This window comes from Astyanax mexicanus, chromosome 9 (assembly GCF_023375975.1).
Source record: "Astyanax mexicanus isolate ESR-SI-001 chromosome 9, AstMex3_surface, whole genome shotgun sequence".
NCBI lineage: Eukaryota > Metazoa > Chordata > Actinopteri > Characiformes > Acestrorhamphidae > Astyanax > Astyanax mexicanus.
Genome location: NC_064416.1, coordinates 9,340,415 through 9,484,593, shown reverse-complemented (window position 1 = coordinate 9,484,593; position 144,179 = coordinate 9,340,415). Strand labels below are relative to the sequence as shown.

Here is a 144,179-nt window from a genome sequence, read left to right as displayed (position 1 = left end):
AATCAAACACTAAAAAGTCTAATCAAACACTAAAAAGTCTAATCAAACACTAAAAAGTCTAATCAAACACTAAAAAGTCTAATCGAACATTGAAAGACTAATGGAACACTGAAAGACTAATCAAACACTGAAAGACTAATCAAACATTGAAAGACTAATGGAACACTGAAAGACTAATCAAACACTGAAAGACTAATCAAACACTGAAAAGTCTATTCAAACACTGAAAAAACTAATCAAACACTGAAAAGCCTAATTAAATACTAAACCGTCTAATCAAAGAAAGATAAGACAACAAATAAAAAGTTTAAATAAACACTGAAAAGTCTGATTGAAAAAGATAAGACTAATCAAACACTGTAAAGACTAATCAAACCCTGAAAAGTCTAATCAAAGAAAGATAAGACAACAAATAAAACATTTAAATAAACACTGAAAAGTCTAATCAAACACTGAAAAGTCGAATCAAACACTAAAAAGTCGAATCAAACACTAAAAAGTCTAATCAAACACTGAAAAAGTCTAATCAAACACTAAAAAGTCTAATCAAACACTGAAAAGTCTAATCAAACACTAAAAAGTCTAATCAAACACTAAAAAGTCTAATCAAACACTGAAAAGTCTAATCAAACACTAAAAAGTCTGAAAAGCCTAATCAAAGAAAAATAAGACAAGAAATAAAAAGTTTATATAAACACTAAAAATCTCAACGAAGAAAGATAAAACTAATCAAACACTGAAAAAGTCTAACCAAACACTGAAAAGTCTAATCAAACACTGAAAAAGTCTAACCAAACACTGAAAGACTAATGGAACACTGAAAGACTAATCAAACACTGAAAGACTAATCAAACACTGAAAAGTCTATTCAAACACTGAAAAAACTAATCAAACACTGAAAGACAAATCGAACGCTAAAAAAATAATCAAACACTCTAAAGTCTAATCAAACATTGAGAAGTCTAGTCAAACACTAAAACGTATAATTATACACTAAAAAGTATAATCAAAGAAAGATAAGACAAGCACTGAAAAGTTTAATTGAACTCTGAAAAGACTAACTAAAGGAAGATAAGACTAATTAAACTTTGAAAAGCCTAATCAAACACTGTGCAGTCTAATCAAACACTGAAAAGCCTAATCAAACACTGTGCAGTCTAATCAAATACTGAAAAGCCTAATCAAACACTGAAAAGCCTAATCAAACACTGTGCAGTCTAATCAAACACTGAAAAGCCTAATCAAACACTGTGCAGTCTAATCAAATACTGAAAAGCCTAATCAAACACTGAAAAGCCTAATCAAACACTGTGCAGTCTAATCAAATACTGAAAAGCCTAATCAAACACTGTGCAGTCTAATCAAATACTGAAAAGCCTAATCAAACACTGAAAAGACTCATCAAACACTGAAAAGCCTAATCAAAAAAGATACGTTTAATTAAACACTGGAAATTCTAATAAAACACTGAAAAGTCTAAACAAACATTAAACATTCAAATAAAAGACTGAAAATTCTAATCAAACACTGAACAGTCAAGTAAAATATTGAAGAGTCTTTTCAATCACTGAAAAGTCAAACCAAACAATGAAAAGTCTAATCAAACAAATATAGGTATAATCAACCACTAAAAAGTTAAATCAAACACTGAAATTTATAATCAAACACTGAACAGTCAAATAAAACATTTAACAATATAATCAATCACTGAAAAGTCTCATCAAACAAAGATAAGTTTAAACAACACAAAATCTAATTAAACACTGAAAATTCAAATCAAAGACTGACAAGTTGAATAAAACACTAAACAGTCTAATTAAACACTGTAAATTCTAACTAAACAAAAACAAGTCTAATCAAACATTAAAATTTCTAATCAATCACTGAACAGTCTAATAAATCTAAAGAAACACTGATAAGCCACCTACAAATCTAATCACACACTCTCACGTTCAGCTCTCTCTCTCTCTCTCTCTCTCTCTCACCGGTGGTGGTGTGTGTGTTGCGGTGTGTTCTGCTGCTCTGCTTCATGCTGCTGCTGCTGCTGGTGTTGTGTGGGGGCTGTGTGTGAACTGAGAGCTCTGGGGAGAGTGCTGGCTTTTATATGGGCGGGAGCAGAACCGGCACTGTTCCCTCCTCATCCTCCTCATCTGTTATTAATACTCAACTCTTCAGTTCTTACACTTAATAATAATCTGTTAATAGATGTAGTAAAACTATTAACACTATTATTCATTTATGGAACATAATCCACAACGGATTCAAATTTTATTTCAGTGATTATTCACTTATTTATAGTAGATACTGAATAATTTATAGCAGCAAATGAATAATTCATTGTGGACATGGATACCTTATAATTGATACTGATTAATTCAAAAGAGATACTTAAGAATTCATAGTGGATACAGAATACTTTATAGTGGATACTAAATAATTTGTAGCAGATAATGAATATTTCATAGTGGATACAGAATAATTCATAGTGGATTCTGAATAATTCATAGCAGATAATAAGTAGTTAATAGTGTATACAGAATAATTAATAGTGGACACCGGATAATTCATAGTGGATACTGGACAATTCATCATGAATACTGGATAATTCATAGTGAATACTGGATAATTCATAGTGGATACTGGACAATTCATCATGAATACTGGATAATTCATAGTGAATACTGGATAATTCATAGTGAATACTGGATAATTCATAATGAACACTGGATAATTCATAGTGGATACAGAATAATTTATAGTGGATTCTGAATAATTCATAGCAGATAATAAGTAGTTAATAGTGTATACAGAATAATTAATAGTGGATACTGGATATTTCATACTGGATCCTGAATAAGTCATAGTTGATACTGAGTTATTCATAATCAATACTAAATACTATGTAGCTGATACTGAATATTGGGCAGCTAGGTTATAGGTAATTCATAGTGGATACTAAAAAAGTCATACTTCATACTTCATAATTTATAGTTTATACTAAATATATTTAATAATATGAAAAAGTGTTTTTATTTTATTTTACCAGAAGCTGTGGTGTGAATCAGGGTGGTAAATCAGCAGTGAGAGTTGTGATGATTGTGATGAGTACAGCAGGTGATGTCAGGGCTGGTGTGCTGTTGGAGGATTGTGAGGTTTATCTCAGGGTGTCAGCGGGGGGGGATGTATCACAGTGCCCGAGTCAGTCCGGCCCACGTGGAGCCGCTAAATCACGAGTTCAGCCCCGCACACTGAGGGTACACCATTGCAGCCTGATAATTGTTATTATAGCTGCACCTCATTTCTGAACCGCACATTTCTCCTCGAGCTCCACACAATGACCTGCATGTTGTCTCTGGCTCTGAGAAAGAAGAATTACTCCATCCTGTACGACCATAAAACCTGCAATACAATAAGATCAAATGAAATCATTATCATATTACAGCCTAATGCTCACTTTTCATCTCTCTCTCTCTTTCTCTCTCTCTCTCTGCCTCTCATTCTGTCTCTCTTTCCTGTTGCTTTGATGTTTCTGCTTCACTGCAGAGCAGACTTAGGAGCCAACACCTCAACATGCAACATTCTGCTACACTCTTCCAGTGAAGATCCACTACATCAGCCTGTACACAACTTACTGAACAACTTTACACAGTGCATCACAAAAGTGAGTACTCTCCTCACATTTCTGCAGATTTATATATATATATATATATATATATATATATATTTCCATGTGACAACACTGACAAAATTACACCTAGACACAATGAAAAATAAAGTAGTCTGTCTGCAGCTTACTGTATATAACAGTGTAAATTTATTCTTCCCTCAAAAAAACTCAATATACAGCCATTAATGTCTAAACCACCAGCAACACAAGTGAGTACACCCCTAAGAGACTACACCCCTAAATGTCGAAATTGAGCATTGCTTGTCATTTTCCCTCCAAAATATCATGTGCTTCATTTGTGTTATTAGGTCTCAGGTGTGCATAGGGAGCAGGTGTGTTCAATACTGTAGTACAACTCACACTCTCTCATACTGGTCACTGAAAGTTCCAACATGCCACCTCATGGCAAAGAACTCTCTGAATTGTTGCGCAACATGAAGATTGCCAAGACTAAAAGAAGATTGGCAACACCCTGGAAATGAGCTGCAGCACAGAGGCCAAGATCGTCCGACATTTTATAAAGAGCAGTCCACTCAGAACAGACCTTGCGTTGGTCGTCCAAAGAAGTTGAGTGCAAATGCTGTCTTTGAAAGATAGGTGCAGGGGTGCTGTCTGCATTGATGCAGCGATTGAAGGGGTGAGGGGTCAGCCTGTTTGTGCTCAGACCTTACGCAGCACACTATATCAAATTGGTCTGCATGGCTGTCACCCCAGAACGAGCCTCTTCTGAAGTCTGTCCACAAGAAAGCCAGTCAACAAAGGACATTGCTGGAACCATTTCCTTTGGTCTGATTAGACCAAGATTAGTTTGTTTGGTTCAGATGGTCTCAAGCATGTGTGGTGGCAATCAGGTAAGGAGGAAAAATATAAGTGTGTCATGCCTACAGTCATGCATGGTGGTGGGAATGCCATGGTCTGGGGCTGCATGAGTGCAGCAGGTGTTGTGGAGTAACATCTCATTGAGGGACACATGAAGCCCAATATGTTCTGTGAAATATGGAAGCAGAGCATGATCCCTTCCCTCCGGAAACTGGGTCGCAGGGCAGGGTTCCAGCATGATAATGATCACAAACACACCTCTAAGATGACCACTGCTTTATTGAAGAGGCTGAGGGTAAAGGTGATGGACTGGCCAACAAGCATGTCTCCAGACCTGGAGGAGTGGAAAAGCATTCCAGTGGCAACCTGTGAAGCTCTGGTAAACCCCATGCCCAGGAGAGTTAAGGCACTTCTGGAAAATAATGGGGGCAACACAAACTATTGACACTTCAGGAACTTTCACTTATGGGTGCACTCACTTTTGTTGCCGGTGGTTTCGACATTAATGGCTGTATATTGATTTATTGTTATATAAGCCGCACACAGACTACTTTTTATTGTGTGAAAGTACCATTTTGTCAGTGTTTTCCCATGAAAAGATAAACTTAAATATCTGCAGAAATGGGATGTAGGGGTTTACTCACTTTTGTGATACACTGTATATAGTATTCTGTTCCCACACTGACCACACTCAATCCAGACAGAACCTGTTTATATTTCATATCAAGGACAACACCTGACTATGTTTCTGACTGTGATTGAAATCAGCTGTGGCTGTTCAGTTTTATACAGCAGCTATTTCCCAATATTTCAATGATATGACTATTTTAGAAATGTGTTTCAGATATCTGTTGTTTCAGTATAGCTGTTCTCCTGCTGTTGTTGCAGAAGTATATGATTTAAGACTGTAACAGACACAGAAACATAGTCCACATAAACCAGATACCAATGACTCTCTATAAGCATGGACGCCATGGTTTCATTCTCTACTGAAGCCAAAATAGTCAAATTTGCAAACAGAATCTGTGAAGTAGAGACCAGAGACAGAGCCAGACATACCTATATATTTGGAAGGCTTACACCCTTCTCCTAGACCAATTGTCTCAGACTGCCTTCATTAAGTTTACAGCTCAGTCTACAGTCAATGATATTGTCATGCTAGGGAGAACAGTCTAAACTTAATGTGGAGAGCCGAGAAATCAAGCTTCTTAGGTTTCAACACTATTCAGGAGGTTTTAATCAGATTTTTTAAATGATATATAAATGATATGTTTCCAGAACTGATCTGCTTTTTCTGTCTGTACACAACCAACAGATCACAATCACCTCTTCCCTCTCCTGCCCTGATCAGATTAGAACATTAAAACAGATTAAAACAGATTAAAGTGATCTATGCAAAATATTGCATAGATCCTTACTTATCATTAAAATTTTCTGATTTTATCCTATTTTTGGAAGGCCAAATACCCAACCCCCATACTCCCTCTCAATTACCAGTAATGCCCCAATGCCTAATGCCAGGAGGGTGAAGGCTAACACATGCCTCCCGTGATACATGTGAATTCAGCCACCACCTCTTTTTGAACTGGGTAATCAGTGCCCAACCATACAGAGCTCTCTCAGACTCCGGCTGCTGAAGGCAAGTAGTAGGTCTAGGATTCGAACCAGTGATCCTTGGACCATAGCGCCATTTCACACCAAGTACATATTTTTCAGACATAAAAATTTAAACAAGGTTTTAGGCGTTGTGGAACCTTCACACGACGTTTTTGTGTTCTGTAATCAGAGCCAGACAATCCATAGCTCTCATAAATGTCCATTATTTCATTTTATATATCTGCTTTCTATCTGCTCTGTTTTTCTGCTCTCTTTAATGTCCTCTTTTAAAGAAGTTATAGTTTGTGATTTTTTTTGTGAAATATGATTAGATTCGGACACGCCTAGACAAACGTTATAAAATGGCATTTTATGTAGTGTACGTCATTCCTCAGCCTTTCAGTTCTGCTCTGGAATATATTTTTAATAATTTTAATAATAATTATTTGTTTAAATCTTTAACACATAAACATACACACATCATCACACAATAAGTTCAATACTTGTATTGTGTTGTGTTGTAATGGTGTGTTGTAGTGTGTGGTGGTGTGTTGTAACGGTGTGTAGTGGTGTGTGGTATTGTATTGTAGTGGTGTGTAGTGGTGCACAGTATTGTGTTGTAATGGTGTGTCGTGGTGGGTGGTGTTGTGTTGTAGTGGTGTGCGGTGTTGTGTTGTAATGGTGTGAAGTGCTCTGTGGTATTGTGTTGTAAGGGTGTGTAGTGGTGTGCGGTGTAGTGTAGTAGTGGTGTGCAGTGTTGTGTTGTAATGGTGTGTAGTGGTGTGTGGTAGTGTATTGTAGTGGTGTGTAGTTGTGCACAGTATTGTGTTGTAATGGTGTGTAGTGGTGGGCGGTGTTGTGTTGTGGTGTGCAGTGTTGTAATGGTGTGTTGTGGTGTGCAGTGTTGTGTTGTGGTGTGCAGTGTTGTAATGGTGTGTTGTGGTGTGCAGTGTTGTGTTGGTGTGTTGTGGTGTGTGGTGGTGTGTTGTAGTGGTGTGTAGTGGTGTGTGGTATTGTATGGTATTGGTGTGTAGTGTTGTGTTGTAATGGTGTGAAGTGCTCTGTGGTATTGTGTTGTAATGGTGTGTAGAGGTGTGCGGTGTTGTGTTGTAGTGGTGTGCGGTGTTGTGTTGCAATGGTGTGTTGTGTTGTAATGGTGTGTTGTGTTGTAATGGTGTGTTGTGGTGTGCAGTGTTGTGTTGTAATGGTGTGTGGTGGTGTGTTGTAGTGGTGTGTAGTGTTGTGTAGTAATGGTGTGAAGTGCTCTGTGGTATTGTGTTGTAATGGTGTGTAGAGATGTGCGGTGTTGTGTTGTAGTGGTGTGGTGTGAGATTGATTCCATCCAGTCTGGTGTTACAGCATGAATTAACGGGTGCCTTTTGCTTTGTTGCCTGCTAGTCTGAATGCAGGTTAACTACAGTCCTTGTCTGACATAAGATCCACAGCATTTTAGTGCTAATAATAGCATGCTAATAAGCTCTTAAACTTTTAAAGTTCTGTTTTCTTACATGCTCACCTGCTACACATCTTTAATTCACCATTAATTAGCCCATTACACTCCAGACGAGCCATTAAATTCCTCACAGAGGAATTTCCTCCAGGAACCCTGGAGGAGTCAGGTTTACTCAATTAAACAACCTCAAATCTCATGCTTGAATAAGAAGTACAACTGATAAAAGATGATCTCCAAACATCAGCCCATGTAACTGCCTAACACGCATGAGGAAGAGCCACTGTGAGGTATCTAGACTACAAAGGAAAGCCCTGTCTAAGAGTGTTTATACAGCAGAAGCAGCAGAGATGGCATTAGTTCATGTCTGGAGTGGGTAATAAATCAGATTAAACTGCACCTGAACAGCTGTTTTTTTTTTTCAGCTCAAATAAAAATATTTAGTCACGTTGGATCATGTTTGTCTGCATCCGAGTCTGCATTACTGTTTTCACACCTGCCAAACAAACTGTACCAAGAGTACAAACAAACCAGACAATGATAAACTACTACTAACAAGAACCAATGCACTGGAAATAAGATTCAAAGAAACTTGGTGTGCGGTATTGTGTTGTATTGGTGTGAGGTATTGTGTTGTAGTGGTGTGAGGTATTGTGTTGTATTGGTGTGAGGTATTGTGTTGTATTGGTGTGAGGTATTGTGTTGTATTTGTGTGAGGTATTGTGTTGTATTGGTGTGCGGTATTGTGTTGTATTGGTGTGCGGTATTGTGTTGTAGTGGTGTGCGGTATTGTGTTGTAGTGGTGTGCGGTATTGTGTTATATTGGTGTGTAGTAGTGTGAGGTATTGTGTTGTATTGGAGTGAGGTATTGTGTTGTAGTGGTGTATGGTATTGTGTTGTAGTGGTGTGCGGTATTGTGTTGTTTTGGTGTGTAGTGGTGTGAGGTGTTGTGTTGTATTGGTGTGCGGTATTGTGTTGTAGTGGTGTGCGGTATTGTGTTGCATTGGTGTGTAGTGGTGTGCAGTATTGTGTTGTATTGGTGTGAGGTATTGTGTTGTATTGGTGTGAGGTATTGTGTTGTAGTGGTGTAAGATATTGTGTTGTAGTGATGTGAATGTATGGTGTTGTATTGGTGTGCGGTATTTTGTTGTAGTGGTGTGAGGTATTGTGTTGTAGTGGTGTAAGGTATTGTGTTGTATTGGTGTGTGGTATTGTGTTGTAGTGGTGTGAGGTATTGTGTTGCAGTGGTGTGAGGTATTGTGTTGTAGTGGTGTGAGGTATTGTGTTGTATTGGTGTGAGGTATTGTGTTGTATTGGTGTGAGGTATTGTGTTGTAGTGGTGTAAGGTATTGTGTTGTATTGGTGTGCAGTATTGTGTTGTAGTGGTGTGTGGTATTGTGTTGTAGTGGTGTGAGGTATTGTGTTGTATTGGTGTGAGGTATTGTGTTGTAGTGGTGTAAGATATTGTGTTGTAGTGATGTGAATGTATGGTGTTGTATTGGTGTGCGGTATTTTGTTGTAGTGGTGCGAGGTATTGTTTGTAGTGGTGTGAGGTATTGTGTTGTATTGGTGTGCGGTATTGGATTGTATTGGTGTGCAGTATTGGGTTGTATTGGTGTGAAGTATTGTGTTGTAGTGGTGTGAGGTATTGTGTTGTATTGGTGTGCGGTATTGGATTGTATTGGATTGTATTGGTGTGCAGTATTGGATTGTATTGGTGAGAGGTATTGGGTTGTATTGGCGTGCACTATTGGGTTGTATTGGTGTGAGGTATTGTGTTGTAGTGGTGTGCGGTATTGTGTTGTGTGGGTGTGAGGTATTGTGTTGTATTGGTGTGAGGTATTGTGTTGTAGTGGGTGTTGTGTACAGTATTGTGTTGTGGTGGTGTGTGGTATTGTGTTGTAGTGGTGAGAGGTATTGGGTTGTATTGGTGTGAGGTATTGTGTTGTATTGGTGTGAGGTATTGGGTTGTAGTGGGTGTTGTGTACAGTATTGTGTTGTAGTGGTGTGCGGTATTGTGTTGTAGTGGTGTGAGGTATTGTGTTGTAGTGGGTGTTGTGTACAGTATTGTGTTGTATTGGTGAACAGTATTGTGTTGTATTGGTGTGAGATATTGTGTTGTATTGGTGTGCAGTATTGTGTTGTAGTGGTGTGCAGTATTGTGTTGTAGTGGTGTGCAGTATTGTGTTGTAGTGGTGTGCGGTATTGTGTTGAATTTGTGTGAGGTATTGTGTTTTAGTGGTGTGAGGTATTGTGTTGTAGTGGGTGTTGTGTACAGTATTGTGTTGTAGTGGTGTGAGGTATTGTGTTGTAGTGGTGTGTAGTCGTGTGAGGTATTGTGTTGTAGTGGTGTGTAGTGGTGTGCGGTATTGTGTTGTAGTGGTGTGCAGTATTGTGTTGTAGTGGTGTGCAGTATTGTGTTGTAGTGGTGTGCAGTATTGTGTTGAATTTGTGTGAGGTATTGTGTTGTAGTGGTGTGAGGTATTGTGTTGTAGTGGTGTGTAGTGGTGTGCGGTATTGTGTTGTAGTGGTGTGCGGTATTGTGTTGAAGTGGTGTGCGGTATTGTGTTGAATTTGTGTGAGGTATTGTGTTGTAGTGGTTTGAGGTATTGTGTTGTAGTGGTGTGAGGTATTGTGTTGTAGTGGTGTGTAGTGGTGTGCGGTATTGTGTTGTAGTGGTGTGCGGTATTGTGTTGTAGTGGTGTGAGGTATTGTGTTGTAGTAGTGTGTAGTGGTGTGCGGTATTGTGTTGTAGTGGTGTGCAGTATTGTGTTGTAGTGGTGTGCAGTATTGTGTTGTAGTGGTGTGCGGTATTGTGTTGTAGTGGTGTGCTGTATTGTGTTGAATTTGTGTGAGGTATTGTGTTGTAGTGGTGTGTAGTGGTGTGCGGTATTGTGTTGTAGTGGTGTGAGGTATTGTGTTGTATTGGTGTGAGGTATTGTGTTGTAGTGGTGTGAGATATTGTGTTGGTGCGCGGTATTGTGTTGTATTGGTGTGTAGTGGTGTGAGGTATTGTGTTGTAGTGGTGTGAGATATTGTGTTGTAATGGTGCGCGGTATTGTGTTGTAGTGGTGTGTAGTGGTGTGAGGTATTGTGTTGTAGTGGTGTGAGGTATTGTGTTGTATTGGTGTGTGATATTGTGTTGTAGTGGTGTAAGGTATTGTGTTGTATTCGTGTGAGGTATTGTGTTGTAGTGGTGTGAGGTATTGTGTTGTAGTGGTGTGAGGTATTGTGTTGTAGTGGTGTGTAGTGGTGTGAGGTATTGTGTTGTAGTGGTGTGAGGTATTGTGTTGTAGTGGTGTGAGGTATTGTGTTGTAATGGTGTGTAGTGGTGTGCGGTATTGTGTTTTAGTGGTGTGTAGTGGTGTGTGGTATTGTGTTGTAGTGGTGTGAGGTATTGTGTTGTATTGGTGTGTATTGTTGTGCGGTATTGTGTTGTATTGGTGTGAGGTATTGTGTTGTAGTAGTGTAAGATATTGTGTTGTAGTGATGTGAATGTATGGTGTTGTATTGGTGTACAGTATTGTGTTGTAGTGGTGTGTGGTATTGTGTTGTAGTGGTGAGAGGTATTGGGTTGTATTGGTGTGAAGTATTGTGTTGTAGTGGTGTGAGGTATTGTGTTGTATTGGTGTGAGGTATTGTGTTGTAGTGGGTGTTGTGTACAGTATTGTGTTGTAGTGGTGTGTGGTATTGTGTTGTAGTGGTGAGAGGTATTGGGTTGTATTGGTGTGAAGTATTGTGTTGTAGTGGTGTGAGGTATTGTGTTGTAGTGGTGCGCGGTATTGTGTTGTAGTGGTGTGTAGTGGTGTGAGGTATTGTGTTGTAGTGGTGTGAGGTATTGTGTTGTATTGGTGTGAGGTATTGTGTTGTAGTGGTGTGAGGTATTGTGTTGTAGTGGTGTGTAGTGGTGTGCGGTATTGTTTTGTAGTGGTGTGCGGTATTGTGTTGTAGTGGTGTGAGGTATTGTGTTGTATTGGTGTGTAGTGGTGTGAGGTATTGTGTTGTATAGGTGTATAGTGGTGTGAGGTATTGTGTTGTAGTGGTGTGCGGTATCGTGTTGCGCTGCTGAGCAGAAGGGTGTGGTTGTTCTCAGAAATGGTTCTACTGTTTTTATTCTGGATGTTGATTTCATTTCTTCTCTCCCAGCAGGATAAATCTAAACCATATTTCTGTTTCCACTGGATGCGACCGGACTGGTTGAGTTATGGTTGCAGTTAAAGCTGAAGAGACGACTGATGGCATATTTTTTTTTTTGCGCTGCATGCAGTCCTGTTTATCGTGAGCCCAAAACCATTATCCATCCAAACCATCCGCAGGAAAGCATGGAGGAACGAGAGGATTGGGTTCTGCTTAAATGGGTTAAACAGTACCTTAAATAATCCCACGTCTCTTGTTTATAAAAGAAGATTTTGTTTGTTTTTATACACATGCTTAACTGCTGATGCGACAACATTTGCGTGTTTCTGGTGCTAAACGCGGTACATGAGGTTCTGTTTCAGAATGCTGACATCGAGCAGCTGACCAGAGTTAGCCAAGAATCACTGCAGAGCTTATTGTTATAGTTTTGCGGCTACATTTTAGATTAGACGCTTTCTCAAAACAGATTCACCAAAAAAACATGCGCATGATAATGATCGCTCGGATTGGGCTGTAGTGCATTCATCTAATTGGCTCAGCAGGAATTAAACCGCAGTATTCTTGGATGAATAAGAGAGAAAAAATGGGTTGAAGGCCAAGAGGAAGATCTTCTGACTGCAGATCAATTCTTCAACATCTAGGCATTTTCAGGCTGTGGTCATTCTGTGGTGTTATGGTGGATAACAATCAAAAGTTGAGATTCCAATACTTACAGACCAATTGTAGTGTTGAGGAGGCAGGACTTTAATCAATGAGAAATCCTGGACATTGTACACTTTTTTGTTTTTTACATTTTTATCATTTTAAAAAGGGCTTCACAATGATAACGAAATTATATTTGAGAAGCATACTAGTCCTATTTAATTCTGCAGAACCTACCGAGCAAATATAAAGCAAATATCTGAAAAATCTGGAAAAATAAGACATAACTCAAATTAAAAATGTTTTTTTGATTTTACCTCTGGAATGTAATCAAGAGGAAGATGGATGATCACAAGCCATCAAACCAAACTGAACTGCTTGAATGTTTGCGCCACCTCACACCACTACAGACCACTACAACACAATACCGCGCACCACTACAACACAAGCTCAAACATAAACCTATAAATAGCAAAATCAGAGAAACTGATTCAGTGGTCTCTTAAAAATAAAGGGACCTATTTCATTGATCTATATGAGTGCCATCGACTGTGCACCTATAGCAGCTTGATCTTTGCTATCGTAACAACATCTTAAAACATGCAAAAGGCATGTACTAATTTCTTAATTAATCATGGGTGTGTTTTTGGTGTAACAAATGAAATAAACTAGTTTGCATATCACTTGCCATTCCCTTTAAGAGTCAAGTGTGGCCTGACTGTTGTGCATTGCTATTTCAGGGGCGCAGTTACCTGAACATGTATCTCTGGAGGGATAGAGAAAAGCAGAGAGTGAGTTTACTATGGGTTGCTGCAGCTGCTTCGCTAATAGAGCAGGTAGAAAAGGAGCTGATTATGACTGGCCAAGGTATCAGGTTACCTGAGGTTCCAACACCACTGCAATACAAAACAATACAAAGAAGACAAATAGTAATACGAAAAAAGAAAATACTAATAAATAAACAAATAAAATAAATAATAAAAATGTATTTGTTTATGTTATTTGCTATTAAGCACTTACTACCCATTCCCTATCTATATAATTATTACAAAAAAACTTATATATTTAAGCTTATATATAAATTGCTATAATAAATCTCAATCTTTAGATCTTTACATCTCAATTGAAGAAATATATTTACATATTCTAGAACATTAAAAACATCCAGCTTGTCTGAATGTTACCCATACTATATTTAGATTAATATGATAATCACATCAAACAATCAAAATATACTTTAAAATCAGTCTAGAGCCTTAAATGTTTAGCTGTCAAGGGGGAGTAAAACATGCATTGAGTCTTGAGCACAAATGGACAGAATGATAAAAATACAGTAATTATGATTAATCAAAAAAATAATCGACAGATTAGTTGACTAATGAAATAGTCATTAGTCACAGACCTAGTTAACAGCCCAGCATAGGGCTTTGAGTGGTCCAGCAGTCTAAAGCACTGCCACTATGTTTGGGAGATCGCTGGCCTAAATCCCAGTCATGCAGCTTGCCATCAGGTGCCAAAGCCTTGAGAGAGCACAGTTGGTCTTGCTCTCTCTGGGTGGGTAGATGGTGCTCTTTCCCCTCATCACTCCTAGAGTGATGTTGAACAGCACAAGGCGTCTGTGAGCTGATGTATCAGAAGCAAGTCGCTTCGTTTTCCTCCGAGCCACATTAAGCTGCATCACCAGCAGTTTAAAAAGAGGCGGTGGCTGACTTCACATGTGTCGGAGGAGGCTTGTGTTAGTCTTCACCTTCCTTGGGTTGTGGCATCACTAGTGATGGGGGATATACAGCTGAGTAACAGTTGAGTAGCAGCTGAATGGGTGGGTCAATTGGCCTAGCTAATTTGGGAGAAAATGTGGGAAAAAATAGGGAAAAAAGGTGAATTTCTGTAGACATATTACAAAGATATCATATATAAATCATTCTTCTTCTTCTGCTTCTAGTCTGCTTGACCGTTTGGGGCACCACTGAAGACCTTGCAACCAGCTCTCTCCATATTTCTCTATCCTTGGTCATTTCGCATGGTGACGCTCAGCTTGTGACCCGTCCATTCTTGGATGTTGTCCTCCCAGCGTTTTTTCTATCTGCCTCTCTTTCTTTCACCAGGCACTGTGCCCTGAAGTATTGTCTTTGAGAGTCCCTGGGATCTCGTTACATGGCCATACCACTTCAGTTTTCGCTTTTTGATAGTGGCCAGAAGGTCCAATGGCTTGCTGGATCTGCTTTTACTTCTGCATTTGTTATGTGGTCTTTGTAGGAGATGCCAAGGAGCCTGTGAAAGCATCTCATCTCTGTGGCTTGAATCCTTTTCTCCAGGTCTGCTGTCAGAGTCCACGTCTCACATGCATACAAGAATATTGATGTCACCAAGGAGCGCTCTGATCTTTGAGCTGATAGAAATGTTTTTGTCTTGCCAGATACTCCTCATATAAATCATAATATGCTAGTAATAGCTTATGCATGTGTCATGTAGTCTTACTGTGTGTCCTGCATGTGTCATGTAGCCAAAACATGCCTACAGTGAAGTTTGAACATTTAATCCCAATCTCTACCTTCTGTAACCATGATTCCAAGGTTTCCACTCTTCATCAGGTCCTCGTCTCCTACCTTTATCTCAGTTATATCTCTTAGTATTGGCTGCATCTAATAGAGAGAAGAGTGGTATTCAATTCCCTTTCCTTCCTGTCCTTTAACTGAACCTGAAAATGTCCACCTTACATAATTAAACAGTGTTATTTATTTGCTAAACCTGTATTAATCATATTTGGCCTTTTCGATTTGGGTTGATTTCAGACTGTTTCCAAACTGAGAAATGCAAGATCTGTCCAAATATTGCCTTATCAAATTAAAACACATTAAATTATGTTCTAATTTTATGAATGTCACAAAGATTAAAGGATTTAATGCTGCTTTAATAGATTCAGAGTAATTACTGATTTATTGTCGTTTATTCTCGAGCTTATCTACAATTGTTGTTGAATGGTTTACAGTAGTAGTTGTTGAATCATTTATAGTAAATGTTGTATAACACACGTTAAGATTATTAACTGATAATAAGTCCAAACATGTCAAAATCCCCTTAAACTAATGAAGGAATGAAGTGTAGTCATCCATCATGATGAATCTAGGAAAGATGATTCTAGGAAATCTGTTTGGACACTCTTTTATAACATTGAACTTGTGTTTACCTTTCTTATTAGATATTAAATCACTCACTGATTATCAGTCCTGCTCTAATAATCCAATATTTATAGTCTTTTATTGCAACACTCTGGTTTTAAAACTTGTGTTTTTGTTTTTTAACAACCAGCCACCTCCTGTCCATTTATCTCTCTGTCCTCCCTTAACATTGGATTAGTTTTTAGCATAGGTTAGCATTAGCTTTATTTTAGCTCTATATATTAACCTGTAGCTGCTGGTGTTGTGCAGTCAGATTTCACGTTTCAAGTTTATTTATTGTGTCCCAGAGCCTAATATCATGGTTAGACTTGTTTCCTCCCCATATGTATAAATATATTTAGTTTATTTAAATGTTCTATTTTCATTTATTCTTATTGCATGCATGTCTTTTTATCTACATACACTACAGCATTATTGGGACATTCATTTAAATTTTCTTCTCAAACATTTGAGTAATTAAAAGTGCAGCAGCAATATTTCCAGTGTACAGTGTGTGTTTATCGAAAATGTGTTTTGATATATGTTTTTCACAAAAAATGAGCCAATGCCAAAGAGTTAGAAAAAATATTTTTTTAGTATCATTTGATGAAAAATGAAAATGGGTTCCACAGAGCCGAACAACACACAGGGGTTAAGATGTTGCCGCTCGGAGATTTACGTACACTATGGGATGTAAGCAGTACTTTTTAATAAGCTTCATTTTAATAAATGCCTCATTTTAAACCTCAGGGCTCTCCAGATTCTACTGTTGAAGTGTGGCGCTACTTTGAGCCTGGATTACATTACATTACATTACATTTGGCAGACGCTTTTGTCCAAAGCGACTTACAATAGTCAAGTACAATGTAAAATAAGTTTAAAGTCAAAACATCTTTGGATAGGGATAAAAGGAGGTCAAATGGGAATAATAGGATAGAGGCGTGAAGGAGGGGAAGAAGGAAATGAGGTTAGAAGTAGTTAGTTTGTTAGAGGTGTTAAGAGAGTAAGTGCTCTTTGAAGAGCTCTGTCTTCAGGAGTTTCTTAAAGATAGCGAGAGATTCTCCTGATCTATTACAGTGTAAAAAGCGATTTATCTCTCAGAAAGCTGCGGGAGAACGGAGGAGGGCTATTCAACAAAGGTAAGTACTTTTTTATCACATTTCAATACAGCCAAAGTCCATTTTACACCAGAGTTCTCCTTTAATGTTTATTTAGAAAAATATATATATAGTCTTTTGCGTAGGCCCCATCATCACAATGTCATTCTGTAGTTTTTTTTTAATTGGTCATAGACAGTTGATAGCCTGGCAAAAGCCATAGACAAAGACATGAATGAAATATTATTCATTTTAGTATTTTTTTATTAAAAACAAAACATGACAGGATGGTAAGTTTCATCCTAAAAGACCTTCAGTTCTTCCTGTGCTTACATTTCTTACCTAGCACATGCCAATCACTTAAGCATATCATTTTCTTTTAATTAACAGTGTAGAGAACTGAATCTTCAGTAAAGCTGTGTACAGGTAGGTGAGCTGTGTTTGGATGTCATCAGTGTGATGAAGTGTTATTTACAGGAGAAGCTGTGGAGGTGTTTAATGACCTGCTGAGAGTGAGGGTGTGTAGGAGGCTGCTGGAGTGAAGGATTGTCCTCTGTAATGTATTAACTCTCTCTCACTCACTCCCTATAGAAGCTGCCTGCTCACACTTCAGACCCGAACACACCAAGCCGTCCAGATTTACAGTCCAGATTTACTGTCCAGCTTTGAAGTCTGGAAGATCACAGAGATTAAGAATTGGGGAGAAACCTAATAACCATAGTCATCAGGCTGCTCACACCCTGTGCCCAAAACGCTTCCAGCTATATTAACATACATATCTGCCCTGTCCAAACACACAGCGTCTGCGGTCAGCTGCTCTCACAAGAGGACTCATGTAAAATGTGTTTTCTGAAGGATCAGTACAGCATGAAACTGCTCGATAATCATCAATAAACTTCAGTCTGATCCAGAAAAACACTTTATCTGCAGTTCAGACCATCAGCAAGAACATTCACATCAAACTCTGCATAGGGAGCAATATCCTCAGCAGATATTAAGTTTATAAAAATATTTATAAGCATTTACAACACATTAATAGAAATCACAACAGTGAAAATAAGTTTTTGTTAACATATCTAATAAAATTATATAGAACATCAGTTTAGTCATTTAATATGTTATTATAGTTAAATAAATAAAGGTATAAACATAAATGTTAATGCTGACTGATGGAAAAAGACAAAGTAAGAGAAGCATCTAGTCAGATCTCAGGTTTAACAGTATAAATGAATGTGGAATCAATATTTGGAACACAGCAGGCCACTGTTGCCCTTTCAGTTTATGTGTTGTAACTGCTTATTAATAATTTATAACCTAATTAGTAACCATTAATAAACTCCTTTTTAGCCTATTTATAAACCCTTTATAAAGGAGTCTTATATTAAATTGGTACCAAAAAGTTTCTAATAAATTTTTTGTCCCTTGTGAGAAACATTCTAATAACATTATGATGCAAACCATTATTATGTCACATGTTTTAAAACGTTCCTAGAACATAATTTCTGTAACATTAAACATTTAAAACATTGCTTAACGTTGTGATAACATTGTGTGTTAGCTGGCAATTGACAACAGAAATTTAATTTATTTCTATTTTTATCACATTTTCTCCCTAATTTATAAGGCCAATTACCCAACCCACTCATTAGAACTCACCCTATCACTAGTAATGCCCCAACAAGCACATGCCTCCTCTGATACATGTGAAGTCAGACTCCGCCTCTTTTTGGATGCTGCTGATGCAGCATTACCCAGTAGCATCACAGCGCGTTTGGAGAAAAGTGCAGCGACTCGGTTCCGATACATCAGCTCATAGACGACTAGTGCTGTGAGGATGGGAAAGAGCGCCATCTACCCACGCAGAGAGAGCAAAGCCAGTTGTGCTCTCTCAGGGCTCCGGCAGCTGATGGCAAGCTGCATAACTGGGATTTGAATCAGCAGTCTCCCGATTATATTATGTTTCAATAAAAAAAAGCAGAGAGGCCTCTAAATCCCCAAATCTCCAAGATTTATGGACTGTCCCATTTTAATATGGAAGCACAACTAGTAGCATTGGTTTATGGTCATGTTGAGGAAAATGGCAAAGGCTACTGTCAGTTTCTAACCAAACACACTTACCAGTTTCCACTCCATCAACTTTAATCACGTTCAACTACAGCTGAAAAAAATCTGCTCATCTGGTGTCTTTTTAACAAGGCAACCAATAAAATATGAGTAGGCTGAAAAGTGGGACAGATGTACTCATGCTTGTGATTAAAATACTGAACTGAAAGGTCAGCATTAATTCCCTGGTGTTTGTACCATACTGGAAATTGTTTTAACAATTACTTTGACTCAGTGAGAAGGAGTCTGTCTGCAGCATAAGCAATATGGTGAAAGTTATGCTCCTTTTTACAGCACATTGCAGAAGATATGCAGGCCCACACAAAGTAGCCCTACTCAAAAAGGAAAACTCAAAATAAATAAAGATAAAACGTGATGCTAGAGGCAATTTCCCCATAGTTACAGCTAGACTAGCAGCATTTATATATATTTAGCATTATTTTCATTTAATCAGTTCCAATCTCCACTGTCTTGTTTTTTTTTCCCTTCTTTTTCCTAGATGATGTGTTTTTCATGCACACCAGTTGCAACGGGAGTAAGTGCAGTCAGATAGGGCTTCATTAGAGAGCAGTGGTGTTTCTTACTGCCACTGCAATCTCTGCATTAAGTTGCTTTATTTCAGTAATTCAGTTTAAAATGTAAAACTTATATATCATATAGATGTATTACACACAGTGATCTATTTTAGGCATTTATTTATTTTATTGTTGATGATTATGGCTTACAGCCAATGAAAACCCAAAAATCAGTTTTTAGAAAATGAGAATATTATACAAGACCAATTGGTACTTTTGGCAGTGTGGGCAGTGTGCCAAGTCCTGCTGGAAAATTAAATCCAAGTCTCCATAAAAGTTGTTAGCAGAGGGAAGCATGAAGTGCTGTAAGATTTTGAGGAAAAACAAAACTGCACTGACTTTAAACTTGATAATAAAACACAGTGGACCAACACCAGCAGATGACATGTCTCTACAAACCATCACTGATCATCAGTAAATTTTATATTTCATTTGTTTTCCCGGAAAATCTTACAGCACTTCATGCTTCCCTCTGCTGACAACTTCTATAGGGATGCAGATTTAATTTTTCAGCAGGACTTGACACACTGTCCACACTGCCAAAAGTACCAAAAGAGACATTGATTTTTGTGTTTTCATTGGCTATAAGCCATAATCAACAATAAAATAAATAAACGCTTAAAATAGATCACTCTGTGTTTAATACATCTATATAATATATAAGTTTCACATTTTCAACTGAAATTCCATTCAACAGTTGCTTTGTTTTTTATTTCTCACTTTGAACCGCTGCCTTTAGTAGAAACCCCTTTTTAAATAGTGTAAATCTGGTATGAATCTCTAAGGACAACATGATGCTTACTTTTTAATGCATCTCACTCCCTCTCTTTCTTTCTTTCACGCTGTTTTTGTTCTGCCTCACCCCAAACACAAATTGCTTTGGTTTAAAGGAGCACTAAAACCTAATGGGACAGGGTTTAATGGTTGCATGCCCTGAGCGATCGTATTTGTGAGCCCGACACCTGGTTCCTTCCAACTGCAATAAGAAGGATTTCATGTTGAGTTTATGTTTCTGTCAGGATTTTCCTATTGTGTTAAATGGAATTTGTGTCTAAGCACTGAAGCTCACCTGATCGGACCTCTAGAGTAGCTACGTAAAACCAGTACAGTGCTGATCTGAGTGAATATAAATAAAGAGATAAAACAGGTCATTTATTTCTACACTGGTATTTCCATGCTTCTCATTCCTCCTGTGTCTCTGGACTCTCCAAATCACAAGAGTCCAATTAATTAAGACCAATTCCGCCAGAGATTCGGAGACCGGCTGTAAACAGCCCTCTGAACCGAGTTGGAACTGAATGGAACGAGTTGATGAGAAGTGACCCCGGCTCTGAACAACATTAGCCCTATTGTGTTAGCGTCTGTGATTACGCATATTTGTTGAGAATGCTCTCGAAGTCACAGCGTGTTTTGAATTATGCGTTGGGCAATAAGCGTGCACTGAGCCACTCGGTTCCAGCAGTTCCTGGCCACTGAATCACACTGTTCGAATCTTCACAGCTGAATGTCTGAATGGCTTTATGGGTATTTTCACAGGATCTCTGCGTGTGGCTCTCTGGCAGGGATGGAACTGGCAGAGCCGTGTGTGCGAGCCTTTATTGTACCGACTGGATTACTTTAATAGACCGTTTCAGACCCTCTCATAATGCCTTTCTTCACCAGTTGTTCTGCTTGAATAAAACTTTATTCCGTTTAGCACAGCAGGCAGTAGCTGCTTACATCACAGAAAGCTGTTCCAGTATTTATATACAGTCAAGAAATTCATCTAATGTTCTAAGTGATTTGGAGGGCGCAACTGATATATCCTTACTGGTGGTGGAAGTGCTATGGCCTGTATGGCTTCCACAGGTAGTATCTCACTTGTCTTTACTGATGAGGAAACTGCTGACGACATTAGAAAAGTGATGTAAAAAAACAGAATTCAGAAAATATCTCCAAATTTCTTGGATGTCACAAACTACAGCTGATCATGCTGTCAAAGCAACAAAGGAGTTTTTTTTACTGAAGCTACAAAGCTAAGAACTAGCAGAAATTGATGTGCCATAGCAGTCAACTAATCTAAACCTGATTGAGCCGGGTTTTATATGTTTATATGAAGAAATAAAAAGAAAAGGACCATCCCCTAAAATCAGGGGTCCTTTACAGTACCGACTGGTCTATTACTTTAATAGACCGTTTCAGACCTTCTCATAATGCTTTGCTTCACTAGTTTTTCTGGTTAAGTAGAGCTTTATTACGTTTAGCACAGCAGGCTGCATTTCTCAGCCGCTACATCACAGAAAGCTGTTCGAAACTGAAAGATCCTTCATATACAGTCTAAAAATCAATCTAATGTTCGAAGTGATTTGGAGGACGCAACTGATTTTCCCTTCCTGGCTTTCAGTTATCCTCAATTACATGATAGTCCTTCTGAGGACCCAGCCTACCTCCAATGCACCCTAGACTTTGGAACACAGATTCAGACAGACAGACAGACAGACAGACAGACAGACAGACAGATAGATAGATAGATAGATAGATAGATAGATAGATAGATAGATAGATAGATACTTTATTTATCACAAAGGAAATTTAGGCATCCAGCAGCAACAACACAATACAATAAGAAACAGATTCAAACATAAATTAAAACAGAAGAATAGAGAAAAAAAAAATATATATATATATAAGGCTATACAAAAACGTACTATACAAGGTAAGATACATATCTGTAAACAGAGCAGTGCAGTTGTTGCTGATGTTCATTAAATAATTAACATAGCAAAGTGCAGTGTGCAATGACATTGATTATGAAAGTGGCTGATGTGACATAGAAATATAATATAAATATGCAACTGTAACAAATATAGTTCTAAAAGGAGATTGTGAATATGTGAATACCCAATCATGAGTAAAGTGTACTTGAACGTAAGTGAGGTTGGGGAAGTGTTAATGTAAATAATTAAGTGGTGGAGTAATAAAGTCCATGTGGTGTGACTGAGTTAAACTCAGTCAGTAGCAGCATCCCGTCCCCGATGAGAGGAGTTAAAGAGTCTGATGGCTCTCGGAATGAAGGATTTTCTGAGTCTGTCTGTTGTGCAGCTCTGAATTTCTGCAGATGGCACATCTCAGAGTTGTACTGGAAGTCTGATGTGTAGAGAGTGAAGAGGAAGGGGGAGAGCACAGTCCCCTGTGGTGCTCCAGTGCTACTGACCACAGTCTCTGAAGTGCCGTCAGTGAGCCTCACATACTGTGGCCTGCAGGTGAGGTAGTCTGTGATCCAGGACACCAGATGAGGATCCACATGCATCTTCACCAGCTTGTCTCTGAGAAGTGGAGGCTGGATGGTGTTAAAAGCACTGGAGAAATCAAAAAACATGATTCTCACAGCACTACTGCCCTTGTCCAGATGAGAGTAGGTTCGGTGGAGGAGGTAGATGACTGCATCCTCAACACCAATCTTCTTGCGATATGCAAACTGGAGAGGGTCCAGTGCATGCTGTACCTGGGGTCTGAGGAGTGGGAGAAGCAGTCGTTCCATGGTCTTCATAATGTGGGAGGTCAAAGCTACTGGCCTGAAGTCATTGAGCTCACTGGGGCGAGGTTTCTTGGGAACAGGGACCAGGCATGAGGTTTTCCACAGCGTTGCTACAGCGTTTGCTACTTCTGCTAAGTTTAAGAAGCTTTGCTCAGCTATTTAGTTTAGGTAACACTTTACTTGGATGGTCCATTTTATGGCCTTGTTGATGCTCAACTGACATTCAACTAACACTGAAATTAATGTCCATTAAATTTAACTTAAATTTATGTTGAATGTAAATTATTCAAAATAGAACCTAACCATACACCTAACCCTAACTTAACCCTTAATCAACCATAAAATCAAACCCCACACCTAACCTTAACCTTTAATCAACCATAAAATCAAACCCTACACCTAACCCTTACCCTATCCTTAACCTAAACATAAAATCTAACCCTAAACCCAATCCTAAAATATTAAAATAAGTGTTTGGATTAGAGTTGAATGTAGGGTTATATTCAATAGAGAATCATTTACTTTCACCTTTTAGTTCATTTGCATTTAATAGGCATGTAGTTTAATGTTCGCTGAATGTCATTTGAGCATCAAAGAGGCCATCAAATGGACCATCCAAGTAAAGTGTTACCTTAGTTTATAGAGAGGTCAATATAGGTTGATGCCAACTGACCTAAAATACATACTAACCCTTACTGTGCTGTACTGGTTAAAACTATATTATGCTGCCTTGCTTTGACAGCTGAGAAAATCGTGGCTGGATTTTCTCAGTCAGCTTTATGAGGTAGAGTCACCTTGAATTCAGGCTTTCAGTTAACAGCTGTGCTGAACTTGTCAAGAGTATTTATTTTTTATTTCTTGCCTCTTAATGTGTTTGAGAGCATCAGTTGTAAAGTTTTGAAGAGGTAGAGTTACAGGTATACAGTGAATAGCTCTATTTGTAGAGTAATGTTCTAATCCATGTTATGGCAAGAACTACTCCAACTCAGTAAAGAAATAAATCACTATAAGCAGTTTGAAAGTATCCTCAAGTGCAGTCATAAAGACCACCAAAAACATTATGATGAAACTGGCCCTCATCAGGACCACCCCAGAAAGAAAGAGGAAGAGTTCTCTCTGTTTTACAAGGATAAGTTCATCAGAGTTATCAGCCTCAGAAACTTTAAGCTAACAGCATCCAAGATACAGTAAGAGCCATAGTATTTTGGTTTGTTTAACAATTTTAAGTTTAAGAATAAACTTAATATAATAAACTAAACATACTTGTAGAAATACCTAAAAAATACTTACACTTTTCACAAATCGATTACACGGTATAATATATGTAGACAGGTGGCAATAAAAGTTTTCTTTTTGTTTATTAAAGAAAGATTAAATTAAATATGTACATTTATTTTTAAGACATGTAAAAGGATAAAAACTTGTAAAAACTTGTTTTCTGTGTATTTATTTAAACACTGGTTAATAGATTGCTGTCCCTTTAATGGATTGGCTTTGTCAGTGATTTTAGTTCCCATTTGCTTACCTGAGGCCATTTTGTTTCTCCTGGGAAAAGCAGAGATTGGCTGTAAAAAAAAAAAATCTGGTGATGACCTCTAAGCAGGCGATTGAGGGCTAAAGAGGACTGGTGTGTTCAGGGAGTCTCTAAAGGATCTAAGATTCGGTCACCTACTTCTGTATATTTTTGGTGTTTTTTTTTTTTTGTTTTTTTTTTAACTCTTCTCAGCTCTAAAGAAAACTAGACAAGAAAGTTACTCTTTACAACCCGAAAGTAACTTGCAAATAAAATAACCCATATATTTTTATATTGTGTCCTGGATGTTATCTTTCTCCACGGGCTACATATATTTGGTTGTTTGTGTTCATCTCTATGGGTTACAGGTGTTTTGAGCAGTTTTATACTTGTTGGTTGTGATTAAGTTGCATATTGGTCCCATAAAAAAATAACATGTCCCATCTGGTCCCTGGAGTCACTGTAGTGTTTGGAAAGCTGAGGAGCTGCAGTGGGAGTGAGATGGAGCAGCATCTTGTTTAGCTAAACTCACCCTGCCCTCATTTGTCTCTCTAGTCCAGGCACTTCACATATAATCCTTCATCCTGAAACACAAAGAGCAGTCACGGTTCCTCTGAGCTTCACAGACTACCACACAAGACGCTCAGCTCACAGGCTCACACGTGCTTCCTCACACACTGCATAACGTATGGCGGTAATGTTTCAGAGTGTGCCTGGGGCCTTGCACTGCAGCAATTAGTCATAAATTGCATGAAGTTAATCCAGAAACACCAGTGAGCTCATCACAAGACTGACTATTATCTCAACCTAGAGGAACTCTGGTGCAGCATTTCCATCATTCTGCAGGGTTCTCTTAATAGAAGGTCTTTCTTTTGGAAAATCTTTTAAGACTAGTATTTTTAGGTCACTAGAGTCCTGCGCTTCTCAGCAGAGGAAACTGACCTGCTCACTCACGCTGTGAAGGTGCACGAGCAGGTCATTTACAGCAACAGCAGGAATCCACCAAAGATCTCCGAGGTGAAGCAGGATGATTTCCGCTCCTGAAACACCAACAAAAGTAATACGACAATGACTTACATTTGTGTTGGTGTAGAATAATGGTGGAACAAACTACCTTCCACTACCAGATCAGGAGAATCTCTCACTATCTTTAAGAGACTCCTGAAGACAGAGCTCTTCAAAGAGCACTTACTCTCTTAACACCTCTAACACACTAACTACTTCTAACCTCATTTCCTTCTTCCCCTCCTTCACTCCTCTATCCTATTATTCCCCTTTGACCTCCTTTTATCCCTATCCAAAGATGTTTTACCTTTAAACTTATTTTACATTGTACTTGACTATTGTAAGTCGCTTTGGACAAAAGCGTCTGCCAAATGTAATGTAATGTAATGTAATAATGTTATGGAATAAAGTTAAAATAATATAGCGCCTTTCTAGAAACACAAGGACGCTTTACAGTTTACATGTTTTTACACACATTATTTATATTAAGCACTCATCCTATTACTGGTGAAAAGCGGCAGCCGATAGCAAACAGCGTACTCTCAACCGGAAACAACCGTCCACCTGGAGGACTGCATCGAGTACTACAGCATTTACCCAGGACAGAGTGCCAATTAATACTTGGGCACAGTCATACTTACATTTTATACACACACACAAACTTACATACATACCACACACTTTACACATATACACAGGTCAATTTATTAGTACTAAAGTATTACATTTTTCTGGGTAATTTTAGAGTATCCAGTTTAGACTATTCAATTCATCCAATTTATCCAATCTCCATGTTTTTGGACTGTGGGAGGAAACTGGAGTCCCTGAAGGAAACCCACACAGATACAGGGAGAACATGGAAACTCCTCCCAGACATGGAAATTCTACTCATGCCTTGACTCATGTCTGTCTTGTGTTTCTGAACAACCAATTATTTTAAAGGAAAATCATGAACATTTTCAGGGGTGCACAAACTTTTTCACACCACTGTTGCAATTATTATTATTATTATTATTATTATTATTATTAGTAGTAGTAGTAGTAGTAGTAGCAGCAGTAGCAGTAGCAGTAGTAGCAGTAGTATACTACACAGGTCAGATTGATGAGGTGTGGTGTTTGGAGATATGAGGTGAAAATAGGGGCTGCTGTTCTCTGATCAAGTCCCACTCCAGCTGCAGTGTGTTAGCATCTCATCTCATGCTGATTTGTGGAACAATTTGTGTGTGTGTGTGTGTGTTAAGTCTGAAAGCAATTAAACATAATGTCACACAATTGTTTTGGCTTTGTTGTATGTCATATTACTGATGTGTTTATCACATCAAACTTTCTGGCTGAGATATAAACTTCACATTTAATTATACTGACAGACAAATACAGCACTACTGCTGAAATTTCACTGTATCACCATTACTGACCTCAAAGCATCACCATCACTAATCTCAAAGCATCACAAATACTAATCTTACAGTTTTTCTCAATTGGTTTGGCTCATTTCTTGAAACTGAGATGACATTCCTATAACTAAAAGGTAAATTGGCCAAACAGACTTACAGTTCTTCACAACACTTCAGATAACCAGCAAAATGTCATATGTCTCCCAAAACGTTCATTCTTGCTTCAAAATGAAGTCTTTCTCCCATATAAATAGTCAGTACCATAAAAATGGCATAGATCCTTCTCAATTGCTTTGGCACATTTTCATTAATTTTGTCCATCTGTCAAAATAAACTGGACGGTGCAGCAAAACTACATGGATCCTCATCAAATGCTCATATCGCTCCAAAAACAGTTTACCCACGTGTCAAAACTGATTTCCTTTCTCACACAAATCATCAGTGCCCCCAAAATGCATTGTCCCTTTGGCATTGTGTAAGTACTGCAAGTCAAAATGCTTCGATGTTTTGTCTTTATGGCAGAGGTCTAGCTAAAGGAATACAATGTTCACACCACACACACTGCACTCTTTCTGCTGAGGAAATTGTAACTATTTTTATTTACAAGTACATTTTTACACATTACTGTAGGTAGAAAGAAAAGAAAATACTAAGGAAAATGTATCAAATATACTATGTATACAAATTACAAAAACCTGCAAAAACAAAACAAAACACATTACAGTAGGTAAAAAAAATAGTCAAGCATCACAAATGCAATACAGTAACATTCTGACTACTCTGTGTCACTCCCCTCTCTCCATCACCTTCCTGGCCATCCATCCGCTGCAGTCTGTTTGGCCATAAATTCTCATCAACATTGCATCTGATATGTTCTTTAGCAATGCACTGTGGGAAGAATGCCTGAGCCATCCTCTACACTGATCGCCACAGGACTATATAATCATTATATAATCACAGGACTAGCATCAAAGAACTAGCACCAGGCCAAGATGTATACAGTGGATAGAAAAAGTCTACACACCCCTGTTCAAATGGTAGGTTTTTGTGATGTAAAAAAAATTACAATAAGACAAATAATTTCTACCTATAATGTGACCTGTACAATGCAATTGAAAAACAAACAGAAATCTTTCAGGGAGGTGAAGTAAAAATAAACAACTGAGATATTGAGGTTGCATAAGTGTGCACACCCTTTTATAACTAGGGGTGTTGCGGTGTTCAAATTTAACCAATAACCTTCGAACTCACTTTAAATTGGAGTCAGCACACACCTGTCAACAATTAAAGTGCCTCTGATCAACTCCAAATAAAGTTTAACTGTTCTAGTAGGCTTGTCCTGATATTTTTGTAGCCACATCTTTCAGCACAAGCCATGGTCCACAAAGAGATGCCAGAGCATCAGAGGTATCTCATTATTCATAGATATCAGTCAAGTGAAGGCTACAAAAGTCATTAAATATGCCATGGAACACTTTGAAGACTGTCATCATCAAGTGGAGAAAACATGGCACAACAAGACATTACCAAGAACAAGACATTTGACAAAAATTGATGATAAGACAATAAGAAAATTGGTCAAGGAGGCTGCCAAGAGGCCGACAGCAGCACTGAAGGAGCTGCAAGAATTTCTGGCAAGTACTGGCTGTGTAGTACATGTGACAACAATCTGCCGACTTCTTCATATGTCTGTGCAAAACAAACATCCAGAAAACATCTAAGCTCTACTTAATTTTCCAAAAATTCATCTGATATCTACCAAACGCATGTGGGAAAATGTGTTATGGTTTAATGAAACCAAGGTTAAACGTTTTGGACATAATTCCAAAAGGTATATTAGGCGCAAAAGCAACACTGCTCGTCACCAAAAGAACAGCATACCTACAGTGAAGCATGGTGGTGGCAGCATCATACTTTGGGGCTGTTTTTCTTCAGCTGGAACTGGGGCTTTATTCAGGGTGGACGGAATTTTGAACAGTTCCAAATACCAGTCAGTATTGGCAAAAACCTTCGGCCTCTGGTAGAAAACTGAAGATGAAAAGGAACTTCATCTTTCAGCACAACAATGACACAAAGGACACATCTAAATCAACAAAAGAATGGCTTCAGCGGTATAAGATTAAGGCTTTGGAATGGCCCAGCCTGAATCCAGACCTGAATCCCATTGAACATCTGTGGGGTAATCTGAAGAGGGCTGGGCACAGAAGATGCCCTCACATTTTGTCAGATTTTGAGCAGTTTTGCCTGCAAATTTTGCCACATCAAGATGTGTCACGCTGATAGGTTCCTACCCAAAAGGACTGAGTGCTGTAATAAATGCAAAAGATGTTGCAACAAAGTATTAGTTATATGTATTTAACCAGGTGATTTTAAGTTTTTTGTTTTATATTTTTTCGCTGTAAAGATTTATGTTTGTTTTTCAATTGCATTGTACAGGTTATAGGTCACATTAAATGTGAAAAAAGTTATGAAATTATTTGTCTTGCTTTAATTTTTTTACAACACAAAAACCTGACATTTGAACAGGGGTGTGTAGACTTTTTATATCCACTGTATATAGAGCAATGCCAGCATTCAAAATAATAGACAACAAACTGATGGATTGGTCACCAGTAATGTGGGACACTCATTTTCGTCAAAACCTGCTTTCACCTGTTACCTACTCACCTGATTGTAATGAATTTATGAAATGTTCCAAAATATGTGTTCTGTATTGTATTACAATTTCTTAATTCATTTTGAGAATTGAGCAGACTATTCTGCAGATGATGACTTATATGATGAAATTGTGCTGACATGTTTTGAAGAGAACAACCATTACACTGAGAACTAACCAATTAAGATAGATCAACAAGATGAATTCTTTTGGAAAATGTACTAAATGTAGGATGATTGTGTTAAGTGTAGGCTAATTGTACAAAACCATTTGCAAAGATGTACTAAGTGCTTGAGACATGTACAAAGCATTTGAAATGTGATGAAAGCAATGAGAAATGCCATTCTGTTATGAGAAACTGCAAGTTAGTTTGGGAATTTGTCCATGTTATTTTGAGAATGTCATCTCAGTTTCAAGAAATGAGCCAAACCAATGGAGAAAAACTGTAAGTGATCACCATTACCAATCTCAATCTTTCACCATTACTCATCTCAAATCATTACTATTACTAACCTCAAACCATCACCATTACTAATCTGAAATCTGAAATCATCATTATAACTAATCTGAAACAATCGCCATTACTAATCTCAAATCATCACCATTAATTATCCCACTCTTTTCATTACTCGCCTAAAATCATCACCTGTGTGACCCCCCTGATGCGGACCCCTTATGTTCCTCTGCCCTCGTTGGGAAGGATACGACACATGCTGGGATAATGCAGGTTTTTATTGCCTGTAATGAATAAGGCAGCCACAGGACAGATCATTTACATGTGCTTCGGTCAGCTTACAAGCACAGCAATGTGCACACACTCTACTGACCCTTAATACTCTTTTCAGATAAAACAATGAAATACACAATATACATCAGATAATACAATAATATTGCTATATAAAGTTTCTATATAAAATAATAACTTTTTAACACATTTCTTCCTTAGTGATCGTATAGATTTTTCTCTTAATGCTTATTTCTAGTTTTTTATATAATTATTTAGCTCTTTATATGTTTAAATCACTGCTACAACACAATAAAAATGGTGAATTAGCGCCATCCGGTGGCGAAGAAAAAACATAGGCCACATGGTGCAGCTAACTAGCTAACCTAGCTAGCAGAGATTCACAATTAGACTCAAGTGTTCAAAAGTAAAACACAAAAAAATATATATAAAAATATATAACACAACTTAGAACATACCTGTAATGAATAAGGCAGCCACAGGACAGATCATTTACATGTGCTTCGGTCAGCTTACAAGCTAGAGAGACAGGCTGGAGTTAGCATATTACTAGCTCAGATTAGAATTAGATTTATAATTATTTACAGCACTTTTTACGACAGCCCAATGGGTCCACTAGTTTCTATGATATGTATTTAGAGATAATATCAGCATAAAGCAGTATTAAAACACTATACAGCATAATTAGCAGCTTTATTTAGCTGAGCTAAGCAGAGCTGTACTCACCACAGCAATGTGCACACACTCTAGTGACGAGGGTGCACAGAGTCTAGTGTATATATTTCTCTGAGCTTTACACGCTGACCGCAGCAGGTGGCGCCACACCCATTTAGCAGGAATTTCAATCAATAAAAGTAGGTAACTATTGTACACCGTTACACCTGTACTAACCTCAAATCATCACCATTACTTACCTCAAATAATCACTATCACTAATTCCACTTTATCACCATTACTGACATCAAATCATCACAATTACTAATCTCAAATCATTACTATTAGTAATCCTACTTTATCATCATTAATGACCTCAAATAATTACTATAACTAATCCCACTTTATCACGATTACCAACCCCAAAGCATCAATATTACTAACCTCAAATCATCACCACTACTAACCTCAAATCATCACCACTACTAACCTCAAATAATCACTATTGGTAACACTTTATAATACTGTTCCATAGTTAATAGGTAACTAAGCAGTAACTAATAAAAAGTGCTGCATTAACACCTAAATATTTTCTATTAACTACCAGGGAGTAGTGAATAATTACTCAGTAGATAGTACTGAACTAATGATTATAGTAGTTCACTAATAACTCCACAATAATTACTGAGACTTACATATCTCCTGGAGAACTACTTACTAATGATGTCTTCTTTATAATAACTATTCATTAATTACTGCTCAAATCAACATTAACTACTGAAAACCCTTACATCCCACCTGGGGAACTATAGATCTAAATCAGTCTACACAAACAATTCATATCAGTGGTGATATTAAAGGCATATTTGAGTGACACCATTTGTAGTAGTAGTAACCTTAATTACCTTATTATCATCATTATCTTCCAAATATTAGCAACATATAGTAAAATACTACAGTGTGTCGTAATCTGCTTAAACCCCATTTTTGAAAGAAAACAAAAACTTTATAACGTAATATTATTACATAGTAGACATTATTTATGTTCTCCAGAAGACTCTAAGACTGACTGTACTCAATTTTGTTTTAATGGTCACTGCTTTAATTTTCAGCACCAACCTTATAAGCGTTCATCTTTAGCCTTGCAGTCTCACAGACTTTTAGTGCCCATTATTAGGGTAATTACGGTAATACCACAGCGCCGGACCGCTAGCCTCTATCAGTGTGTTTATCTGCTGCTGCAGGTTATTCTATCAGTGGTGATTTTAAAGTCAGTGACACCACTTATCATCAGTGATGTCAGTAACGCGTTACTTAGTAACGCGTTACTCTAATCTGACCCTTTTTTCAGTAACGAGTAATCTAACGCGTTACTATTTCCAATCCAGTAATCAGATTAAAGTTACTTATTTAAGTCACTGTGCGTTACTCTCTCTATCTCTCTCCACCTCATCTCCTCCACACACACACACACACACACACACACACCGCTCCCTTACCCAATCACACGCGTCTCGCTTTCTCCCCTGTCTCTCTCTCTCGCGCTCGGCGTGTCTTTAGTTTCCGCCCGTTCTCGTTTTTCGCCAGTTCTCGAAGCCCCCTATCTCTTTATAAAGGCGGGTTTTTTTTGCGGCCGCGTCCCAATTCACTAGCCAGGGCAGAGGAGAGCATTTAAAGATTTTACACCTCACGTGATTGGAAGTTCACTGTGGCGCAGAGTAAAGACAAGAAAAGTTCCGGTGCTTTAAATGAACACTGTCAGAATTAAATCCTTCTAAGTAGTTAGGTCCGGTATGGGTCCTTATTGGACAACATCCGGACCCGGACCCGGACCGCAGTGTGCAAATATGTGATCCCTGGCCTCGACCATATACACGGTTCTGTTTTATAAAACCACTCCTTGCTGCCCTGCAGAAAACAACAAGTTCAATGTTCAGTTTAACAGTGTTAAATATGTCAGGTCAAGAAAGACTTTCTATATTTTATAAGTATTTATGTTTAGTAAAATCAAGAAAGACCATATTTTATTTTTTATAAAAAAAAAATATGTTAAGTGTTATGTTATTTTTATAAAAAAAAAAAAAAAAAAATAGGAAATAGTTCAACTTAATAGAGATAAATTGTTATGTTAAGGTGCCGCCTTAACATAAAAAACTATAACCAGTTTTGCCAATACTCCCTTTATTGGAAAAATAAAGGGAGTATTGGCAAAACTGGTTATAGTTTTTTATGTTAAGGCGGCGCCGCGGCGGGAGGTGGTGTCTGCAGCTGCTGAAAGTAACTAATAAAGTAACTTGTAAAGTAACTTAGTTACTTTTAAAATCAAGTAATCCATAAAGTAACTAAGTTACTTTTTAAAGGAGTAATCAGTAATCGGATTACTTTTTCAAAGTAACTATACCATCACTGGTCCTCTTAAGCAAGCCACGCCCAATACTACCTCATTCTCTGTTGGGCTGTGGAACTGCCAGTCGGCGATTAATAAAGCAGATTTCATCGCCTCTTATGCAAATCATCTCTCACTACAACTACTGGCTCTGACTGAAACCTGGATTAAACCTGAAAACACTGCTACTCCGGCGGCACTTTCAAATAATTATTCCTTTACCCATACTTCTCGTCTCTCAGGACGAGGAGGTGGAACTGGCCTATTGCTTGCGAATGGCTTAAAATACACTCCACTATTACCTGCAAACTCATACAACTCGTTCGAGTATCATGCCACACTGGTTAATACTCCATCAAAACTTACTGTCGTTCTCATCTACCGTCCTCCTGGACAAATGGGCGAGTTCACACATGAACTTGACATGCTACTGTCTTCTATCCCCGAGCAAGATTGCCCCATGCTCATTCTAGGGGATATAAACATCCATCATGACAGTAACAGCTTCACAGACTTCTCATCCCTCATGTAGTCTTTCGATCTGGAGCAGGTCCCCAGCCCCCAACACATAAAGCTGGCAAACATCTAGACCTGATCTTCACTCGTAACTGTGACACCGACTCTTTAACTGTCACTCCTCTACACCTCTCAGACCACTTCTTCATGCAACTCAACGTTCGCATTTCGAAAAAACCCACAGCTACTCCTACTATGGTCTCGTTCCGCCGAAATCTTCGAGATCTCCCAGCAGACCAGTACTCCTCGCTGGTGACTGACAATATGCCTCCATGAGGCTCATTTTCATCACTCAATGTTAATGATGCCACTGATACTCTTTGCTCCACATTAAGCTCCTGTTTGGACGACCTCTGTCCTCAAACATCTCGAGCCATTAAACCAAGCAAACCACAGCCATGGCTCAAAAATGACACGCTCAGGGTACTACGCTCCAAACTCAGAGCTGCTGAAAGAAAATGGCAAAAAAAGCAAAACCAGACAGACCTAAAAAACTACCAACTGCTCCTGGCTTCTTTTTCAGCCAGCCTCACTGCTGCTAAAGCTGAATTCTATCACAAAAAAAATCAGCTCCCTCACAGACTCCCGGAAACTATTTGCTACATTCAAAACACTACTCAACCCTCCACCTCCTCCTCAGGCTACCTGCCTTACGGCTGAAGCTCTTGCCTCATTCTTTACTGGGAAAGTGGCAGCTATCAGCAGACAGATGCGACATGTAGCAGTCCTACATCATGCTCTGCTGCCCGGTATCCTTCTACCGAAGGCGTCGCTTTCTCCTCGTTCGCTCCTCTCACTGAGAACGAGACACTGGCTCTCCTAACACGTAGCCGTCCTACTACGTGTCCACTTGACCCGATTCCTTCAGACCTTCTGCAAACCATTGCACCTGCAATCATTCCGGCTATTACTCACACGATCAATGCCTCTTTAACATCTGGTGTGTTCCCGACTGCTTTTAAACAAGCACAGGTCACACCACTGCTTAAAAAGCCTTCTCTCAACCCCGCCCAGGTTGATAACTACAGACCGGTCTCACTACTGCCTTTTCTTTCTAAAACATTAGAAAGAGCAGCTCTCAATCAAGTCTCTGGCTTCCTCACCCAAAATGACCTCCTGGACCAGAACCAATCTGGTTTCAAGAAAGGGGACTCTACTGAGACGGCTCTGTTGTCTGTGACGGAAGCGTTAAAAACTGCTAGAGCTGCAGCACAGTCCTCAGTGCTCATTCTGCTGGACCTCTCGGCTGCTTTCGACACAGTCAACCATGACTTCCTCCTAACTATACTCTCGAACATGGGGATCTCAGACAATGCGCTGTCATGGTTCAGATCGTACCTCACTGTGCGCTCGTTCAGGGTGTCATGGCAAGGACGGCTGTCCCCAGCCGACTCGTTACCCACTGGGGTTCCCCAGGGTTCGGTGCTGGTACCTCTTCTCTTCTCAAAATACACCACCTCTCTAGGTCGGGTTATCCGCTCACATGGTTTTTCCTACCACTGCTTTGCTGACGACACTCAGCTATACCTGTCGTTCTCACCCGATGATCACTCAATCTCTGCACGAATATCACAGTGTCTCTCAGACATATCCGTTTGGTCTTCAACCAACCAAAACGGGCACATGTCACTCCACTGCTCATTGAGCTCCACTGGCTACCGGTTGCTGCTCGCATCAAATTCAAAGTGCTTACAATCGCCTACAAGGTGATGACAGTACAGGCTCCTTCCTACCTGCACTCGCTCCTGAAGGCTTACGCTACCTCCCGGCCGCTGCGCTCCTCCAATGAACGTCGCCTCGCTTTGCCAAACACTCACACAAAGCAATCCAGACTGTTCTCATACAGAGTTCCCCAATGGTGGAACAAACTACCTTCCACTACCAGATCAGGAGAATCTCTCACTATCTTTAAGAAACTCCTGAAGACAGAACTCTTCAAAGAGCACTTACTCTCCTAACACCTCTAACAAACTAACTAATTCTAACCTCATCTCCTTCTTCCTCTTCTCTACTCCTCTATCCCATTATTTCCCTCTGACCTCCTTAAGGCCCTATCTATAGATGCATTATTTTTAACTTACATTATTTTTGTACTTAACCTCTTCTATTATTTGCACTTCAATATTGTAAGTCGCTTTGGACAAAAGCGTCTGCCAAATGTAATGTAATGTAATGTAATGTAATGTAATGTAATGTAATGTAAAAGAACACATATGGTATGATAACTGAGTAATATAGTAAAGAGGTTCAATACAGAGCTTCTGTGATGATGTGAGAACATGTCACGGTTCTGTTGTGGGTTCAGTGTGGAAATGTGGAGGTCTATGATGATGTTGAAGTGTCAATGAAATGCATTTCTGTCATATAAATGTTTTCTCTGGTGGTGTGTTAGATTTCAAGCTTCAGCAGTGTGTGTGTGTGTGTGTGTGAGAGAGTGTGTTTGTGTGCATTTGCTTACTGTCACGTATGTATTAAATAAGGGAGTTCTACTGTGTGATGTGGTAAAGTGTGTTTCTAATTCTAAACAGATCAGAGAGTTAATCAGTGCAGTAAGAGTGTGTGTGTGTGTTGTATTTATGGTGTGTGTTCTGTATGACTGTCATGTTCATTTTTGGGATGTCCCAATTTGCATGTATTTATGCAGAGATGTTACTTTTAACCAGGCAAGATGTTCTGTTCTACTTTCAGCTAATGCAATATCTGTAGGGGATTAGTTTCTCAGAGGGTCCTGGGGTAATTTTCTCTTTTATGGGGGTCCTCTGTGATTTTATTTCTGTCCAGAATGACCATGTATGTGTTTATCTCAGATGTCCTCTCAGAAAATTACAGGCAGAATTATCTACTGTTTTTCTCTGAACTCCGTGGTCCTCCGGTAATTTTAGTCCTGTCCGGATCCACATCCCTGAGTTTCACCCCCTCGCGTTTAATAAAATAGCTATTTGTCCACTGCCATGCACCATAATTACACTTTGAATGCACGTTTTCATGGAGATCCTTGTAAACACAACAGTAAGTGGAAATGGAGGAGCTACTGAACATGATGTCACGTGAACAAGAAAGCCTAAAACTTACTGATCCTCCTGTTTTTTTGAACTGCAGTCCTCATGCAAGAGTTTTATCACTGAGTAAGAAGTATAGCATATTTTTCACAGATGCCCCCCTGAGAAACTAATCCCATCCAAATAGGGCCTAAAACAGAGGAGGACAAGTCCAAGCTCCACACACACACACAGTACAGTTTTACCGCTGTTGTAGTCTTTCACACTGTTTAATCAAGGGCTACAGGGACATCTGTAACTTCTGTTTCAACATAAGTCAAAGCTGCTTTTGCTATTCTTCATGTGCTCCATGGCAGTGTGGGAAAGTTCCAGACCTTTAGATTGAAAATATGTGATCAGTCAGTGAGCTATTTACCCTGTCTGACTCAAACTCAACCAGAGCTGCTGCTGAATGTGTGAATGAGACTCGTGGGTAATCAGACTCATCCCCCCAGGTCATCATTCCAGCAAACAGCTCCATCAGCACAAAATCTTTATATGGTCAACATGCGATCCGTTACTCCAAAAAATAGGATAATTTCTGAACACTAAGGTTCAGAGGAGATTCCATTAATGTGACTGAGCTGGAATGTTGAATTAATTTAAGAATATATTTACTATACATTGAAAAGTTACTTTATTTCTGCAATTCAGTTTCGAATGTAAAACTCATGTATTGTATATATGTATATATATACATATATATATATACATATATATATATATATATATACATATATATATATATATATATATATGTATATATATATATATATATATATGCCAGTGAAAACCCAAAACCATCTTCAAACCATTACTGATTGTGGAAACTTCACACTAGACCTCAAGCAGTTTGGACTGTGTGTCTCTCCACTCTTCCTCCAGACTCTGGTTCCTTGATTAACAGCTGAAATGTAAAATTTTAAGTGAACTGGGAAAATCTGCTTTTAGCTACAGTGCACCAGGGAGCTGGAATTCACTACAGGAAACCCTAAAACTCAGCTCACTGGTGTCACTCAATCATTTAAAACTTCAATATCTAACAACCCTCAGACAGCCTGTAACTGTTTTAGTTAAGTTTTTCTTTTACCTTGTTATTTATTTTAATTATTTTGTTTTTTTTTATTTATCTAATTTTATGTTTTACCATTTAGCCCTTTTATTTTATTTATTTTATTCATTTCATCATTTTATTTGTTTTGTTACTGCCTTTATTTAACATTTTTATTTATTATTATTATTATTATTATTATTATTATTTATTTATTTATTTATTTATTTATTTATTTATTTATTTATTTATTTTAGTTCCATTGTTTACATTTTTATAATTGTGGTTATTTTAGATGTTTAAACTTTTTTTAACTATTTTAGTTTTAACTCTGTTTATATTTTATTATTCTACATATTTATCTCTTTGTTTTATTTTGAGATGCACTAGTACAAGTGTGGCAAGAAATTATTATAAAATTATCTATCGCAATAATATACAGTATACAGTATAGCTCATTTAAAAAACTGTTATGTGACACTAGGTAGCAGGGAAATACAATACAAAAAAATAACAAATAATTAAACTGACACACTACATCACATAGCAACATTTACAAATTTTTGCTGCTTTCCTTTGAAAAAGTTGGCAACACTGAAAGGAGCCAATAACTAATTCAGTAAAATAAGCCTGGATCAGTACAATCCTAAAACTTAATCCCAAATTCACACTGCATTTAATGCTCTTTCACTGTAATGAGTGTGTTGTAATTCCTCTCTGCTCTCAGACTATTATCATACAGTACCTCACACAACCCTCTTCAATTAGCCTGGCCGTGATTCTTCTCCAGCCAGCACAGTTTAAAGCTGAATCAGAGGATCTGACCTGCCAAATCTGTTTTCACTCTTCCTCATAAACTCATAAGTGATTTATTTTATTACTGTGTGTTTTTGCTTTATATCCTACACCCTGCATTTACAGCTCTCTGGGTAACTGTGAGCCGAGCTGGCAGAGGCGACGCTCGGCATCTGGCAGCCTGTTCTTCTGATGGAGGAATATTAACAATTCCAAACTTAAAAGAGAAAATATCACATTTATCACACAAACTAGATTCATACAGACTGTCCTCTCGCAGCTATTTAAAATCAAGAAAACTCTCCATAAAATAAATCGAATATATTTAAACTGGGATCACAAAACTAGGAACAGATTGATCAGGTTTACTAGTAAAACAGCATTTCAAGGAACCAGAAGGATTGAGAATTTCAGTCCTGTTAACCCTGACAGCTACTTGTAATGTAATGTATTAAAATCAAAGGCCAAATATACTTTACTACACAATATAAGATGCATATACAGTACAGGTTTGGACAAATGTTTGGACAAAGCATCTCATCCAATGTTTTTCTTTATTTCTTTTTAAAACTTATTTTCTACATTGTGGTTTCATATTAAAGACCCAAAAAACAAGAAAAGGACACATATGGAATTACATAGCAAACAGTAAAAAAAAGTGTTTGTCCTCCACATTAATCCCCTGATCTAAACCTAATGAACTGAGATGGTGAGGTGATTTAGGATGAGCTGGAGCTCATCCTAGCTCATCCTATGAAGGAAAAGCAGCAACTATTGTTCAGCACCTCCAGGAACTCCTTCCTTCAAGATACTGAGAAAACTATTCCAGGTGACTCTCCCTCAAAAAGACACTGATATTAAAATATCAAGAGATCAAGAGATGCAGATCTGCCCTCAAAGATAAATGTGCTACTTAGACGAATCTAAAGTATAAAACATATATAAAACATTTGTCTTAAGAATTTGCATTAATGAATAATAAAAAATGTTAAAAATCATACATAATTATTATTATTATTATTATTATTATTATTATTATTATTATTATTATTATTATTATTATTATCCATTCTTAAATAATAAAAATACATTGTAAAACGCAGTCACTAAATGTATAAGATTTATTATATATTCATGTGCATATTTATCTCATTATTTCATTATAAATGCTCCCACAGTAAACAAAACGTTTTATCAGTATTATAGATAATAACAGCACTGGAACAATCTCCGTCTAGCCGCTACATAATGAACAAGCTGTTTAATTATTATGTTTAAATTTTATAAAATTATTTTTGCTGTTCCCCCTCACAGCTTTACATGGTCACACTCTGCTGCTGATGAATAGCTGGGTCTCTGAGCCCACCTGCTGATCACTGGTGGATCTGCAGCTATTAAACAGACTGTTCGTCTGCACTGTAGTCTCTTCTGAACATACAGTGCAAAAACAACAAAAAAGTTACGAAATTAACAAGTTATGTGGTTAGTAAACGGTTATTTAAGGGTCCAATAGTAAAAGAACACTTAATAAAATTATATAAAACCATTTAATTTGTGACATTCAGATTATGAAGTGGGATCATGCTTATCAATCTGCACCACACCAGTAACAGACCAACAGTAACCAGTATATTTTGTATTTTGTATTATTTTTTAAATACTGGTGTAAGTATGGGGATTGATATGAGGTGACTGGATGACTCTTGACTTAAGAAACGAAGCATAATGGAGATCTACAGTGCTGTGAAAAAGTATTTACCCCCAACAGATTTACTTTTTGCTTTTTTAAATTATACTTATGTTTTTTTTTTCAGATTATGAAACACATTAAAGAGAACCTGATTAATACAAAAATAGTTTTTAAATTATGATTTTATTTATTAAGGTCCAAAACACCTTCAACCTAAAACTAGACTCTCATTGGAGGCTATAGGAAGCATTTAGAGGCTGTTACTTCTGCGAAAGGAGGATCTACTGGAGGAATCCAGACTGTTCTCATACAGAGTTCCCCAATGGTGGTACAAACTACCTTCCACTACCAGATCAGGAGAATCTCTCGCTATCTTTAATAAACTCCTGAAGACAGAGCTCTTTAAAGAGCACGTACTCTCCTAACACCTCTAACACACTAACTACTTCTAACCTCTTTTCCTTCTTCCCCCCCTTTACTCCTCTATCCCATTATTTCCCTTTGACCTCTTTTAGGCCCTATCTAAAGTTGTTTTACCTTCTATCATTTCTGTACTTCACTATTGTAAGTCGCTTTGGACAAAAGCGTCTGCCAAATGTAATGTAATCTACTAAATTTTGATGTAAATTTTCTTTTGGGGTGCCCACATTTATGCACCTGTCTAATTTTGTTTAAATAATTATTGCACACTTTCTGTAAATCCTATATATATATATATATATATATATATATATATATATATATATATATATATATATATATATATTTAACTGAAATTGCTGATCTGAACAAGAAATTATATATAAAGGAAAAGCAGGAAATTTATCAGGGTGCCCAAACTGGTCTGGGTCTCTTGTACTTTATACAGGTCTGTATTTGAGCGCTGGTAGCCTGTGCTTCAGTCCTCCACCGCCGCGCGGCGCTCTCATCCACCAGCGCTTCATGTGGTCTGAGCCGGAGCTGTGAGTGCGCATGCGCAGCACTGTTTGGAAGCTTGTGTACACAGCGCGTTAGCTTAACTGTTAAACTCTCGGTTATATTAGGTAATTTATTCGGTTTATCGGGTTAATCTGTGAGTGTTTATCGGGTTTAAACGGGTTAAAGGAGTGAGGGAGTGTAACTGAGCTGATTTACAGTTTGAAAGAGGGAACAGGGAGCAAAGCGGATGGATTTAGAGACTGGAACCTATGAACCCGGATTCGTCGGGATCAGATTCTGTCAGGAATGGTGAGAAAAATACCCTAAAAACACATATTTAACTATATTTTTTTATTAATTATGATAGATAATAAAGCTAAACCCCAAAGCTGAACAGCAGGGGGAGGGTTTACATACACATTAATCCTCTTTCACAATAAACAATCAAGCTTAATCCTCTGTTTACTGGAAAATATGTTACATAATACATACCTAAATCCATAACGTTACTCTTTTACCTGCATACAGTTATTACAAACCAAAAGGAAAAATGTTGTAAAATAAGCAACAAACCAGTAACAGTTATATACCTGTGTTTACCAGTATACTATTGCATCTGAAAATGTTAAGATATTATTGAATATTTACTTTATTTCAGTAATTCTGTTCTTGTGAATGTGGAACTCATATATTATGTAGATGTATTACACCCAGAATGATCTATTTTAAGCATTTATTTTTATTGTTAGTGATTATGGCTTACACTACAGCCAAAAAAAAAAAAAACAGTCTCAGAAAATTAAAATATTAAATAAGACCAATCCGTAATTTTGGCAGTGTGGGCAGTGTGTCAAGTCCTGCTGGAAAATTAAATCTGCATTTCCATAAAAGTTGTCCGCAGAGGGAAGCATGAAGTGCTGTAAGATTTTCCGGGAAAACAAAACTGCACTGACTTTAGACTTGATAATAAAACACAGTGGATCAACACCAGCAGATGACATGTCTCTCCAAATCATCACTGATTGTGGAAACTTCACACTAGACCTCAAGCAGCTTGGGCTGTGTGTCTCTCCACTCTTCCTCCAGGCTCTGGTCCCTTGATTTCCAAGTTTAATAGGAAATTTTCTGATGGTCAGTGATTGTTTGTAGAGACGTGTCATCTGCTGGTGTTGGTCGACTGTGTTTTATCAAGTCCAAAGTCAGTCAGACCTGTATGACCTAATGAGAAAAGTCGGAAATTTAACTCATCGTCTTTTATCTTTCTTTGTTTTTACAGTAACAACATGTTGTACCCTAAAGAGGACAAGGAGAACCGTATTCTGCTGTATGCTGTGAGTTTACTGAAGATTACTAAGATTAAAGAAGGGCTGTCTGTGATCACTAAAGTTCATTCTAAAACTTTATTTCTGTCTGTTTTCAGTGCAGGAACTGCGACTACCAGCAGGAGGCTGACAACAGCTGCATATATGTGAACAAAATCACCCACGAAGTGGAGTAAGTCATACATATAATACAGAAGCACACTGGTGCAGTTTAGAGACACGCATAACCATTTACCAGTAAAAAAAAAAAAAAAAAAAACTGTGACTAGGTGAATGATTTGTCGTAGGGTGTTTTCACACCTGCTTTGTTTGGGACAGATTTAAGGCTGTAAACCATGATCCAGACAAAAGGACCAGAGTTTAGAGTTGGTCTTGGTCCAGATTTAATGAACTGGCTCCTTTTGGCGTGCAGATGCATTACACAGCAGTAGGAACACAAATTAATTTATGGGAATTCATGTATTTACTGCAACACTTGGTTAACCCTTATTTACAAACAGAAATAAAAAGAATCTGAGGAGGATCTTTTACCCTCATTCTGCTGCCAGAGGGAAAGAACACGAAGCTGAGTCAAATTCAGATCTAATAGAGCTAGAATTTGTCACAACACCTGGCAAAACAACTTGCCAAACTTAAAACTCATACAAACCAATTAATGAAGTAAAGAAAGACTCAAGCCATGTGAGAGGATGTAGTACAGTTCTTCAGTCTGCTCACTAAACTACAGTGTGAAACCAAAACTAACTGTACCATATGTATACAATATACAAAGACGCAAACATTAGTTCGGACTTTCAGGCGTAAAAATGCACTTAATTTTCTGCTCTGTTAAGCAATTGTAAAGGTGTGCATTGAGTTTAGAAAGAGATCGATTATTGAGTGACTCCTGGGTTTTAGCAGTTTTTTTATTTGCATTTTTATGTGCATTTAAACACACTCATGTTTGTTTTGTACAGTATAAATTATTTTAAAAAGATTTGTTTATATTATAAATAATAATATAAACCTTGTACCTTGCTGCTCATTTGCCGGAACTTAAGTGGTTTAACCTTGCTGTCTTGTTGTTTCACAGTGAGCTCACACAGATTATTGCAGATGTGTCCCAGGATCCAACGCTGCCCCGGACAGAAGACCATCCCTGTCCAAAGTTAGTGCTGAACTTGTCTCACACCAACTCCAATCTTTCACACTTCTTTCTGTTTCAAACTTCATAATCTGTTTACGTTACATTCACCTCTACATTTAATCAAAGGTTAGATTGCACCAGCAGCAATTGGGTTTATACTCACAATAAATCTATAATGATTTCTGTTACAGCCTTTAGTAAAATAATACAGGATATAATAAAACTACTTCTAATCATTGGGTGATACATAGGGCCTAGTGCATTCCTAGCACGTTCTGTATATTCTAACTTATATATAACCACTACTTACTAACTCACCCACAACTTGGAAGCTCTTCACGTCGATTAGACACACTCCCCTCTATGCATTTCACAGACCCATCACTTGTCCAGCTTCATACCTGTAGATCTTCTCTGGTGACTGTAAATTCATGCCGGGAGCCGCCAGTTTTAGTATCTGAATTTTACCCACATCTATAGCAGAAGTGAATCTGCAGTGTATTGTATTGTTTAAGGTAGAGCTCCTGCCACATTATTCACCTGCGAGTCATCTTCCACCCCTGCTCTTGCAGATTCCTGCAAATGGCTAAATTGATATGTTTTCATGTAAATTATTCTAATCGTGTCTGTGATTCTAGGTGCGGACACAAGGAGGCAGTGTTCTTCCAGTCTCACAGCATGAAGGCTGAGGTACAGTAACAGCAGCTCTTTACTTTGATACTTTATCATTTTATTCACATATCTGTGTAAGCAATAAGCATGAAAGCAATTTTGACATTTAAATTATGTGAAAACCCCAGACACACACACACTTTCATAAGATTCGGATTTACAGTATAGGCAGTTACAAGCAATCACAAGCTACACGCTCACATAAATCCCCCCTTTCATTTTACACCATTGCAGCTTTAATTTTATACTCTACTAAAGCATTACAAACGTTTTTTTTTAGTCTAGGAGGGAATGAAAATGTATTTTTAAACTATGTAATAAATCTGTAATACATAATATATTACTATCACTGTTGTTGTTGTTCTTAGCAATAGTAGTAGTATTATACATCAAAGTTTAGATATATCTTTTTATTTATATGTATTTTCTTCAGAGTTAAAATATATATTTATGGAAACAATACAAACTATAGTTTCAGTCCATCCAGTTAAAAATCTGTATACCAAAAGCACATGAATTTGGAAGTTAGACTTGTTGTGTTTGATAACATGGGGGAAAAAATAATCACGTTCATTTATTATTGTATTGGTAGGTTCTAATCATGTGTTTTGTCTGGATCTGTGTGTTTTAGGACGCTATGCGGCTGTACTACGTCTGCACGGCACCACACTGTGGACACAGATGGACAGAGTGAGGAGGTGGTTGGTGGTGGAGGATGAAGATTCTGTTGTGCTGTAGCTGCATTTGTTCCTAAAGCTGAAGCTGTGAAGGTTTAGTGTGCAACAGCCATCACTCGCAGCTAGAATTGAGTCCATACTGGAGCCGGAGAATTACAGTCCTGTAATGTAAAGTGTTTTTTTTTTTTTTTAGTATTTTTAATAAAAGATTGTGTATAAATACATCACATCTGTATTTTGTCTTTAAGAAAACTATGCCAACACTGTCTGGATACACTGCTGTAGGTATTTTAGGCCCAGTTAGTTAGTTACATTACATTGATACATTTATTACTGATTCACTTTTGATGATTTTTAAACTGACTCCCATAGATTTACTCACTTATGTTTAGAATAAGTAGGTTTGCCCTCCAAGCATCTTTTCCGTCCATTAGTAAAACCTTGGAGTCTAAATGTTCATGCATGGGGGTGGGGGGTACAGAAAGGTGGGGCCTATGATGGGTTTATTGATTATTCATGAGAGTGGGCTCATATAAAGGAGCTTCAGAGTTTAGTCCTCAGTTCAGCATGGCCTCATGCAAACTCAACGGAGTGTAAATGAAATTTTGTTGATTTTCTGCAGAATCTGCTGCAGAAACTGCTTAATTTCTGTTTGAGTTGTGAAAAAGGGGGGTTGTTCTGATGGACATGGAGGAACCGGAGACCCCCAAAAGTGTTTTCCACCCGTTCAGTATCCGTGGTCTGCTGGAGCGAGGGAAAGAATAAAAGAGGGAGAGAACTGAAGGTACTCGTCTCACCGGACAGGAGTAGACAGTACAGTACACAAAGGTAGGAGACTCTATTTGGCCCCCCAGGAGCCACCAGCCTTGTATACATAATCTACATACAGTTTAGAGTCATATAGGCATGCAGTTATCACTCTGCTAATTGGAGGGGTAATTATTTAATTATTTTTAAGATATAGTAGCATCATTCCTTTAGTGTGAAAGTAATAAAACTAATGTTGAGACACAGTTCAACCTGAAATACTGCAATACTTGTAAATATATGATAGATAAAGAGAGCTATGGAAAAAATTAAGAGATCACTCCAGTTTCTGAATCAGTTTCTCTGATTTTGCTATTTATAGGTTTATGTTTAAGTAAAATGAACATTGTTGTTTTATTCTATAAACTACGGACAACAATTCTCCCAAATTCCAAATAACAATATTGTCATTTAGAGCATTTATTTACAGAAAATGAGAAATGGCTGAAATAACAATAAAAGATGCAGAGCTTTCAGACCTCAAATAATGCAAAGAAAACAAGTTCATATTCATAAAGTTTTAAGAGTTCAGAAATCAATATTTGGTGGAATAACCCTGATTTTTAATCACAGTTTTCATGCATCTTGGCATCATGCTCTCCTCCAACAGTCTTACACACTGCTTTTGGATAACTTTATGCCACTCCAGGTGCAAAAAATCAAGCAGTTCAGTTTGGTTTGATGGCTTGTGATCATCCATCTTCTTTTGATTATATTTCAGAGGTTTTCAATTTGGTAAAATCAAAGAAACTCATACTGTTTAAATGTTCTCTTATTTTTATCTAGAGCTTTATATGACAGCTCTGGAATGCATCTGTTTTGTAAATTTAATGAGAAAATATTACTTTGAGCTTTCAGTTGTTTATTTGTTAGCATGCTTTATCCATTTATCCATTCTACAACCACCTTTGATTATGTGTTTGAATTAGTTTGATTAATCTAACTGAAATATAAGAATAATTCAATTCATAATCAATTTGGATTGCATTCAGACAAACCCAAGAAACTCACTGAAATCCCAGCAGTGCAGTGATACTGATATCCAGGATGAGGAACTCTACACCTCCTGCTGTCACTGTATATATTACTTTATTGATCCCTGAGGGGAAGCTTTCCTGGCTGCTGCTTGGTGAACTCACACCTGTGTACAGGTAGACAGGTATGGTCAAGTGTGTGATAAAGTGTGTAGAAAGAGATCTCATACAGTTTAAAATCCAGTGTGAATTCAGCTGAGCTCATTCTGGATATTCATTCATAACCTTATTAGAACTTAATTCTGAATATGAATGTAATTAGAAAAGTAATACACACTCATACTGGACATCAGTGTTTTTACAACTTCATACTTGATGTTAATGTTATTAAAGTTTTGGATAAGAATGCCATTAGCATGCTATCATTCTGGTTATTAATGTAATAACTACTTAATACTGGGTATTAATATTATAACTTAATTTTGAATATTAATGCTATTAGAACTTCATTCTGAATATAAACATAATTAGAACTTCATACTGGATATTAATATTATTATAACTTAATTCTGGATATTAATGCTATTACAACTTAATTCTGGATATTAATGCTATTACAACTTCATTCTGGATATTAATGCTAATAGAACTTCATTCTGGATATTAACATAATTAGAACTTCATACTGGATATTAATATTACTATAACTTCATTCTGGATATAAATGCTATTAGAACTTCATTCTGGATATTAATATTACTATAACTTCATTCTGGATATAAATGCTATTAGAACTTCATTCTGGATATTAACATAATTAGAACTTCATACTGGATATTAATATTACTATAACTTCATTCTGGATATAAATGCTATTAGAACTTCATTCTGGATATTAACATAATTAGAACTTCATACTGGATATTAATATTACTATAACTTCATTCTGGATATAAATGCTATTAGAACTTCATTCTGGATATTAACATAATTAGAACTTCATACTGGATATTAATATTACTATAACTTCATTCTGGATATAAATGCTATTAGAACTTCATTCTGGATGTTAACATAATTATAATTTTATACTGCATAGTTATGCTATTAGACTGGATTTACTAGATATCATTTTATTATTATAGCATTATTCTGAATATTATTGTTATTAGAACTTAATGCCAGATACTATGTCATTACAATTACAATGTGTCATTGCAAACATATTATGAATATTAAGGTTAGATGGATTGTATATTAAATATTGGTATTAAAGGACCATTAAGGATTAAATTTTTGAAGTAACTCATAACATGATTAGGATGTATCATCAGATATTAAGGAACCATGCTGAGTTAAAGTACCGACAGCTCTTATCAGCAGAGCTTTAGTCAGTATTTTCTTATTTGAACTGTGTGGTATGTAACGGTAATACATTTCCACATCTCGGATTGCCAGGTACAGAACACAACCGCACAAAAACAGCCATTTCACACACTTGCTTTCATTTACTACAGATTGTTCCTTTAAGGTTATTATAACTTCTTACTGGATATCGCTGTTATAAACATGTCAATCAAACAAAGTGTGTTCCACCTGTCTATGTTCAGGGCTCCTGAAAGAGGCAGGGCCTGCCCAAAGGAATCCTTAATGACAGATGGAATGGAGTGCCCCCTGCTGGAGAAGCCTCCATTCAGCTACAGCGCCCTGATCGTGATGGCGCTCGCCCACAGCCCCCGCCGCCAGCTTACACTCAGCGGCATCTACGACTTCATTGTGTCGCGGTTTCCGTACTACAGCAGGAAGGGGCGGGGCTGGCAGAACTCCATCCGCCACAACCTGAGCCTCAACAAGTGCTTCGTCCGGGTGCCACGCCCACAAGACGACCCGGGCAAGGGAAGCTACTGGATGATCGACCCGTGCAGTGAGGTGTACATTGGTGGAAGTCCGGGCAAGCTAACACAGTGCCAGCCGGCTAATCGGGCGGATAAGTCTGCAAAGATAGTGAAGTGGAAGGCGGGGCTTGGACTGCCCAGCTCCTTTTATTGGCCCATGGCATCATTCCTGGCACTGCAGCAGCCAGTGTCTGCCCACCAGCAGGGTCACAGATGGGCAGGAACCAGATCCGAGGTTGCCGGACTGGGCACTGCATCGTTTGTGCCAACCTCGGTTCCTGCTATGGGTGCTAATGGGGTAATGCCCGGCCAACCTGCCCTGGTGGCAGATTGCTCCAGTGCCAGGAAAGATGCCATACCCTCTGAGGGAACAGCGCACCCTATGGGAATCCTGCAGCAATTCCACACTGACCCCGCCCTTATTCACCCTGCATACACGTATCATCCCAGCATGACCAGCTCGTATTGGCACATTTGTATTTAAATTAAATTTGTATGTAAATAAATCTTGTTCATTATTTCATATTATTACTATATTGTGTTCTGATTTACATTCTTCTTCTTAATATTATTATCATAACTGTTCTGCTGGATTTTTAATTGCGTAGCATTTTCAAGGTCCAAGGTTTGATCAACATCATGGCAACTATCTTAAATACAATAGCAACCACCTTGCCACAATGTAGTAGTTATCTAGACTCCACCTTGTAATACTGTAGCAACCACCTGGGATATCAAAGCAACCAGCTAGCAACCACATAGGAATACCAATGCAACAGCCTGGGATATAATACCAACCACTAAGCAATAACTTAAAACAATCTTGAAAAAAATCTTCAAAACCTGAGCAACCACCTTGCTACAAGGTAGCCCCCATGTAGAGCCCATTTATCCAAATCCTAGCAACCACCTGGGATACAATTGCAACCACTAAGCAACATCACGACAACTGACTAACATACCATGCCAACCACCTTGTCACAATGTAGCACCCATCTTATCAACACCATATCAACCACCTGGTCTACTATAGCAAACAGCTATAGTATGCAGTATAGTAGCTTTGCATGCCAAAGCAACCATTTGGGATAACATAGCAACTGCCTAGCAACCACCATGCAACATTATGGCAAATGACTTGAATACCATACCAACCACTTTGTCACAATGTGGCATCTAGAGCCCACTATAACATCAATACTATAACACATTTTGGAACTGCTAAACAAACATCTAGCAACCACATTGCAATATGGTATTGTCTAAAATACCATAGCAACCCCCTTGCCACATTAGAACACCAATAGAACACACTGTGATACTATAGCATCAATTAACAACCACTTATGAAGAACACAGTACACTTTGAAAGTTATTGTTGTTAGCCTGAATATTACAAAATGCTATCTCGTTTGGTCTAAACGGTTTATGTAATGCATGCCTGAAATATTGTGAGTAAATGCTTATCATTCTTAAAAGTTATATTTTGACTAATTGCATGGATTTTCCAATATATAACTATACACACATACTATAACTTCAAATCTAATGGTAATGTATTTTTGTTGTGTTTATATATTTGTTGGTGTATAATATATTTATAAACAAACTAAAAAAACCTGGACTAAAACATATTTTTAGTTTTGCTTTTATTTGTTTTTTTTTGTTGTTTTTTTTACAAAAACAAAATAATGTACTGTAAAACTATTTTGCATTTGTTTGATGGTCATGTATGTGAAATAAATGTCTTTGTGCATTTGTCTGATTAAATTCCTGTTTTTTCTAAACTGCAGATGTGTGCAGATTTTCACTCTATAAAATGTGTGGAATAAGAGGTAGGATTAACAAGTGATTAACTCTTCTACCGAGCAGCTCCATCCAAGCAGCTTGCGTTCATTGTGGCATTGTTTCAACAAGCTTCTGCAATGTCACAATTTATTTCAGTCCAGTGTTGCATTATTTTTTCACCAAGATCTTACATTGATGATGGGAGCGTCTGACCACTTCACAAAGCCTTCTCCAGCACATCCCAAAGATTCTCAATGAGGTTAAGGACTGAACTATCCAAATGTGCAAATTATGATCTCATTCTCCCTAATTTATTCATTCATTCAATCTGGTCTATATTCAGTATATTCAGGTAGTCAGCTGACCTCATTCTTTCAGCACATACTGTTACTAAACACACAAACACACACACACACATATATATATATATAATATATTATAATACATCTCACATATATAATACAACTAAACATGTAAAATAATAACACAAAAAATGTAAAAAGTAAAAATTAATTCCTGACTTTTAAACGTTTATTCGACGACAAACTAAAACATGTTCCGGACTTTTTTTATATTATTTTATTAAATATAATAAAAGTCCCCGGAAGGAAGCGGCGCCATAACGCTGCGTTTTGTGAGCGTGACCCGCGCGCTGAAGCTGAATTACCCACAGAGAGAGAAAGATCCGTTTATACCAGAGTAAATTAGAGTTTACTACCCTAAACATGTGAGTATTTACATTATTAAACGATTTTACTGTTATTTTGGGTGTTTTAGGGAAAGCCTGGCTGGTTACAGGAGTTAAACGTCTGCCGTAGAAACACAAAAGCAGCAGCATGAGATTTAGCAGTTGTAAGTTAGGTGTTAGCTTAGCTACTTAAATATAATAAATTTAATGCCCATAGAGGACCTGAATATTGTGTTATTGCTTTAAAACTACTTTTAAATTAGACTAAAATGTCGATAAGCGTATTTAATAATGTTAAATAATTCTCTAATAATTCTCTTCTGCTGTTTAGTTGTTGTAAATCTTGGCTGGATAGTTATCTTACGTTAGTTATCCAATTTAACTCCTGTATTGTGCTTTTTCGTTCTGAGTTAAATTAAGAATAGTGAGCTGCTTATTAGAATTGTCTGTTCCACCTTAAATGGGGCAGAAGTATCTGTACATTCAGGCTCCTCAGCAATTCTTCTGCACCATTAATGTAGCTAAAATAGACAATTCTTACAAAAAGCCAACTTCAGTTTAAGGGCTGCACCGAAGTATTACTTTTATTTTTATATATATATATATATATATATATATATATATATATATATATATATATATATAACAATAAAAAAAACAATAAACCAAAAAATTATATATATATATATATATATATATATATATATATATATATATATATATATTTTTTTTTTTTTTTTTTTTGATTGATCTGAATATTTTTTGTTGCTTAATCTAAAGTTTTTTTCTGATAATCTAACAATTATTTATTTTGATTAATCTACCATTTAGCCTACGATTGAGTAATCTACTGTTTTTTTTTTTACAGATTAAACTAATGCAATTGTATAGACTGATCTACTATATATACATTTACTTTTAATCTAATACTTGGTTTTATCAGTTAAGCAAACAATTATTTTCTTATTGCTTAATTAACCTTTTTACCTTTATTATTATATAGTTTTTGATTAATTGAAAGATTATTTTTCCCGATTAGTCAATAGTCTAGTGACTAAATTAATGCTTGGTTTTCATAGTTTTGTATTTTGGTTTCAAACATTAAAAAGAAATCCTTCCTATTTGATGTTTAGTTAACTGGTTTAAAGAGCCAATCCGAACCTAGTTTAACTTATTTTAATATTAAACATTAATTTATAGTAATATGTGAGGGGAAAATGAAACTATAATTAAAACTATTTAATTAAACACTGTTTTTTAAGATTAATATACTGTGCTCAAACCAATCAGTGTCCAATTTCCTCCACAAATGCTAATAACATGTTGTGTCTCAGGAGTCTCCTAAACAAACCGAAGTCTGAGATGACTCCTGAGGAGCTTCAGAAGCGAGAGGAGGAAGAGTTCAACACGGGGCCGCTGTCCGTCCTCACACAGTCCGTCAAAAACAACACACAGGTCCTTATTAACTGCCGCAACAACAAGAAACTGCTGGGCAGAGTGAAGGCGTTTGACAGGTACGATACTCTGAACTGTGTGCAGAGGAGAATTTGCTCTTCTATTATATTAATCTCATTCTTGGTGTGAAGCAGGTGCTAGCCAGGCTAAGGTATTTTCTAACACTTTTACAGTGTGTAAGTAATGGTTTGTATGTTTGCATTGTTTGACTGATGGTTTGTACACAGGTGGCTTAATGTATTTTAAACAGGTTTGCAATTAAGTCTGAGTGAGTTTGTTGGAGCTGTGATTTGCTTTTCTATGTTGTCGTGTAAATTAAATGCACAGTATTTGAAACAGGAGCCTTTTTTCACTTTTCTGCTGCACTTAGTATACAACTGAACTGACTGTTTAGTGCAGTAATTGTTACAGCCAACCATTACACTTAACCCTGCCTATAAATGGGGATGTTGTAGCATTTGCACTCACTTTGCTGTCATTTGAGTTGTCCTTCTGAGCTGCAAACCAGATTATATAGATTTACTGTGTACAAATATTTAGCAATAAAAATATTCGAAACAGTACTACCTATCTCTATTAAACTGCTTTTGTGTTCATCATGTGGAATATGTAATTCGAGTACCATTTTGGAGGCCATTTGACCTTTGGTAAGTGTTCTTGAGGGGCTTTAAGGCCATGATGAAGATGATGATGATGATGATGAGTGAACACAAAAACTTGTGGTGGATATGAGATTAAATTAGAGGCTGGCAAAAACTAATCTGATCCAATATTGACATAGATAATTTCTGAGTGTTATTGTTTGCTTCTTCCTGTGGGATAAAATAGATAATTTAATATGTGAAAACTGTATTAAATTTATAAAATTCCATTTAACATTTTGCAGAGTGAGGTTGGTGTGAAATTGTGATTAATTGAGAAGAAACTTAAGGGCTATTAGTTCTTTGCAGTTGCAATAAAGTGATCCAGTTGTTGCCATGACCTAAATGCAAATGGAGTACTAGTGAACTTGCACGTGTCTGAGTTTTATATGGAACATTCATGATGGTAAAATAATAGAAAGTCTAAACATATATCATCTTTATATGGATTCCTCACTCATGTTAATTATTTTTTTTTATTTATAAAAAAACTTGACAGTTTTCGTGTCTGGTTCATTTTACCACCTTTTACCATATTTTTGTGAAACCAATTAATTTTGCACAGAATTTACCAAAAACTGTTTAATTTTCCCTAATATATACACCAACCCAGGCAGATAGACTGGTGTTTGTGATTGTTAGTGGATTACAGTCTCTCTGTGTTTTATTTGCTTTCAGGCATTGTAACATGGTTCTGGAGAATGTGAAGGAGATGTGGACAGAGGTGCCCAAAAGTGGAAAGGGCAAGAAGAAGTCCAAACCAGTCAATAAGGATCGCTACATCTCCAAGATGTTCCTGAGAGGAGACTCGGTCATCGTCGTTCTGAGGAACCCTCTCATCACCGGCAAATAGACTGTCCACATTTACAGAGCGAGTCCAGTGCAGGCGAGCTGCAGAACCGACCCAACCTTAGCACTTCTTCACCTCTGTGTTGAGGAGAAAGTGCAGTGTTGGGGGTTGGAGGGAGGTATCAGGGTTTGTAACAGTAGAAGAAGGGTCTGCACTGGCTGGCATGTGCCCTAAACAGGGCTGTGATTACATGGGGTTGTCTGGTTGAGTTTTGTACACTGATGAATAACACAGGATTTAACAGTCATGATAGAAGAGTATTTCATATTTGATGGAACTTTTTTTTTGTTTGTTTTTGTTTTTTTGATTGGGTGGGAAAAATGTGAAATGGTTGTTCGTTTTAGTTTTTTTGTCTGTAGGAGACAGGCAGCGACTGACTTGTCCCATAAATAAAGTTTTGTACTCATGATAACAATCTTCGTCAGTGTCCTTGTTTTTGGAGCCATTATATGTTGAATTATTTGCAATAAAATCTGACCCACTAGAATTGTATCATTATTCTTTCAGCATATATTTTATTATTCCTGTTTAGGAATTAATATACTTTTTTTTTTTTTATAATATCTCAAGTTTCCTAATAATCATTTAGATCGAACCATTGGAACATGAAAGTGGGCAGGTAGTTTATTACAAACACTTTATACATACAGTGCCTTGAGGTAGTTTTCTTGAAATTAAGTCGCGTTAAATTCAACTGATAATCACAAACGAATAGGAAGGATGGAAAAACAGATTACAAACATTAAAAAACACAAACATATCTCAGTCTCTTTGTCTTTATCGTTCTCCCTTTGTCTTTCTCTGTTGTCATGTCTCTCTCTTTCTCTCACTGTATATCTTTCTTTTTTCTCTTTCCCTTTATCTGTGTATCTCCCTTTGTCTATTTGTCTCTCTCTGTCTTTTTCTCTGCTCTGTCTGTTTTGTGAAAAGCTGCTTAAATTTTTTTATTAAAATTAATATTTAATTGTTGATGAAGGTAATCTTTTAGAATGATCATGTCTCTCTATTTGTCTCTCTTTTTCTATCCCTCTTTCTCTCTTTCTTTATCTGCCTTTGTGACTATCTCTATTCACAATATTATCTTTAATCATTTATTAAAATAATCGCTTGGACTGATTGTCTCTCTCTACCTCTTTTTGTCTCTGTCTCTTTTTGTCTCTCTTTATCTCTTTATTTCCCTCTATCCATTTCTCTCTCTCTCGGGTGTAGGTGGTGTCATTGGGTTGTGCTCAGTTTTTGTGACAAACTGCCGTTTAAAGCTTTCTGAATTATTAACGAATATTAATGAGTGTAGATGTGCTGAGTGTCACTTCACACCCTCACACACACAAACTTTCCAAACCACAGGCTTGGACACACAGTGTATCAGTGTCTCAAGTCACTTTGCATTTATTTGTCCTCAGAAGCAAATTCTGTTGTTACCTGACGCTTGTCTGACGTTAAAGTGATAGCTCAGTGCTAAAGTAGCTAATAATTTATAGAAATTCATACCTCAACATTTATGAAGGAATGGGGACAGGGTTTCCCTCTGTTTCTAAAGCTTAAAACCGGAACGTCCAGACTGTTATCAGCAAAAGGTCCAAAGACAGGGTCTGTCAGGGTATAATGCAGAAAAGTATAATAAGATCTTGGAGAAATATATGTTGCCTTTAAGATTACATGCATGTTCATCAAGACAACACAAAACCACATGTTGTATACATTACAAAGTCATTAAATCTAATAAAGTAAGACATAGCTACAGTATGTTAGTACAGTGAGTGTGTGTGTGTGTGTGTGTGTGTGTGTGATTGCTCCCTCAGCTCCACCTGATTTAGTGGAATGTCTTCCGCAGGTTCCCCTGAGGTTCTCCACCCTGCAGCAGAGAACGCTGTGGAGCTTCATTTATCTAACCTGTGACATCCACACCTGCACAGTGTGTGTGTGGGCGAGCAGGTGAGTGTGAGATTTATGATGTACAGGTGAAGATATTATCAGCAGCAGGATTTAGAACTGCAGAGATTTTTGTTAAACGGTTTCAGTCGACCGCCTGGTCCAGCTTTGGTGAGACAGGAACTAGAATAATGTTATAATGAATGCACTGAATGTGGATGTGATTTCTGGAACCCACTATCAGGTCTCTCCCTTCCCATGAGCACACTGTCCAGGGTTCAGACTCACCAGCTGTACCCTGAGATAACAATTAATCAGTTTACTGCCCCATTAAATTCGGTATGCCAGTGTATATTTGTAATTTGTTTAAATTCTATGAACTGGTCAAATTTTGTAAAAATGGATCAAACAGTATGAATTTATATAATGCAATATATGAGTAAGATTAAGTAAATTGGTCAACTTTATAATTGGTGAAAACAAATTATTTTTTGGAAACTTGTAAATTAGTATAATCCTGAAAATGGTTAAAGATATGTCAACTGATACAATTTTGTAAATGTTTGAAATTCTAAATTGGTGAGATTCGGCTAAATAGGAAACGTTGTAAATGATGACATTCAGAAAATTTGTCAGATTTTGTAAATGGGTAAAATTGATAACTGTATATTGGTAAAATTTGGTAAATTGGTAATATTCTGTAAATAGGTCAAAATTTTGTAAATAGGTAAAATTATGTAAATTGGTCAAATTTGGTAAATTCAACACCATCATCCCACAGAACCTCACCAGGAAGCTAAGCTCGCTCGGCCTCAACACCCCCCTCTGCAACTGGATCCTGGACTTTCTGACGGGGAGACCCCAGTCAGTCCGGTTCGGGGGCAGCACCATCACACTGAACACGGGGGCCCCCCAGGGCAGTGTCCTGAGTCCTCTGCTGTTCACCCTGCTGACTCATGACTGTGCTGCAAAACACAGTTCTAACAGCTTTATCAAGTTCGCCGATGATACAACCGTGCTGGGTCTCATCACCAAAGGCGACGAGTCAGCATACAGAGAGGAGGTGCAGCGGCTGACAGACTGGTGTACAGTCAACAACCTTCACCTGAATGTGGACAAGACAAAGGAAATGGTTGTTGACTTCAGGAGAGCACAACACACCCACTCTCCACTCAACATCGACGGGTCCTCTGTGGAGATTGTTAAGAGCACCAAGTTCCTTGGTGTCCACTTAGCAGATAACCTCACCTGGACCCTGAACACCAGCTCTACAGCCAAGAAAGCCCAGCAGCGTCTCTACTTCCTCCGGAAGCTGAGAAAGGCCCGTCTCCCTCCACCCATCCTCACACTCTTCTATAGAGGGACCATTGAGAGCATCCTGAGCAGCTGCATCACTGCCTGGTTTGGGACCTGCACCGTCTCTGACCGCAAGACCCTCCAGCGTATTGTGAGGACAGCTGAGAGGATCATCGGCGTCTCTCTCCCCTCCATCACGGACATTTACACCACCCGCAGCATCCGCAAAGCAACCAGCATTGTGAATGACCCCACTCATCCCTCACACGAACTGTTCTCCCTCCTGCCTTCGGGAAGAAGGTACCGCAGCATCCGGTCCAGCACGACCAGATTCTGCAACAGCTTCTACCCCCAAGCCATCAGACTCCTTAACTGCAGAGACTGAACTGATGGTTTTTCTGTACATGCACACACACTCTTACCCCACTTACCCCAGAAAATGGAAAGCACTAAAAACCCTACTACCTCACTGGACTCTATTGCACACTGTGTAATAGAGTAATTACTACCTCACCTGGTCTTTTTTGCACACTGTCTTGTTATTTATTATTCTTTGTCTGTATTGTGTTGTATTGTCTGTCTGCACTTTTGTACTGTTGCACTATTGTTCTGTCTACACTGTGTTTATGTGCACCATGGTCCTTGGAGGAACGTTGTTTCGTTTCACTGTGTACTCTGTATATAGCTGAAATGACAATAAAAACCACTTTGACTTTGACTTTGACTTTGAAATTGGTCACGTTTTGTAAATTGGTCACATTTGGTGAAATGGTAACTCTGTAAATTGGTCAAATTTTGTAAATAGGTAAAATTATGTAAATTGGTCAAATTTGGTAAATTGGTCACGTTTTGTAAATTGGTCACATTTGGTGAAATGGTAACTCTGTAAATTGGTCAAATTTTGTAAATAGGTAAAGTTATGTAAATTGGTCAAATTTGGTAAATGTAATAAACAGAACCTGTAAATTGATGGTAACTGAGTGTAATTGTGGTAATATTGTACAGCATTACAGATTTCACCAGAGTTGCTTACAGGAGATTTGGATAAGGAGTCTGATGAGGAAGCTGGTCTGTTTGAATTTTCTTCAAAAATCACTCCTACTCTCTCACACTGGGTCTAGATCTGCTGACTGTGTTCGGTGACATCATCTGACCTTCCTCACCCTCATCCTCCTCCATCAGTGACCAAGTGGTACAGAGACTCACATCCCCCTGTTCAGACTGACTGTGTTTAACTGCTTAATATTTACCATAGTTATATTATTTCTTAAGTGTATCACGTGTGTGTGTGTGTGTGTGTGTGTGTGTGTGTGTGTGTGTGTGTGTGTGTGTGTGTGTATGTGTGATGTTTAATTCAGTGAGAAGTGATTTAAGAGGGGAAATGTGATAATGATCTCAGAATCTGAGAACCCCTCTTACCCCCCCGCAACCTGATACAGCGCACTGATCGACCACCCAGAGAAACTGGAGTCTCTTCAGTTTGTTTCCAGCCAGAGGTGTCAAACACACACACTAATCCTCACACACACACACATACACACCTCTCACACAAACACACACACACAGGAGTCACATAAAGGTGACCCCACTTGCATTGAATCAAATGACATAAACAGAGAGAAATACAGAATACACACTTCAACCACACATACACATTACCTACTGTACTATACACTGTTCTACATACTCTGTATTTTACACTGTAGTACATTTTGTACTAAACCTTTTTTATATACACTGAACTACACACTCTTTATTTCACATTGTATTACACTGTCCTACATACTCTGTATTTTACACGCTACACACTGTAGTACATTTTGTACCAAACCTTTTTATTTGCACTGAACTACATACTCTTTATTTCACATTGTTTTACACTATTCTACGTACTCTGTATTTCACATGGTAGTACACATTGTACTACATTTTATACTACACTTTATTTTACACTGTACAATGTAGGATGTATTTTTCACTGTAGCACATAGTGTACAACCTTCTAATGTTGTAGTACTCGAGTACGGTCTCGGTCTCTGGCTGGACCTCGAGGACCATGATTAATTTTTTCAGACAGCTAGAAAGATAGCACAAGGAGAAGTAGGTGCAAACTAGCGAGATAAATAACATTAGCAGTTGGCTAGCTATGTAGCAACGAGCTAAAAAAAATAATAACTTAATGTTATAGGGGAGAGAACTAAGGTTAGCAACGAGCTAGCTAACCTCAGCAACAAGCTAGCTAAAATACTAATGTTACCGAGAAAGATCTGAAGCTAGCGACAACCTAGCTAATCTTAGTGACGAGCTCACTAAAATACTAATGTTACCTAATGCTACTAATGAAACACGCACTTCCGGGTGCTGTCAGGCTTATCCCTCTAATGTTGCTGTCTTCACACTGCTCTGTTGACTGGGATAGTACTAAAGCTAGTGACAAGCTAGTATCACTAAGTAACATTAGTGATGAGCTAACTAACCTTAGCGACAAACTAGCTAACCTTAGTGATGGGCTACCAGGCAGAGAAAACTACCGTTAGTGACGAGCTAGCTAATCATAGGGATGAGCTGTTTGAGGACAAATTGTGATTGTTTTTTTTTTTTTTTTTTACATTTTAGAATAAAAATGAATGGAATTTGAATTATTTTTATTTTTCAATCTTAATCTGGTCTCGGTTTTGGACTTGGTCTGAGTTTTTCCCGGTCTCAATCTTGACTCAGGGTCTAGCGGTCTCGACTACAACACTACTACTTTGTATTACGTACTGTACTGTACACTGTACTATACACTGTACAATACACTGTAAGGCACGCTGTACTATACATTGTATAATACACTGTGCTACACACTGTTTTAGAATCTTTAATATACAACGTTTGTCACACGATACTACACACTGTACTGCATTTTGTACTACACTTTATTTTACACTGTACAATGTAGTACGTATTTCCCACTGTACTACATAGTGTACTACCTTCTATTATATCCTGTACTATACACTACTGTACGCAGTGTTACACACTATACTATATTACACACTATATTATATATATATTATATCCTGTACTACATACAGTGATATCCAATATTATACAACGTAGTATATGATGTATTACACTGTATTATGCACTGTACAACTTGTTTAAATAGTAATACATTAATAGTAATAATAGTAATACTATGAAGGTAATGATAATGGTTGTGAATTGTTCTATTATAGGAACTGTGAGTTTTGTTCACAGTGGTGGTGAATATTTAATGGTAAAGTTTAAACTCTCATGAAAATGAGGGGAAAAAAATATATGGTACAATAAATACATGCGTACATACATAGATAACTTATATTAAACTCTGATTAAAACAGACCCAGGACCCAGCAGAGATCAGAGTATAAGGTAAGGTATTTATTGTGAGTTAATGCTGTCCTCTGGTGGAGCTGAATGTAAACACAGGTGTTTGCTTGTACTGGCTGAGCTTCTTCACTAGGTGGCGCGAACACACTGACTTTTAGAGTCATTAAAGTTTATTACAGGGCTCAAACAGTGATAGAAGTGATTAACTTTTAGTTTGGCTAAAATATGAATTAACGACAGCCAATCATCACTGTTCTTGTTTAAATTTAAAAGAAAAGATAAGTGAAAAATCCTCTAATATGAAGCCAAATACAGTCAGTTAGAAGTCTGGTACTCAACCACACACAGATCACAAACTTCACTGTGTGGAGAAGAGAACTACTGAGAGGAACCAGTGATCAAAAGGGTGAACTACTGAGAGAAAAAGCAGAACCATTCATGAATATGTTGTTCATTTCCAACCAAATTAGTCCAAATTCTCAAGAATCAGTGAGGCCTACTCCCACTCCCACAACCATTCTAATCCCTTTTTCTTTCCCTTCTTTCTGTTTTCTTTCTATCTCTGTCACATGTACAAAGATGTTATGTTCCTCCTGTTGTGTCCTGATGTTGCCCATCCCTGCTCTCCGCTGCCCTGCTGCCTGCTGTTATGCAGTCCTGCCCTGGAACCCAGCGCTGATCCATTCTTACCACCAATGGTGTTAAAAGTATTCACATTCATTACTCTTTAGAAGTGTAGATATACTAGGGTTTAAAAACTTCTGTAGAAGTTGGAGTATCAAACTTTTTACTCAAGTAGAAGTGTAAAAGTACTGCTTTCAAACCAACTTAGTGTATAAAATTAAAAGTAATGTAAGGGGAAAAAAATAAAGCTATTAAGGACAAATGCTTAAGCAGCACCACAGAGTCCTATAGTGCACTACCCCACTCCCCAAAACACATTTTTCTAAAAGCCATAATGACTATAATGTTATGTTAAAATGTTAATGTTGATAAATTTGGGATGCACTAAGCTCCCTGTTTTAGAAGCATATGTGCTCATTGTAAATGAATGACAATTCATGACAGGTGTTCAATGACAAATGACAATCAGATTCACTCTATTTGGATGGTGTATACGGTTGTCTTGTCTTGTGTCAAGTCTAGAAATTCACCATAGATCTGTTGTTTTTTTGTGCTGGTTGTTCTTTCTTTCTTGTTTTTTTTAGCGATGTTTAAGCTGTTTAGTCTTCTTTTTGTTGTTACTCTCAGTCTAGTTTTCTTAGTTTGATTTTCCTTGTCTGGTTTTCATAGTCTTGTTTTTTGTTTTTTGTGTTTATCCATGTTTGCTTTCTGTTTTGCTTTTGTTTATCCTGTTTCATTAAATCATTTATGTACATCTACTCATCTTTGTGTCTGTGACACTCTGAGAGATAAGGCAGAACCTCCTTAGGGGCATGAGGAGGAACCATTGCAAGAAACCAATCCTAAAATGGTAGAATTTCACTACTAAGATAAAAAACAAAATAAAGGGATAGAAACTTACAGAATTAGAAAAACAGCACTGAGTGGAACCATAACTCAAAACTGCAAATTTGCTACGAGCATGAAGAAGAACCGCAGAGAGAACTCAAATTTAAATGTAAAACTTTGCTGTAGCCAAGAGGTGCATGAAGTAGAACCACTGAGAAAAAAGAAGAAAAAAGAAGAACCTCCATAATAACATAGAAAGCTGGAACTTTGCTAAGAGCATGAGGAAGAACCGCTGAGAAAAAAATCTAAACTCGAAGCTAGGACCTCTTTAAGAGCATGAGGAAGAACCATGGTTAGTAGCCAAAACTCAAAGCTAGAACTTTGCTAAGAGCATGAGGAAGAAGCACTGTGTAGAAAATGAGAACATCACTAAAAGCATGAAGAACCATTGAGTGAAGCTGAAACTTTGCTATGAACATGATGCAGAACAACTAAGAGGATCCAAAATTTTAAGGCTAGACTCAATCTAAGAGAATAAGTATGAACCTCTGAAAAGAACAAAAAAAAAAACCTTCTCAGAACAACGAAACCTAAAAAAAGAGGAAGAACATTGTGATGCTGGTTTTAAAGCTAAAAGAGGTGAAACAGGATTATTAGAATGGGAATGCTGGACTGGAGACTGGGCAGAATGGCAGCTGGAGCCGCTATTGAAAGTGGTCAGTGTTGATCTGTAGGCAGGGGCAGATGGCAGGGATCAATAGGAGACATGGGCGAGGATCTGATAGAACAAAGGTTTATAATGCCTCTGGGGCGGAGCAGAGGACCTGGAGGAGGAGTTGGGTACGAACAAGAGCTGAGTTAGGGACAGGACGAAACTGCTGTAGGATGAATATGTGGGGCTAACCTGCTGTAAATAGAATGGTGGAGCTAAAATGCTGTAGGCTGAAAGGCTGGAGGTAAACTGCTGTAGGTTAAATGTGTGGAGCTAAACTTCTGTAGGCTAAATGGATGGGGCTAAGATGCAGTAAACATAATGGGTGGAGTTAAGCTGATGTAGACTGAATGGATAGAGATAAACTTCTGTAGACTGAATGGATAGAGCTTAACTGCTGTAGGCTGAATGGGTGGAGCTAAACTGCTGTAGGCTGAATGGGTGGAGCTAAACTGCTGTAGGCTAAAATGGTGGAGCTCGTTTTCTGTAGAATAAATAGGTGGGGTTAATTTGCTGTAGGCTAAAATGGTGGAGCTCGTTTTCTGTAGAATAAATAGGTGGGGTTAATTTGCTGTAGGATGAAATGGTGGAGCTCGTTTTCTGTAGAATAAATAGGGTAGGCTGAATGGATGGGGCTAAGATGCAGTAAACATGATGTGTGGAGCTAAACTGCTGTAGACTGAATGAGTGGAGCTAAACTGCTATAGGCTGAATGGATGGAGCTAAACTGCTGTAGGCTAAATTGGAGGAGCTAAGCTGCTGTAGGCTAAATGGGTGGAGCTAAGCTGCTGTAGGCTGAATGGGTGGAGCTAAACTGCTGTATAGGTGGAGATAAGATACAGTAAACATAATGGGTAGAGATAAACTGCTGTAGATTAAATAAATTGGTTTATGCTGCTGTGGACAGAATAGTTGGAGGTAAACTGCTGTAGAATATGTGGGTGGGGCTAAACTACTGTAGCCTGAATGGGCGGGGCTACAGCTGACTTTCTATTATAAGGGCCCTGGAATTAATGTACTGTATGGAAGCCTGAATGACTATATGTGACCTGTGTGTGTGTGTGTGTGTGTGTGTGTGTGTGTGTGTGTGTGTGTGTGTGGAAACTGTAGCAGCTGAGCCCAACCAATAAAAGTGTCAGTGGAGATGGAGGAGGGGCGAGGGACTAAAATTATACAGAGATAGACAGAGAGAGAGAGAGAGAGAGAGAGAGAGAGATAGATGCACTTAGTGTTTGTTTTACTGAATCTGAATAAAGTCTGATTATATAATTAACAGTAGATTACATCATTAGATGAAAGTGTTTACAGTTATTTTAGGGAACAGTGTGTGTGTTTAATACGCTGGGAGCAGATGGTCAGCACAGTGTGTGTGTGTGTGTGTGTGTGTGAGCTGCATATAGTGACAGATGGTTAAAAGAATAAACTCTGGTTCTCCAGAGTCCTGAACATCCTGGATTCTGTATTTCTCTCACTGTTAAATGGACAGTAAAAAGTTGGACAGTGGACAGTAAAAAGTTTCAGGATTATGCTGCATTTTATTTGAGCTCAGATACTGTAGTAGGACATTTAAACTGGAGCTCTCCTACAGGTCGGATTTTCTACTCTGGAAGTCAGGAGAGTCTCGCCAAACCTGAGTTAATCCAAGATCTCTGCATGTTCAGTGCAGTACAGAACAGTACAGTATAGTACAGTTATAAAAGCAGTAGTATTATACTGCATTTTCTCTCCTGAATTTCGACATCCATTTTGGAATTGAATGGGTTATATTATACGGTTTATTCCAGGATCAATAACTAAAAAACTGCTTAATGTAACTTTCGCATTTCTACACATAATACCTTTTAATATATTAGCAGAAAATTAGTTTTTTTCTATAGACCTTTAATGCTCCAATAGTAATGACATGGTAATAACACTATAATAACATTAAGGTATTATAGTAATAACACATTAACAGCAATAACACTGTTATAACACAATAATGATGCAATAGTAATAACATTGCAATAACGTTGTACCAATAGCACTAAAACATTGTTGTAATAATGCAATTGCAATAACACAGTAATAACAGTTGTAATAACACAATAGCTATAACATTGTAATACACAGTAGTATTATAGCATCATATCATTGTAATATGGTAAGAATACAATTGTAACAACATTTTAATAACACAATTGCAGTAATGCGCAATCACTATTTATCGGTCTGAAATTTAAATAACTGTATAGAAGTTTGTAGCAGTGTGCTGAAATATGTAGAATTTTGTATAGAGTGTGTAGAAGCATGCAGCAGTGTACAGGAGTGTGTAGAAGCATTTATAAATTTTGTGGAATTGTGTAGACGTGTAGAATTGTTTATAAATTAGTGTGGGATTGTGTAGAAGTGTTCAGAAATGTGTAGACTTGTGTAGGAGTGTATAAGGGCTTATAAATGAGTGTAGAATTGTGTAGAATTGTAGGGAATTGTGTAGAATTGTGTAGCAGTGTACTGTCTGTGTGAACTGTAAACCCTCCTCCTCCCAGTGTTGCCCTTTTAAACACAGATTGGGATTATGGCGGTTAAAAGGCGGGGCTTCTGGGGCTGTTTTTTTCCCACCTGTTTTCAGGTAAATCCCAGCACTGCGCTGTGATTGGCTGGTGCTGTACACTGGTTGATGGTCTGAAGGTTGAGCTGTTGTTGGTGTTTGGATGGTGTATTGATGTTGGTATTGTTTTGGGTATCTCTGTCGATTTCTATTGTCAGAGTAGAATTTTAGTGCATGTGAGTTCATTAAAATAATACTTTTAACACAGTAATATATGTATAATCAATTGTAATATTTTTTTTGTGCCTGCAATCCTAGGAGGGTGCAGACGAGCACATGCCTCCTACGACACGTGAAGTCAGTCATCCCTTTTTTCGAGCTGCTGCATTATTGCCTGAGCGGCTAGCGCGCTCGGAGGAAAGCGCAGTGACTTGTTTCCAATACGTCCACTCACTCGTACAGATGTTCCAACCAGTTTAATATTACTTAAAAAAAAAAAATATATATATATATATATATATATATATAGATATATGTATCTGTTAAATTGATTAGCTAACTATAAACTGTAATATTTGAGCAATAAGGTATAACGTACTTTGTTCAGTTATCTTAACTTATCAAATTAACTTTTGTGATTTTGAGGATTCAAGAATTCAAGGAGATTTTATTGGCATTCGCATCACATGTGGTACATGAGGTGGAACGAAATTGTGATCTCACGATCCAGTTTACACCCAAGAGCTGTATATATATATATATATATATATATATATATATATATATATATATATATATATAGACAGATATATATATATATATATATATATATATATATATATATATATATATATATATATATATATATAGATATAGATACATAGATAAAATAGGATAACAAAAAAAAAGAATACAATAAAAATAAAATATACAAAATAGATATAGATAAATACCCCCCCCCCCCAAAAAAAGAGAGTAGACAGATAGCAGCAACTTGAAGTCCAGAGTGCAAGTTTGCTATAGCAGCATGATAATGAAATTAGAGCAGTAAAGAGTTTATGATTTGTGTCAGCATTTCAACTATTGAAGTGGAAACTTGAAACTATGAGTTATCGCTCACACCTTTCCCATGGGCTGCTGCAAACATTTATTTGCTTAGTGGGTGTGTCTCCCTCTCTTCTTCACTCACCATTAGTGTGTAGTTCTGCCCCACAGGCTACCTTCTCTTGTGCATTGTGTTTTATGTTAGTTGACTAGCCAGCCAAGGGGTTGTTGGCTATAAAAGGAAGTTTCCTTTCCCTGCATGGATTCATTCATATATATGCACACTCATTGTCAGTGTCATACTCAACATTTTGGATAGCCATGTCATCTGTTAGTGTTGGTCCACTGTGTTATTTCAAGTCCAAAGTCAGCGCAGCTACTACCAGGAGATTTTACAGGACTTCATGCTTCCTTCTGCTGACAACTTTTATGGAGATGCGGATTTCATTTACCAGCAGGACTTGGCACACTGCCCACAGTGCCAAAAGTACCAAATTGATCATATATAATGATTCTAATTCTAATTTTCTGAGACACTGATTTTTTTGGTTTTCATTGCCTGTAAGCCATAATCTTCAACAATAAAAGAAATAAACGCTTAAAATAGATCACTCTGTGTTTAATACATCTATATAATATATGAGCTTAACGTTTTAAACTGAATTTCTGAAATAAAGTAACTTTTCAATTATATATATATTTTTTGAGGTGCACCTGTAGATTTAAATCTAAATGAGATCTAAATTATAACTTTGAGGCAGCTTTTGAACCTAAGCTGCTAATATAATAGTAATAATCTTTACAGTGTAGTACAATAGAGTACAGTAGAGTTTTGTTATGAACGTTAGATGATGATGTACACTTCGGTCAGCCAATCACGTTCCTCGCTGGGTGGTCAGGAGCGCTGACCGACCAATCGCAGCGGGTGAGGGGCGGGCGGTGTCGGAATGCGGGTGCGCGGAGTTTGTTGTGGAACTGAATGGGCTCTGGATGGTGAGCGGGTTTAGTGAGATAGTAGTGAGACAGTAGTAGTGAGTAAGTGAGTGAGGGGAGTTTATGGAGGCTCTGGCGGCAGCGGCAGGTGTAGAGCTGTAGAGCGGGGTGAGTGGAGGCGCTGCGCGGGCCGGGAGTAGAGAGAGGCGGGGTGGAGGAGCGGTGGAGGAGCCGCGGGGCTCGGCTGGGGACTGGAGCTGCTGACATGCTGCCGCTCTCTCTCTCCCTCCCACTTTTCGTCCCTTCTCCCCAAACCAGGAAATCACCGCGCCGCCGCCGCTGAGGGCGGATTCAGGAGCCTCTCGTCCATTTTGTAGCGGCGTGTTTCCACTTTCTGGAGCTTCAGGAGCGGATCCGCGGGGCGGCGGAGCGGCCGGGGTCGAGCCATGAGGTGAGGCGGGTTTAGGGTTGGTTTAGCCCCGGGTTTAGAGCGCGGTGCGGCGGCGGGACACCAACAAAGGAAACTTTCTCCCTCACTGGAAGAGCCGCACTGTGCCTGAATAGGCTCAATACAACCCAAGCTGTGTGTGTGTGTGTGTGTGTGTGTGTGTTTAGGAGTTTTGTTGGCCCAGCAAAACTGGGGGGTACCATTTGAGGGTCATAGCCCCCCACTCTCTCACTCACTCACTCATGTGTCAGTGTGGCTTTTTGTTGCTTTTTTGTTGCTTCTTTGTTGCTTTTTCCTAAAAAAAAAACAAAAGCTTTTGTTGGTTTCATTGTGAAACTGCTGGAGCTGCTGCACTAGTTATCGTAGTTAACCCACCTATAATTAGCTGACCTGTGTGACCAGCCGTTTTCACCTAAAATCACTAGCCAATAATATAATATATAATAAATATTTTATATTTAAATATTTAATATCATATATAATAAAACCTATAATATTACAATATTTAAGGGTTTTATTTGTGTGTGTGTGTGTGTGTGTGTTTAGGAGTTTCGTTGGTCCAGCAAAGTGGACAACAGTGCTTTGGGATGGGAGTCCCAGTTATGAAGGGGGTCCCATTTGAGGATATGAGGGTGATAGCTGCCTCCTCACTTACTCACGTGTCAGTTTTGATTTTTTTGGTGCTTTCTCGTTGATTTTTCCTCAAAACCACTAGACCTAACTTGGGGTTGGTGATATAATATCACAATATTTAAGGATGTGTGTGTGTGTGTGTGTGTGTGTGTGAAGGAGTTTTTTTGGTCCAGCAAAGTGGGACAATATAGCTTTGGGAGGGGGGGGTCCCCAATTGTAAAGGGGGTACTCACTCACTTGTGTCAATTTTGCTTTTTTGTTTCTTTTTGTTGCTTTTCTGTTGTTTTTTCCTCAAAAACAAAAGCTGTTGCTGGTTTCATTGTGGAACTGTCTGGAACCGCTGCAGTAGTTATCCTAGTTAACCCACCTATAGCTGACCTGTGTGACCAGCTGATTTAACCTAAGATCTCTAGTTCTAAATAGGGGTGGGCGATATAATATCACAATATTTAAGTTTTTTTTTTTGTGTGTGTGTGTGTGTGTGTGTTTAGGAGTTTTGTTGGCCCAGCAAAATGGGACAATATAGCTTGTGGAGGGGGGGTTTCAGTTGTAAAGGAGGTTCAATTGAGGGTGTGCGGGTGATAGCTGCCTCACTCTCTTACTCCCTTTCATTCACTTCTCTCAGTTGTGCTTTTCTGTTGTTTTTTGTGATAAAGATATTCTTGACGATATGAAAATCAAAATATTTAAAAACCTTTTTTTTTAAAAAAAAAAAACCATAAATTTAGGATTACACCATACGTTTTAGAAATTCAGTAGAAACAAACAAAAAAAAACAGCAACTTACTAAGATTTGTTGTAAACCAATAGTAGTGTAACAACCTAAGCAATTAAAAAAAAGCAATGTAACCACAAAAATCTACCACAAACTAAAGTTCCGCATATTTAAAGCATGCACACTAATTGCAATATGGGCCTAACATTATATCACAAAGGTGTTTTTTTTTTGTTGCGATAAAGATATTCTTGGTAATATGAAAATCAAAATAATCAAAAACATTTTGTTTTTATAAATCGGAGTATAATAAAGTAAATATACATATGTTTTATTTGATATAAGTGTAAGCTTTAGAAATTCAGGAGAAACAAAAACATAACAAAGAGTAACCTACAAATAGCAATGTAACCAAAAAAATCTACCACATATAGCCAATATAAGTGCATATTTATATTTAAAGCATGCACATAAATGCAAAAATATGTTATCATGTACACGATACATGACCTGACTCTGATTTGACTGGAAAAACTCTATAATGTAAAGTACAAATCACTATTACACTACAATATGATTAGGTCTGGGTGTTTTTGTTTTGTTTGTAAACAGACAGCAACATTTAAAATGATGTGCAGGCTGTTGTTTCCTTTGTATTTAATTTCCTTTTTTCCCCACTAATAGTAATCAGCCCGCTTTAACCTTCCATGCACCTTTTATATTAAACACAGTGCATATTATAACCTCCTTGTATTTCAGTTACTGATAAAAAATAATTCAATTAATCTAATTAATTAAATTAACCTCCCAGCCCTAAGTAGAAATTAAAATTTCAGATATCTACACTGTAATTCTGACTGGATATACCTGCTGTGATTAAGGCTAATCAGGAGCCATATTCACTCTGGTGTTTCCCAGCCTGCTGTTACTCCTTTTTAAGATTGATCTGCTGGACTACTTATTGATCAGCTGGAATAATGCTGAAGTAATTGATTGGCTGTATTACTAATCAATACACTGATTCGCTAATTGTTTAAAACTTCCTGAGCCAGTGAAAGTGGGGGTAGATACAGAAGATGTTACTGTATTGATTATTATTTATTTATTTTATTTTATCATTCATTTTCCTTTCTCTCTTTCATACTTTCCTTTTTATTTTGTTCTCACTTTATTTTGTCTGTCATTCTTTATTCTTTCTTTTCTTTTTCCCTTTTCTTTTTTGTTTCTCTCTTAATCATTCATTGTTCTTTCTTTCTTCCATAGTTTACTTTTTATTTTTCTCTCTCTTTTTTCTCTCATTATTTATTATTTCTGTTCTTCCTTTATTTTTATTTCTCTTTCTTTCGTGTCTTTCGTCTCTTTTCCCTCCCTCCCCCACGTCTGCAGCTCTTTTTGGATCCTCTGGGAGTTGGCCGCTGAACCCGGAAGTGAATAGAGCGGCATTCCTTATCCTGTCCCGGCCTGTTCAGGCGTGTGTGTGTGTGTGTGTGTGTGTGTGTGTGTGCACTGTAGAGCAGAGCAGCAGTGAGTGCTCACAGTAAACACTGTTCTCTAAACACTGCGTTCCTCAGAGCCGTACCGTTCCACTGCAGAACTGCTCTGGTTTAGAATATCTTAGGACCTGATCCGAGGGTCCCCTGTACTAAACCGCTCCCCTGCTGTCACAACAGAGACTCTTCTGAGTTCTGTATACACTGTTAATGAAAGAGGTTTTGAAGAGGCTTCTTTGTACAGCCCCAAAAAGCAGGAAAAGTTGGTACAGTTTGGAAAATGCAACTGTTTTGCTGCTCAACTTCATTTTGTTTGTTAACACACATCCACTCCTGCATGACAGACCTGCAACACATTCTAAATTATATAAATTATACATTATAATGCTATTATTCCTTCTCACAACTTTAAACAAACGTTTGGCTCTGAGAAAACTGAGTGATTTAGTGTTAAAGGTGTGTTTTTGTTCCGTTTTTCCTGTAAACTCGTCTTAAGTTGTGCAACATTTTTTTTAGCACATTTTCTCCCCAGTTTACATGGCCAATTACCCAACCCACTCATTAGGGCTTCCCCTATCACTAGTGATTCCCCAACACCAGAAGGGTGAAGACTAGCACATGCCTCCTCCGATACATGTGAAGTCAGACTCCGCCTCTTTTTGAGCTGCTGCTGATGTAGCATTGCTGAGTAGCATCACTGGGCACAGGGAGGAAAGCGCAGCAACTCGGTTCTGATACATCAGCTCACAGATGCCTCGTGCTGATCGACATTACCCTATTCTCCACCTATTCCCTATTGGGGACAGTTCTAGTATCTATACCTTCAGCGTCTCCAGCCATTTCTTTGCAAAGTGTGCAGCATGTGCTTTTGCATTGTCTTGTTGAACGATGTATGGATGCCCTTGAAAATGACATTTGCTTGTAGGCAGCATATGTTGCTGTAAGTTTTTAATCTGTGCATTTGTGCTTCTGTGACCCTGCGTCGCTCTGCTGTTTAAACTGCCAAGGCTGGAATGTGTGGGTGGCTCAGCAGACCAATCCCAGCTTCTGATATCCACATTGCATTTAATGCAGATGTGTAAATTGGCCTTGACACATGTGGCCTTGATCTTTACAAACTTAAGCACGGCTTTGTTGAATGGTTTAATCACATGTGGACTGTTTAAACAGCAATATGGGGGCTCCAAGTGGTTCAGCAGGCTAAGCGCTGCTACTATAATCGGGAGATTGCTGGTTCGAATCCTGTTCATGTAGCTTGCCATCTGCTTCCGGAGCCCTGAGAGAGCACAATTGGCCTTGCTCTCTCTGGATGGGTAGATGGAACTCCCTCCCCTCATCACTTCAAAGGGTGATGTCAATTGGAACAAGGGTCTGTGAGCTGATGTATCAGAAGCTTTCCTCTGAGCACGCTGAGATGCTACTCGACAATGAGGCAGTGGTTGACTTCACATGTGTCGGAGGAGGCATGTGCTGGTCTTCATTCTTATTGTGTTGGAGCATCACTAGTGATAGGGAGAGTCTTAATGAGTGGGTTGGGTAATTAGCCTTGTAAATTGGGGAGAAAATGGCATAAAACTTTTTTTTTTTTGCCAATTTATAGATGATACGCATCTCAGAAAACAGACTGGATATTATTTTTTTACTTTCATGACTGAGTTTGCCACCTCTGTAGTTATGATAGTGAAGTTAGTCCAGACTGGTCTGTAAAGGTCTCTTAAGGGTTGGTCAGTTGGTCGCTCTGCTATGTGTATTTCTGTCACTCAGGAAATGTTTCATGTCTGATTAACAGCGTTTGGGTGATTCAGCAGCGCTATCAGCTCTGGCCCTGTCGGGACTGCCCATAAACCACTTCCTCTGCTGGGCAATGCAGACAATCAGGGGACTGTCCACCTGCTGCTCAGAGTTAAAGCAGACTCTGAAACACCAGGATTTACTTCTCTATTATTTAAATGTACCATTTTGAAGCAAATCAAGAGCTCCTAGCTCGTAGTGAAAGCTATCCAGGCTACAGTACATTCTGTGAACATGGTGAAGGTAGTTTCACACTCTGTTGTAAATGTTTTAACTTCAATAGGCTGCACTGATTATTGTGCTTTTATTATTGTATTTGTTTAGATTATGGGTTCAGATGGCCTAGAACGTTTTATGGTGGGTTGAGTGGACCGCAAGTTGCTAAAGGTTGGGAACCACTACCCTAAAGTAAACAGTGAGAGATAATATGAGGCAGCTAAAGCTGATATCAGCCCATGCTGTGTTACAGCCGATCCCAGCACATTTTTATGCAAGACAACCATGATTATTGTGAGAAACATTATTATTGGAATATTGCCATTATAAGAAGTAGTAATCCACTGATATATAATGCTAATATAATATTGCAATTATACAATTTGAAAGAACTACAAAGCTATTTAAAACAAACTTCACATTTTTAAAGTTGTTCAGACATTGGCATTGAAATAGGACTTATATGATGTGAAATAATTCAGAAATAGAAATATGTCCATTTATTGTATGATTACTTGCTAGCCTAGTATTATTGTAACAGACCTATCAATGACTGTTGAATAGAGTTATATAGCAATATGGAAAAAAAATATTATGTCACAATAAAACATTTTTTGTGATGAACAATATATGTTACTGGTCAAAAGTTTTAGAACACTCTTATTGTTTAGTAGTCCAGTATGAGTGCTGTATGATCCAGACTAGCTGCTTTTTTACTTTATTATCGTATCAACAACTTTATTACAGCACTTCACCTGTCAGACCTCCAATTCTTCTCTTCACTGCTGAAACTAAGACTTAGTCCAATCATGTTAAGCTGAGCTTATGGCTAAAGCTGTTGCCATGTGGGTCAGCCAGACATGACCCTTCTTGTATCGTTTTTCTCCAGTTTCTCCAGTTTCAAGAGTCTTTTGAACGTGTAGGAAACAGTACTCACCTGACTTAGTCTTTTCTTTAGAGAAGTTACAGATAAAGACAATTTTAGTTTAGATTTTAGTTAAGCTTAGTTTATTTCCATTGCTACTTATCAGCTGTAAGCTGTTAACTAATTACTTGTTTTCTAAAAATAACTTTTTTTTCAATATACTTTTACAAAGTACTTTTTACAATACTAAAATCACTTTTTTCAGTATGTAGTTTGAGTTTTCCCTAAAGGCCTTGGCAGTATGCAGCAAAATTTTGTACACTGGATTTTGTACATCAATAGCTTAAATGCTGTACTTTATCCAAATTAACAGGATTTTTACACTCTGTGGAAGGAAATGTACAGTTGGTCAATATTCTTTAAGCACTGACATTCTTGATATACTTAAAAAGTGTATTTACAGTGCAACAAGAAAATAGATCACAGTACGATAAAATACCTCTACTAAAATCTCTACTTTAGGATTGATCCATAAGTATTGTGTCCATAAGTTCTTGGACAGTGAGGTGCTGATTTAGTCATTCCATCGTAACTTCAGTGTGGAATTCTGGTTGTGTAATTTTCTATTTCCTGCTGCTGCATGTTTTTGATGTTTTTCTCCACCAGAAGAAACTTGTCTCTCCTCTGAAACACAAACACACACGCTCTGTTAAACTCTGCAACAATATTGATTTGCTCTTGTGTTTCTTAATGCCTTTATTCAGAGGAGTAAGAGGAGGAGAGAAGGCCATTACAGAACTCATTTCCTCATCTCTTCCCCCTGAATAAAAAAAATCCACTAAGAGCATCTGAGTTTATACTGCAAAACCCAGCCGTAATTCATTACTAGACCAATCTCTCTTTATCTCTTACAATTAGACATTTATTGTACATTTAACCAAACATGTATAAAGTACTTTATACCCAGTCTTGAGTAAATTTACAAGTGCTCTATCAAAAAAGTTCCTTTTTTAAAACAATACATAGACAATTTAAAAGTATTAAACTCATCCACAATATATAGTGAAGCAAAAGTGGACTTAGGAGTAAAAATAATACTCCAGAAGATAGATACATTATTTTAGTATTTGAGTACAGTAGTGAAGTAAAAATAATACTCCAGTAGATACAGATACAGCATTTTAGTACTTAAGTACAGCAATAAAGTAAAAAATAATACTCCATTAGCTACAGATACACTATTTTAATACTTAAGTATAGTAGTGAAGTACAAACAATACTCCAGTAAATATTAATGACTAAATATTAATTTTAAATATTGTGATTTATTGTTTTAACAAATATTGTGGCAACAAATATGAAAAAACAATTTCACTTAGTAAAGTTACTGTTTTATTACAGTATTGTGATCTCAGTAATATCATGTGCAGTGCATGATGCACTTTAATACCCAGGATGCATTTTAATGGCAGGTGTGAATGAGGTCTAAAGAGCTGTGGTCTGATTGGCTGCCCGAATAAAAAACAAGCTGTACCTTAGAGATTGGGATGTATGGGATAGGGGTGTGTGTGTGTCTGTCTATTAGTGTGTGTAAGAGTGTTGGCTCTCTGCCACACTCATTCTTCTTTAGCATTGAACTAGGCCTCTTGGCCACACCCCTGCCCCCTGCTGATTGGTTCATTATCCTCCTTGAATGGACCCTAATTGGACTGCGTGTCGGGATTAGTGCTGCTCACAGAAATCTCCCACAGTTCAGTGCAGGAATCTGGGCTGGGGGTTAGGGGGTTAAAATTAATGTTTTCAGCAGTGGAGATGTTTACTGTTGTGTATTATTGTTTATGGCTGTTTATATTAATATTTACTGCTGTTTGTTATTGAGGCACTTACAGCTCAAGTGGGGTCGGTTGTCTTCTGGAGGACTGACTTTCACTGTATTTTCTTTCTCCTTCTTTTTCTCCTTCTTTTTCTCCTTTTTTTCTGAATTAGTGACGGATTAGAATTTTCTCTTTGCCGATTCTGATCAATCTCAGTTATTTTACTTCTGTAAGCAGAGAAAAATTAGTGTTTTTTTAAAAGCTTTAAAAGATTAGTTTTTTTAAGTTAAAAACATGTAGTAAAGAATTAAGCCCCACCCATTCAGCCTAGAGCAGTTTAAAACTACTCATTAGCCCATCTGTTTGGCCTACTGAAAGATTTTCACCACCCATTTAACCTACACCATTTAGTGCACAATATTTAGCCATGTTTAATCAAACCAACAGTAGTTTTAACCTCGTTTGTTTGGCCTACAACAGTTTTCGCACTAAAGTTGTAAGGAGTGTTTATTTTCCTAGAATGATATCAGTCGTAAAGATTCAGAAGCAGAAACAGTAAGATGCAGATTTGCTCGTTTCCACAGCAAATAGAGTTTATTCAATGCCAGCAAGACGTCCTGTTAAATGATTAATAACAGTGTTTCTCTCGCTCTGAAGGGAATTTACTGTGTTTGTCTTTCTAGGAGAACAAACAATAGTAGTAAAACAATACTGACTATTTTTTTATTATTATTATTAAGGATGCCCTGAATATTTGATATTATTCAGTCCAAAACTGAAAATGCATTTAGGCTATATAATTTATTCTGGTATTCTGAATTAGATTCATATTTGGCAAAATATTGTTTAGAATTTTAGGACAAATTTTTCATTATGGTGTATTGGTGTATCCCTACTGTACGGATAAAACAGTGTGTAATGCAAGTCAATGTAGGATATTTTATTTGTATTTATCTCAAATTAGAGAATAGCCAGCTGATTATTATTTGGTCCCTGCACATCTCACTCCAATCTCATTGTAGGTATTGGAAAATATTACTGCACTTTCACTTTAGCTGCCTGCACATCTCGTCCCACTCTCACTCCACTCACTCCAACATGCACTTCTTACTCTACTCTCTCTACTAACCTGTACATCTCATTCCACTCTCATTCTAGGTACTGGCATGTATCACTCCACTCTCACTTCAGCTGTCTGCACACCTCACTCTGGTTCCCTGCACATCTCACTCTCCAAAAACCTGCACATCTCACTCCACTCTCACTCCTACCATCTGCACATCCCACTCTACTAACCTGCACATCTCACTCTCCAAAAACCTGCACATCTCACTCCACTCTCACTCCAACCATCTGCACATCCCACTCTTCTAACCTGCACATCTCACTCTCCAAAAACCTGCACATCTCACTCCACTCTCACTCCAACCATCTGCACATCCCACTCTACTAACCTGCACATCTCACTCTCCAAAAACCTGCACATCTCACTCCACTCTTACTCCAACCATCTGCACATCCCACTCTACTAACCTGCACATCTCACTCTCCAAAAACCTGCACATCTCACTCTCCAAAAACCTGCACAACTCACTTTGATTCCCTGCACATCTCACTCTCCAAAAACCTGCACATCTCACTCCACTCTCACTCCAACCATCTGCACATCCCACTCTTCTAACCTGCACATCTCACTCTCCAAAAACCTGCACATCTCACTCCACTCTCACTCCAACCATCTGCACATCCCACTCTACTAACCTGCACATCTCACTCTCCAAAAACCTGCACAACTCACTTTGATTCCCTGCACATCTCACTCTCCAAAAACCTGCACATCTCACCCCACTCTCACTCCAACAACCTGCACATCCCACTCTACTAACCTGCACATCTCACACTAGTTTCCTGCACATCTCACTCCAACGACCTCAAACATCACTGTAGTCCCCTGCACATTTTTACTCCACTCTCACTCCAACAACCTGCTCATCTAACTCCTATCTCACTCCAACAACCTGCTCATCTCACTCCTATCTCACTCCAACAACCTGCACATCTCACTCCACTCTCATTCTAGATTCTGGCACTAATCACTCAAGTCTCACTGTAGCTGCCTGTGCATCTCACTTTGGTTCCCTGCACATCTCTCACCAACAACCTGCATATCTCACTCTAGTTCCCTGCACACCTCACTCCAATTTCACTCCATTAACCTGCATATCTCACTTTAGTTCCCTGCACACCTCACTCCATTTTCACTCCATTAACCTGCACATCTCACTCTAGTTCCCTGCACACCTCACTCCAATTTCACTCCATTAACCTGCATATCTCACTTTAGTTCCCTGCACACCTCACTCCATTTTCACTCCATTAACCTGCACATCTCACTCTAGTTCCCTGCACACCTCACTCCATTTTCACTCCATTAACCTGCACATCTCACTCTAGTTCCCCACATATCTCACCCCACTGTCATTCCAAAACCTGTACATCTTACTCTACTCTGCTACTAACCTGCACACCTCACACTAGTTCCCTGACCTCTCACTCCAGCAACCTGCACATCACACTCCATTTTCACTCCAACAACCTACACATCTCACTCTAGTTCCCTGACCTCTCACTCCAACAACCTGCACATCACACTCCATTTTCACTCCAACAACCTGCACATCTCCCTACACTCGCATTCTAGTTATGGCAGCTCTCACTCCACTCTCATTCTACCAACCTGCACAACTCACTCTACTCTCATTCTAGTTACTGGTACGTCTCACTCCACTGTGACTTTAGCAACCTGCTTATCTCATTTTTTGCTCTGCACATCTCACTCCACTCTCACTCCAACAACCTGCACATCTTACCCTACTCTCTCTATCTCTATAACCTACACACCACTCTCTTTTTAGTTACGTCTCTCTTTAGCTACCTGCACATCTCACTCCGCTCTCACTCAACCAACTGAGCATTCTGTGTTTGAGGAGTGAAGTCATGATTTCGGAGGATTTGATGAGTTGAAAGAGTTCGTTCTATAAATAAACTCTGCTGAATGTTTCTGGAATGGTCAGATAAACACTGCAGGATTAATGGGTTCCTGGAGCAGACTGTGGACCTGCTACTGGCCGCTAGCAGCTAACTGCTCTGGTATACATCAGTGTCTGTTAGCCTCAGGCTAAATTCCTCAGTGTGAGTCTGAATTATAAAATTCCTGAAGCAATTTGATGAAAATCCCCCTCTGCTTTGCCCGCGGTATGATAAAGCTGATTAAGCAGTTATAGACCCCCCATCCAGCCCCCCAGCCTGTGGAAACTGAGGTTAAATTACGGAGTTGCAGCTCAGAACTGTAAATGGAGCTGAAGAACCTCTGATTGCTGGTTTGGGACCCATATAAGGCCAGGCAGCGCCGAGGAGGAGCCGGAACATCGCCGGATCAGTCTGCTCTCGGCTTCAGCGCCAACCTAAAGGAAACGTTCCTCAGCTTTAATGCTTCACCATTAACATTCCTGCCTGACTTATTAATGGAGACTTTAAAAATGCATTTGCGGCTCGCTTTCTGGGAAGAGAGGAACAAAAATAAAGCTGGGAGAGAGCGACACAGACAGATATAGAGACAGACAGAGACAAAAAGACAGAGACAAAAAGACAGAGAGTGAGAAAAAGGTGTATGTGCACTAAAAGCTGTAGCCTGTAGCTCCATCCCTACAGGCTCCAGCATGTTCTGGGTGGAGGAGGAGGAGTGATGGCACTGATCTGCATCCCTGAGGGACCCGATAGACCACAGCAGCCTGTAGATTTACCGCTCTGTATGATTTCAGCCTAAATCTCCTTTAGAAATCTCCCAGAGAGGGGGTTTAAGGTCAGGGTTATGGGAATATTTTATACCATACATACAGTTGGAAAATTATACATAATACGTGGCTTTATTCCAGTGTAATAAACACAAAGCAATTACTGGTAACATTTTCCTGAATAATAGTATATAGATATAACACTCATTACCCCACTTAGTTAAAGTGCGTAAATACTGCATAAAATGTATAACCCATTCACTGTAGTAGGCTAAGCACTGCTGCTATGACTGAGAATTCACTGGTTCAAATCCCAGTCATGCAGCTTGCCATCAGCTGTTGGAACCCTGGGAGAGCACAATTGGCCTTGATCCCTCTGGGTGGGTAGATGATGCTTTTTCCCCTTATCACTCCCTAGAGTGATGTCGATCAGCAAAAGGCGTCTGTGAGCTGATGTATCAGAACCGAGTCGCTGTGCTTTCCTCCAAGTGCACTGTGTTGCTACTCGTCAATGCTGCATCAAGCAGTAGTGGAAAAGAGGTGGAGTCTGACTTCACATGTATCAGAGGAGGCATGTGCTAGTCTTCACCCTCCTTGTGTTGTGGCATCACTTGTGATGGGGGATATACAGCTGACTAGAATCTGAATGGGTGGGACAATTGGCCAAGCTAAATTGGGAGAAAAAGACAAAAACAGCACCAAGAAGTTTATTGTTCAACGTGAGTGTATTAAAATATTTTTTAAGTAGTTGCAATATTAGGACGAAAAGCTTAAAAGAAAACTCTAGTAGCCTGTATACAAGATTAGATATGGTTGGACATGGAGGAATACAGGTTCTGTATGGCATCCTGCAGCACATTAACCAAAGATCCTTTACACTCGTAGGTTATCAAATCTGGCATCCCAGCTGCTCCTTGCTCCCATAAATTCTAAATTGGTGATAAGTTTGCATCAGTGCAGGTGAAGGAAGGACATTTTATAACCTTTGCTGTGTGTGGGCGAGCATTATCCTGCTGAAAAATGCTAGTTGGCTGTACTACCCTGTAAGGATGTCCTTCACATGTTGTTAAGCTGTTTAGTGTCCCTTGTATCACTACAAGGGGTGACAGACTGTCATACGTGATGGATCTCCAGATCATCACAACAGCGCTGTGTGGGGCGAGGTGTGCACTACACAGCAAAGGCAGCACTAAAGCGCTCACTACAAGGTCCCCATATATGAAATAAAATGTCCTCAAACAATGATTCTTGTCAAAGCGTCTCAGGTTTTTAGACTTACCCGTTTTCCTGCTTCTGGAACTGAATATTAACTTGCTGCCTAATACGCAGATACACCATGAAATGTTAACTCAGGGGATAACTTGGAAATGGTCACACCTCTATAAGTTGTAAGGTGTTGTCTTGTGAGTGAGATTTAACTTTGGTCAGGGCTGGTGTGCTCATGGCAATACAGAGACTTGAAGAGATTGAATTTAAGTCACAGTAGGTAATGATCATGACCAGCAGCCTTCTTTATCTTGATTGGGACATGGCAAAAGTCATGGCACACAACACTAATTCCTGTCCCAAGACATTTGTAATGTCAGTGCAAAACTTTGTTCTTTGTTTTAATGAATCTGAATCAAGGCATTCTATTATTTCTACTCCACAGACCAAATCTAATCCCGTTAAATCAGCAATATAGATTTTTTTATATGTTTTTTATTTTCTTTTTTTTTTTAAACAGCACTGGGTCCAGAGTTGGCTTCATCTGTAAATTCCTCATCACTCGGGTACTTTAGCAGTCTGGGAACAGATTGAGTTTTAAGGATTTCAAGGAATTAAGACTGGTGCTGTGGAAGCACAGTAAGAACAGTCTGAGTTAAGCACAGACACTGAGGATTGACTGTCATTCTGAATATCACCATTAGCAACTCAAACAAACAAGCAAAACACACTCATCATCATCAGAGAAATATTTGCACGCGGAAGGAAGTTTCGGAATCTTCGAAAGGAAGATTGGAACAATAAATTATAAAAACACAACCGTAACAACATACCAGAAGTCCCAGCATGGAGTTGTAGAGATTCCTAATGGGGTCCTGTGATAATCCCCCACATGCAGCTCTAATATTCTCACACAGTTCCTGGCATGAAGTGTTGATTGAGCATCCAATGAAAAAACAACCCACACATTTTCCAGTCGAAGACAGGTCTGGCAAAGCGGCTGTCTGTCTGGGTGCGTAGTATATGTGTCTTCTAGGCAAGCTCTTGAGATGGCAGCAGTATGTGGGTGAGCATTGTCTTGTTGGAATAGTGCCTTGGTAGCAGGACTTCATTTAACGTTGGGTTAGCAAAGTGCCTATAATAAGGGCCAATCATGATTTGGCATTGTACAAAATTGAAGCCCAGCTCTTCTGGACAAGGACGTGGAACAATACAAAGTTGATCTAATTACTATTATTAAATATTAATGACAAAAAACATACTAATCTAATGCAGGAATAGTGCTTGGTGTTGGTTGTGTTTTAAATGTTCACAGGAGCAGAAAATAGGAATATACCAAATATGGAGAAAATGAAACTATTTGGATGAAAATGTCCCAAAAAGGCACTTTGTGTTTAAACAAGTAAATAAAAAGACTGAGAATCCTATCTTACACCCTACTCAAGGACACACTGCAGAGCGCAAACCCGACTTTTAACTCAACAATAAACAGAATAAAGAATAAAATAGCATTGCTGTTCCCTTAAATGAGCTGCTGGTTTATCTTCACAGTGTGAACGCACAGGTCAGTTTCCTCTGCTGGGACGCACAAAAATGTTGTGCTGGTAAGATTTTTATATATCTGTGGTATTGTCTTGCTTTGGTTTGTGATGAATTATCAGTACATGGTGTGAAACTGACACCAATAAATCCATAATTCCTGGTATTTGTTCATGTAGGACTATTTTATCCTCTTCAGTAACATAGATGGTGTGAAGTATCATAGAGTATTTTCTTGCAACATATTGAGTATCACAATATCAAGGATTGTTATATCATCGTTATCATAGTAAAATTGCATTGTGAGATGCCTTGTGGTTCCTACTTCTTATTTTCATTTAAGTGAATGAAAAACGAGTGTATGTTGTAGGCAGTATTCAGCCTTCAACCAAATGTTTCATTTTGTTTAGTTTTGGTTTAACTTTTAGTACAAAACGTACTGTACCTATTCAGAATTAACCCAAACACAAAATGTTTATTCTGTCATTCAGATATCAGTGTGTACCACCACTACACACACTCTAACTCACTCACACACACACACACATACACACACAAGTGCTGTTACTAAAACTAAGTGATTTTCCTTTTTTTAATTTTAGCATTAATTAGCAGTTCATCTCACCTTGAGTGAGTTATTCACATAATGTAAAGAGAGAGAGAGAAAAGAAAGGAGGAATGAAGGAGGAGACTAATGGGCCTGACTGTACTTGTAGCAGAAGCAGCTGTGTGTGTTTGTGTGTGTTTCAAGCCTTTTACAGTCATGTTCTCCTGCAGGAGCGTCCACTTCCTGTTAACTCCTCACTGCCCAGGAGTGCAATGGGCTCTGATTTCTGTACAGCGGGGAAGAACTATCCAGACATTGTCATGACAACATCACAAAAACACTGTATTTACTCTCCAAACCACAAGAGAACCTACACATGTCTGTACTGAATTATAGGGGAACAAAATTGGCTGTTGACCAATTAAAAATGAGCTGTGATTTTATTGCATGTTTAATTTTATGGTATTTCATTAATGTCCATACATGTTTGTCTAACTGCATATTTTATAATTTGTGTGTAGTTTGTTTAAGTACCAGTTTAATTTTAAAAAGTCAAAATATCAGCGTAGAATATGACAAATGAAGAAGGAAAGATTCTGCTTAAGGAGATAAACAGGTGGATTAAACAAGCAGATAAGGGAAAATGGCAGATTTCACAGATCAGCTGTGTGTCCATTTTAAACTGTTTCCCCTTAAAAAAAGTACTTTCTGAAATTCTGTAATAATGCAGTTTTTACATCATTAAATAACTGCTGAAAACAGTGAAATACAGCAGGACATTGGTGCCAAAATGGGTAAAAATAGTAAATACGTTTTTAAAAAAAGTTTCAGCAAACAGCAAAAAAAAAAAAAGTTTTTATTATTTTTATTCAAATATTATTATTATTTTATTTCAGTTGCCAAATTTGTGTAGTTTTACACTACATCCCTAAAATAGTGCAAAATAGTGTTTTTCTTTTGGACTATTTTTGCTGCACAGTACCGTGTATGTATCCCTCCAACATTTTTATTATATGTCGTCTTTATAATTAATTTGTTTAATACTTTATGACCCAAAATCTTGCCTGAACTATTGTAGGTTCAGACCTCTAGTTTTCTTCACCAACACTGTGAACAGTTCTGACTGAGAAAGTTTCTCTGAAGTAGAGCGTATCGCACCAAACCCCACTGTGACTGACCCTGTTTACATCTCAACCGTTACATTATGCAGAGAATTATGAAAATTTGGTGGAATTTCCCTTTAATGTTGCAAAGCAGCAGCTATAGTGTGAGTGTTGCTTTATTTGCATTAATAATTCACTGTTTCCCTCTCTGTTTCTTTCCCACTCTGTCTTTCTGTCCCATTAAAACTGCATCACTCCATCTCTCCCTCCTCTCTTCATCCCTCCTCCTCCTCCTCCTTTACTCCTTTATTCCCTCTCTTACAGAGTAGAGGTCTGTCACACACACACACACACACACACACACACACACACACACACACACACACACACACACACACACACACACACACAAGCTTAAGCCCAGATGTTGTGTGTGTCTCAGTTACTCACTGTTCCATCATCCCTTTTACGGTATTACTGGCAAAAAGGAAGTGGGCTGTGGCCACAAAGTGATGTCACAGGAAGTAGGTGGTTTTATTGGGCAAAAGAGTGCAGAAATGTGGATGTGTGTATGTGTGTGTGAGAGGGAGAGAGAAACATGATGAATTGTGAACATTCAGAGCACTGCTTTTATACAACACTGACATTTATAACACTACAGTTGATCAGCATGTTAATAGTGCTAATAGTAATAAGAACTAAATAAACAGTTCTCTTTATTGACTGTTCTTGATAATCACTGCTGACTATGTTAACGTTCACCAGTGGTCACTGTGTCACCTCTGACTGATACAATCACCTTTGCTGGTGCTGCTGAGGGTTACCGATTGTTGTTATTGATGATAAACAATTATATGCTGACTGCAACCGATTTTCACTGCTTAACATCACTGATTGGCTCGGCTGACCATAAACGATTGGCACTGCTGACACTAACCGATTGGCACTGCTGACCATAACCGATTGCCACTGCTGACGGCAACTAATTGCCACTGCTGATGCTAACCAGTTGTCTCTGCTGATGCTAACCAGTTGTCGCTGCTGATGCTAACCAATTGGCACTGCTGACCATAACCGATTGCCACTGCTGACGCTAACTAATTGCCATTGCTGACACTAACCGATTGTCACTGCTGACACGAACCAATTGTCACTGCTGACACGAACCGATTGTCACTGCTGACAAGAACTGATTGTCACTGCTGACACTTACCGATTGTCACTGCTGACGCTAACCAATTGTTGCTGGTGATCATAACCATTTGTCACTACTGACTGTAACCGATTTTCACTGCTGACTGTAACCGATTGCCAGCACTGACCATAACCAATTGTCGCTGCTGACGGAAACCGATTGTCGCTGGTGACAGTAACACACCATTTGTCACTGCAGTTTCTAACCATTTGTCACTACTGACTGTGATTGATTTTCACTGTTGACTGTAACCGATTGTCAATGGTGACAGTCACACACGGTAACCGATTGTCACTGCAGTTGCTAACCATTTTTCTCTACTGTCTGTAACCGATTTTCACTGCTGACTGTAACCAATTGTCAGCACTGACCATAACCAATTAGTGCTGCTGACTGTAACTGATTGTTGCTGTTTTTTTTGCTGGCTGTTGTCGTTTTCTCATGACGCTGAAGATAATTGCAGATGTTCAGTGTGTCACTGTGAACTGTTACCGATTGTCATTATGTCACTACTAGTAGTAGTTGTGAAAATCACTGTTTCCTGCTAATCGTTACAGTTTCTGATTGTCATCACCACTGTTTCCAATCCTGCCATCAATTGTCACTGAGGATTGTTGCTATTCTCACTACAGCATCACAGCTGAGTGAGCTGACCATTACTCACTAGTAACCGTATCACTGCTGAATAGTGCTGATCATCACTGTGTGGCTGAAAATGGGCAGTTTTTGGTACTGGAAATATGTGGATTCCAAAATGTAGATACATTTTAATGTGTCTCTCTCTATGTCTCTCTTTCTCTATTTCAGCGAGTCCAGTATATGTCAGGCTCGTGCTACAGTAATGATTTATGATGATGGAGGGAAGAAATGGATTCCGGCGGGTACCGGCCCGCAGTCCTTCAGCAGAGTCCAGATCTACCACAATCCCGGCACCAACGCATTCAGGGTGGTGGGCCGCAAGATGCAGACTGACCAACAGGTGTGTGTGTGTGTGTGAGATTAACAGCAATCTGCATTAGAATAAAACTGAAGCTTTAACCCTTTGTGTACCTATGGTTTTAAGAAACAAGCAACCAGAAGTGACTAGTACTGCAAATTTAGAACTCGACCAGTACCTGCAACCTTGAGACATGCTCCATTGTTGTATTTAAAACTTTACCCATACCTGCGAGTGTGAATCCCAGGTGGTCAGGTCCTGTCCTGCTAATGCACCGAAGAATGAGGAGTCGTCTTAGGTCATTTTTGGGGCGTGTCTAGTAATTATCTGATGGGACGTCACTGTAAATGTCTGCAAGTTCCACATGATACTGGTTTCGGTTTTCTCAGGCATGTAAAACACGTCCGTAGATGGTATCACATCATGGGTTATTTTAACATATACATTGTGTGTCCATAAGTATGTGGACACTCTCTACTCTGGTGTTACTCCTGAAATCAAATATATTCATTAAGAGTTTTCCCTATTTGCTGCAATAACAGCCTCTAAAAGGAGGATTTGATTGTATGCAGCCCCACATGAGTACGAACAGCTCATTCTAAAAGCATTGGATGAAGCACAATCACTCCAAGGAAAAAGGCAACTCCTTTTCTCCACAACCCAGGGGTAAAGGGGCTTTATGCCCCTCTAGCCCACGCTTGGCATTGGCCACTTAGGCTCTGTACTGGTCTAGAACATCGTGTTCTATGAGTTAGGGCTTTTTAAATGGAGATTATTGGCTGTATGTGATCACCTACATTTTCGGATACCTTAAAGCAGATTAACTCAACCAAAGAGATGTCCAGTAGGGGTGTGCAATATTATCACAAAATTTACACAATGTACACATTAGAAACAAATTTACCTCAAAACCAAGGCATGCAGACTGCTTCTACAAACATTACTGAAAAAATGGGTCTCTCTCAGGAGCTCAGTGAACTCCAGCACTGTGGTACCATGATAGGATGCCTAGTCCAGTCATGAAAATTCACTACTCACTACTAAATATTCCACAGCCAACTGTCAGTGATATTATAACACAGTGGAAGAGACTGGGAACGACAGTGACTCTGTGCTCTGTCAGTGTAAAATAACAGAGCGGGGTCAGCAGATGCGGAGGAGCATAGTGCACAGAGTTCACCAACTTTCTGCAGAGTCACTACATCACTACACACCTCTAAACTTCATGTAGCTTCAGAGTTCATCACTATGTACCTCCAAACTTTATGTAGCTACAGATTAGATCAAGAACAGTAGAGAACAGTAGGAATGGAGAGTTTCCAGGATCAAGCAGTTCCACCTAAGCCTCACATCACCAAACACCAATGCCCATGTTTACAAGACCAATAACCCAACCCACTCATTAGGACTCCCCTATCACTAATAATCCCCCAACTCCAGGAGGGTGAAGACTAGGGCTGTCCCTAACGATTATTTTTTAAACGATTATTCTAACGATTATTTTTTTCGATTAGTCGACTAATCTATTCATTGAGAAACATATTTAAATAATTATTTTACGTTTTAAAGCAAACGATAAATTACTATATTTATATATAATAACAACAACAACAACAACAACAACAACAACAACACAAGCCTACTAAACCAAACCCCACACTTATAATCACTTACATGTACAGCACGTTGTTTAGATCTATAACGCTAAAAATGGATAAGCTCCCATACACCACAACCGTGTGTTGCACTGTTTTCTGTGACCGCTAGATTTTGTGACCACTGGCAAGTAGTTCTCAGCAGACCGGTGCACTGGCCGATTCGAAACGTGTTCGTTTCTAATGTTTACCCCGACTGGCCAAAACGGTTCAGTTTAGGGCTGAGGGTAAGGTGTAGGTATAGAAAGCTTCCGTTTTGCCAATGAACGCTCATAACCGTGAGCACTGGTCACAAAATTCCGACGGTGACAGAAAACGGTGTAACACCGCAGCGCTAAAATAACTTAAGGCAGCTAGCTTAGCTAAACACCTGAACTTATGAATAATGCTACTGTTTCTGGAAACTGCGAAATGCCATGCACAAATATAAACCAAAAATGTATAATTTCTGCCTGTGGCAGGTTTAAAACCTTTGGTAGACAGCCTTAAGTCTTTTTAAGGACACCCGCGGAGACCCTGATGTAAACGGTAACTTACTGTGTGACCCTGTTGACATAGTGCTCCTGGATGTTTGCGCTTCAAGTGCTCCTTTTGCACGTATGGCAGAGGACCACATTGTTGCCCTTTTGCGTGAAATGCTCCCAAACTTTAGATGCCCGCTGGCGTTTTTTTGTAGCTGGAGATTGCTCTCCGGAGTCCAAGCTCTCTAGAGCTTAGATTCTCTGCCCGAACCCGACATGACCCGAGGCCCGCCCGTAAATCCGACCCGGGCTCCAGAAAATAGTCCGAGATGTAGGCGTCTGTTTTTTAATTATATTTTTATTTAAAAAAAAAAATAACGAAAACTGAAAGTGAAACTAAACTAATTTATTTATAAGCGCTGTTTTCACTACCGCAGTTCTACAGCGGGGGTGTTGTGCCGATTCTGTCCGCGAAGCGGGAGTCAGATTCAGCAGAGAGTCGGATTCGGCACAAACGCGGCGGCACCTCGCGGTCCGCGGTGTCAGTTGTAAGCGCTCGCGCTAGCCGCAAAATACGGCAGAAAACACTGAGGGAGCTGCAGAATTATGAATTGGACTAGAATATGAGCACGAGGAGATCAAAGAGAACCTTCACCTGTGAGTAGCTCTCTCTCTCTCTCTCTCTCTCTCTCTCTCTCTCTCTCTCTCTCTCTCTCTCTCTCTCTCTCTCTCTCTCTGTGTCTCTCTCTCTGTGTCTCTCGCACGTGAACTCCTCCGCGTTTGACTTGCAGAACTGTGTTTAGCTGTTCTTAAAAATCATTTTAATTAAATAATAGTTCTATGCTTCTATGTTACCGTGTTAATTAACATAATTCTGATCATATTTCGCTCATTAAAACAGCCCGAAAACAGCCAGTTGGAATTTTTGGGCCCGATCTAACCTCTAATGCTCTCCACAGGCGCCGCCATGTTTACGACGCGCCGACGCACGTTATGCAAATCGATGTATTTTTGTAATCGATGACGTCGATTATGTCGACGCGTCGCCCCAGCCCTAGTGAAGACTAGCACATGCCTCCTCCTCCACCTCTTTTAAAATTGCTGCTGATTGCCACTTGCTTGAAGGAAAGCGCAGTGACTCGATTCCGATACATCAGCTCACAGATGGCTCGTGCTGCAGACATCACTCTTTGGAGTGATGTAAGGAGAGAGTGCCATCTACCCACCCAGAGAGAGCAAGGCCAATTGTGCTCTCTCAGAGCTCCGGTAGCCCATTGCAAGCTACATGAACAGGATTCAAAAAGCGATCTCCTGATCATAGTGGGAGCATTTAGCCCACTAGACCACTCAATGATAATTTTATTACACTTTTAATATTTTATACAAAATTAGGATCTTGATAATTTACTGTATACTGTTTAAAGTTTGTACTAAATGTATGAAAAGGTTATTTTTATACAACAAAAACACTTTTATATTTATTTTCTTGCAGTATCACCAAGAATATTGGGGTCACAAAAGTGCTCTAAAATTTTGTGATATTATTTCTTGGCCATATTTCTACTGTTCAGATACTTTTAAACAGATTTGTTTATGTGGAGCTCGGTTCAGTTTCGGTCCATTTTGGTTAATAAAAACACCCAGTTTCCCAGCGTCCACTGTTTACTGAACACCAAGCCAACCACTTCCTGTGTTACTGAGGGAATTCTGTTCATCTTTCTTCACATCTCTCTCTCTATCTTTTAGTCTCTCTCTCTGTTCTCTTTTGCTCAAACTCTATTCTCTCTCTCTCTCTCTCTCTGTGTGGAATGTAGGGCTGTAAAATAAACAGACAGGAGTCATCTGTCAGCATATTTTAGAGAGCACCCCCCACACACACTTTCTTTGTGTCTTGTTTCTTTTCAGCACCTTTAGCTCAGAGATGGCACCACCTTCTGGATGGGATGCAAACTGCTATTCTGTGATTTTGAATAATGTGTATAATAATAGCTCCATTCCAGAAGTACCAAATTGAGGGCCATTATTTTAGAGAACACATTTATACCCCTCTAACTAACACCTGGCCAGTTGGTTTTGGTTCATATGCTTCAGAAAGTCCTAAATTTATTTTTGAAAACAAATTGCCATTCAAAAAACCATTAAAACATACATATGCATGCAAAGTCAATTTAAGAGCATTTGTTAAGAAACTGAAGAGGAAGGTGACAACTACATGTACAAAACTTACTACAATAAAATTAAATATAAAATTCAGCTCAGGACCCACATTTTCTCATGAACATTAAGTCACAAACCGCTTTTGTAGAATATTAAACAAATACATGTATTTTTGAAAAAATAGGCATAAAAAAAGCCATTTAAACATACATATGCAAGTAAAGTGAATTTAAGCGTTTGATATGAAACTAAAGAGGAAGATGACAACTACATGTATTTACAGTTACTACAATAAAATTAAATATAAAAATTGCACAAAATAAATAGTAACAAAAAATGTTACATTTTACTGCTCTGCATATCTCTGCATTCAGAGTACAATAGTAAAGAACTCTGTCTCTTTTTTTCCCAATACATACGAAATCAAATGAGCATTAATTATTTTTTTTATTATATATATTTTTTAGTATATTTATTTTTTCCAAGCTGTCTGCGACATGCCCCGAACGTGTCCGCAACCCACTTTTGGGTCCCGACCCACCAGTTGAGAATCGCTGTCCTATTCTATAGGCAGTGCTTATCTTTGGACACTGTGTCTTCAGTGGGTGCAACCTGAAATTAAAGCAGCTGAATTCAGTTATTAGAGGAAGGGTCCTCATTTCTCAGACAATGCTTAAGCAATGTTGTAGACTATATTTTCTTTTAATGGAAAATCTCCATTTACATTATATTACATTGGCTTTAGTGGAGGCTTTTAACCAAAGCAAATTACAAATAATAAGGTACATAAACAATAGAGAACATAAAAATCCAAGTAAAAAGTAAAACATTTAGCAGGGCCTGAATTATAAGTCCAGATTATAATTGTAATTTTGGGATAGAGGGGGAGCAGGGAACAAGGTTAGAAGTAGTTAGTTTGTTAGAGGTGTTAGGAGAGTAAGTGCTCTTTATAGAGCTCTGTCTTTAGGAGTTTCTTAAAAGATAGTGAGAAACGCCCCTTCTCCTGTAGTGGTAGGTAGCTTCCACCGTTTTTAAATAACTAAGACTGTTCACTTTCTATTAACCTGTCCTATAGTGTGTGTATAATGTTTCTTATGATTTTATAATGGTCTATGCTACATTAACCCTGATAATTCCAGGTATATACTGTTTACACCAAAATGTGGACATGAGTGTAGCTGATAAAATAACAATGAACATAGCCAGTTGGTGTATATATTAGAGTATATAAACAGTATTTCATTAATACTACTTTATTTTACTCTCCGTTTGTTCTTTTTAGGTGGTGATAAATTGTCCAATCGTGAAAGGGCTGAAATATAACCAGGCCACACCAAATTTCCACCAGTGGCGGGACGCGCGGCAGGTCTGGGGTTTGAACTTTGGCAGTAAGGAGGATGCTGCACTTTTCGCTAACGGCATGCTGCACGCGCTGGAGGTGCTCAACTCCATGCCCGACTCTGGTAAAGCACACACACACTTTATAAAACTCATTTTGTGGAATTTAGGGAATCAGTTTAATAGACTGAAAGGATATTATGGCTTTAATAATGGTTTTAAGTCTGTCCTCTTCCTGCAGGATACTCCACTCTCCCTCGGCCAGTGTCTAACGGACCATCACCAGAAGAGTTGGAGCAACAGAGACGGTATGTAGGGGCATCTTAAAGGAGAACTCCGGTGTAAAATGGACTTTTGTTGTAGTAAAACATGATAAAAAGTACTAATCTTAATGAATAGCACACCTCCGTTCTCCCACAGCGTTCCGAGATTCAGAAATTTTAACAGTTTTTCCAAACACCCTTAGACTGGGTGACACGATAAATCGCTTTTTCTACGGTTATTCAGCTCAAAGTAGCTCCACACCTCCTTGTTAAAATCCAGAGAGCTCTGACATTAACAAAGAGGCATTAATAACTTAAAAAATGCACAAGAAGCTTATTAAAAACACTGTTTACATCCCATAAAGCTTCAGCTCCAAGCGCCGCCATTACTGAACTGATAATGACATAGACATATATATACATAGACTCTGCATAGCCTGCCTCCTGGCGCCAGCTGCTATGCTGTGTGGAGTCAATGTATTTATATATGTCTGTTATTTTTAGTTTTCGTATACCTGTGGAGACCTGACGATAAGTGTGAGATGTGGTCAGATTTGTAAATGTTGTACGATTTAAAGAATCCTGTATTGTGGACCAGGCTTAAGGTGTTTACCCACTCTGAGGCTTTCTGTTTGAAGCTCAGTTGCAGTGTAAGAGAGGAAGCAGCTGTGAGTTGCAGAGCTGCAGCCTTCAGAGCTGTGGGTTATTTGTTTTGGCTGATAGCAGCTAAAGGTGGAGTTAATTCATGTCTCAGCGTGATTAAATGTTTCTGAACAGCTCAGAGTGCAAGAGGGTGGTTTAGACCATTTTTCTGTTGTCAGTTGTGTCTGTGTGTTTGTGTGTTCTAATCTCTCCACATTACGTCTGCAGATTGGAACAGCAGAGACTTGAGCAACAGGAGAGAGAGCGACAGGAGCGAGAACGCCAAGAATGGGAACGGCTGGAGAGAGAACGAATGGAGAGAGAGCGGCTGGAGAGAGAACGCCAGGCTGCTTCAGGTCAGAACAGAAGATTATGGAACCTATATCAAGAACCTGTATCATACTTACTTTTCCTCCCTTTGAACAAATATTTGCTTAATCATTGTTCAAAAAGTACTATTCACTTTTCAGGGCATACAGTCCATATGTTAAACTGCACAAAAAGCCTGCTTTGCACAAGTTAGCCCCTCCCATTGAGCCTACAGCAGTTTAGCCTCATTTATTCAGTCTACAGAACTTTAGCTCCATCCATGAAATCTAAAGCAATTTAAGGCCAATTTATACTTCTGCGTCAAACCTACACCGTAGCCTATGCATTTATTGCGAGAGTGTGCTACACAGCAAAGCATGTTTACACTATTGCGTGCGCGTATTAGTGTCTCTCTGCAGTTTAAACCATTAAGGCAGGAACGTGTAAGGGGGAACCCGAGGCCCGGCGAACCCGAGGCCCGGCGGCCCAATCACAGCAGTGGCAGGGAGGTGCGCATCGAGCTACAGTGTAGGCTACTGCGTAGGTTTGACACATAAATATAAATTGGCCTTTAGCCCCACTCTTTTTCCTTCCTTGCTTGCAAGGCAAGACAGGTTTTATTTTAATTTTGAAAGAAAGTTACAAGAAATTATAATAAGAATAAAAAAGTTATGAAAACTAAATTTTCTTAACACTAAATTTTCTTCAGGATCTCCTAAATTTCCTTTGGGATCAATAAAGTGTCTGTCTGTCTATCTGTTTATCTGTCTGTCTGTCTGTCTATCTATCTATCTATCTATCTAACAAAAAATATATAACAAAAAATGTTGCCCAAAAAATGTAAGAAATAAACAAGTACTGAAGGCAAAAACTTTTTAGCTCTACCCATTCAAGCTACAGGACTTACAGGTCCAGACATCCAACATACATTTACCCTATTCATTTACCCTATTCATTCAGCCTACAGCAGTTTAGCTCCTCCCATCCAACATACCACAATTTACCCTATTCATTCAGCCTACAGCAGTTTAGCTCCTCCCATCCAACATACCACAATTTACCCTATTCATTCAGCCTACAGCAGTTTAGCTCCTCCCATCCAGCATACCACAGTTTACCCTATTCATTTGACCTACAGCACTTTAGCCTGATTCATTCAGTATACAGGAAAATAATAATACACCATACTGCAATCAAATATAAGCTCATGGTGTGTTTCTGCTTTACAGTAATCATACCTCCTGCACCGCCTTTGGCTCCTGGAGGCCCCCCAGCACCTCCTGGACCCCCTCCTCCTCCTGGGCCACCCCCACCTCCAGGTCCTCCACCTTCAGGGGGTCCTCCATCTTCAGGTGGTGCTCCTCCTCCGCCTGCACCTCCACTTCCCTCTCCTTCTGGTGGGGGCGGAGGCGGGGGTCCCGGGGGTGGCGGTCTTGCAGCTGCACTCGCAGGAGCCAAACTTCGCAAAGTACCGAAGGTGAGGACCAGACAAAAGAAATCAAAACACCACTACAGCTGAAGTTCTGCTGAACATAATTTAGATTTTTTGACAATAGCATCAGTGCATGTAAACAGGATATTCTGAGATTTCTCAGTCTGCAAATGAGTGAAAAACAGATTGTGGATCTGTAAATTAGCAGTAAGTTTAACACAACTTTTGAAGTGATGCTTAAACTGTAAAAATTTAAATGATCTTAATCTTCAGACTGATATAAAATCAAATTGCAGCTAAATGTTAAAAGTTTAACCCTCCTGCTATCCTCAAATTTAGTACCATCCTTTATTCTCTAGGTCAGTATGATCCCAGCAATTTAAACATCAAGAAAATTGTTATAATTAAACATGTTATTAAACATGTTAGCAAAATTTACTTGCCAGTTTCTTAATGTTTATTTTACAAATTATCAGCATTTCTGACCTTATTATAAGTGTTTTATTAGTAATATAATAGCATTGTGTTGTTAAGTGAGGGCCTAAAGTAAAGGGGCATTTAGAGAAAGATTATAAATTTAATTTCATAGTGACCTCAAAATTATTACCACACAAATATTTGTAACTTATTGAGACTTTTTCTGTCTTATGCCAATAAAACAGCCTTAATAAAACGGACATTGAAGTTGAAACATTTGAAGCATCTTATTTTTACTCACTGTCTTCATTAAATTAAGAATATACAGTAAATATGAATCACACAATTAATGTTAACCGTTTTTAAAAGGCTTTAAACATTGATGGGGTCAAATTGACCCCAAAGATAATAGGAGGGTTAATGTTTACCTCACATACTGTATAATTACGTGGGTTTATTGTAGTGTTGCAAAGCAAAAATAAGACAATTGCCTGAGTTTTTTCATTCTCTAATTACCCAAGTTTATGTAAATGTGTTGATCAGATTACTGACACACTCAGTTTTGCAGTAATCAGATTATGAAGTGCATGTAAACGCACTTAGTGACTTTCTTCAGCCCAAGTGTGAGAATACAGACCTCACACTTCCCTGTCTGTGCCGAACACAACAATATAAAACACTCCATGCTTATTACTTATGTATCATGAATTGTTTATACTGTATTTACCGAAACATCAGGCGTCGCATTATTATTATTAACAGGAAAGAAGATTAAACAGCGGTCATTTCAGGCTATAGAAATCCCTGATGCCCATTTCATAAGCCAGTGCTGATTTGTGAGAGTTTGTGTGTGTGTGTGTGTGTGTGTTTTTTTTTTTTTTACACATTCTACATTATGCCTCCTTTTGCTGCATGTTTGTTTGCTGCACCCAGCAGGACGATGGTGGTAGTGCACCGCCTGCTGCTGCTCCAGCTCCAGCTCCTGCAGCACCCAAACCGGACACCAACCGCACCAGTGCCGTGCCCAGTGGTGGGGGCCTGATGGGCGAAATGAGTGCCATTCTGGCCAGACGGTGAGAAACACACCACACCTCATGCTAGAGTGATGTCAGGGGCTTCTAACAGTCACTGATCACCAAACTGTGCTGACCTTAATACTGAAGTGGATGTAGACCTAATATTACTGATCTAAAAATTATGTTTTTTTTTTTTCATTTCTTTTATAAAAGGATTTCCCAAACTTTGCAACTTCGGAACTGATGGCCCGCTTAACCAATCACAAAACGTATTGTAGCCATGCTAAAGTGTCATTGACATTTTAAAAATCTTAACAAATACACACACAATCACAATTCAATTAATTTATGAATTGATTGGCTTGGATTTTTTTTGTTGTGAAATAACCTGCTTTTAATAAATTAGAGGTGTGGTAAAACTAATTCAGTTCAATTCCATTTTATTTATATAGTGCTTTTTGCAACAAATGTTGTCACAAACAGCTTTACAGAGAAAAACAGGTTTATGCTCTTATGAGCAGCACCACAGAGAAGCCAATTACTGTGGTGATAACAGTAGCAAGGAAAAACTCCCTTACATTAAGAGGAAGAAATTTTAGGAGGAACCAAGACTCAGTCAGAGGAACCCATTCCACTCAGGTCGACCCGCTCAGTACAAACAAATAACAAATAAATAACAGAATAACAAAACAGAAATATAACTAATATAGAAACAGGTACTGAGTTTGAGGAGGTGTGATGGGTAAAATATACTTAGTGTCAGTGCTGATCAGTGCAGGGTTGTAGAGCAGGAATGCAACACAGCGGGGCAGTGAAGAGCCAGGCTGGGCAACATCAGGAACAGGGCGTCTCCATACATGTGAAAGAGATAGAAAACAGAAAGAATGAAAGAGAAAAACACAAACACAATAGGTAACAGGTTTCACTCATAGTCTATAACTATACTAATATTGGTGATTACTTTGCAAACTAGCTTTGTCAGTCATGTGACTGTACTATGCCAGACCAATCAACAAGCTCAAATTAACTATGTTGTAATATGTTCTCACTCGGTACATAAAAAAGTGTAATAAAATCAAGTGTGTGTGTGTTGTGTGTGTTGTGTGTGTGTGTGCATAGGAGGAAAGCTGCAGATAAAGGAGAGAAAGCACCTCCAGCGCCAAAATCAGAACCAGAGCCCAGTAACGTAAGTGTTGAGTCTACAGACTGATCACACCAGCATTCACATCTGTGGACTTTATGAACTGATATTAAATGTTTCTATTTTTGATATTAAGTGCTTCTATTTAGTTTTGCTGCAGTGTTTTTTGTTGTATAATGATTTTATTTATTAGCATTATTGTGCTATCAGTTTTAATTGAGCTCTGTGTTTTCTGTGTGTCAATCGGCAGGACGATTCTGATGCTCAGGGCCAGACTGGTAAGATTTTCTACAGTGGTTTTATGATCAGCTATACAATAACTGCATTTTTGTTTGTTTTTGCTGTTCTGTTTTTTTTTTTTTTAAGTTAATAATGTGTTTGCTGTTTGTTTTGTGCTCACAGACACGCTAAGAAAACCATGGGAAAAATCAGCCACCATTCCAAGGTAAAACTTCCAGCATGCCTTTGTCTTGTCGTTTTTCAGGTTTCTGCCTCTCTTGGACGTCAGAATCTCCAAAAAACTGTTTAGGCTAAATGTGACACCTAGTTATTATAGAAAGTAGTTGAAGAATACTTCCATAGATATCGATGAGCCTGATATTAATCTATCACAGGGACTTTAGATTGCTGTAGCCCACTCTCTGCATTGAACATGGTAACCTGAGGGTCATGTGTTCATGTCTGCTCCAGAGGGTCCTGTCCTATTGGTCAGTGCTTTTCTATAGAGATTATACAGCTAAAGTAGGCGAAGACACTCAAGTATAAGGCCTGTCTGCACACTTTTGGTGTAGATCCCATTTAAAGATCAGTATATGTGTATTTTAAACAGGAATAGTTCTGTTCCTCGAGGGCTGGAATCCCCCTCCTTCACCATGAGCCCCAGGTATACTTAATTATGCAGCTGTAGTCTGGGTTTTGGGGTGTGTGGGTCTTTTCTGACTAACACATATCTGGAGTTTCAGTTGCAGCTGTTCTGTGTCTCAGATTTTCTGAATGAACATCTTTTAACAGGGTACTTTTCCTGCTATCTGTGGTGGATCTGCATTAACTAACACGCACTATATTATATACAGCATATTCTGCCAAATCGGTGCCATTTCTATCCCCAGGAAATTACATGTATAAATGTGCACACAAAATAACATTAAAATACATTTTGTTATTAAGCAAAGTGTCTTGTACAATAACCTTATTGCAAAAGTAAGGTATGTAATTAAAAACATTAATAAAACCTACAATAAAACAATAGCATTTGTTACCTGCCCCCGCTCTCTAAATATAAACTTTGCCATGAAATTAAATTATTAAAATCCCTTAGAGATGTACATTTTTTTGCATTGTTGTGTGACTTCAAACCTATGTTTTAAACATATTTTTTCATAATAATAAATAATATTTAAGTTAAAATACACATTTTAGTTGTGTCCCTAGGTTTTACTCAGTCCTGTTACCGTAACATATTACCCCATCTAAAAAATCTAAATATTCTACAGGAGGTGACATCAGCTGGTTCTTCTGAAGAGCATGGGAAAGGCCGAAATTAGGTTTCCTCATTAGTTTTTCTGTATATTTGATCATATTGTAACTATGACTGAGGAGATCAATCTCAACACCATCATTCCATTTGTTTATTTTAAAAATACAAATTTAGAGAAAATCTTTATTATTCTGTGCTTAAAAAAACCTATTCCTTTGACTTTCAGTCCTGTTACTCATAACATAACTTTAGTAACATTTTTTATAACATTTATTTAAAATAAAGACTTCCTTGAGAGAATTTCGAATGAATTAGTGGACTTGCTTTTAAACATTGCTTTTTAAATGTCACAAGTTTTGTAACCATCTTTTTTCTTAAAAACCTCAAAATTAAGAAAAGCTGCCTGAGTTCAACCATTACATGTTTTGAATAGCTAAATATATGAGATAAAAAAAAGAAAGTTTCATTTGAAAGAAGAGTTACAGCAAGCAAATGGCACCCATTTGGTGAAATGGCCCATATGCATTCACTTGCTGAGCACTTTACTAGGAACACCCATACACCTACACATTCATGCAGTTATCTGATCAGACAATCATGCAACAGCAGTGCAAAACAAACATACACTCATGCAGGCAGGGTCATGTTCACATCAGCTATCAGAATGGAGAAAATGATGATCTCAGTGGTTTTGAGTGTGGGCAGAGGTGCCACCAGTTCTCATGGGATTCTCAGTGATAAACAGATGGGCTACAACAGCAGCAGAACACTTGGAGTTGCCGTTCTATCAGCCAAGAACAGACAGCTGGAGCTGCAGAGAACACAGGCTTACCAAATCTGGACTGATTAAGATTAGAAAAAATGTAGTCTCATTATTGTTGTGGTTTACAGGTGATTAGAATCTGCCACAGCATGTTTGAGTACTTTAAATGCTTTCTAATGCTGTCACAAAGCAAAGATGTCTCAAATATTTATGAGCATTATGGTGAATGAGTTCATTGTACTTCAGTGGCCTTTCTATTCATTAAATTTATTTAGACATATTCTTATGAAATACGATATATCTCAATACCTTGCCCTCTATTGCGACAATATAACAATATTGTGATTTTGCAATAATCAGTATATTGTAAGACAATTATTTACAATACTCCTATAATAAGAATACTCCTAAAAAAGCAAATACCAGGAATTATACTTCACCGCAGGTTTACCATATTCATTTGATCATGGCCACCATGTGGAGTAATGAAGCAGTAACTTTAATAAGTCTAATTGGTGGGGTGAGTCTTAGGGAGTATAGGGCTCCTATGTTTCAATAAAAAACTCGATATTTGACGCCATGTATCGATAATGTATCAAAAAACAATATGATATATTGCAACATGGATGTTTTGTCCTACCCCCATTTATACGTGTAATAAAGCAATGTAACATGATTAGTTTCCACTACTTGTCTTTCTTATGCTTTCTATTCAAATAAAGACAAATTTACATCAAGCAGTCTTATATTTACACCAAACTCATATCTCATATCCAAATGAAACACAGTTGTGTCCTCTTGAAACAAATCTCATGTCTAATACACACTGAAAAATAAGGGTGCTAAGGGCTCCATGTGGCCCAGCAGCCTAAGACGCGACACTGTGGCCTGAGAAACACATTAAAACAAGTTTAAATTCCGGATCATGCTGCTTTTCCATCAGCAGCCAGACTCTGAGAGAAAGAGAGCACGTCTGACCATGCTGTTGGACACAGGCACCTGTTATCTAGAGGGTACCGTAGCTGTGGATCTGGTGCTGTACACTGGGTGAATAAAGTCTGGTCTGAGTGAGCGGTGCAGTGCTGCCGGTGGGTTTGTGGATTGCTGGAGGGTTGCTGGTGTTTCTTTGCATGTTTACTAAAGGGTTTGGTTGTGGTTTTAGGAAACCTGCCTTTGGAGGATACTTCCTCTTCCTTTTCTTCATCCTCTCACTGTGTGTTTCTGTTATTTTATCCATTCATCTTCACACTCTCCCTCTTTCAGGCTGAAAGCTGCAGCTTCCACTAACGATATGGAGAGCGGAGAATCCGAGTCCGAGCTGGAGAGAATCAAACAAGTGAGGATATAATTTGGAATATTTAACATAAATATACTTACAGTTAATTATTCAGGCAATGCTTACAGTGTGTTTAACCTAATTTAATGTGTGTGTTTGTGTTTAGGAACTGCTGGAGGAAGTGAGGAAAGAGCTGCAAAAAGTAAAGGATGAAATCATTGGAGGTAACACTTAACCTAAAATATATATTTTCCCTTAATCCAGTTCTTAATCCTCTGATCATGACCCATATGGCAAAACAAACTTCTTAATTGACACAGCAATACAAGTCTGAACACAGATAGTAAGCTAATATATGAATTATAAATACACTGCTCAAAAAAATAAAGGGAACACTCAAATAACACATCCTAGATCTGAATGAATGAAATATTCTCATTGAATACTTTGTTCTGTACAAAGTTGAATGTGCTGACAACAAAATCACACAAAAATCATCAATGGAAATCAAATTTATTAACCAATGGAGGCCTGGATTTGGAGCAACACACAAAATTAAAGTGAAAAAACACACTACAGGCTGATCCAACTTTAATGTAATGTCCTTAAAACAAGTCAAAATGAGGCTCAGTATTGTGTGTGGCCTCCACGTGCCTGTATGACCTCCCTACAACGCCTGGGCATGCTCCTGATGAGGTGGCGGATGGTCTCCTGAGGGATCTCCTCCCAGACCTGGACTAAAGCATCCGCCAACTCCTGGACAGTCTGTGGTGCAACGTGACGTTGGTGGATGGAGCGAGACATGATGTCCCAGATGTGCTCAATCGGATTCAGGTCTGGGGAACAGGCGGGCCAGTCCATAGCTTCAATGCCTTCATCTTGCAGGAACTGCTGACACACTCCAGCCACATGAGGTCTAGCATTGTCCTGCATTAGGAGGAACCCAGGGCCAACCGCACCAGCATATGGTCTCACAAGGGGTCTGAGGATCTCATCTCGGTACCTAATGGCAGTCAGGCTACCTCTGGTGAGCACATGGAGGGCTGTGCGGCCCTCCAAAGAAATGCCACCCCACACCATTACTGACCCACTGCCAAACCGGTCATGCTGAAGGATGTTGCAGGCAGCAGACCGCTCTCCACGGCGTCTCCAGACTCTGTCACGTATGTCATGTGCTCAGTGTGAACCTGCTTTCATCTGTGAAGAGCACAAGGCGCCAGTGGCGAATTTGCCAATCCTGGTGTTCTCTGGCAAATGCCAAGCGTCCTGCACGGTGTTGGGCTGTGAGCACAACCCCCATCTGTGGACGTCGGGCCCTCATACCATCCTCATGGAGTCGGTTTCTAACCGTTTGTGCAGACACATGCACATTTGTGGCCTGCTGGAGGTCATTTTGCAGGGCTCTGGCAGTGCTCCTCCTGTTCCTTCTTGCACAAAGGCGGAGGTAGCGGTCCTGCTGCTGGGTTGTTGCCCTCCTACGGCCTCCTCCACGTCTCCTGGTGTACTGGCCTGTCCCCTGGTAGCGCCTCCAGCCTCTGGACACTACGCTGACAGACACAGCAAACCTTCTTGCCACAGCTCGCATTGATGTGCCATCCTGGATGAGCTGCACTACCTGAGCCACTTGTGTGGGTTGTAGAGTCCGTCTCATGCTACCACGAGTGTGAAAGCACCACCAACATTCAAAACTGACCAAAACATCAGCCAGACAGCATAGGTTCTGAGAAGTGGTCTGTGGTCCCCACCTGCAGAACCACTCCTTTATTGAGTGTGTCTTGCTAATTGCCAATAATTTCCACCTGTTGTCTATTCCATTTGCACAACAGCAGGTGAAATTGATTGTCAATCAGTGTTGCTTCCTAAGTGGACAGTTTAATTTCACAGAAGTTTGATTTACTTGGAGTTATATTGTGTTATTTGAGTGTTCCCTTTATTTTTTTGAGCAGTGTATATTCTAAATAGTCACCAGGACCACATTCTTAATGTAATTTCTACCAGTCATATGTTGCTATTGATTTACCTGATCAATCTATAATAATGTCTTTACTAGTTACAGATATCTAAAATCATTTTTAATAGTAGAAATTGGTGTAATTTAAGCTAAAACCTTGTGGCATAGATTCTTGCTATGAATTGTGAATAGTCTGTGTTTAGCTATTTGATGCTATCTGTTAGCTGTGACCTGTTAGCTCTGACCCATTGGTTATCAGTTGTCAGCCATTACCTGGGACCTGCTAGCCGTTAGCTATTAGCTGTTAGTTGTAAGCTGTTAACCATTAACTGTGGCCTAGTAACCATTGATTGTGAGCCATTAGCTGTAAGCTGTTAGCTGTGATCTGCTAGCCATTTGCTGTAACCTTTTAGCCATTGGTTGTCAGCCCATATCTGTAAGCTCTTAGCTGTGATCTGTTAGCTGTTAGCTCTTTTCGGTTAGCCATAAGCTGAAAACTTTTAGCAATTAGTTTTAACCATGTTATTTTGTTTCTCTCCTCAGTGTTTATTCAGGAATTACAGAAGAGGGGCTCCACATAGACCTCCAACATCAGACACACTCCTTCAGTTAACAGCCCAGGGATAAACACACACAAACACACACACACACACACACGTGCAAAACCCAGGGACTTCCTCCACTGCTGGGCTCCATTCTGACGATGATTTTAGTTCTTATTGTTTATTTTCTTATTTTGCTTCTGCCTCCATTTATCTTTCCTCATTAAACACAACGTTCTATCTCTATCTCTCTCTCTCTATATACCTCTATCTCTCTCTATTTCTCTCCATTTTTTCTTCTTTCTTCTCACCACACACTCAAACTCTCACACAAACACACACACACACACCAATAATGAGCTGTGTTTCTCCATGTGAGGAAAAAAGAGAGCAAATCTGGAGTTCATCTAGAACCTCAAAAATACCAACACCACCTCTAATAATTGTCCGGATACTGTAATGTGTGTAAGTACGTGTGTGACAGTGTGAGAAAGTGTGAGCCAATTCATTCACCGGCTATCGCACTGGCAGCCTGCAGGGGGCCGGAGAAGGACAGGCGCTACAGTCCTCTACACGCAACCATGCTACCATGTGGCTAATAACTGATAGAAGTCACTGGGCATCAGTTAGCATGGTAAAATTTGCATGTTCATTGGTGGCCCTTGACTTGTGTTCATTATTAGCGTTTTGTGTTAGCTTTTTGGGCCAAACTGTTCCTTTAAAGAGAGACATGTTAGACTTGTAAGACTTTACTTTACTGTTGGGCAGTGTTAGCTAGTGAGGCTACACAACAGCTACATGAGCTTGTTGTTTCAGCTCCTTCGTCTTTAATGAAAGATTGGGTTCACACTACACAATTTTAGGCCTCTTTTTACAGCCGACAAAGGCTTAAAATTGTTCAGCGCTTGTTTAATCGCTATGCGAAGAAGAGTTTGCCAAGTGATTGCTGATGCCTCGTAAGCTCCAGACAAATATCCAGCAGGTTAGATATCTGGACTTGGCAGTGACTAGTGGTGGGAATCACAGGGAATCTCAGTATACAGTATTAAAACAATGCACAAGAACGATGATATCATGATACTGTCATCCTACGATACTTGATATATTGCAAGACAATTTTTTAATGATACTTTACAGCATCTTAGTTACTTAAGAGGATAAAATACTCCTAAATAAGCAAATACTAGGAATAGTGGATATGGATTGAAAACCAATATTCCTTACTACTGGTTTTCCCCTATTGTTTGATTAGCGCCACCACATGGAGTAACGAAGCCGTAACTTTAGTACGTCAAATTTGGGGGTTTAGAGATACTATGTTTCAATTATTATATAATATCCATATTTGATGCCACTTATCGATAATACATTGCAAACGAAAATTATACAGTATATTGTAATATTGATATTGGGTCCCTCCCCTTTTGACTCACTGCAAGAGCAAATGAGAGTGAAAACATGGGCTGAGGAGAAAGCCATGGGTAGCCTTCATCCATTTTCTCATCCATACTCTTTCCCCTTTCTTTTGTGTGTTTTTGCTACAAATCAGCACACAAACAATTTAAGTCTCTCAATGTAAAATACAGAAAAAACTTGTCTTGCGCATAGCATCACATCAGTTCTTGTTAGTGTTTTCGTGACAAATCATGCATTTAGAGACCAGACAGGCTTGGGTGTGTTCCTCCTGGTGAGAGATCATGTTATTTGTGACCTTGTGTGGTTGTGTGCAAACTAAGCACACTAAGGTACAGCAATCAAACCCTGAAAATCGTGTAGTGTGAACCTGATATAAAGAGTGCACAGCCAATCACCCATCTGTGTGATGGAAAATAATGTTTGGCACTTGCGTGTCAATTTTGGACAATGGTTGGCAGGGGTTAACATGGGCAATCTGCAGGTACCCCAAACGCTGGAGGGGCACTGTACTGTATGCTGTGAACCTCCTGCAATCATCAGTAACATCAGTAAACTTTTCTGTAGAACACAAGCCCCTGTTGGTTCTGCCCAGATCAGTAGGTCTCCTTTTACCTCTTTGCCAATTGATGGTCTGAACCACCCTGGACCATCTTTGGTAGGTACTCTCAGCTGCACCCACCGATAATCCGCTTGTTCACGATTACTGTCCAACAGAGATCCCAGAACGTCACATTCTCCACTCTTGCCACCTATTCTGTGAGCATTTATAAACATTTATAAAGGCTAACTGTCACCAAAAAAATGCTGCTTTACTCAATTTTAGGGCATTTTAGCTCAGTGTCACTACAACATTCACTACATTCAAAACAACCGTTATTGGAAGAAGCCTCTATAAATGTTCATAGGAGTTATGACAGGTTTATGTAGGTGTCCTTTAGCCTTATGAAAGCTGACCATCAGTAAAACTGCCCTTTAATCAGTGTTTCATGTGTGTATTTACATTTCTGGACCACTCTGTGCCCAGCCATTGCCATTCTCTGCCCACCACTTTCCCAGACTATAGCTTTAATTAGATCTGTCATTTTTTTTATATATATATTTTCTGATGAAACCGATGAGAAGCAGAATGGCCATGATCGTGTTTGTTTTGGCCGTGCCAAACTGCCTTGGAAAATACATATGAATTTATATATATATTTGAATATATATATATATTTGTTTTGAGGGAATATGTTAGAAAATTTGAGAACTTTTTCTATTTTAATTGAGATGATTGGTGATTGGGTTTTGTTTGTGATTTCTCATGTTTTTGGGGTTTTTCTGTTTTCTATAGAATATTAAAGGCTTTTTACACTGAAATCTGAAGAAATGTGCTTTAGAGAGACACTGGATTAGAAATGCCTTTATAGTTAAATACAGCTGCTGCTGCTCAGACTGTCTGTCCCATGTGTTTACTGTCATTACTAATCACACACACACCAGAAGCTACTGCTCTTCAACAACGGAACAACATCTCAATTTTGAGACCTAAACGTGTTAAACAAACCAAAATACCTAGCTCTTATCTGGGGAGCTGTTAACTTGTGGTTTCTGAGGCTGGCAACTCTGATGAACTTATTCTATGTAACAGAAGAAACTTTTGCTCTTCCTTTCCTGAGGCGGTCCTGATAAGAGCCAGTTTCATCATTATATTTTATGGTCTTTGCAACTACACTTGAGAATACTTCAGATTTTTCAGATTGATTGACCTTAATTTCTTAAAGTATTTTTTTTCTTTATTTAGTTGAGTAGATCTTGCCATAATATGAATTAGAACATTACTCAAATAGGGCTATTCATTGTATACCAACTCTACCTCCTCTCAACATAAGTAATTAACTCTTGACAAGTGCAGCACAGCTGTTAACTAAAAGCCATTCCAGAAGACTCCACCAAGATGTTCAAAACTGTCATCTACGCACTAGAATAAAAAATATAAGCATTCTGGTTTGTTTAACATTTTTGGTTTGCTAAATGATTCCATATTTAGTAGTTTCATAGTTGGTAAGTTATTAATTAATTAATAATTAATTAATCTACAATGCAGAATTTGTTATATACTGAAAACTCCAGGACGTGTATACATCCTGATTCAAAAACTTTAAATGTCTCACCTTGTTCTCCACTCTGGTAAACATTTATAAAAAATGTTCTTGGGGAACTGCATTTCTAGCAATTCACTATACCTGCATATAATATAATAACATTAATGTAATATAAAACACATCAAGCATAAATCAATCAGACTTTGCGCATAATTTGGAGATATGTTTTATACTTTGGTATTAAAATTGTGTTATTACATAAAATATGAATAATGTACAACCCTAAACCGGAGAAATAATCCAGAGCATTGTTATCGCAATGTGTGCATGTTTATTAGTCACGTAGCAAGCCTTACAATGTTTGTTTTGGGTAAGTAAAATTTACTTTTTCTTATTTTATGTACATTTCCATCTACCTGTTAAAAATTATATATTTCCCAAATTGTTTATTTTACTACATTGTTGGATACTTAGTGAATTAATAATATTTCAACTTCTGTTTATTCCTATATTTTAATATTGCAGTAAATACAGCTCTGGGAAAAAAATAAGAGACCAAATTGAAAACCTCTGTAATATAATCAAGAGAAAGATGGATGATCACAAGCCATCAAACCAATTTTTGCACCAGGAGTGGCATAAAGTTATACAAAAAAAAAGTGTGTAAGACTGAAAAACCACGGTTATTCCACCAAATATTGATTTCTGAACTCTTAAATCGTTATGAATATGAACTTGTTTTCTTTGCATTATTTGAGGTCTGAAAGCTCTGCATCTTTTTTTTTTTTGTTATTTTAGCCATTTCTTATTTTCTGCAAATTACACACTGAAATCCCTCCTGATTCTGTAAATGGTTTAAAAATAATATGCAATTTGGAAATATGTACATAACTGGAGTTCTATTCAAATCTTCCTCTTTGTGGCTGTATAGAGCACTATTCTGAAGCCGATGAACAACTTAAGCCAGGCCAATGTACAGCCTTCAAACATGGTGGATGTAGTTACACACTTTCACTGTGATTAAGAACCTCACTGCTCTCTTAATGAAGTGTAAAAAAATACTGAAAACACAATACCAGCCCAACAAAGAACTTAGTTAGGGTAAAACTAAGGGTTTCATTCTGGCCACGTCATTAACCAGACATGAACCCACTGGAGCTGCACTTCACCTCAAGAGGAGGAGACTGAAGAGAGAAACCCAACCTTTAAAACTAATGAAGACAAGGCAAGTTTATCTGTACAACACGCAACACACACACACGGGTCATTTACATTGCTTAACATTAAGAAACATAGAAAAGAGAAGCAAAACAGGAATTAGAAACAGAATTACAATATAGTAATAAAGAAAATAAATTGGTGTTACATGGTAGAAGTAAGTGCAGCAGATGTAAAAGTATGGTGGGACTGTAATCATTAGTTCAGACATTTTATTTGTTGGTATGAAAAGGTTTGGCCACCCCGGATAATTTTCCTGATTTTATTTTATAAATCATTGGTTGTTCAGATCAGAAATTTCAGTTAAATATATCATATAGCAGATGAACACAGTGATATTTGAGACGTGAAATTAAGTTTATAGGATTTACAGAAAGTGTGCACCACTTAGTATCCATTGCTCACCACATAGTATCTGGTGCTCACCACAGTATCTGGTGCTCAACACTTAGTATGTGATTCTAGACACTTGGTATTCAGTGCTCATCACTTAGTATCTGGTGCTCACCACTTACTATCTGGTAGTCACCACATAGAATCCAGTGTTCACCACTAATATGTGGTGCTAAGTACTTACTATCTGGTGCTCACTACATAGTATCTGGTTCTCATGATTCTGTATGTGACGCTTAGTATCTGGTGTTCAACACTTAGTATGTGGTTCTAGCCACCACATAGTATCCGGTGCTCACCACATAAAATCCAGTGCTCACCAGTCGGTATGTGGTGCTTTGTATGTGGTTCTAGCCACTTAGTATTTGGTGCTAACCACTCAGTATGAGGTGCTGAGTACATGGTGCTCAATACTTAGTATGTGGTTCTAGCCACATAGTATCTGGTGCTCACCACTCGGTATGTGGTGCTTAGTACGTGGTGGTCAAAACGTATGTGGTTTTAGCCACTTAGTATCCGGTGCTCACCACATAGTATCCAGTGCTCATCACTTATTATCTGGTGCTCACCACTTACTATCTGGTACTCACCACATAGTATCCGGTGCTCACCCCTCGGTATGTGGTTCTAGCCACTTAGTATTTGGTGCTAACCACTCAGTATGAGGTGCTTAGTACATGGTGCTCAACACTTAGTATGTGGTTCTAGCCACATAGTATCTGGTGCTCACCACTCGGTATGTGGTGCTAAGTACTTAATATCTGGTGCTCACTACATAGTATCTGGTTCTCATGATTCTGTATGTGACGCTTAGTACATGGTGCTCAATGCTTAGTATGTGGTTCTAGCCACATAGTATCTGGTGCTCACCAGTCGGTATGTGGTGCTTAGTATGTGGTGGTCAAAACTTATGTGGTTCTAGCCACATAGTATCCAGTGCTCATCACTTAATATCCGGTGCTCACTACATAGTATCTGGTGCTCACCACATAGTATCTGGTGCTCACCACTTAGTATGTGGTACTCACCACTTTTTTCCTCTTATAAATACACGGTTTCTCTGCAGGGGCTCAGTACAGAGCACACAGTCTCACAGAGGGTATTATCTGAGTGAGTGAGTCTCAGGGCTCCATGTATTATTATTGTTTTTGTCCGGGCTCTGGCTGAACGTCACTTCCTGTTTGTGGCCGTGTGAAGAGCCGCTCGGTGAGTGGAGCAGCGCGCGGGGTTTCAGCGCGATTATTACTAATATTAATAATTACTAATATCCAGTAACCTCGCAACAAACACGTTTAATCAGCGGGGATTCTGTACCGGTAATCCGCCACCCGCTAGCGGAGATCCCGGCCGGGGGCCGGGCGAAGCGCAGTGTTAGCTTTAGCATTAGCATTAGCTCTGTGCCTGTGTGCGCGGTGAAGTTAGGGTTAGTTAGCTTAGCATGCTAACAGGCCGTGGTGTGGACTGTGCCGTACTGAAACCGGTGTAAACGGATTATTTCGGTGTATAGTTGTTCGTTATTTGCTTAGTTTAACGGCAAAGGTTGTTTTTGAGCTGTGTAAACTACTATAGTATGCAAATTTAGTGTTTGGCTCAATTTCTCAAGCTTCTTGTTCGAACTCTCCGTTCCACCTTAAATAGTGCAGCAGCTGCGTTCAGTTGCCTGAGGCACCATTTAAGGTGGAATGGAGAGTTGGAACTGGCAAGCGAATTTGAAGCGAACTTTAGTAACAATTTTAGTTATAACCTGTTAAACACGTTTTGATATGTACTGAAGTCATTTTCTGCTTTATCTCAAGCATTTATAGCTTATAAGTCATGTTTTTCTGCACTACACCTCTTCAGAAAGTCTTCCACTAACCTGAGCTTCAACGATTAGTCAAGAATGTCGACATAGTCCGCAGTGTTGATTTAGCTATGAACATTTTATTCATATTTTTATTAAGTATTTAGTATTTTTTTTTTTACTTTAAAGCTTTTAAAATCTGTTTATTATCCCTTTTTGTCTATACACATTTTCAGGACGTCATCCACTAGTTAGGACTGCAGTGATAAGTCGACATTATCAACAATCTTGGTTATAAAAACACATTCTTATTTTTATAAGATTTCAAGTCATGTTTTTCTGCTTTTACACTTCTTCAGAACGTCATTCACTAGCTAACCTGGGCAGCAACGATTAGTCGACATAGCCCACAGTGTTGATTAGCTATAAACATTAAAGTTGTATTTTCATTAAAGTCATTTTATACGTTAATGATTGTAAATAATTTTAATATTCTTTTTTTGTTTATACACTTTTCTAGAACGACATTCACTAGTTGCGACTGCAGTGATAAGTTGATATAATGGACAGTGTTGACTATAAAAAAACATTCTTGTTTTTGTGATTTTATACCTTGAATCAAGCATTTGAAGCTTTTAAAGTTATGTTTTTCTGATTTTACACTTCTTTAGAACATTATCTACTAGTTAGAGATGCAGTGATTAGTCGAAGTTATCGACAATGTTGATTTTAAAAAACGTATTCTTACTTTTATGTCATTTTGTACTTTAAGGCTTTTTAATTATTTCAATATCCGTTTTTGGTTATACATTTTTTTCAGAATATCATCCACTAGTTAGGACTGCATTGATTAGCCTACATAATCGACAGTGTTGATTCTACAAACGTATTCTTATTTTTACTCATTTTATACTTTTAATCAAACATTTAAAGCTTTAAATTCATGTTTTTCTGCTTTTACACTTCTTCACAACGTCATCCTCTAACTAAACTGGGCTGCAAAGATTATTCGACATAGTCCATTTAGTTCTTGTTAAAGTCAAATTTTAAATAATTTCAATATCATTTCAATGTTCTTGTTATACACTTTTTCAGAACGCCATCTGCTAGTTAGGACTGCAGTGAAACACGTATTCTTATTTTTATTTGTCCTTTTTTTTACTTTAAATCAAGCATTTAAAACTTTCAAGTTATGTTTTTCAACTTCTACATTCCTTCAGAACGACATCCATCAATGGCTGCAATAGTTGACATTGTCAACAGGTTGACATTGTTTAGGTTCTGCCTTTTAGGTTTGTCTGTTAATGTTGTAAAATTCTAATTGTGGTCCAATTGGGTTTAGTTTCAATCTGTACTGTTTAGAAATATTTATGTATCACCTTTTGGATTATTGGATTATAATACCATACTTTCCTTGTTGGTGTGTCCCAGCCAAACTTCACAGCTAATGTTGATGGGAGTATTCAGGCAAGAGGCTGTCAGTCAGGTAGAACGTAAACCTAAGTGCATTTGTGCTAAAAATCTTTTTTTTTATTTTTTTTTAAGTTCAACTTCTTTAAAGCTTTTATAGCCTTTAATCTTATGTTTCTGCTTTACACTGATCTATCATCTGTCAAAAACTGTGTAAACACACATTTCCTAAAATCAACAGTAGTAGGATCTAATTTGTTCCTCTTTGCTGAAGTGTAAAAGCTTTTATACTGAATTTAAACTGAATATCATTGTAATGTTTTGCTAATATTGGCAAAACATTAAGTGGTTTTAGTTCCATTTCAACAATTTACAAATGCTTGTTTATTACAGTTTACAGATACAAGTATGTATACTTTTGGACACTGTTGTTAGTTTGTGTTGTATATATGAGCCAGTGCTTCAAATGGGGCCCCACTTTAATTTGTAACACAGTGTGGACTGCAATATGTTAAGAAAAAACGATATATATTTCCCTAACTATGATTAATTACAAATTTCCTGTCTTTAAAAGGGTGCGAATGCTTTGTTGTTTTATTCTGTTATTTCTTATTCTTTGTGAATCTGTCTGAACTAGGTAGCTTCATTCAGTATGCAGCACTTAGATTCTTTATAATAAAATGTGGAGTTGGTCATTAACATATTTTTTGTGGAAACATCCCAGAAATGTTTGTGATTAGCAATATTATTGCCTTTTTTAGAGCATTAAAAGCCACTGACATAATAGAATGTCATAGGAATAGTTAATAGAATAGCATAATAAAGCAATTATATCCTTTTAAAGACATTTTAATTAACATAGTAAAAGTTAATACTGGTAATATCCATGATATTATATTGCAACGTTTATCCCACCACCAGCTGTAACCCTGAATGCACACTGTTGGTGATAAACCCCTAAAGCACTGTTTGGTTAGTTGATGGTTGGTGTTTTGAGATCATGATCTATTGTTACAGAGCTAGATTACCCTTCAGCCAATAAAGGCAATGCTTATACACTGTTTTTAAGTTAGACACAATGGCTGTGTTCACATTACAAGCCTCATTAATTAATTCAGATTTTTTATTTTATTTTGATGGTTCAGTTTAATACATTTAAATATACCTCTATCTGTCTCTAATGTGAACAGATCCATCCCGGAAGCGGCACGCATGCGCACACTGATACATTTCTGCACGTTGCCTCCACCACAGACACAACACGATTTCGGTAGGTTACTTACAGCTTCTCTCGATTTGATTTATTTTCCAAAATACAAAGCAAATCACCAGCTTCTTGCTCTGATCAGATGCATACAGGCAAAAACACATGAAATCCAATCTTAATAATGTTAATAATGATCTTACAAGATTACTTTTATGTTGTATTCCCACAAATCGGGTGTGTCCAATCAATTAAGCCAACATAAGTAAGTGTTCCAAATCTGGTTTGAAAAATTTGGACTTCACATGTTCACACTGGCCTGAAAAGAAAACAGGTTTCACATTTTTAAAGGGAAAATTTCAGATTTGAATCATTTCAGCCTGATGATATGAACATAAACAAATATGTGAATAATATGAATGTCAAAAGGAAATAAAATTTTCAGATTAGTGTTCTTCAACTGACCATAAATGCGTAGAAAACAATAGTCTATTTAACACTCATTATTATTAATGATGGATGTCTTCGCAAGGCAAATGTTGCTTAAGTCACAATCTGCATGTACACAGTTAGCCTTTACACATCTACCAGGATTTAAGGCCATTTATAATGATTGTTTGGAATGAAATACTTGGTATTTTGCAGTAACATATTTAGTGGTGTTGTGTAGACATTTATGAAAAATCTGACTTGAGTTTAGGAAGTTCCTAACAAAAACAAACTGAAAATTAAGTAACCTTTGAGCCAAGAACACACAAAGCAGCAGAATAAAAATACAGAAATAAATAACTTTTTAAAAGTTGCAAATAACTAAATGTAAAATATTTTTTGACATTTAAATGTATGTAATTTATTATTATTATTATTGTTGTTGTTGTTGTTCTAGTGCTCTGAATATAATTATAAGTATATTGCACTTCCTGCATACAAACATATCTTAAACCAGTCTTCGTATGTCAATCACATTTTTTCATGACTGCCCACGGTTGGTGAGGAAGTGTCATTGCAGATTGCTTAAGGTCCTAAGATGTTTCTTGGTGCCGCAGGTGTTGTTGAAGGAACTAGAGCAGCAGATACGCTGCCAAGCCTGGATTTTTAATCCAACCCCAGACTGCTCATCCTATTAAACCTTTACAGGCCTTAAAGCATTGAGAGAAAACACAAATATTTATTTTTTTTAATTGTTAAGTTTAAGTTTTCTTAGCTTTTCCTCTATAGCATATATTGCTTAGTACCATTATATTAACCAGCTGTAGCAGCATCAATAAATATTGATCCTGTGAGTTCTTCAAGGTATGTGATATGTATTGCAATAATTGATTAGAAGGTTTGTCGTACGTGTCGAAATGTTTTAGTCATTTGATCTGTGTCCAGATTAGGTTTGTAAGATAAATTGTATTTTTATTGTTGTCGCAATATAAGTTTTCACGATAAACACATCTAAAGAGCTGCTACTTTATTGTGAATAACAGCAATGTTAAATAACATTTCCTGCATGCAGTAACAAAGGAAGCTCTTGACATTGTGGCTGGAGGTAGAGCAAGGCAGATCAAGGTAGAGTGAGGTAAAGGTCCACAGTGAATGCACACACTGAACTACTCCTTACTCGCAGAAACTAATCACAACCAAGCCAAATGCCAAAAAAAAGTTTGAAGAGCTTACACTAATTTAGAAAGCTCATTAGATATTTTGTCTATATTGTACACCTTTAGCCAGATTAACAACACTAATTCTACTCTTTGCTTCTTTAAGGCAATGTAATATAAGTCGAGGTGAGACCAAATATTGTTATTGGGATGTATCTTATAGTTTTCGGTTGCAATACATTATTATTGTGTTGTAATGTTTTTATTTGAACATGGTCTCTTCTCTCTAAACTCTCTAACACTCGGCCCTCCGGTTTGACTAAACACATTGTTGGACCCCTGTCCCTGAGCTCTACATGTGGGTCCTGGTATGGACACGGTTCGGGAGCTTTGCTGTAGAACAGGTGGTACAATATTTGCCAGAATGCGGGTCTAGTTTTTGGACGGTGGTGCAAGGTCCGCCGCTCGGTGGAGTGAGTAATCATTAAGTTGTTGAAATGTACTCTGCTCATGTTTGTCTTTCTCCTTTGGACTTCACAGGTGTGTGTGTATGTGTGTGTGACTGTGAACAGGACATGGTTTATAGGTGTGTGTGTGTCTGTGAGGAAACTGACAGGCATACAGACAGGTGTGTGAATGAGGAGTATATCTGTTGTTGTTGCTGTAAGTTTAACTGTACCTGGCTGTTTGCCAGAAGAGGGTGGGGTTTACTGGTTCATTCTGATTGGATAGTGTCCTGTCAGTTGAGTGAGCGTCTTCATATGGATACATATTAGTTAGAGCTTGGCTGCCGAAGGGCCAAAAGTATGTGGAAACTCTAGGCTCATTTGTTTCCTCTAAAATGGAAGGTATTTATAGTATGTGTTGTATTGTGTTGATTAAAACATATCGATATATGGCATCAAATATAGATATATTTATTGTAAATAGCTGCTCTAAACTGTAAATTCTGTGAAACTAATAAAATTCATAATTCCTGGTATTTGCTTATTTAGGAATATTTTATCCTCTTCAGTAACACAGATGTGAAGGATCTCAGAGAATTGTCTTTTAATATGTTAAGTAGTAGGATAACATAATATCACAATATTTTATGGTATTTTTGCAATAATGATATTCTTGGCGATATGACAAAACACTGAATTAAAAAAAATATTTTAAGAATAATAAAATAATAATAATTCTAATGCAACAAAATAAAAATGTATTATTGCATATGATATGATATGCCACACCCCTACCTGAGATATAAAAAATAAAAGAATTTTATCAGATTTGTAACAGAGGTCAATTATCCAGAATGTCATAATACTAATTACGCACTCTAAATATCTCCATATATCCAGGATTAAAGTAAAATGAATGATACTGGACAGATTTAGTCTGGCTCTAGTAGATACATAATGGGAAATGAGAGCAGTGTGAATTTTTCATTTGCTAAAAACAGCAAAAAAAAAGTAGTACCCTGATGTGATGATTAGGGGTGGGTGATATGGCACGATATTTCAGGGTATAATATCGCTTAAAATATTCAAAAATGTTAATGATATTATTGCGTATGATACGATATGACACACCTCTAATGTTGAGTGTCGCAGAATCTCAGTATTGTGGGCAATGTATCGTAATAATATGGTATCGTGAGATGCCCTGTGTTTACTACACCTTGTTGCTAGGTCTGTCACAATAACTATTTCTGTTTTATACAATATGTTATCCCAAATATAATTGTTATAAATAGTTATTAATTATATTTTTGGCAATTTAAGGCCATTTTATTCCATTGTTATAATGATAGTATAATAGCACAACAGCTGTGATGCTATTCAGCAATGCTGCATCAGCAGCAGTTCAAAAAGAGGCAGAGTCTGACTTCACATGTATTGGAGGAGGCATGTGCTAGTCTTCACCCTCCTGGTGTTGGGGCATCACTAGTGATGGGGGTAGTCCTAATGAGTGGAGAGAAAATGGAAAAAAAATAGATTTAGTGTTTAATAGTGTTCAGCCTCAAGAATGAGAGCATTAGTGATGTCAGACACTGATGTTAGATGGTTAGCCCCGTCGCACCAATCCATCCCAAAGGTTTTTGTATAGGTGGATTATCCCCAAAACAGTGAAAGGTTTCTTATATGTTCTCAATATTAACTAACATTGGTTTTGTTCTGTATTGTCTTTGCTTACATTAATTTTTTGTTTGTTTGTTTATTCCAGGTGCTGTGCAGTTGTGTGTTTGTGACTGATCGTCTGATCCTGTAATCCAGCTCTCCCCTCCCCAACCTCCCTGACCCCTCCCTAAACCCCACACACATCCCACACACTTACACACACACACTCACACACATACACACACACACCCACACACGCAGCATGAATGAGGTTAGCGTGGTGAGAGAGGGCTGGCTCCAAAAGAGAGGTGAGCATAGAGAAACTCTCTATGAAATGTTTTTCATATCCACTAGGAATTGTTCCATGTCGGTTGTAAATTCTCAGTGTCCAATAAGCCTGATACGATAAAGTTTTTTAGACAATATATTCTCCCTGGAATTAATGCAATAAATTACATTATTGGTCTTTTTTGGGCACATACTGTGGCTGAACCTAGACCTGACCAACTGCAGCAACCCCTGATCATAGCCCCGCCCCCGCAGGCTTGTACTGTTGGTACTAGGCATGATGGGTGAATAACTTTAGCCGCCTCTCTTCTTCCATCATTGTGGAACAGGGTAAATCTGGGCTCTTACTTTCACTGTTAAACATATACCGCAGTTCTAGTGTTTTCTTTTTCTGTGATTTGTTTTTTACCAAAAATTTTAAGTGATCGCCGATCACCTTCATTCAAGATTTTTTTTTCCTGACCTCAATCCTTCCTCAAATATAAAGTTTCTTCACTATCCTTCAACTTTTTAACAAGGAGTTTTGATAACAATTTTTCCCTTCTGAAACAGATCAATATCTTTCCCATAACCACAGGATAAGTCTTTTCACATGGTTGTGTAACAAATGAGAAGATACTCACTGCATCAGTTAGGGTTAAATTACTTGTTGCAGCTGAAACAGAATCAACCATGCAGTAATTAATCAATGGGAGGCTCTAACCTATTTGCTTAGTTATACACTGTCGGGCACTGTATAATAGCATAATAATGGAGTTTTACTTATTAAGAATATTCAAACATATGAATATTGTTAAACAAGCTAAATTAAACATACTTGGCAATGTTGAAGTCAGTAAAAATGATTGATGTCATGTGTCTATATATTGTATTATGACTGTGTTTAGCATTTTTAACATACCTGTTTCCTGTGCTGTCTGCAGGTGAATACATTAAGACGTGGAGGCCTCGTTATTTTATCCTGAAGAGCGATGGATCGTTTATTGGCTATAAGGAAAAGCCGGAGATGGCCGACCCCAGCCAGCCTCCGCTCAACAACTTCTCAGTAGCAGGTCTGTCTTTACAGGGCCTCAGTACAATGTTAGGATGGGTTTTAGGTGGTGTTAATTTAAGTGGATTTGATGGTAGTCATGGTTTTTGATGTTTCACGTGTTCAGAATGCCAACTGATGAAGACTGAAAGACCACGGCCAAACACCTTTGTCATTCGCTGCCTGCAGTGGACGACGGTCATTGAGCGCACCTTCCACGTGGACAGCAATGCTGAGAGGTGAGGCACCTCGTTTAGTAGTCAAGCTGAGAAGAACTGAAAAAAGAATAAAGTGTTTAGTATAGAGATACGAGGCAAAGTTCTAGGTTTGGTAATAATTAAATTAATTGAACTAATCCATATCAACCAGTATCCCCAAAGCCCACATATAAGGAGTGGAAAACAAAAAATGAATCAGTTCCACAGCAATCACACCTACAGTTTCCTTATATGAATATCAACACCAAAGGTGGTGTTAATCTTCTATCATTGTCTTTGCATTTTTATTAGTGTTTTATTATTATTATTGTGTTTCATGTTTACATACTGTGTCTTTATCCTAGAGAATTATACTGTTACTGTACCTTTAAGCCTGATATACAATGCAAAAGTTTTTTTATTTATTTAATATTTTTGTTTTTCCAATAAATTATGTTTCTTAAAATTCTGAAGCAAATTTTTGCAGAGAGCTTTTAATTTGAAACAGTGGATACAGGACGTGTGATGAAGATGTAAAAATAACAATGAGAAGTGAGAAGGTAGATTATACTAGTTATGTAAAGTAGGTTTTACAGATTTATAGTTATATTAACTTAATGATCGTTTCACACTGGCACCGGCACTGCACCCCAGTGCTTGCATGTGCTTTATGACTGCCAGTACTGCGTTAAATTAAAGCCTGTTAAGACTACAGCATAACAATTGATACTATACATTATTTCATTGAATTTACACTGTAAAAAATGTTAAAATAGTAAACAAATCTTTGCCATTTTCTTGCTTATTTTGTGTCAAGAATTAAGGAACTGGATTGATGGATTGATTTTCAAGTACAACATTGGTTTAACTATTAAACTGTTCTTTTTGTGCTAGATGTGTTCTAATAGATGCTCTATGTCTCTCTCTCTCTTCAGAGAAGAGTGGATCCGGGCGATTCAGGCAGTGGCCAATGGCCTGAAGACTCGTGAAGAAGAAGAGCCAATGGACATCAACTTCGGTTCCCCTGGAGACAACAGCCTGGAAAGCATGGAATTGGCAATTGCCAAATCACGCACCAAAGTGGTCAGTGTCCTGATTCTAAAGGCTCAGAGAATTGAATATTAATAACACACTTCATGTTCTTTTGTATTCTCTGAAATTGCTGTTGCATATTTACTAGCATGTCCTACTTCCAGTCAAAAGCCTACACTTGTGTTTGCCCTGTCGGATTGGGCTCAAGAAACTGCTATTTTTTATTTTATATAAAGCTATAGGGTGATGATCACAATTAGTGCTGGGCAATTTTCATGATTTAATTCAGTTCATTCCAATTACAGGTTTAATGCAATTTTTAAAATGGAGTAATCGTGACTTTACGTACAGACATTTTATCTTTTTAATCTAAAATATAGGAAAACGCTACAAATTTCTGAAGTCTTAAGCCGTCTTACCTTGGTTACCGGCGCATCCAACATATTTTCAAAATATTGTACTCTGTCCAAGGTAAGATGGAGGACCGTCCCCTTCTGAGGATTAAGCTCGTACTGAAAAAAAGTTCCAGCGTGTTCAACACAAACACCCGGTGGAATAAAGCATATAATATAGCATGTTTATTTTTTTTAACTAAGTAAGCATAGTTTCCAGTTAGAACCATTTATGTCATATAGTTTGATTATTAGTAGAGGGGGGAAAATTAATTATAATCGAAAATGTTTGTGAAAACATTTTGAAAAAATCTATTTTTTTAGGCCATAAATGCCCAGCACTAATCACAATATAGCAAAGTAACAAATATCACTGTGATCGCAAAAAATTGCAGTGAGCACGCAAGCTTCTCTACTAATCTGCATTGGTTTATACTTGATGTGTCACTAAAGCTGCAGCACTAAAATGAAAAGCTCTGCCCATCTGTCAATCAACAAGCAAGGCAATAGAAACTTTTGGGGGCAGAAATCAGAAAGCACAGACAGTAGTGGTGTGACGAGATACTTATATCACGAGACGAGACACGATACTGGGTTCACGAGAACGAGACGAGATTTAAAAATAAAATTTGAAAACGTCAAAAATGAAAAATGGCTTGAAAACTAGAGTTTTATTTGACAAAATCATATAACGCAAACTTTACAGACTGGTTTCTCTCACACATTTATTTTATAAGAAATAGAAATAAGAATAAAAAATAAAACTTATATAGTGCAAACAATAATTGCAAACCATAACCAGTCATATTAAGACTATGCTTGAAGTGCAAACAGAGACAGAAGATTTTTTTAAATACAGTACAGAGCTAAGGTATTAGTACAACTGCCTATGAAACAGTCACGTGTAGGATTTACGTACAGTATTTATATATGGTTTGTGTCTTGTTGGTCATTCTGTTACCGTTTATTGTTTCCACTGGAGCCAAAATGCAGCCAGACAAACAACTTAAAAGTAGCAGAAGCATCCTCTATGTAAATGCCTGAATTTTCCTCTTCTGCTGAGAGATGCTCTCATTGCTCAGCCAACACACTTGCTGCTATCACTACTGCACTACTGTGTTGCCAGATCCCGCTTAAAAAGTCCACACTAAACTGTTTTTTTTTTTTTTTTTTTTTTACCCGCGAGACAGGTTTAAGCTTGACGAGAAATATCGTCACGTTTTATTCGCGCGAGATCTTGTGCTGCAAAATCTCGTCACGTCCCTAACAGACAGCTTAGATGATCATAAACACCCCCTAAACAGCACTTTATGCGGACAGTATAAAGCTACCTTTACACTTAACCTGTAGCGCTATGTGTAACAGTTTTCTTAGATAACAGGCCTATGCTTCTTCTGTGCTGCACTGTTCATTGACATAATTCTGAAAAGATTTCACTTATTCAAACAGCTTGGAATTGTAGCTTAAAAGCTTGGCTTTATCGCTCTACTAACTAAAACAATGTCTGGTTTAAAACAGACTCAGGCTCATTCTGTCCGAGTCTGAGCCTGACGTTTTTGGGCCCAGTTTAAGCTCTAGTTTGGACATGTTTGTCATTTGACATGTGCTTTTTTAGTTTGCAATGGGAGATGTTAGCCTAACATTGCTAACAAACACTGTACTTGTGCTGCACTCCAATTGACCTTGAATGTTGGAATTTCTGAAAGATTTACTGGAACGCTCCAGTCGGCCTCACCAACCCTAAATCCAGATTTTTAGAATAAACTGTCATCATGTCTCCTTTTTGTAAAATCACCCCCCAAAAACCTTTACTGGACAGTGGTAAAACCTCAACATTTCAGTTAGAAAGTGCCGGAGTTTAACTCTGCAGTATTTTGTGTTTCTCTGTGTTCAGACGATGAATGACTTTGACTATCTAAAGCTGCTGGGAAAAGGCACGTTTGGGAAGGTCATTCTGGTGAGAGAAAAAGCCACTGGCATGCATTACGCCATGAAGATCCTGCGCAAGGAGGTCATCATTGCCAAGGTAACTGATCACACGTGCTAACAGGATAAGATTAACACTTATTATTCAGTCTCTGTACCAATTAGATGTCTAAACATCCAGCAGCACAGCTGTGCATATGATTAAAACCACGTGGCTGGGTCTAATCTCCATCTTAGTGATAGACATGGACTATTCAGATAGTTGGCATTTTATCAGCATTCAATGCAGCAGGCTGTTTAATGATTATTTGTAAAGCAACGTGTGCATATTTAAAAGTTAGAACTAACAATTTAACCTATTCATTAAAAATATACTTATTACATTAAAATTTTATACATATAGGAAAATTATTAAGAGTCATTTTAACATTGCACATTGCAGATGGTCATATGTAACACTTACCAGTAATATTTATGTTCTGTGCCACTAAATAAAAAATACATTTTTTTAGCATTAGTTGAATATATTGGTTACAGGGCTGCCCTATTAGACTTTTTTCATTTAACATGCCTACCCTTTTTTTGTCAGTGCTTTTGAGTTGTTTTTTTTCTTATGGCGTCTGTGAGCTGATCTATCGGAACTCAGTCACTGCACTTTCCTCCAAGCGCACTGTGATGCTACTCAGTAATGCTGCATCAGCAGCAGATCAAAAAGAGGTAGTGGCTTCACATATGTTGAAGGAGGCATGTGCTGATCTCCTGGTGTTGTGGCATTACTGTGATGTTGGATATAACGCTGAGTAGCAGCTGAATGGGTGGCACATTTGGCCAGATAAATTGAGAGAAAATGGAAAAATTTGACATATTAAATAAATAAATAAAAAACATTCACAAAACTATTTGATAATGAATATGTTGCTACATCAGGGCTCAAGAGGGCAACCAAATTGCTAATTTCTCATGGATGTGACTTAAGACTAAATTAATGCCCTTTTTTATCATAGATCTAGAAACCCATGTGTGGAAAAAATATGCACATGTACTTTTATTTTAAATAAAAGTAAATATTGCCAATATAGACAATCATTTAAGAAAGTGAACCTGTAAAACTGCGTTGTTAAATTTTGCTTCAAATGTTGCAAAAAGTTAGTCTAGAGCCCTGAAATGGATTTGTTGGGGACTGTTATTGCAAAGTTTTAGTAGATACTTTTCTATTTGTTTGCATCTATTAATTATGTTTGTGTGTGTTTCAGGACGAGGTGGCGCACACAGTGACAGAAAGCAGAGTTCTGCAGAACACGCGGCATCCCTTCCTCACGGTGAGCTCTCTTCATCCAACTATTTTATTACATATTTTTTTATTACCCATTAAAGCTGAAAGATTTCATGGTTTAACCTTGCATTTCTCTCCGACCGCAGACACTAAAGTATGCCTTCCAGACATCCGACCGCCTCTGCTTTGTGATGGAGTATGCAAATGGTGGCGAGGTATTCTCTACTTATCCTTTCATTAGCACATGTCAGACTGTATTAAAGTGATAGTTTGATTGAAATAAATGGTATAAATCTCTTTTTTGTGCGTTTTTAGCTGTTCTTTCACTTGTCACGAGAGCGCGTGTTCACCGAGGACAGAGCGCGGTTTTACGGAGCTGAGATCGTTTCTGCGCTGGAGTACCTGCACTCCCGAGACGTCGTCTACAGGGACCTTAAGGTACACTTAGCTCACTGTTTTATCTCTGCAGGGTTCATCACTGCAGTCCTAAGAGCTGCAGGTATGTACTTCCTTTGCAGAACTGATTGATGTAAAGCACATTTTCAAGGTTCGTGTGGCACAGACAACTACCTGCCTGTAAGCTAAATACCAAATCATGTGAAAGGGCTGGGGTTCAATTCCTGGTCTAGGTGACTAAACGCTGTGCTACACCAATAAGAGTCCTTGGGCATGACCCCTAACACTTAATTTTCCAAAATCGGTAATAGGAATAACATTGTAAGTCGCTCTGTATAAGCATCAAACAATGCATTTAACTTATTCAAACCTGAATTATATGCCGGTGTTGGAAAAAGAAAAAGAAATAAATAATAATAATGCTGTTTTCTGTCTGCAATGCACACAAAGGAAGACTATATTATAATATACAATCTATATTAACATTACATCCAATTAACTGAAGTAACTGTTTTTTATGTATATTGAATTGGAAGTGCTTACCATTTTTATTTTAGATTTGATATTGACCTTTTTGTTCACAAGCCATCCCTGAACACTAAAATAAACATGAAAAAAGTGTTCTAAATTTACAAACAATTTGTAAATTGTTAGGCTCTAGTGCTGTCTTTTTTTTTTTCAGTGCACTGGGCGGGGCTAAGCTATTGTTTCATTGGCCTATAAGCGTTTTCTTTGGCTCTTTATAGTCTAATCTGATTAACAACTGGTCTCAATTAGTGTTCAGAGCAACAAAACATTTATAAAAATAAGAAAATACATGATTGTAATTGATGCAGGGTCTGAAAGGGTTAATGTCTTAAATCGGTTTGTCATGTCTTTTTTATTTCTTTAGGTAACTTTTTTTTTCCATATATATTTTTCATATTTCTTCAGGTAACTTTATCTTTTAATATTTGACTTTAATTAATAGCTTTTGTATTTTTATTTTCTCAGCTGGAAAATCTAATGCTGGACAAAGATGGCCATATTAAAATCACAGATTTCGGCCTGTGTAAGGAGGGCATCACCAATGAAGCCACGATGAAGACGTTCTGTGGTACCCCGGAGTACCTGGCTCCAGAGGTGAGAACACACTGCAGTCTGTGATTTTAAACTACATCATGTACATACAGCTCTGGAACAAATTCAGAAAAAGTTATTCTATAAACTACAGACAACATTTCTCCTAAATTCCAATTAAAAATATTGTCATTTACAGCATTTATTTGCAGAAAATGAAAAATGTCTATGACAAAAAGATACAGAGCTTTGAGACCTCAAATAATGCAAAGAAAAATAGTTTATATTCATAAAGTTTTAAGAGTTCAGAAATCAATATTTGGTGGAATAATCCTGGTTTTTAATCACAGTTTTCATGCACCTTGGCATGTTCTCCTCCACCAGTCTTACACACTGCTTTTGGATAACTTTATGCCTTTACTCCTGGTGCAGAAATTCAAGCAGTTCAGTTTGGTTTGATGGCTTATAATCATCCATCTTCCTCTTGATTATATTCCAGAGGTTTTCAATTTGATAAAATCAAAGAAACTCATCATTTTTAAGTGCTCTCTTATTTTTTTCCAGAGCTGTATGTTGTATAACTGATCTATATTGTAATTAGTCTGACAGGCAACCCCAAGTATTGTTTTGTGTACCTCGGGGAGGACACAATCCACAGATTGGATAATACTGGTTTGGGTGTTCCTTAGATACTTCTTTTTTTTTTTTTTTTTTTTTTTTTTAGAAATATGTATCATTTTTGTTTTTACTGGCCATACCCTGATTTTGTAATGGCAGTCAGTGTGGACTGAAGAGTGTGGACCTTTCACTGCTGCTGAACAGGGTGAAGAGTCAGACAGTTGCAAAAAAACGCTGTTGACATTGCAACACAGACAGTACTGCTGCACTCTAAACTACAGACTGGCCTTTTGCGTTGGTTAGTACACATTTCTCAGCTCTCGTTCTGAATGGTTTTGTTCTTTTCTCTCTCAGGTGCTGGAGGATAATGATTACGGTCGTGCTGTGGACTGGTGGGGTCTGGGCGTGGTGATGTATGAGATGATGTGTGGTCGGCTGCCCTTCTACAATCAGGACCATGAGCGTCTGTTTGAGCTGATCCTAATGGAGGAGATACGTTTCCCTCGGAATCTCTCACCTGAGGCTAAGTCCCTGCTGGCTGGATTGCTCAAGAAAGACCCCAAACAGAGGTGAGGAAGCTAACGGTGCCCAAAACCCTAAACCTGTAGCCTGACACGGTTCTGTCTTAAACCAACTGTAGCCTGAATTGGAATCTGAATCTGTTGCATGATGCAGTGATGTTGCATGATGCAGTGCTGCTTGCACCATAGATCTGTCAAAACCTGATTTTAGCCCAGTTAAGTTCTGTGTGAACCCAGCTCTTGCCTGACACAGGGCTATCTGATTGAATCCTAGTATAGATATAATGCTGCAACTTGGTATTGGGAACACCAGCTTGAAGTTGCGCTATCACACGGACCCTATCTAGATCAGTTAAACATGGCATGGTGCTGATTCTTGAAGCAGTCCCCTACAAACCACGGTAGCAGAGTTCATGCTTACAGGTTCTGCACCTGGGAAAACTAGAAGCTCAAAACAAGTGTCAATAACAACAGCAAACAAAGCTGCCAGAGAGGATTGTGCAAATGTTTCATGTTTCCTTTTAAATGGAGCCACATTTGAATGAAAATTAACAGGCTTTCCAACAGTATAAGATAGGGATGCACCGATACCAGCTTTTCTGGTATCTGCCGATACCGAATACCGATACTGATACAAACTGTCTTATCTTGAATAAGATATAATAACCTGATTGGCTGCTCCACAGTTTCCACTTTTTTAAAAAGATCTGTTAAGATGATTGGCTGTAGTAGATAATGATTGACAAGGATCTCCTGTTGTCGACTTAAAATTATTCAATTAAACATGTGATGATCAAAATATGGTAAATAAAATACAGGAACATTTTTAGGTGCTTTTCAGATTTTCTATTTTTATTTTTTATTACAAGATATTGGTACAGGGTTTCTTTAAGAGCCGATACCCATTGCCGATACCTATACTGTGTGTAAGTGCCGGTATCGGTACAATCCTAGTATAAGATTTATTGCCAAGAAGAATTACTGGGCCATCTCTGAAAAGTTGCTTTATTTCAGTAATTCAGTTCAAAATGTGAAACTCATATATTATATAGATGTAGTACACAGTGATCTATTTTAAGTATTCATTTATTTTATTGTTGATGATTATGGCATACAGCCAATAAAAACTCAGTGTTGCTTGCAGTGTGCCAAGTCCTGCTGGAAAATGAAATCTGCATCTTCATAAAGGTTGTGAGCAGAGAGAAGCATGAAGTGCTGTAAGATTTTGTGGGAAAACACTGCACTGATTTTAGACTTGATAATAAAACACAGTGGATCAACACCAGCAGATGACATGTCTCTCCAAACCATCACTGATTGGTGGAAACTTCACACTAGACCTCAAGCAGTTTGAACTGTATGTCTCTCCACTCTTCCTCCAGACTCTGATCCCTTAATTTACAAATGAAATGCAAAATTTACTGTTCTGTATTAATCAAGTCTCTTTGTTATTGAAGGCTGGGAGGAAGCTCTGATGATGCCAAAGAAGTGATGAGCCACAAGTTCTTCTCCTTGATTAACTGGCAGGATGTGCTGCAGAAGAAGGTGAGACACTGCTTTTTGCAGTGCTGGATATACGTGTATATATATGTGTATATATATACAGATAGGCATATCTGAGATCTGTGCAGATGTTGATTTATGTTTATAATGATTTTTCAGCTCATCCCTCCATTCAAGCCTCAAGTGACCTCAGAAACTGACACGCGTTACTTTGACGAAGAGTTCACTCTGCAGAGCATCACAGTTACACCTCCTGACCAGTGTAAGTGCTCCAGCTGTGTGTCACAATCACTGATATACTGATATTTATTATCATATTTATTAACTGTTTTCCTGCCTTGTCACCTATTCTCTCTATTAAATCCATCTTTTTAATTTACTAAGTAATTTTCAGCCAGTACTTTTTGACTGTCTTTATTAGCTCTATTTATATTAAATTGTTCACATTTGTAGCTTAACAATAAGTTATTACCGTATTTTTCGGACTATAAGGCGCACTTAAAAACTTTTAATTTTCACAAAAATTTACAGTGCGTCTTATAATACGGTGCGCCTTTTGTATGGATTTTACTCGTCAGGTTGTAAGGAGCAGTAAACACACACTCCGTGCAGCGTTATAGAGAGTTTCAGTGCTATACAGAGTCCAGAGCCGTGCAGCTCCGAGGCTGAGCAGCAATAGCATTAGCTAGATGCTAACCGCTAAGCTAGCTAGCTTATTCACTGAGATCAGTATTATCTAAATTTTACTCGTCAGGTTGTAAGGAGCAGTAAACACACACTCCGTGCAGCGTTATACAGAGTTTCAGTGCTATACAGAGTCCAGAGCCGTGCAGCTCCGAGGCTGGAGCAGCAAATAGCATTAGCTAGCTTATTCACTGTTCAGAGATCAGTATTATCTAAATTTTACCCGTCAGGTGTAAGGAGCAGTAAACACACACTCCGTGCAGAGCAGCAATAGCATTAGCTAGATGCTAACCGCTTAGCTAGCTAGCTTTTTCACTGTTCAGAGATCAGTATTTTCTAAATTTAGCACTTTTAATACTGCTGGAGCAGTATTATTAGAGTTAGATGCTAATCGCTAAGCGTTCACCGTTCAGAGGTGAGTTATCGACCTGTAAGTCTGTGCTGCTTTGCCTGGCTAGCATTAGCTAGATGCTAAGCGCTAACTCTCTCAGAGGTGAGTTTTATCAGCCTGTAATCTGCTTGTTTACAGTGTTAAAACAAGCTACGGGGGACGAATCGCTAGCTAATATCTCACTGTCTTACCAGAACACGCAGGATTACTCAGTGTAACGCTGTCGTTTAAGTTTGGGTTAACTTTACTAGTTTAGGTGACTAGCTAGCGTGCTAGCGGATAGCTATGCTAACACTGGTGCAGCAAGCCTTAGTGGACATCTGGAAATCTAAGCTTACTGTAAATAAACTGAAGCACGTTACTCACCCAAATAAACAGTTTTCAGGAGAGGAATCTGTGTAGATTAATATCCAGCACTCGTTTGACTTTGAAAGAGCTAGATTTATATATACTGAGACGCTCCACCGGCAAGCGACCACCCCCGGTGGGGGAAGGGAAACATGGCGCCACCCCTGTTCACTTTGATATAGGCACCCTTTCTAGTGTCACTTAACGCGCCTTATAATGCGATGCGCCCTATGTATGGAAAAATAGCAGAAAATAGGCGTTCTTTGATAGTGCGTCTTATAATACGGTGCGCCTTATAGTCCGAAAAATACGGTATATTGTATTAATCAAAATTATACATATAATGTATAATTATGTATAAATATATATTTGTGTGATTGTCCAGCTCTATTGATGTTAATTCCCAACTTATTCAATTTATTAATGGCTAAATAAGACATATTAGGACTTACTTAATCTCTGTTACTTTTAGCTTAGTACTTTTATTAATATACCTACCTGCATATTTACCCTTTGATAATGCTGACTTACTAATTCATTTATTTCAGAGTTTCATATTTATTCATTTTATAAATGCTACCATGAAATGAATGGTGCTGCTTATTGATTAGTCAAATGATTTACTACATTATTTATTTATTTATTTATCAGCATTTTTAATGTGATATATGGCAAAACATTGATATTTAATTTGCTTAATGTCACCTGGCACTGATTTAGTATTATGGTGTATAGTTAGTTAACATGATAGGTGAGTATATATTATGTATGTAAGCATGCAGACACAGTTTTTACTTTTTTTACCCGCCTCTTTTGAAGTGGCCCTTGTGTTAATACTGATGCTGTGTTCTGATTGGTGGAATACTGTAGCGTGTATTTTTGTTTATTTTATTTTTTTTCTTCTGTTTTCTGCAGATGACAGTTTGGATGCTGAAGATTCGGAAACGCGCACACACTTCCCCCAGTTCTCTTATTCTGCCAGCGTCCGAGAGTGATGGACACACCCTCCTGCGCTCTCACACACACACTCACACACACACACACGCACTCTCTCTCCCCCCCAGACCAGCAGACCGGACACCCTCTGCAGCAAATCACACTCTCACACACTCACACAATCTCATGCTGTCATACACTCTCTCTCTCTCTCTCACACACACACACACACACACACACACACACACACACACACTTACACACTTGGACCAGCAATATCGGCCTGTTTGTTTTGGGGGGTTTTGCAGGTGAACAGACGGACACCAACACACACAAACACACACGCAGTCATACACACTCGTTCTGATTGGTCCTCCTACCTGCAGTCACACTACACTCTGCTCTGCGCCTGCTGCTGCGATTACCCCGGTCGCAGGCGTCGCAATGGTAACAGGTTAAACCCCTCAGAACCAGCAGGAGGTGCTGAAGTCCTCTGCGCCGCTGTCTGGATCGCCCTGCGGGGGAAGAGAACGCAGAACATTACACTTCTGATTGTTACAGGTTTTATTTTGTTTTTGCTTTTTTTGGTTTTGTAAAGATAAAAACACACGAAGCCATATCTGCGACTTTTATAAGTGCTCTTCACGCCGGAGCGGCAGTGTGTGCTACTGTTCCTGAAGCTGGAGTGAGAGAACCGAGCATGCACACACACCCTTACTGCTGAAGAAGGAGGGGGGAGGGGTTATATACAGGATAAAGAGTGTATGTCTCTGTGTGTGTGTGTGTGTGTGTGTGTGTGTGTGTGTGTGTGTGTGTGTGTGTGTGTGTGTTAGTGAAAACGAGAGAGTAAGCACACTGAATGTGATTGTTGTGTCCCTCTATGTGGGTGGGTATGTATGTGTGTGTATGTACGTAGGTGTGTGTGCTGGTTCTGTAAATGGGCACACAGGAGGAGGGCCTTTGGGAGGTGCAGTAGTAGTGTAAAGGGAAGAACTAGAACTAGAACCTGCAGTTCCTTTATCACCACCAGCTTGTAACCTTCATCAAACTTCATCAGAGCCTTAATCAGAAACACCAGAACCGTCTCCATCAAAACCATCAGACTTTTTATTAGAAACAGAGCCTTCTTCACCAGAACCTTCTTCACCAGAAACACCAGAACCATCTCCATCAGAACCATCAGACATTAGAAATAGAGCCTTCTTCACCAGAACCTTCACCAGAACCGTATCCATCAAAACCATCCGACATTTTATTAGAAACAAAGCCTTCTTCACCAGAACCGTCTCCATCAGAACCCTGTATTGAGAATCATCAGTGTGTTGTACAAACTTTCACTTTCCTGTGGATCACCTGTACAGGTTTGGAGGCACTGATTGATGTAAAAAGATTTTTTTAAGTTTGACTATTTGAACGTCCCCTTATTTAACAGGCAGTCTCTCTTTTTCATTCTCTCTTTCATTCTCTCTTTCATTCTCTCTTTCTTTCTCTCTTTCTTTCTCTCTCTCTCTCTTTCTCTCTCTCTCGTGTGTAGTGATTAATGTGGGTTAGACAGTGTGGAGAGGTGAGTGAGTTGCAGGTGTGTGTGTGTGTAACGGTGATGTTCTATGTTTCGCCTGCCGTCAGATCACACTGCTCACTGGAGTGAGATTGTTTTTAGTTTTATTTTTGTTTTTGTTTCATTTTGTTTTTTGTTTTTTTGTTTGTTTCTTTTTGAGTCTTGCCTTTTTTCAAGATGCGTCATAAAACGGACATCAGATCTTTTTTTTTTTATCAGTGCGCTCCTCCCCCTCTGTTCACCCACTTCCTGAAATTGTCTTGATGAAATATATAAATATATATATATATAAATATATATATTACAATAGTCCGCATTTTCCTTTATTTTGTCCTGTGTCTGTGTGTTTATTTGTTTGTTTTCTTATTTGTTTGGATTGTTTGAGAGAGACAACCCACCTGCAGTTATTATTATTACTATTATATACAGCTCTGGGAAAAAAATAAGAAACCACTTCAGTTTCTGAATTAGTTTCTCTGATTTTGTCTTTTTTAGGTATATGTTTGAGGAAAATTTAAATTGTTTTATTCTATAAACTATGGACATTTCTCTCAAATTCCAATTAAAAATATTGTCATTTAGAGCATTTATTTGCAGAAAATGAGAGATGCCTGAAATAACAAAAAACAGAGCTTTCAGACCTCAAATAATGCAAGGAGAACAATTTCATATTAATACAGTTTTAAGAGTTCAGAAATCTATATTTGGTGGAATAACGATGGTTTTGTTCTCCACCAGTTTTACACACTGCTTTTGGATAACTTTGTGCCTTTACTCCTGGTGCAAAAAAAACAGTTCAGCTTGGTTAGATGGCCTGTGGTTCCTCTTAATTATATTTTGGGAGTTTTCAATCTGGTAAAATCAAAGAAACTCATTTTTATGTGGTCTCTTATTTTTTTTTCAGAGCTGTATATGCTCCCCCTCCTTTCCCTATATTCTGTTATGATTGGCCACCAGGTGGCGCTACCCCCCCCCCCCCAACCCCCCCTTTACTCTGCTGAACCTCCTGTTGCCACAGCTGGAACTTCAGTACTGTCTCTGATTAAAGATAAAGATGGCTGCACAGATTTTTATACACCCACATATCAACACACTGATGCACAAACCTGAACTGATTCCTGCGCTCCTTTTCTCTGAATGTGATGAACAGTTGCAGAACTCCAGCGCTGATGTAATGTAGAGATTTTGCTGTGCGCGGTTCAAGAGTGACGTTACGAGGTTTCTGCAGTCATATGCAGTGTGTTTTGTTATGGAGCCTGTTGCTGATAGACTGTTCATGCGAGTAAAATCTTTATCTAAAACTGTCCGCTGCCTCTCATTGCACTTTTGTCTTCTGGTAATGAGTTTATACCCAAATAAGTTCTCTGCGAAATTAAACAGTCAGTGCTAATCCTACTCTGAAAGAATGTAAAAAGATTTAGGTCTGACCGTCTCTCAACATCTAAAGACAGATTTTCAATTACTTTGCAAAGACTGAAAACCTTGTGTGGTCCCTGTTTTAAAAGACTGCATCTACACCATGGTATCCCATCATGCTCCTGGAGGACATTTATGAGAAACAGTTCAACAGTGGAGCACAAACAGAAGCAACATTAGGCCACAGATGCCCTTGTGTGTGCAGAAGAAAATACCCAGTAGAATGTGGACAACTGCTTTCTATTAGTCATTCATACAGATGTACCTCCAAAAAATAAGGATATCATCGAAAAGTTGAAACATCAAAAAGTAAAACTAATAGTCATCTTATCACACAGTGATCTGTTTTAACTGTTTATTTATTTTAATGATGATGGCTTACAGACAATGAAAACCCAAAAATTAGTATCTTCAGTGGGCAGTGTGCCAAGTCCTGCTGGAAAATGAAATTAAATCTCCATGAAGCTTGATATAACACAGTGGACCAACACTGTTTTGTACTGTTTAGGGAAGGCTTATGTAATAAGTCAATATGAAATATAAAATATTACACACAGGCTTCCAATGCAATGGAAATAAAAAAATCTGTTTCCATTGAATAGCTTTTAGTGAATTACATATTTTAGTTAATTGAATTATTTGCTATGCAGATTTTATAGTAGAATATAAGTAGAGTAGAGTCTAAGAAGACTGAAGGTCTAAAAGGGTTAAAATCGGCTTTACAATTTAATAAATTTGGGAGATCTCAAACCCACTCAATGCCCATGCCAACATGGACCCACCTAGCGCACGTTCGACCCATGTGAGTCCCTCATGATTCTGCTGGTTGATTGAAAATGGCTTTTTTTATCTGTTTTTTTCATATAAAGAAATCGTAAGCTCAGATATGGGTTATGCGATAGTATGTAAAATTCGGTGGACTGGCCCCTTGAATGAAGTCTATCGTGTTGGGGAACTTCTCTCACCGAACAGCAGGTGGCGGTGTATACCTATGCGCGAGCTCGTCGGTAATTAGTCACGTGTATAATTAAGCCGCGTACAGGTGCGCAGGTTTCTTCAACCTTTGGCGGTTGTTGGAGGCTCAGGTAGCTGCAGACCCTGTGCACTATGGCCCGAACCGGACTGTGTGACTCCAGGACGCTGCTGGACCCTAAAAAAGTGAGTAAGGTTCTCTCTCTCTCTCTCTCTCTCTCTCTCTCTCTCTCTCTCTCTCTCTCTCTCTCGCTCTCTCTCTCGCTCTGTCTCTCGCTCTCGCTCTGCTCTGCTCTGCTGTTCATTCATTAAGAGAACCTAGTTCTGTGGTTCTATTCTGTGGGTTAGGCCTCAAGAACCAAACATGTATCTGTAAAATGTTGAGTCGTTAGGACACAATGGACAAAGCTGATTGGTCATTTTGTTCCTGGCCCAGATACTAAACTCTGATTCGCTGAGGTTATGTTAATGTGTGCCAGTTGGTTGCATTTTTTTTCTTTTTATTCTTCTTGAGTTGCTGCTTTTGAAATATGATTGGTCATTACGTGTTTCTGCTACTCATTCCTGATTGGTTGTTTGTCCAAACTAAGTTCTGATTAGTCAGTTGGGATAACTGCTACCAATTTTTGTTGAATCAGTTAGCATTGCTGCTATTACATTATGATTTATTAGGCTGGCTGTACTGGTACTGAGCTCTGATTGGTTGATTGGACATACTGATGTCTGATTAGCCATTTGGTCATGCTATTTTTGATTAGTTGAGTTCATAATGGTCGATTAGCAATGCTGGTGTTGATTGGTCAGTTGGTGAAGCGGCTGCAAGATTCTGATTGGTCAAATGGCTTGGCTGATTTTGAGTTCTTAATTTATTTTCCTAAAACCTGATTGGCGCTTGGCTATACTAAAGTTGTTATTAGTCAGTTGGCATAGCAGGTCTGGTTAGTATTGCTGCAACTGCATTCTGATTGGTTAGTTAAATGGCAGTACTGGCTCTGAGCTCTGATTGGTTGCTTGGCCATTTCTCATTGGTCAGAGTTGTTAATGTTTGGTTAGCATTGCTGTTTCTGTTTTGGAATTGGTCGAATGGTACTGCTGCTTCTGCATTGTGATTGTTCAGTTGGCCAACCCAAATTTTGATTGGGTAGTTTGCATTGCTGCTGCCAATTTCTCTTTGGCTTTGGAGTTGGCATTGCTGTTTGCATGGTCAGTGGGCATTGCTGTTCCTAAATTCTTGATTGATTATTTGCCATAAATGCTATTGAGTTCTGATTGGCCGGCTGACTTTTTTTGGTACTGGTCTAGAATCTCCCTCTGAGATTCTCTGAGTACAGTATATCTCTATCTCTGAGCATTGAATTGGTACTGAACACCCCTCTTTACACCCCAGACTGAAGAACGCCCCCCACTGAGGACGTGGGCGAACACCTATGGGCCAAGAGAGCGCCGGAGCTGCCCTGATGGAGATGAGAGGAGACCACAGCCCAGAGACAAACGCATTACTGACCCCAAGAGAGAGAACCAGAACCCCAGATGGGTAAGAGCTACAGTGAGTGTCTTCCTCTGATACAGTAATTGGATTATCTGACTATCTGATCATTGTGTTTACATGAACCTTGGTAATCATATAATGGTACTCTCAGATTTACATCGATATGTTGATCTTACTCACAAATATTTTTCTTAATTCATTCAGCTGCAATATGAACATGCATTAGTTAGGTTATTTAAATCAAGCGAGTACGTAATTTGCTCTGTGTTTTGCAGGTGCAGAGGCTGCCACCATGTGCTGAAGATGAGATCATCATAGATTATTCTCAGAACGACTTGGGCACTCCAGGTAGGATTCATGCACACACTGCGAAAATTTTCACATTTTATACCCAATTTAAATGACCAATTACCCAACCCACTCATTAGGACTCCCCCTATCACCCCAACACACCAGGAGGGTGAAGACTAACACATGCTTTCTTCGATACATGTGAAGTCAGTCACAGCTTCTTTTCGAGCTGCTGCTGATGCAGCTTTGCTGAGAAGCCAGCATGCTTGGGGGAAGCGCAGTGACTCTGCTCCGGTACATCGGCTCACAGACGCCCTGTGCTGCAGACATCACCCTAGGAGTGATTTGGGGAGAGAGCGCCTGGAGGGAGCAGAGCCAATTTTGCTCCCTCTGAGTGTCAGCAGCTTGATGGCAAATTCAGAGGCAATTTTAAATAAACTTTTTATTGTTTATGGAAACACAACCTCATAGGCATTGGTTAGTGTTGAAATTCTGACATTAAATCAATGTTTGGACTGAGCTCTTCTACTCTCTCAATGCTTTTTGGTGAAAGATGCTCCATAATAATCATAATGGTGATAATAATTGTTTATAATCCTTATTTAAATGTCCCTATAAGAACACAGGTTATAAGAAAATAATACAAACATGCTTATTTAATGTGAGTATTTAATTAGAAAAACCCATAAAATTAGAACGTTTTGCATTAAATCAACAGAATCGATGTACACAAATCAATGCTGATGTCAGAGATCACCATTGTCAATGCATTAGAGATGCATTAGCAACCACCTATCAACTTCTGGAATTAGCTAAGCAGCTGTATAGTAACCACCTAGAGAACCATAGCAGCATCCTCTCATTTGTTTGATATTTGTGGTCCTCTGTGATAGACTGCTTTGAGCAGGAGGCGGTGCTGAGTCACCTTCAGATCCTGCAGATGGCGCCGTCTCTCAGGGACATGCTGCCTGGGCTCCTGCGGAAGGAGATGGAAGTGGCCATGGATAAACTGGGCCTCCTGTATGATCAGAGCTACGCCTGGGACGTCTTCTCAGATATGATGGTAATGAGGAGCTGTTTACACGCCACAACAGACCTAGACAGATTCTGAATCAAAGCAGAGTTGATGGTGAACTGTGAAAAGAAAGTGACCTCAGAATGATGGAGGTGGTTTGGTTGCTTTTACTTTCTTTTAGTGTTTCTTTTAGTAAACTGACTCGATGTAGTGCTTGTGCATTTTATTTTTATTATTTCCAGAAAACTTAAGTCTTACACCTTTTTAACAGACAATACTGACCCAGATGTTTTTGACCTTTCAAAATCTACAGTAAATTAATACTGAAGTCATCCAGACTATGAAGGAACACACAAGGATTCCTGTAAAACTGTTAAACAAACCAAAATTATTGGATATACTACAGTTTCTAAGGCTTATAACTCTGAACTCTGTTCCTAGGGCGGAACTGGTGAGAGCCAGTTTCATCATGAGACATTGCTTTTGATGGACTTTTGATTGTCTTTGCCACTGCACCTGATGCTGTCCTTACACCAAATGTTTTTCAAGCAATTTCACTATCTCGGACCAATTTTCAGTGTCAGGATAAAATCATGAGTCTTGCTCGATAGTTCAGTGTTTTGTTTTTTTTTTTTTTTTTTTAAGTCTTTTAGGTTCAAGTCCAATATAAACAACCAATAGGAGAGCTACGGGAAGCCACAAGGCAAGTGTGGAAACGTTTGCAGCACTGGACATGGATGAGACTCCGGCTCCTAGAGTGTACAAAAGGAGGAGAAACTGGTGGAGCTGTGGAAGAGCAAGAGTGTCTCTTTGACGTCTTTCCATTTATTCCACGACAGAGTGGAAAAGATCTTTTATAAATAAATAAAATTATGTATAATTAATTTCAGAAAGAATCTAGTTTCAGTCTTGCAAATGATTAGCATAACATGGATTAGAACATTACTCAAATAGAGCTATTCACTGTATACCTACCTCTTCACTACTTTACAACTGATGCTCTCAAACACTTTAAGAGACAAGAAGTTCAAGTAATTAACTCTTGGTGAGTTCAGCACAGCTGTTAACTGAAAGCCTGATCCAGCCAAGATGTGCAAAATGTCATCTAAGCAAGAGGTGCTACTTTTGCAGAATCTATTTTTTTCACTTAATAATTGAATGTATTTCTTCATAGTTTGGGTGACTCTAGTATTAATCTACAATGCAGAATATTTTTTTAAAAATGGAAAAACGCCTGCACTTAAGGTGTCCACATTTTGACTGTTAATATATTAGTCAAATGTGTTTAATGAATTATTTGTGTGTTTGTAGAGGAGTCAGCTGCGCTGCACACTGCCAAACGCAGAGCTTCCCAGGCCGTTCTCTGAAAATACTCGAGCTATTCTGGTGGACTGGCTGATCCAGGTTCATGTAGGCACTGCTGAGTCCTCCTCAGCTTTTATCCACTGTGTATAGATCACTCTCCACACGTCACTCTCTAGTCTAAACTTTTTAAATAACATCTGCACTAATAAAAGAATACCTGTAGTCCCTAAGCTTAAGATTATGTTCACACTGCAAGCCTCATAAATCAGTTCTTATTTTTACCTCATATCTGATTTTTGCTGATGTTGACTAATCGTTGACTGTCAATGAGCCGTGTTTGTCTGTGTTGTGACAACAGCAGTTGGTGTGTCTGTAGAGACAAAAAGTAGTCAGTAATGTTGCACTCTGACCAAATGGATACGTATCCAGTCTAGGACCACATATATGATCGTTACAACTTGTTTAAAAAAAATATCAGATTTGGCATATCCACACAGCCCTAAAAAGATCTATTATATTCGGGCAACAGATTTGATTTTCTTTAGTCTGGTAATGTGGACATGGCTCAATTATCCACTTTCTGGTGGCGGTGGTACAAGGATAACTGTCATTTCTGATTAACCCTCTATGACATGGTTTTGCTCTCAGGCAGCAGATCATTTTTGGATTATTACAATGTCCTTTTAAATTTGTTTATTATTCTTGTTTGGATTTGTGGCCATTTCTTGGCATTTATGGCCACAGGGCACCAATATGCGGTTAGACCACAAGGCAATCATGCTGAAGCAATAATTTAAGTGGGAGATGCTCAACCTCCTATAAAGAAGGCTAAAATATATATTTGTTTTCCCCTGACAAATATATAAATCTCATTTATATAGGGTAAACTAATTAAGAGCTCATCTTGAGGGCTAAAATCTTTTCTCAAAAACAAATCTCATGTTATAGAGGGTTAAATAACTGTTTAACGCCTCATCTTTGAGACCTAAAATTGAATTCTGTGTCATGCAGGAGGTGTTTAACTTCTCAGAGGAGACTCTGTACCTGGCTGTTCACCTGTTGAACCGAGCGCTCAGGTGTTTTAAAGTCTCCGTCTCCAGTCTGCAGCTGCTGGGAGTCACCTGCCTATTTATCGCCGCCAAGAAGGAGGAGTGTTTACTGCCAGAGGTCTGAAAACACAGATGCAAGCACATATAGACTAGTTGTGGTGATAGTGTATAGCTGCTGTGGTATCCTAGCTGGTTTATATGGACCTTATTCTGACACGCCCACTTTAGTTTCTAATGCGTTTGTTAAAATTTCTGGTCAGTTCTTATAAAATAGTGGAAGCGACTATCACTGACAGTTGGCTGTGAAATATTTAGTAGTAGGAAAATGTTACAACTGGACTAGTTGCACAGCAGCTGCATCCTGTCACAGTACCACCGTGCTGAAATTTACGGAGCTGAGACAGACCCATTCTTCCCTAATGTTTGTAGAAGCAGTCTGCATGCCTAGCTGCTTGCTTTTATACACCTGTGACCATGGAAGTGATTTAAAACCTGATTTGGCTGGTGGAGCGAATACTTTTGGCAATTTAGTGTAAATCCACCACTTTCCAAAAAAGAGAAATTGCGTCTGTGGTTGAAGGAATGTCTGTCAGCTCCTACCATTCTGTGGAGGCCTAATGGTTTTAAAGCTTTTTTGGAAATTCGCATCTCTATAAAAGTTGTCCAACACCAGCAGATGACCTGGCTCTCCAAACCATGGCAATTTTATAATAATCTAATTTTGGGGTTTTCATTGGCCATAATCAACATAAAACCACTTTTCATATTTTGAACTGAAATAAAAAGTGCACTAGTATAGCTCCTCTTCTGTAAAGACAGTGGCAGTGAAAGTAAGTTAAATGTATCATCATAATGCTGCAGTCTAAGCTGTTCAAAATTGACTTCCTTTTCTAATTACTGGGAATCCTGTATTGGAGTATATTATAATACTCATTTTGTATTTTTATAGATATGGGTGTAATATATAAACAAACGTGGCCCCCTCCATGTCGTCATTCAAAATAAGATGGGTGTAGTGTCCTCTTGTTGTATTTGAGGACTGATTTGCTGAATTGCTAAGTATTTGTTGTGAAGTTGCTTTAGTATTCTGTATGTATGTGTGTTTGTATGTAGATCTCGGAGCTGTGTTACCTAATGGCGAATACGTACAGTAAGAAGCAGTTTCTGCGGATGGAGAGACGAGTTCTGGGTGCTCTAAAGTTTGAGCTGTATAACTGCCCACCGATTCATTTCCTGCTACTGTCTGCTTACATTGCACGCTGCAGTGACAAGGTTATCCTGCATTAAAGCCCCCCCCTTTATACCTTGCAATTTACTCTATCAGACAGTTGTATTTTTACAGTGTTTGGTGGTTGTTCTGTGCAGGTGGTGTGTATGGCGCGGTATCTGCTGGAGCTCTGTCTGCTGGAGGGTCAGTGTGTGGTGTATTTGCCGGCTCAACTGGCCGGCGCCGCGCTCCACCTCGCCCGCAAAATAATAAAGGAACCACAGTCCCCAGAGTCTGAATCAGCCTGGTGCATAGCCTCCACCATACATGTGGGCAGGTCAGTTTTAACAGACTAAACACTAGATTCTTTCTCACCCAACCACTCACTCACTATATTAAACACACTTTCTCTGTGGGCCCTCGCCCGGCTAGTGTGGGCCCTCGCCCGGCTAGTGTAAAACTCACTCACTTATTAGGCAGGAAGCTTAATCAGTCACTTGCTCACTAGAATAAACCTGCTCACTCAGTAAATTAAGCACACACTCACTAAACTCTCATTACACTAAGGCCTGATCCCATTTCTATTTGTACCCCCTACTCCTTGTTTAAAAGAGTAACCCTTCCCATTAGAACAGAGTTACTAGGGGAATAGGTAAAATCCACACCCTAAGAATTTGGACAATTCTTCAAGAATCTCTAGGTGACACTAAACTTAGCTAGTGGACTTTGTAGTTAATAATAATTCATTTCTGTACCACCTGCAACCTTTTGAAGACATGAAATTGTCCATCCCTTAATATCTCTGTGATGGGGAGCCGAAACTTGGCTTTTATTACCCAATTACATCTTAAATGGTGCAGGACAACAGAGACTGTATCATTTAAGGTGGAACAGGAAATGTAGCCAGACGGACTACTAGCGAATGTTTAATTTTATAATTTTTTTAATGCTTGTTGCTTTTTTTTTTGCTTGTGCAGCCATTTTTCCAGTAATTTCTCATGTCCCTCTGTTTTGAGTGTGCCTCTATCAGTTTGAAGGATCGTTTAAGAATTCAAGTAGACTTCGTCATTTCACATGAGGTGAAACGAAGCTGTATTCCAACGGTCCATTTACACCCAGAGAGCAGTATTAAAATAGATCAAAAGGATAAGATAAATATGCCAAATGTATAAGAGTATGGAAGTAGTACCCCACCTCCCCTACCCCTCCAGCCTTACAAGAATCATGACACCCTACCCCCTTGGGCGTGCACGTGCAAAACAGATGTATAGAGCTGAGTAGTAGGGCCAAGGGGTAAAATGGGATTGGCCGTGGGTGTCTAGGCACTTGATTAGAAGTTTACTCAATCACTTCTTCACTAGAGTAAACAGGCTTGCACAGTAGATTAAACGATCACTCACTCATTCTCTTGCTAGACTAAGCATGCTTGCTCAATTAGTCACTTGACTAAACACTTTCTCTCTCTCTCTACTAGTACTGCACTACAGGGGTTTAATACCTGTGCACACTGTGTTTATGTATTTTTATTTATTTTTTTGTGTCTTTATTCAGTGAGGCGACTCTGCACAGTATAATGCAGGTGATGGCGACGGCCGCAGCTCGAGCATCCAGTCGCGAGACTCGAGCTACCTTCGTTAAGTTCTCCACGTCAGCCACCCTACAGGTCAGCCTGCACCCTGCACTGAGTAGCGCCCCCTGCCTGCTGGGCCTGCAGAGCTGATCACACGGCGGGTCCAGCCCGAGGAAGAGGGGGTAATCTGGACTCTCTGGACTGAGTGATGCAGTTTTAGGTAATCTGATGTAGAGAAGAAGAAGAAGAAGAAGAAGAAGAAGAAGAAGAAAAATATATTTTCTGTCATACATGTTTTAAAGTGCTGGAATTAATTAATAATGTAATGAGGACTGCACTGCGGTTCAGAGTGGGTTTGTCTGTTTTGTATGTTTTTCTAAATGTTTTATATGTGAAAAAATAAATGAAGTGATTCTTAAACATAATCGGGATTCTGTACACACACACACACACACACACACACACACACACACACTTATTTATATTTAAAAATACGGATTTAGTTTACTACCTGAAATGTTACAAGATCCAGTGTGGTACAAAATGGTACAAAAGTTTTTACTCTTAAAGTAAAAAAGCCTTGAAAAAGGATGTAAGTAGTAAAGCAAAGCTGGAACAAATTGCACTCTACTACAGCATTACAGCATAGAAAGACACACAAACGTGAGTCTCATTTTAATAAAATTATAAATAAACCCAGAGTGTAGTGAGTACTGTTTTCTATATCTTAACCTCTTAAAAAATGGTACAGAAAGACGTCTGTCTGGCCCACATGGCAATGCCATTAGCTCAGCTTAACATTGGACTAAGTCTCAGCTTGTCAACCATGAAGCGTGTCTTCTGGACTTAAAAAAAAAAACAAAAAAACAAACAAACAGATGTTCTAAAACATTTGACTGTTGGCGTATAAAATGCTGAAAATTTGTTACCTTTTGGAAATTCAACCGGAAACAACCCATGTGAGAACTGATAAGATGTACTATTGACTGGCATGGTGAGCTCTAGTGAATGTATTGTGTATATATTAACAGTTTTCTGCTGGTTGATAGAGATGGCACAGTCATGTTAGATATATGTTGAACATTTTTATTAATATGCAGCAACTTGTGCTCTTCCAAAGAGCTGAAGGGAAATTAAAGAGAAAATGATGGAGGAGGAATAAACACTGATTAATAGTAGTAGTAACGGTGTGCATGCTGATGTATCATCCACGCTAGGATATCAGGCCTGAGTCAGTTATGTAACAGGTGTCAAACTCCTTCCCATCCTCCCCGGTCACAATAATTATGTTGCCAACTTATCATACAATAAGATGTTTGCTGAAATTGATCTTGCTCTTGGTGTTCGCTTGCGTTTACTTTAGCAGAGATGCTGGGTGTGTACCCTGTAATAATCCTAATAGTGCTGTTGCCACTCAACTTCCATCATTATCCACTATTTTTCCCCAAGTTTCAGTGTATTTCCTTTACACGGTTTTGCATTACATTTATTTTCCTCTGCATCTGTCTCTCTTTCTCTGGGTCTCCCCCTTCTTTTTTTTTTTTTTTTTTACTTTGTCTCCTTACTTTTTTTCTCCTTTTCTTACTCTCCTTGTTCTTCTTTCTTCTCCTGGTTCTCTCCTTTTGCATTTGTCTAAACTTCCTCCTCTTCAAGCTCTTATTAAGTTGGCTTGGAAAAGCCAACTTACTGTTCTTCTTATTCTTCTTATTATTATTAAGTTGGCTTGTCAAAGCCAACTTACTGTTCTTCTTATTCTTCTTATTATTATTATTATTATTATTATTCTACGCTAAAATTTCTCAACGCTACTTCTCCTACAGTTTTCGAGCTAGAACCACCAAACTTCACAGGATGGTAGAACCCATAGCCACTTAAGTTGCTTGTGCTTTTCTAAGCGATCGGAGAACCAGGGTTCTAGCACGGTTCCGTCAAAGTCACTTTTTTCCCCATAGACTTCCATTCACACTTTTTTCAAACTGCTCTAAAAGTCACAATTTTCAAGCTAGAACCACGAAATTCACAAGACATACAGAACTTGCAGAGACGTTTCAGACGATATGCTGATCTCACCGATACGATTTACGGTTTTCGTAAAATTATCGTACGAACTTTCCCCATAGGAATGAATGGGCGGAATGTTGGCCATCTCACACACACCAGCCGATCCTGCGCACGGCCCCACTCTCTGCCCTGCTCCTCAGTACTGTATCTGTATGGAGAAGAGACTGCTGAACACAACCCACACCAGAACCAATACAACACTACACACACACCACACCACACAGCACACACCACACATACACCACACCACACACACTTCAAACCACACATACCCCACACCACACACACACCCCACATCACACACTTCACACCACACACCACACACACTCCACACACTCACCACACGACACACAGTCCATTCCCCACACTCACTCCACACCACACATACTCCACACCACACATACCCCACACCACACATACCCCACACCACACATACCCCACACCACACACAAACTCCACACACCACACACTCTACACACTCCACACCACACATACCCAACACCACACATACCCCACACCACACATACCCCACACCACACACCACACATACCCCACACCCCACACAAACTCCACACACCACACACTCTACACACTCCACACCACACATACCCCACACCACACATACCCCACACCACACACACCAAACCCCACACACACACCACACACTCTACACACCCCACACAACACACAGTCCACTCCCCACACTACATACACTCCACATCACACACACTCCACACCACACACTCCACACTTCACACCCCACTCCACAGCCCACACCACACACACTCTACACACCACACACACCCCACACCACACACAGTCCACAGCCCACACTACACACACTCCACACCACACACCACACACATTCCACACCACACATACCCCACACCACATACTCCACATCCCACCCCAAACACACTCCACACCCCACCCCACACACACCCAACACCACACCACACACTATACACACCCCACACACTCCACACCCCACGCACTCCACACCACAAACACTTCAAACCACACATACCCCACACCACACACGCTTCAAACCACACATAACCCACACCACACACACACTCCACACCACACAAACCCCACACCACACACACTTTAAACCACACACACTCCACAGCTCACATAGCCCACACCACACACACTCCACCCCACACACACTTCATACCCCACACCACACACTTTAAACCACACACAAACTCGACAGCTCACATACCCCACACCACACACACTCCACCCCACACATACCACACACACTTCACACCACACACACTCCACAGCACACATACACCACACCACACACACTTCAAACCACATATACCCCACACCACACACACTCCACACCACACATACCCCACACCACACACACTTCAAACCACACATACCCCACACCACACACACTTCAAACCACACATACCCCACACCACACACACTTCAAACCACACATACCCCACACCACACACACTTCAAACCACACATACCCCACACCACACACACTCCACACCACACAAACCCCACACCACACACACTTCAAACCACACATACCCCACACCACACACACTTCAAACCACACATACCCCACACCACACACACTCCACACCAAACAAACCCCACACCACACACACTTTAAACCACACACACACTCCACAGCTCACATACCCCACACCACACACACTCCACCACACACATACCACACACACTTCACACCCCATGCACTCCACACCACACTCTCTACACACCACACCACACACACTCCACAACACACACACTCCACACCTAATACACACAACTCACCCCACACTCCACCACACATACACAACACTCCACCCCACATTCCAAACACACCACACCAAACACACTCCACAACCCACTCCACACCCCACACACTCCACACCACAATACACAACTTAGTAACTATTTGACAAGCCAACTTAAAGTTCGTTCACGAACTTTGCCTTTTCTAGTTATTATTATTCTACGCTAAAATTTCTCAACGCTACTCCTCCTACAGTTTTCGAGCTAGAACCACCAAACTTCACAGGATGGTAGAACCCATAGCCACTTAAGTTGCTTGTGCTTGTCTAAGCGATCGGAGAAC

The 144,179-nt window shown here is 38.6% G+C and overlaps 7 protein-coding genes across 13 annotated transcripts in view; 6 read left to right on the top strand and 1 right to left on the bottom strand.

The window, feature by feature from the left end:
* LOC103025301 (transmembrane protein 255B) overlaps positions 1 to 2,073 on the bottom strand; it is a 63,790-nt gene extending 61,717 nt beyond the window's left edge. For all 3 annotated transcript variants that reach the window (XM_049483257.1, XM_022679466.2, XM_022679467.2), the window contains exon 1: positions 1,986 to 2,073. In XM_049483257.1, coding sequence (XP_049339214.1) covers positions 1,986 to 2,031 — 46 coding nt within the window. In that variant the 5' untranslated portion in view covers positions 2,032 to 2,073. The remainder of the gene's footprint in view (positions 1 to 1,985) is intronic.
* A 39,085-nt stretch (positions 2,074 to 41,158) lies between these two features.
* Positions 41,159 to 45,146, top strand: polr2i (RNA polymerase II subunit I). Its single transcript, XM_007251608.3, has 6 exons — positions 41,159 to 41,431; positions 42,399 to 42,453; positions 42,543 to 42,616; positions 43,517 to 43,591; positions 44,209 to 44,260; positions 44,874 to 45,146. The coding sequence occupies exons 1-6, from the start codon at positions 41,370 to 41,372 to the stop codon at positions 44,934 to 44,936; spliced, it is 381 nt and encodes a 126-aa protein (XP_007251670.1). The 5' UTR covers positions 41,159 to 41,369; the 3' UTR covers positions 44,937 to 45,146.
* Positions 45,147 to 45,226: 80 nt separating this feature from the next.
* foxg1c (forkhead box G1c) lies at positions 45,227 to 49,840 on the top strand. The gene is made up of 2 exons (XM_015606425.3): positions 45,227 to 45,747; positions 48,311 to 49,840. Exon 2 carries the CDS (start codon positions 48,351 to 48,353, stop codon positions 49,077 to 49,079), a length of 729 nt encoding a protein of 242 aa, XP_015461911.3. The 5' UTR covers positions 45,227 to 45,747; positions 48,311 to 48,350; the 3' UTR covers positions 49,080 to 49,840.
* A 1,140-nt stretch (positions 49,841 to 50,980) lies between these two features.
* Positions 50,981 to 54,432, top strand: snrpd2 (small nuclear ribonucleoprotein D2 polypeptide). The gene is made up of 3 exons (XM_007251607.4): positions 50,981 to 51,110; positions 52,406 to 52,585; positions 53,846 to 54,432. Coding segments are annotated over exons 1-3 (357 nt in total). The 5' UTR covers positions 50,981 to 51,108; the 3' UTR covers positions 54,021 to 54,432.
* A 12,875-nt stretch (positions 54,433 to 67,307) lies between these two features.
* Positions 67,308 to 105,198, top strand: vaspb (vasodilator stimulated phosphoprotein b). 3 transcript variants are annotated; one of them, XM_049483253.1, is made up of 14 exons: positions 67,308 to 67,661; positions 85,374 to 85,545; positions 91,059 to 91,239; positions 91,356 to 91,422; positions 92,248 to 92,375; positions 93,558 to 93,805; positions 95,114 to 95,250; positions 96,313 to 96,379; positions 96,585 to 96,612; positions 96,737 to 96,779; positions 97,164 to 97,217; positions 99,838 to 99,910; positions 100,017 to 100,074; positions 102,345 to 105,198. In XM_049483253.1, exons 1-14 carry the CDS (start codon positions 67,657 to 67,659, stop codon positions 102,380 to 102,382), a joined length of 1,299 nt encoding a protein of 432 aa, XP_049339210.1. In that variant the 5' UTR covers positions 67,308 to 67,656; the 3' UTR covers positions 102,383 to 105,198. The 3 variants fall into 3 exon arrangements, with proteins under 3 accessions (XP_049339210.1, XP_049339209.1, XP_049339211.1); XM_049483252.1 differs by having other exon boundaries at positions 67,309 to 67,661; positions 95,111 to 95,250; XM_049483254.1 differs by lacking the exon at positions 97,164 to 97,217 and having other exon boundaries at positions 67,315 to 67,661; positions 95,111 to 95,250.
* A 3,364-nt stretch (positions 105,199 to 108,562) lies between these two features.
* Positions 108,563 to 130,003, top strand: akt2 (v-akt murine thymoma viral oncogene homolog 2). Of its 2 annotated transcripts, XM_049483250.1 has the most exons (15): positions 108,581 to 108,660; positions 111,838 to 111,917; positions 115,649 to 115,850; positions 116,754 to 116,882; positions 116,988 to 117,099; positions 117,993 to 118,140; positions 120,376 to 120,507; positions 121,661 to 121,726; positions 121,827 to 121,895; positions 121,996 to 122,118; positions 123,070 to 123,198; positions 124,108 to 124,322; positions 125,732 to 125,819; positions 125,937 to 126,039; positions 128,116 to 130,003. In XM_049483250.1, the coding sequence occupies exons 3-15, from the start codon at positions 115,805 to 115,807 to the stop codon at positions 128,193 to 128,195; spliced, it is 1,440 nt and encodes a 479-aa protein (XP_049339207.1). In that variant the 5' UTR covers positions 108,581 to 108,660; positions 111,838 to 111,917; positions 115,649 to 115,804; the 3' UTR covers positions 128,196 to 130,003. The 2 variants fall into 2 exon arrangements, with proteins under 2 accessions (XP_049339208.1, XP_049339207.1); XM_049483251.1 differs by lacking the exon at positions 111,838 to 111,917 and having other exon boundaries at positions 108,563 to 108,660.
* A 2,117-nt stretch (positions 130,004 to 132,120) lies between these two features.
* Positions 132,121 to 140,425, top strand: ccnp (cyclin P). Of its 2 annotated transcripts, none has more exons than XM_007251600.4 (9): positions 132,121 to 132,268; positions 133,470 to 133,616; positions 133,847 to 133,919; positions 134,756 to 134,925; positions 136,189 to 136,287; positions 137,194 to 137,349; positions 138,345 to 138,503; positions 138,597 to 138,775; positions 139,990 to 140,425. In XM_007251600.4, exons 1-9 carry the CDS (start codon positions 132,218 to 132,220, stop codon positions 140,156 to 140,158), a joined length of 1,203 nt encoding a protein of 400 aa, XP_007251662.3. In that variant the 5' UTR covers positions 132,121 to 132,217; the 3' UTR covers positions 140,159 to 140,425. The 2 variants fall into 2 exon arrangements, with proteins under 2 accessions (XP_007251662.3, XP_007251661.3); XM_007251599.4 differs by having other exon boundaries at positions 133,470 to 133,628.
* The last annotated feature ends 3,754 nt before the right edge of the window (positions 140,426 to 144,179 follow it).

Coding starts and splice junctions, on each gene's coding strand:
- polr2i (XM_007251608.3), top strand. CDS start 41,370: ATGGATTTAGAGACTGGAACCTATGAACCCGGATTCGTCGGGATCAGA. Junction 41,432..42,398: donor ATCAGATTCTGTCAGGAATG/GTGAGAAAAATA, acceptor TTGTTTTTACAG/TAACAACATGTTGTACCCTA. Junction 43,592..44,208: donor GAAGACCATCCCTGTCCAAA/GTTAGTGCTGAA, acceptor CTGTGATTCTAG/GTGCGGACACAAGGAGGCAG.
- foxg1c (XM_015606425.3), top strand. CDS start 48,351: ATGACAGATGGAATGGAGTGCCCCCTGCTGGAGAAGCCTCCATTCAGC.
- snrpd2 (XM_007251607.4), top strand. Junction 52,586..53,845: donor AGAGTGAAGGCGTTTGACAG/GTACGATACTCT, acceptor ATTTGCTTTCAG/GCATTGTAACATGGTTCTGG.
- vaspb (XM_049483252.1), top strand. Junction 91,423..92,247: donor GAGTTGGAGCAACAGAGACG/GTATGTAGGGGC, acceptor TTACGTCTGCAG/ATTGGAACAGCAGAGACTTG. Junction 93,806..95,110: donor AACTTCGCAAAGTACCGAAG/GTGAGGACCAGA, acceptor TGCTGCACCCAG/CAGGACGATGGTGGTAGTGC.
- akt2 (XM_049483251.1), top strand. CDS start 115,805: ATGAATGAGGTTAGCGTGGTGAGAGAGGGCTGGCTCCAAAAGAGAG. Junction 121,727..121,826: donor CGCGGCATCCCTTCCTCACG/GTGAGCTCTCTT, acceptor CTCCGACCGCAG/ACACTAAAGTATGCCTTCCA. Junction 126,040..128,115: donor AGTTACACCTCCTGACCAGT/GTAAGTGCTCCA, acceptor TGTTTTCTGCAG/ATGACAGTTTGGATGCTGAA.
- ccnp (XM_007251599.4), top strand. CDS start 132,218: ATGGCCCGAACCGGACTGTGTGACTCCAGGACGCTGCTGGACCCTAAA. Junction 134,926..136,188: donor ACGTCTTCTCAGATATGATG/GTAATGAGGAGC, acceptor GTGTGTTTGTAG/AGGAGTCAGCTGCGCTGCAC. Junction 136,288..137,193: donor ACTGGCTGATCCAGGTTCAT/GTAGGCACTGCT, acceptor TGTGTCATGCAG/GAGGTGTTTAACTTCTCAGA.